General features: G+C 47.7%; 1 protein-coding gene across 2 annotated transcripts; it reads left to right on the forward strand.

Annotated features, from left to right (window-relative positions):
* The first annotated feature begins 703 nt into the window (after positions 1-703).
* MAP3K9 (mitogen-activated protein kinase kinase kinase 9) lies at positions 704-78,719 on the forward strand. 2 transcript variants are annotated; one of them, XM_028100867.2, is made up of 11 exons: positions 704-1,208; positions 8,222-8,635; positions 46,267-46,447; positions 56,104-56,252; positions 57,188-57,363; positions 61,455-61,695; positions 63,171-63,293; positions 64,655-64,808; positions 69,052-69,164; positions 70,102-70,905; positions 72,226-78,719. In XM_028100867.2, exons 1-11 carry the CDS (start codon positions 809-811, stop codon positions 72,708-72,710), a joined length of 3,240 nt encoding a protein of 1,079 aa, XP_027956668.1. In that variant the 5' UTR covers positions 704-808; the 3' UTR covers positions 72,711-78,719. The 2 variants fall into 2 exon arrangements, with proteins under 2 accessions (XP_027956668.1, XP_087880685.1); XM_088024559.1 differs by lacking the exons at positions 704-1,208; positions 8,222-8,635 and adding an exon at positions 40,017-40,159.
* Positions 78,720-105,346: the final 26,627 nt, after the last annotated feature.

Here is a 105,346-nt window from a genome sequence, read left to right on the forward strand (position 1 = left end):
TCGGAACTGAGACTCGGCCTTACCTTTGAAGATCCACCCATCCCTTCTGTTGCACCCAATGAGGCCGCAGACTCCTCCTGCCAGGAGGTGTTGAGCTCTCGCAGGAAATGGACAGGTACCACGGACCAATGGTTGGAGCTGCCGCGGGCCAATGGGAGAGAGAAATGGGTCGACCTGGGGTTGAGGAGAGCCCGCAAAAGGGGGCGGGCCCCGGGGGCAAGACACGTAGGCGCAGGGGGTGGAGAGGGGCGGGCCGGTGGCTGGCGGGGCAGCCCCAGCCGCGGCGCGAGGAACCTGCGGACGGTCGGCAGCGGCCAATGGGAGGGCGGGTTGGCGTGGGGAGGGTGGGCCCAGCGCCGGGCGGCCCCGCCCCTTCGGGTCCGCAGGGCTGGGGCGGAGCCAGGCCGGCGTCAGGTGGTCCCGGGAGTGCGGGCGGCGCTGGGGGCGGGGCGCGGGCGGAGAGGGGAGCGGCGGCCGGCGGGCGGCGGCGGGCACCGGCTGAGCTAGCAGGCACCCGCGGCGGAGGTGGCCAGGCCGCCCCCGGAGTGGGGGGGGGGGCGAGCACGAAGGCGGGGGCTCTGGCCCGCCGCGCCCCCCATGCCGCGGTGAGCACTCCCGCTCGGCGCACTTGTCGCGGCGCCGCGCCAGCCCCAGCTAGCCGGCTCTCCCCGCCCCGCCAGCCCGGGCCCTACCTGCGGCCGCCGTCGGGGGAGGGGGGTCCCCCCAGCTCTGCGGAGCCGCATGAACAATAGGCGGCGGCGGCTCCTGCGGGCGGCGGCAGCCCCGCACCCTATGGATCGGCCGCTCCATGGAGCCCTCCAGAGCGCTTCTCGGCTGCCTGACGAGCGCCGCCGCTGCCGCCCCGCCGGGGGAGGACGGAGCGGGGGCCGGGGCCGAGGAGGAGGAGGACGAGGAGGAGGAGGCGGCGGCGGCCCCGGGGGAGCTGGGTCCCGAGGCACCGCTGCCCTACTGGACGGCGGTGTTCGAGTACGAGGCGGCGGGCGAGGACGAGCTGACCCTGCGGCTGGGCGACGTGGTGGAGGTGCTGTCCAAGGATTCGCAGGTGTCCGGCGACGAGGGCTGGTGGACCGGGCAGCTGAACCAGCGGGTGGGCATCTTCCCCAGCAACTACGTGACCCCGCGCAGCGCCTTCTCCAGCCGCTGCCAGCACGGCGGCGAGGACCCCAGCTGCTACCCGCCCATCCAGTGTAAGGCGAAGGCTGGGCCGCGGAGCCGGGTGGGGAAGGGGGTGGGGGGCTGGAGGCCTACGGGTGGTCGCAGGGCGGGTGGGGAATGATTGACTTGGGAGTGGGTGCGCGCGCGCGCTCGGGCTGCAGGGGCTGCTCTGGTGGGTGCGATGGGTAGGATAGAGACGCCGCAGGCCTTGCTTGGAACCTCAGGCGCTTGGGCTCCTTAACCTTCATCTGACCACCTCAGCAGTGGCTTCCGCTTTCCACATCCTGAAGCCCCAGCATGAGAATCTCCCTGTTTCGCACTCCCCGCTTCCCCAAATCTGGAAGGATTGCAGGCCAGCTGGTAGTTTCTGTCATCATTTTAGTCCCCAAATCGGGGACCTTCCCGACCTCTTCGACCGCCTGTCCCCGCCCCTTCAGGGCATTTGCTTTGAAGCAGATGGGGGTGTCTCGCGCAGGGCTGGCTGGGCTGGCTCTTCTCATGTCCCGGAAGCCTGTGTGAACTCAAGGCTGAAGTGTCTTTGAAATGTCGTGTTGATTTCTTGGATCGCCGTCTTGTGTCAGAAGTTGTACCTTTAGAAGTCTCACTGAATGAGGTGCTGAGAAGGGTGCGAGTGTGTGAAGAAGCAGGTGATGATGGGTGGAGAAATGATTGGAGAGGGAAAAGTATGTCCTTCCCCCATGAGAGATCAGGAGCACAAGGTACAGTGGCTAAGTCCCAGTCCCTTGACACCCAGGCTGTTCAGATAATACATTTTCTCCTTTCTTCTCACCCTAGATCCTTGCCTATATTTGGTATTTGCCAGATCTCAAGGGGACCATGCCCCTGTCCCTCCCAGGGCCTTTCTTCCAGTGTCCTGGTTTTCACCAATTTCCCAGGAGCCCCCTGTTCCACACCCTGCAATGAAATTTCCTTTGTTTTTATCAAAGGAGTTAAATTGCCATTGGAATCCCTTAATCAGTTCTGCTAGGTGGTTTTAAGAAGATGTAAATACCTTCTTGTGCAGTTTACACTGTTTTATATTTGATGATTTCCATAATTTCTTCCCTGCTAAAAGGTATTGTTAATACATATTTCTTATTGTTTATTCCATATTTTGTATACTTTACAGTTTAGTTAGTTAAAAAAAATCATTGCCAGGGGCCAACTTTAGGCATTTAGTTTTTAAATTTCATTTGTAACATTTATCTTTCGGTCCCGTAACTTATTTTCATCTGAACAGTTGTGTTACTTTATTTAAGATGTTTTCTTTAAATACCATCACTTAAGGGCGCCTGGGTGGCTCAGATGGTTAAGCGTCTGCCTTTGGCTCAGGTAATGATCCCAGAGTCCTGGGATGGAGTCCCGCATCGGGCTCCCTGCTCCTTGGGAGCCTGCTTCTCCCTCTGCCTCTCTCTCTCTCTGTCTGTCTCTCATGAATAAATAAATAAAATCTTTAAAAAAAATAAAAAATAAATACCATCACTTAATATGAAAAGCATAATCTCTTTCCTTATTTTTCTATTCTTCTTTATTGGTGTTTTGACCATCAAATTGATGTTCAAATCCTTAGTTCCCTTTGTTTCTATCTCCCTCTCATTCAGTGTAAAACGTCCTGTTTCTACATTTTGATCTTTATAATGCCTGGAGGCAACAAATGATTTTAAATGGTTTCTGGGCGTTAAATCTTTTTGGCTGTAGTACTGGGAAGGTGGAGGTTAAGGGTCCTAATGTAGTATCTGAAATAGCGCCGAAGATGAACTTGGTCACATACTGGAAGAGATAACTGGAAGAATGGCCTGGCATATTAGACACGCTGCAGTTTTTTATACATAAGTCAAAGGTTTGAGGTTCTTTATGGGTGACGTTTTGTGATTTTTTTTTTTTTTTTTTTGTACAGCTAATGTCAAGAGTGGGAGAGCTGTGTGAGGCTCATGAGCAGGAACTCCGTTTCTCCCGTCTCTGTGCCCGAGCTGTCAGAGCAGTCAGGAGTGAATGTGACTTGGGCTGGAAAAACTCATCTGCCGAACACCAGCCGGGGCCACAGTGTGCTACGTTAGCAGCTCCTTCTCCCTTGGGTGCCCAGGACTTAAATCTTTATTGTGACAAAAGTTACCTTAGATAGACTAGCTTCCTGTATCTAGAACTCAGATGATAAGGAAGTAGGAAGTACTTTATGCTTATTAAAAGAATTGACTTGAAGAACATGACATTTGAAGGCCTTTGTAAGTTATTTAGTCTCATCAGCAGTTCCGAACTTGAATGGAATTAATTCTTGATAATTCAGAAAATTTAATTCCATTCAAAAACCAGTTAGAGTACCTAGCAAAAGATAGATACTGTATTAAATACCAGGAGATAGGGGTGCCTAGCTGGTTGAATTGGTGGAGCATGCGACTCTTGAGCTCAGGGTCGTGAGTTCGAGCTGGGCCTGGGGTGTAGAGATTACTTAAATAAATACAACTTTAAAAAAAATACCAGGAGATAAAGAAATGATAAGGAGGTGCTTATAAGTCACAAATGCTTTCATAAAGATGAACTTGGGAAATTGCTAACAGGTGCTCTGATGGGTGTCCTGCGTCCACCATTTTAGTTAGTGTCACTCAGAAAATAAAGTGATTGACAACCTTGTCTCCAAAGACTTGGAATGAAATTGAGCCACTGACAGCTTTTCCCTAGTTACCCTTTTGAACTTCTTTTCTGGGGTATGAATTGTGACATTAGATTATGAATAGCAGACAGTTAAGTAAGAATGTTCAGTTTTAGTTTTAAATATTGCTTTTTAAATTGAAAATTTTGTTTCAAACTGTACTCAAAACAAATCTTGTGACAAATAAAAAATATAATAGATATTTAGAAATCATCTAATATTTATATAGTGCCTTTATCCCCTCCAATGTAGATATGAAAGTTTAGCTCTCCATGGAGCTGACAAATATAAATAACCTAGGAGCTCACTCATCTTTTTTTTTTTTTTAGTGAAAGAGGAAAAACGTACAGTTCCAAATTCATCATCTTGGGACATAGTCCTAGGTATTAAGAAAAAAAGTTTTTCTTACAGGAGAATTGTGTCTGTTTTCAAGCAGGGCATTAATTAAGATTTTTATTAATTTACATTCTTTTCCTTGCATCCACTAGAAATACAAGGATATGTTTTCAGGTGTACTTGGGATTTTTAAATGAGTGAGGTATGTACCATTCACTTGTCCAAAACCCGCCAGAATGTGCCTATACATTTAGTTTTCAAGAATACAGTTGAGAGAGGATAACATCCTTACTGCAAAAATGAAAGAGAGAAGGTTTTGTTCCTGATATTCTTGGAAATATCCATCCACAGAAACTGAAAAATGTGCTGAATGTGACTTGACCTGATTCTTACTTAAAACCAGGTCTTGACTGAAGTGGGAAAGGAGAGCCCCACGTTCTCTCAGCTGCAGCTGAAGGTCTAGTTCCTACCCAAAGGGATGTCTTCACAGGGAAAGGAAAAGAAAGTACCCTCCCCCCAGGCCCGGCTCTTCTGTCTTCTCTCTGCTTGCAAGCTGTGTTCTATACTTTTCTTGAAGGCTGGTCATAATATTTCCTTAACTAGTTAGCAAGAACCTGAGTGTTTCTGTTCTACCCAGAGAGAGATTATTGCTCTCCCTTCCCCACAGAGATTTTCTGTCTTTGGAAATGCCATCTGAGGAGCTGTCCCTTCAGCACCCAGGTTCAGCATCACTTCTTTTAAATCCTTATGCATTTAAATAAATACTTAACACATCCTGTATGTTCACAACTATGCTTCAGACCAGAGGAAAGAAGGAACGGTGTAAGAGAAAATACAACAGTTAATTCCCTTAAGGAAAATTCAGATAGTCAGTTGAGGAAATAAAATGTGTGAATGCAGACTTGTTAAAGAGACAGGTATCTTTTCATCAGTGTAAAAGCTGTTAGAAAAAGTGAATGTTCCTTCCCTCCATGACCAAGGAGACTCCTAACATAATTTACATATTTCTCCAAGAGGGTTTCTTATCACTCCTTAATATACGCATTGTTTTTCTCATTGATGTAGATGAGATAAGACAAGAGTTAGTAATCAGGATTCATTTTAGGACCCAGAAACACTTAAGCTATTTTAAGCAGAAAGTGATTTAACACAGCAAAGTGGATGCTTACAGAATTGTTGCCCCCTAGAAGGGGTTCTTAGCTGGACCTATAGGAACAACTCCCACAGCATTGCAGACCTGGCTCACCCAGCAAGCTACCACTTCTCTAATTGCGAACATACAGAATCAGGAGTTGACACTGAAGCTGTCCATTTCAAGAACACCCTGTTGTAGTTGCTGTCCAGAGATTAGGCAACCACTTGGCCTTGCAGCATTCCTTTCTACATCTTCCCAGAGCTAATGATTAGACACCGACATGCAGAAAAATCCCACTTCTCCATAGCCATGCTTGTCAGGAGAAGCGGCAAGAAGATGGTGTCCATCTCACTTCTGACTTCCCTATCTTGTGCATCTAATTGGCAGAAGCAGACCTGTAGTGGTAAGGGAGTCTGGGAAATGTAGTTCTTAGCTTTCTGGCCTCTGTACTGCAAGATATGCTAGAGGATTTTAGAGCGGATGTTGATCATTATTCTGCAGGACCAGCCGTAACATTTATTCTTTAAGAGGAGTGCCAGATGAGGTGAGAGCTTGTACAATTGGAACTTTGGGGGGTTGAGATGGGCTATACTTGTTGTATATCTTTCTGTATTCTTTTGTGCAGACTGCCAGTTGCATTGTAAAATACAAATGAATATTAGCCCTAGATAAGATAGGAATACTCTAATTAAGCAAGAATATAGAGTTTTTTTTTGTTTTGTTTTGTTTTAAAGATTTTATTTATTTATTTGAGAGAGAGAGAATGAGAGATAGAGAGCACAAGAGGGAAGAGGGCCAGAGGGAGAAGCAGACTCCCCGCTGAGCAGGGAGCCCGGTGTGGGACTCGATCCCGGGACTCCAGGCCCGATGTGGGACTCGATCCCGGGACTCCAGGATCATGACCCGAGCCGAAGGCAGTCGCTTAACCAACTGAGCCACCCAGGCGCCCCAAGAATATAGAGTTTTGAGCACCATGAGCATGTGAGTGGAGGTTGTAGTCATCCTGGAGCTGGCTGAGGAAGGAAGAGAAGAGCCAGCAGTGGCCAGTTCCTCTTGGTCTTGCCAAAAGTTCAGAAATATATCTTTGTTTTCTTAGTTTTTTGTTTGTTTTTTAGCAAATTGGCTATATTCTCTCTGTTTCAGGAGGTCCAGTGCATTTTTAAAAAATTTTTCAGATCTGAGTTTGGTTCATTTCCTACTGAGATAGCTTGTCCCCCCATTTTACTTGACTTCTGCTTACCTGCTGAATGTTCAGCAGGGTGAGTACAGTGGTGAATAAAGCAGACAGACTCTGCCCTTGTGAATCTCGCAATCTCGCAGGACAGCAGGCACTGAACAAGTAATTAAACCTTGTTAGGTCTTGCCAAAGAGAGACTGTTAATGGACGTGTTTGATGGGGGCCTGACCTCATTTAGGCGGGGGTTAGGAAAAGTTCCTCTAGGAGATTTTGTTTAAGCTGAGACCTGACGGTTGAGTATGAGTCAGCCAGATAAAGACAAAGAGACTGAGAAGACAGAGCACAGGGTTTTCATGAGAGAAACGTAAAATAGCACTTTACTCCTATAGCAACACCTTATCTAGCCCGAGATTTGTAATCACTGGCAGCTATTATGATCTATCCAAGGAAGCCTTTCCAAACAACGCTGAAGATATAATCAGGTACCCTAGGTTCATACTCTGCATTGGAAAGGAGATGAGTGGTTGGGCGTGGTACTTGGGGACATCGGGGATAGAGCTGTGGAGCAGGTGACTTCTGGAGTGAGATGTCCCCTGGGAGGCTCCTCTCCTGCACATCTTAGTCACCAGGTCATGGTAGAACCATGTTTTGCAAATATCTTCCCAGTTTACTCCACACGCTTCGTCTTACCTGCTGCTGATGTTCAGACCCTGTGCTTGTGTGCCTGGGCTACTTCAACGGCCTCCCTAATGGTTCCTTTTGCAGTAGGCTCCCTATCCTCCAGGTTATATTCCCCATGGCTGCCAGAATTGATGTCCTTTCTAAATCGCCGTCTAATAACTCTCCCCTACTTAAAAATACATGAGTCCTATCATTCACAGCATGAAGTTCAAGCCTCTCAAAATGACTTCAAAACCATTTCACAACCTAGCTGACCCCAGCAAGACCTTGAGCCTCACCTCCTATCCTAATGCGTATAATCCAGCCACACTGGACTCCTTGAAGTTCTTAATGTGCTGTATATTCTCATACCTCATGTTCTTGCTCAGGACCTTCCCTTTGCTTGGATTGTCCTTCTCTGTCCTGATCTTTGCTGCCTGATGAGATCCCTCCCACTCATTCTTTTTTTTTTTTTTTTTTTTTAGATTTTATTTTTAAGTAATCTCTACACCCAACATGGAGCTGAAACTCACAACCCCAAATTCCAAAGTTGCACACTCTACCGACTGAGCCAGCCAGGCACTCTCCCTCCCACTTATTCTTTAGGGTGCGTTCCCAGTGTTGCCTTCCCTGAGAATCTCTTCCTACTCACCCTTTTATATTCTGTCCAGTGGGAGTTGGTGGTTTTCCTAATCTGATCATACAGCTATGAAGGCTCTTTTAACACTGTGGTTTGGTTGTTGTGTGTCTGGATTATATGCTTCTTACCATCTAGTACACAGTAAAATGAATAAGTCTTCTAAAAATGATCTCCCTCTATGTTCCCTTTTGTTAAAATGGTTTGTCATGGTACGACATTCTGCATGATGCTCCAAGTAGAAATTATTACATGAATATTTATTGAATGCTCCTTATGTGCTAGTCATTAAGAATAATGCAACAGAAAATAGCTTAGCCACATTTCTTGCCTTGATGGAGCTTACCTTATAGTGGGTGAACAGATAACTTGCTATGTTTACCCATTGGTAAATGGGTGATTCAGTGGTATTTTCAGAATGTTTTTGACTTCTTTTTTTCTTCTCTTTCTCAGTGTTAGAGATTGATTTTGCGGAGCTAACCCTGGAAGAGATTATTGGCATCGGGGGCTTTGGGAAGGTCTATCGTGCTTTCTGGATAGGGGATGAGGTTGCCGTGAAAGCAGCTCGCCATGACCCCGATGAGGACATCAGCCAGACTATAGAGAATGTTCGCCAGGAGGCCAAGCTCTTCGCCATGCTGAAGCACCCCAACATCATTGCCCTTAGGGGGGTGTGTCTGAAGGAACCCAACCTCTGCTTGGTCATGGAGTTTGCACGTGGAGGGCCTTTGAATAGAGTGTTATCTGGGAAAAGGATTCCCCCAGACATCCTTGTGAACTGGGCTGTGCAGATTGCCAGAGGGATGAACTACTTACATGATGAGGCAATTGTCCCCATCATCCACCGCGACCTTAAGTCCAGTAACAGTGAGTATGAAGAGATGGGGCTGGAGGGCTCAAGAGCACTTTTATACTCAGTCTATGGCTCTGGTGGGAGTGGATTCCTAAAGGAATCTCAGTGGGCAGTGAAACTTCTTGGTTAAAACCATTCCATCCTTGAGATGTAGGGATGGAATGAGTGCAAGGAGAAATTGGTTTAGAAAGAGAAAAATGAGGCAGCCGAGGGGTTTGGAATAATTCTGAGCTCATATGAGCAGGCAAGGTTGGCAGTGTATAATTCTGCTATGCTGTGCAATACATATCCACATATATATATAGGTAGATTTTTCCACTTTAGGGAAGTGTGTCTGTAATCACAAAAGGGGTTTCCCTCTTTGGTGGAACAGCAGGTAATTATAATTCCTCTTTGCGTTCTACCTGACCACCCCAACTTGAGCTACCCCCCCAGAGAAGGGGCTACAGGAAAGAAGAGGCATGTTGTTTGAGCTGTGGAGCCAACTCGGGTGACAGTGTCCACTGGGAGAGTGTGACCTGCTGGTGGTAGTATAGACTCCTGATAGCCTGCGGGTCTTATTAATGAATTGTTGTAACTACCTAGTGTTTAATAGCAGGGAACTGAGAAGTAACTGTTTATGAAACATCCAGGATCCATAAACTGGATTGTAAAGCAAGTGTTAGACATAATTATATGGTGAGTTGGTGGAAACCAGTCTCTTTCCTTGGAGGAATCTGCAGGCGCTGGGACTATGCTGCTTTTGTGCGGTAATTTGTGCTCTCTCTTGCCTGCACTGTGTGGTAGAGAGGATAGAATTTGTTAAGTAGGATATGCTTAAGATGACTTTGAGCATCCTGTCTGGAGAGGGGGCATTAGGGTTTTGGAGGGGGTGGTGTGGGTCCCAGGAACTTTGCTCTCTGTCTCCTTCGGCACTGAGCCCGGAACTCCTTTGGACTTTGTTTTGTTCTGAGCTGTTCCAGATGTGGTTTATTTTTCTGTCAATACTATGAATGTTTACTTTTTAAAAATACGGATTTTTTTTTGTGTGTGTGTTTTTGTTGTTGGACAATTATAATTATTTTTATTTTATAATTCCTTATGATTTTATTTTTTTAAATTGCTAACATATAATGTATTATTTGTTTCAGGGGAAAAATACATTTTAAAATTATTTAAGTAGATGTTTTTGTTGTACAAAAATTAGGCAATGTAGATAACAAAGAGAAAGATAACCAATAATGTTTTCCTTCAGGGAGTATAACTGTTACATTTGGCATATCCTCCCAGACATTTTTAAAGTAACTATTTTATATATATGTAAATATATATATACATATGTTTGTACGTACAGACACACCCATAGACAAATAGACTTTCCAGTTTACTTTAAAATAGCCTTTCTTACTCTTATCTCTTCTACCTGAGCCCTTTTCTCTCTTAATAATAGAAACATTCATCCTTAAAAAAAAGAAAGATTAAAAAAAAAAATTCATCCTTGTAAAAGCATGGAACATTATATATAATGCATGTGAAGGATTAAGATTCCATAAAATAAGATTATTCTCATCCCTCCTCCCAAATTCTGTTCTTTAAATGTCTTAAATTAAAACTTTTGGTGATCCCTTTCACATTTCTGCCTAGACATTGCTTTGGTTGATGGGGTAAGAATAAGCAGATGCGTTGGTAGAAAATGTGATGTAGAAGCTGACTGTTCTTTATTTTTTCTTAAATCCTTATGCTGGAAGAAGTAGGCAAAGTGCTCTAATCGTACGTACTGAGCCCTTTGAAAAACTTGGGCTAGGATGACGGAATTGTAAAAGTCAATCATTTCCTCCAGGAAGTTTCAAATTTGGCTGTAATTTCAAGCTGTAAACACCAGGTTTTACCTTCCATGAGATTTGCGTTTGGAAGTCTAGGCTCTTTTGAAAGAAAAGTTACCTTGCTAAGGTTCTGCTGTTTGTAGGAGATGGCAAGAGACCTCAATGTCATTCTGTCACTGGGGAGACAAAACCCTATTCTTTCTTTGTCTTTAGTGGGCTTTCAGACTGCCAAGATGGAGCCCTCAGGAGCACTGTGCTGTGGCGGGAGTTGGACTTACACGTGGTACAGTCTGACCCTTGACCTCAAGGGGGTTGCGGATGCCCAGAAATGTGTGGAATCCATTGGGCTGCATGGTTGGTGCTGATATTGATGCCTGCTGTAAACCTCACAGGGAAGTTGGGATAGCTCCTTGACATTTGTCTGTGGTGGCTGTTTGCCTGGGATTGTGTAAATCCAGTATGAGTCTTTTTCTCCCCCCCCCCCCCCCCCCCCCGCCTGAGCAAAAGTTTTTATTTAAATGGTAATTTATCTGACCATTAGTTACATTAACTCATGAGGTGAGTGTTGTTTTTTTTTTAATTTTATTTTATTATGTTACGTTAGTCACCATACATTACATCATTAGTTTTTGATGTAGTGATCCACAATTCATTGTTTTTGTGTAACACCCAGTGCTCCGTGCAGTAAAGATTTCATTTATTTATTTGAGAGAGAGAGCACGAGCAGGGGGAGCGGCAGGCAGAGGGAGAAGCAGGCTCCGCACTGAGCAAGGAGCCGGATGCAGGACTTGATCCCAGGACCCTGGGATCATGACCCGAGCCGAAGGCAGCCGCTTAACCTATTGAGCCACCCAGGCGCCCCTCTCTTGGTTTTTATTAAGGATTCTAGAGAGTTGGATTTTGGCCGCTGTCATGTGAGGGCAGAATTCCAGGAATCCTATGTGTTAGTTGACTTAAATCCGCTAGGGAAAAGACTATGTACATATGGGGGTTGTCTTTGTGGACAAAAGAAAGTAGTTGGTGATAAACATCTGTTATAAAAGGCTCAGTGGAAAGGTGATTAATTAAAATGCTTTACTATCCTGGTCACCTACTTTAAAAGTCACGTGCTGTTAACTGGCAATGGAAGGTGCATAGCACCCTATGATATATAATCCTCAGTAAGTTTAGGTTTGACAGCACATAACCTAAAAACCAAAATAGCAGTGGCTAAAACAAGGTGTACGTTCATTCGTCTTTGAAAAGAAGTCTGCAGAGTTTAGGACATCCCAATGTCATCAGGGATCCAGGCTCATTTTTCACTCCATCCCAATACATGGCTTGCATTCTCAGGAGTGCCTTATGGTCTGAGATGGCTGCTGAAATGCCAGTTATTCCAGCCAAGTATCAGGCCTGAAGGAGGAAGAAAAGCAGAAGCACAGAAAAAGGTGCTCCTGGAGTTAAGTTGGCTTCCATGATCCTCCCAGAAGTCCAGCAAAAACACATCTGCTTGCATTAATTGGCCAGAATGTAACCATATAGCCATGGCTGGCGCAGGGGAGGCTGGGAGATGCAGGCCTTCAATCTGGGTGGCAGTGAGCCCAGCTAATAATCAGGGGCTATTCCCAAGGAAGAGGGAGAGCAGGGCTGGTGGGGGAAGCAGCTGGTAGTCTTCCCATGGAATCTTAATGTGGGACATGCATTGGGAAGAAATGTTTATTTCAGATGTTTGGCATCATACAACCAAACAAGGTTAGCCAGGCCTGGGGATGTGTGGCTCAGACCCCTGATTTAACCAATGGCTTATACTCCTTTACCACATTGCATCATTAACTCAACATCACTTCTTAAAACTACTTGCAAAAAGCCCTGGCTCTGATAATGGATTTGTCTCTGCTCCGTCAATTGGGAAGAACCAGGTACTTGATTGTTAGCAGAGGTGTCAACGAAAGATGGTCTTTTAGTGGAAAGATTGTCCTTTTGGGGGTTAGGTAGATGGATTTCAGGATTTTGGCTTGAAGGCATTGGGCAGAATAACAGTTCAATACCGGTCGTTAAAACTTAAATTAGTGTAAAAACAAGGTCATATGAGAAAGCTTTGGAAAATGAAAAGCCTTGCCCAAAGTGAAGGTGGTGTTATTACTTTTATTATTAAATAATTTCTTCCCTTCTCTTAGAAAACACAGAAAAACAGAAAGGTAAAAGCAGTGTGTTTCTCCAGTTTTTGCATTTATGGATATTTGTGTTTACCCAGAATCGTGCACGGGAAATCCTAATAACCATGTTGCTGTAGCATGCTTTCGTGCCTCCCGACTTGTCTGTGTATTGTGACTTGTAATGTAAATAAATAGTCTTCCACCACAAGATATTTAAAGGTTGCACAGGATTCCACTACTTAGATATACTCCAAACCAAACCCCTAAACTAAACCAAACCCTTATGTAACAATAATAATAATAGTAATAGCAGTAATAATAATAATAATACAACTGATGCTTATGGAGTGTTCTCTTTAAGGTTAGGCATGAAACATTTCATGTCAATTTGCTTTTCATTCTCACAGCAGCCCTGCAGACTAAAGACTATGAACGTGTTTATTTTACAGAGGAGGAAACTGAGGCTCGGAAGGGGTCAGCCATTTGGCTAGGGTCTTGGTGCCGCCAGGCCTAAGGCGGACTTTGCGGCCAAGTCTGGCCCCTTCGCCTGTGTCCCCAGTCACCACATGGTTGCCAGCACACTGCTGTTGGGGGGCTGGGGCGCTTCACCTTCACAGAGCCAGGGCCCTGTGGTGCTTTGGTTTTATAGGATTAGGAATAGTATTACCCTAGTCACAGAGCACAGCATCCCCATTTCCTTAAGGTCTGATTGACTCACTCTTAGTTTCATAGCAGAAAAGCAGAGGAGGTGAGTGGTGAGCTGCATGTGGTTGGGACTCGCCACACCTGCCTTCTTTGTCTTGGGGGTCAGTTGAAACTTCCCATGAGGTCTCTGCTGCCTTATCTCCCTGTTCCTCTCAAAGCACTTGCCCCGTAAGCCAGGCTGGTTTCCTCTTTCCTCCGGAGTATGCTCCATGCCTCCCAGCCATGAGGAGCTCGGCACCCTCACCCTCGCTATGGGAGTAACCCGGCTTTCAGGGATGCTTTTGCTTCGTCTCCCTGCCCATTTTCCTGTGCTCGGCACAAACCCCCCCCCCCCCCCCCCGCCACAGCCTGTCACTGTGGTCGGTGCTAAGTAGTCATCGGGTGCTAGGCACACAGTGCCTGAGAGCGTGTAGGAGAACATGCGGGTGACAAGGGACTAGAGCCGCTGGGCCAGTGGTTGCGGGCTCACATGCCTTGCAGTCAGGGTCGGTCCATTCGTGAAGCGGTTGGCGTGAAGCTTGGGAGGAATGCCGGTAAAGCGAGTGTGTGCGCCGTGCAGCGCGGGCCACTGAGGATCGAACACAGTTCAGCCGGACTGCCGCCGCCTGCTAGCCTCATGCCCTGGCTCCTCTTGTTGATTCCATGATTTCAGGAGCACCCTCAGGCCTCCAAGTAGATTTTGTGTTTTTAGTGTCCAGGGACATGCATGAATGCATAAATGAATGAATAAAGTATCCCTTGAACTGGTCTGCTTACGGGATCTCAAAGTGGGAAACCAGCCCCCCTCTTGGAGGAGGTCCCGGAGGATACGGGTCGTCTGTTTCATCCCCTGTATAAGCTCCAGGCCCTTGCCCCAGTCCTAATGTCCGAGTCCACCAACGTTTCGGGTGCCGAGGGTGGTATTTTCACAGTATATTTGTTACCAACCTCCAGTGCCTCTGCCCTCTTTTTTCTCTGCACCCTTCCCAGATGCCGGCCGCAAATAACTCACTGGCAGTGGGCTGCCAGGTGCTGCGGGAGCAGGCCACCCCCTGCCGCCTGCACCCACCGCCAGTCCACTCCGTCCCACTGCAGCGCCCCTTGTGTCCCTCCTTGTCAATTCCCCGTCGTGCCCCTCACAGTCTCCCTTCTAGTTTTGTGGACTTGTTTGATTGGCTGCTCCTCTTGGCAACCAGAGGCTGAGTAGCGCCCCTCCCTCCAGTTTCTGTGCTCACCGGTGTTTGTGCTCTTCTCAGCCTTCTCTCAAGAGTTCACAAAATAAAGAAGCAGAAGCCTTGCTTTCTTGGAAGTGGAAGGAGGACAAAGCTCCCATCTTGCCCTTGACCTCAGGCTTGCTGTAATATTCCAAGCCCTGGATTATACCCGGACTGGACACTGGCCACGGACCCTGACTGGGTTTCCTGGGGAGGATTTCTTTGGGCTGAAAGTGTGCTGTGGAACTTTGTGACCCACTGGATTCCACTCGCCGGTGTCCTTCCTGTACACTGAGGTTGAGCACATTCCTATGTGCAGGAATGAATGAATGAATGAATGAATGAATGGAAGAAGCACGTAGGGCACAGGGATCCTGGCCAAGAGCAATGTAGCAGGAAGGACTTGCCTAGAAAAGGATGAGGAGTAGCCCTAAAAGAAGTTTTTCCTATAGGAGAATAAAAGAAACTATAAAGCATTCCCAGGATGGATCTGGGAGGCAGCAAAGTGTTGGCTATTGAACCCAATTCCTAGTCCTTTGTAAGAGGTGTGTAAGTGACTTTTTATGTCTCATGAAGGCATCCCCAAATGAGATAATTCCAATAGTACCTGGCTTAGGTACTGCTGGATCTCTCTCCCCATTTTCCTTCCCATTTCTGGTCTTTGTGGTTCTTTGTTTGCTACAAGTGCCTTCTTTTGGAGTTGGTGGGTGATGGACATGTCTTGAGGATTTTTCCTGGCAAAAGCATACCAGCGCTCAATGAATTGGACATTTTTGTTGTAGAAGGCAATCTAAGGTTAGCCAGCAGCCACCAGGCATGTACCAGAGGATTCTATTCATTGATGGGTAGCGTTTTGCATGAACACAGAGGCATGTGCTGCAAGTCCAAATAAAGGCATAAGTAAATAAAACTGAAATGAAGCAAACGATTGAACCTGGTGAGGCCTGACCTAGAGGTCGAGTTGCAGCTCCCATTTCTTTAATGTTGCCTGGGAACCATGCTTTTCCCTTCCCCCTTGGGCATGGCCATCTCTTGCACAAAGACAGTTCTCCTTTGTGTGTTAATTTGAGTGCTTGGTGTTGAGAATATAATAGTAAGCAATACCAGACACCTGCCCTGCCCTTAAGGAGCTCCCGGTGGGGTCACAGGGAGTGACCTAAGTCAGGACTATGGTGCATGCTGTGGAGGGAAGGTGTTGGTGCCTCAGCATTTCCTGAGGGAGTGAAGGAGTTAATGAGACAAAGCAGTGAGGGTAGGTAGGGCCAGGACGGTCCAGGCAGGGAGACCAGCAGACTCAAATGCCCAGTGAGAGCATGGCCCCCCAGGAGGCAGGTGATGCCCTTGACGTTCCCAGGGTCTTTTCCTGTGCTTGCCGGGGCTAAGGGGCCACTGAGAAGGATCAGGAGGGAAATTGTTCTCTTTGTGGCAGATTTGCCATCCTTACCCCAAGCTTACTCTGGAGTGCCTTCCTTCATCGATGGTGGCTTTGGGGGCTTCTCTGTAGCATACTTAGTGGTGTAGGAGGTGGCTTGGGGCCCTGGGCAACAGGCACCTATAAAGCCTGTGTTTCAGTTAGAGCAGAAGATGGAGGATCTTTGTGTAGGTATTCTGGACCCTGAGCCGTTCTTGGGGAAAACAGGCTCAGTGAGTGGGCAGGTTCAGGGCAAGAAGGGCTTTTTTTTTTTTTTTTTTTAAGATTTTGTTTATTTATTTGACAGAGAGACAGTGTGAGAGGGAACACAAGCAGGGGGAGTGGGAGAGGGAGAAGCAGGCTTCCCGCGGAGCAGGGAGCCCGATGCGGGGCTCCATCCCAGGACCCTGGAATCATGACCTGAGCCGAAGGCAGTCGCTTAACTGACTGAGCCGCCCAGGCGCCCCCAAGAAGGGCTTTTAAAGGTGTGTGGGCTCTGATTCCAGATGATTCCTTAGTGTCTTCCCCTCTATCTGTTTCCTCTGATTTGAGCTGCTGTTGCCTTGAAGGTCAAATCATGATGTCTTTTCTTTCTCACATCTCTCCTGGGCAAACCTGGCAACAACTAAGTAGAGATGTCCACCTTTTGCAGCCGGTCTATGACACTGTCAAGATCTGTGCTTCAGTATCTCTAAGGAGACAAGAGCCTGCCTGTCTCTCCTTTCCTCCTTGTCTCCTGGAAACATTTCAATTCCTAACTTGGGTGTTTTACTTCATTCCTATGAGGTAGCTCAGGGCTACTTGTGGTTCGAGAAAGTGAGACACAAGGTGATGATGTGAGTGGTCTTGTCACAACAAATGTAGCTGCTTCTCCAGGTCGCCCGTCTCTTTACCTTGGAATCCCCTTCCATTCCTCATCAGGTCCGTGTAGAGCCATACTGTTTCTCTTATTAGGGAAGGGCTGTTAACATAGCGCCCTTGAATCCCTTGAAATCTATTCAGAATGTGTGCAGGTTCATTTTGGGGGACAGGGTTGCTACTTTGACTAATCCAAGACTCTGAGAAGGTTATGAGTCAACACTGTTACAGAGAACTTCTTAAATTGGGCATCTGGGTAAGAGGAGAATTGGTGGTGTAGAAGGAGCACTGGCCCACGTACCACCCTTGGTACTGATGGGCCGGGTTGCCTTGGGCACATCTTGAGCTCTCTGATCCTCAGATTCCTCGCGCGTGAAGTGAAAGGTTTGGATGAGATGGGTCTTCGAGGTCCCTTCTAGGACTGACCTTCAAATGCGCATGCGTGTGTTTGGGAGAAAGCGGCGACTGCGTGGTCTGTGCATCAGGCCACTACGTGCCCGGGTTCCCCGCTTTCTGGCTTCTGGTTGCAGGGGCCGAAGCTCTGATGAGGGGAATATTCTCCAAGTGGTTTAGGGAGAAAACAGTTGACAGGAGCTCCCAGGTGTACCCCTCCCCCTTTGCTGCCCAGGGCATGACAGATGGCCTCACCGAGAGAAGATGCTCTGGTCACATGAATCATGAGGGAGATTCACAATAAACCAAGGTCAGCCTTCATCCTGGAGGCAGGACGCAGTTAGTCAGATGCCACTTCTGTCCTTGGGGCTGACTGAGGGGCATCCCGGTGTCTCGGAGCTTTGCTCTTGCCTTCCCACCCAACTTCTCTGAATCAACATAAGGCTTTTTCAGGTGGGGCTCGAGACCACTTAAGTGTGTGCCTCTGCCCCCCACCCAGCAGAGCTGCAGGGAGACTCTTGTGCTTGTGCAGCCACCGGAATGTGACAGTGAGGTCTGGAAATGAGATATAATAAAGCTGAGGTTTGCTCATCCCTGGATTTGTGCTCTCTGTAGGAAGCATGGAGGGTTTGATCTGAGAAGAAAGCATTTCCCCTTAAGCTTGGCTTTGGGAGTCACTGTGGTCTAATGGAAGGACGACTGGCTTGGGAGTCAGAGAGACTTGGATTAAAGCTACTTCTTGAGCCCTGACATCGAGCATGTGGCTAGCCTCTGGGAGTTCCCAGGATCCTCATTTGTAAAACGTGGGCAAAACAGAAGAGCTGTGTTGCTTGAAGATGATATGAGACCGTGCGTGCCACGTGTCACACGGGAACCACATTCACGAATGGGACTGCACTTCTTTCCTCTTTCCAAGGAGTAGAAGAAACTTCTTTCTATTCCTTGGTATTTTAGGTGTGCACAGGATATCGTTGGGTTTCCCTTTTTAAAGTAGCGTGAGGATTTTAGGCAGCCCTGAGCTTCCCTTTCCCAAGTCGGCTGCGGGTAGCTTTACCACTCCCACTGACGTGGGCAGATTTATTTCAGCCGAAGCCACAGAAGGGGATCGATATCCCCCAGCCCCATCCAACTGTGTTTGGGCTTCTTATGGAAAATGTCGGTGTCTCTCGCCCTCTTTGGACCTGCGTTAACTCACAGTGCTTGGCCCCCTGAGAAATGCTGCCTTGTTTTGTTACGGCCTTTGGCCTGATTGAATGGGACAGCTGACCAGTTTTATGACTGCTGGCCTCTCAACTGATAATTAAAATGCTTTTGTCTCAGGAGGAAGGCAGTATATTTCTCTTTTCCCCGCTGCACCAGTCTACGGCCAAGGTCAAAGGGAATGCCTTTTTCACTCCCCCCCCCCCAGCTTCCCCAAATCAACTTAGCATTCTTTTTTTTTTTTTTTTAAGGTTTTATTTATTTATTTGAGAGAAAGAGGGAGAGCACAGAGGGAGAGTGAAAGGGAGAAGCCGACTCCCCACTGAGGGACTCAGTCCCAGGACCCTGGGATCATCACCTGAGCTGAAGGCAGAGGCTTAACCAATTGAGCCACCCAGGTGCCCCCCACCCTCCCCAACTTAGCTTTCTTATTGCACAGTCTTTTCTAAGACTGGAATATTCAGGGTGGGCCAAAGAGATTTTATGTTGAGTTTTGTGGTCTTCCTTTGGCAGGAGGATGGAGCATGATTACCCCTTTTCTATCTCTATGCAGCAGCTTTATTCCAAATCTGGTTGGGCACAGCACTTAGTAGGTACTCAGGAAATGTTGGTGGGTTTGGTCATCACAGATTCCAGAACTCTGTACCCATGCATTAACCCTCTGCCCCCAACCCAAGACGTTAGCTAAACAATGTCCAAACTCTCCTTTAGAGCCCACATTTAGGATGTGAACCCTCTCTTTCATTGGAGATGAGCCCATGTGAGCTCTGGGGGAGATGTGGGTTGTGTCTTGGCTCTATTACTTGCTAGCTGGGACCTTGCGCAAACGATAAACTCTTTGTGCTTTCATTTTTTTAATGTTAAATGGGAATAATTATAATTCCACCCGTCTCATTTTATAGGGTAGAGGTGAGGATTCAGTGAAATAATCTAGATGAAGCTCTTAGCACCATCTGGCACATGATAAGTGCTCTGTATATTGATCAGAATTATTGTAATTCCAGAGGCTGCATTTATTCCCTCAGCCTTTAGATCCACAATTTGTGATCTTGTACTTTCGAGTATAAATTGTCTTGTACTTGCATTCTCAGTGTTTTAGTCCTCTTCTCTCCAGTTGCACTATAGATATTTAAAATTCAAAATGGGATATATCTATAAGGTAAGAATAGTTCAACATTGAAATACAGAGGAAAGTCGATCTCCTTCCTCCCCTAAACCCTAAGTTTACTTCTTAGAATCAAATGAAATTAAGATGTGGGTTGGTTTTTTTTTGTTTGTTTGTTTTTTTGTCTCTTTTGGTAATTTTTTTTCTGTAAAAACACAGGAACCCAGAATTCTGGACAACAGAGGTAGTGTTTTTCTTTCTTCCATCTTCTCCTGCTCCCTACCCCCCTCTCCCACAAATTACGCACAATATAGGACTTTGCATATATCATTCCCAGTGTTTGGCAGCAATTCCTTATTGCTATGAAATCTTGCCTTTTCTTTTCTTCTTCCTCTTCTTCTTCTTCTTCTTCTTCTTCTTCTTCTTCTTCTTCTTTTTTTAGAGTGGGGGGAAGGGGCAGAGAGAGAGGGAGAGAGAGAATCTTAAGCAGGTTCCACACTCAGTGCGGAACCTGAAGCAGGGCTTGATTTCACGACCCTGAGATCATGACCTGAGCTGAAATCAAGAGTCAGATGCTTAACCCACTGAGCCACCCAGGCGCCTTGAAATCTTGCATTTTCTATCCCTAGTCCCTTTCTAGATGGACTCAAACTCCTCTACTGAACAAGCTGGAAAGTGTTCCTTGGACCTCAGATAGTTAGCAGCCTAATGTTTGCCTCTGGAATTTTGCCAGCTATGGAGGCTCTGACTCTCTAGCCCTCTCTACTCTGGGACCTGAACCATACCAGTGGGGCCACGGGGCCCTTGCACTGACTGATCTTATAACTCAGACCTTTCTCTGCAGATCCCTGTGACTATTTGCAATCTGATGTGTCTGATAAGGCAATGTGACAGGAAGAAGTATTATTGAAAAAAGAAAAAGTTACCCCAGATTCCATAGTGCAGATTCGACTGCTTTTTCTTTTTACGTGATTTGCCTATTCCTGTCCGTGTACCTCATCTTCTTCCACTTAAGTCCTAGAGTACAAGCCATCTGGATACATTTTATTTTTGTTTGTTTCTGCATTCTGGTGACCTTCAGAATCCAAGAAGGAGGAAAAGAAGATTGTAGTTGGGGGAAACAGTGAGTCTTCAGTTTCCAGTCATTCATAACTCCCTTTTGTGTTTATTGATAAGATCAGAGCTTAGGGACCTTAGAGCTGTGACCACGAGGTGTTGAGTAATTTGCCTAAAGTCAGGCTGTTGGGATGCCTGGATCTCGTGACAGTGTCCTTTCTTTCAGGCACCCCCAGCCCCTGACAGTGGGGCCTGTTACTCTGCCACGTTTTCCAGCTAGGTCCCAAGTATTGTGGATGACAGCAGAATGAGGGTCTCCACACCAGCCGAGGGGTCAGAGATGCCTTGCTTTTGCCCCAGAGGTCATGGCTGGGTAGCCAAGTCTGCATCTTCCCTGCCCACAAACACAAACTCATTTCTTCGCTGGGTTATATAGAAGAGACCAGTGTTCAGGCTCTGCCAAGTGTTTTAGTTTTCAGGAAGAAAAAACAGTAAAGATTCCCCACCGCCCCTTCCCCTTCAGCTGTATTGAGATGTAATTGACATGTAACATTGTGTAAGTTTAAGGTTTACAATGTGATGATTTGATATACATATATATTGCAAAATGGTTACCACACAGGCTTAGTTAACACATCCATCACCTCACATAATTACCATTTTTTGGTGTGGCGAAAACATTTAAGATTTACTCTTCTTAGCAGTTTTCAAGTATATAATACAGTATTGTTGTGTTTTTTTAAAAGATTTTATTTTATTTTAATTTTTTATTTTATTTTATTTATTTATTTGAGAGAGAGAGCGTGAGAAGAGGGGTGAGGGAGAGAGGGAGAAGCAGGCTCGAGCAGGGAGCCAGATGCGGGGCTTGATCCCAGGACTCTGGGATCATGACCGGAGCCGAAGGCAGACGCTTAACTGACTGAGCCACCCAGGCACTCTTAAGATTTTATTTTTAAGTAATCTCTGCACCCAACATGGGGCTTGAACTCACAACCGCAAGATCAAAAGTCGTAGCCAGCCAGGCACCACCCCGGACAGTATTGTTCACTATAGTTAGTCACCGTATTGTATGTTAGACCCCCAGAACTTACTCATTTTTTAATGGGAAGTTTGTACCCTTTGGCTAACGTCTCTCCATTTCCCCTACCCTTCAACCTCTAGCAACCACCATTCTGCTTTGTTTCTGTGAGTTTGCCTTTTTTAAATTCCGCATATAAGTGAGATCACACAGTATGTATCTTTCTCTGTCTGGCTTATTTCACTTCACATAATGCCCTCAGGGTCCATCCATGTTGTCATAAATGGCAGGATTTCCTTCTTTTTTATGATTGATAACTCCATTGTATACGTATATACAGCACATCTTCTTTATTCATCCATAGATGGACACTTGGACTGTTACTAAATCTTGGTTATTGTGAATAAAATCTGCAGTGAACATGGGGGTGCAGATATCTCCTGGAGATAGTGATTTCATTTCGTTTGGATATATACCCAGAAGTAGGATTGCTGAATCATATGGTAATTCTACTTTTAATTTTTTGAGGAACCTCCATACTGTTCTTCATAGTGGCTGCAGCAATTTAAAATTGTACCAACAGTGCACAAAGATGCCCTTTTACGGGTGCCTGGGTGGCTCAGATGGTTAAGCGTCTGCCTTTGGCTCAGGTCATGATCCCAGGGTTCTGGGATCGAGTCCCGCATCGGGCTCCCTGCTCCTTGGGAGCCTGCTTCTCCCTCTGCTTCTCTCTCTCTCTCTCCCCTCACCTCTGTCGCTCATGAATAAAATCTTAAAAAAAAAAAAAAGATTCCCTTTTACATCCTCACTAACACGTTATCTCCTACTTTTTGGTAATCGCTATCCTAGCAGATGTGAGGTAATATCTCATTGTGGTTTTGATTTGCATCTCCCTGATGATGAGTGTTGTTGAGCATCTTTTCATGTTTGTTGGGTATTTGTCTGTCTTTCTTGGAAAAGAAGGTCCCCTGCCCATTTTTTTTTTTTAAAGATTTTATTTATTTATTTGACAGAGAGAGACACAGCGAGAAAGGGAACACAAGCAGCGGGAGTGGGAGAGGGAGAAGCAGGCTTCCCCCCGAGCAGGGAGCCCGACGTGGGGCTTGATCCCAGCACCCTGGGACCATGACCTGATCCGAAGGCAGATGCTCAATGACTGAGCCATCCAGGCGCCCCACATTTTTTTTTTTAAAGGGAAGTTTCTCGTTTTTGTTTTTTTTTTTTAAAGATTTTATTTATTTATTTGAGAGAGAGAGCACACGAGAGGGGGGAGGGTCAGAGGGAGAAGCAGACTCCCCGCTGAGCAGGGAGCCTGACGCGGGACTCGATCCAGAGACTCCAGGATCATGACCTGAGCCGAAGGCAGTCGTTCAACCAACTGAGCCACCCAGGCGCCCCCCACATTTTTTAAATCAGATTGGAGAACATTTTTATTTCTTCAGTAGTCAGCTCCTTGCTCTCTGTGCTTCGGGATAGGAATCCCGTGGTGGATCAGTAACAGTCTCTCTGTCATTGTCAGTTCTCCTCTCTCCCTCAAACTCATAAAATTAACCATAAATTAGCTTGTCTTTCCCAAGTGCATGGCAGCTGGTGACAAAGAAGGGTGGCCCGTCAAGTCCCATGGATGGTAATGAAAAATCAACTTAAATGTTTCCAAAATAAGATGATTTAAGATTATTAGTGGCATTATCTGATTTTTTTCCTTAGCTTATTACTCATGGTGACAGCAATAAATGGCCTTCCACTCCCCACCCCCCCCCCCGCCCATGATTCCTAGAGATGGGATGAGGAATAATCATATTTTGCTTTTGGTGCTATAGAATTGTATTTGGAGCAGTATCTAAGGCATTCCAGGCAGAGGTGGTGGTAGCCCCATTTTACAGTAGAGGAAGCTGAGGCTCAGAGAGGTTGAATGCATTGCCCAAGAACACGTAGCTAGAGAATAGTGGGGCCTGAACTCAAGTCCAGGCTCTCGCACTCATGCAGTGGTCTTTCTTCTCTGTTCTTTAGGAACAGATTGTAGTAGGAGACCCTATTCTAGCAACTTGTTCTGGAGGATGGACCCTGTGACTCATCAGGGTCTGGGTGTGCTGGGGCTAGCCCTGGCTTTAAACCTGGTCTTGGGACCTTTGTGGGGCAGATCATCGCAGGCCGTCCCCACATCTGGAATTGCAGGGAGGGGGTCCTTTACTCTTCGAGCCCAGGGCCTGGCAGCCATAGGCCTGATGGTCCCCAGATGCACAGGAGCTGAGGGCTACTATCTCATTTCTTCTTTCCCCAGGACCCCTCCAGAAGCACAATATGAATCTTAGCCATCATTTTGTAGCCTCAGCCTTACCTCTTGTTAGTGTTCCTTGTGAACCAAAAGTATGCTTATATACAGCTGTCTAAAAGTTGGACTGTACCAGAAGTTTCCACATTATTTGACTCTTGTTTTTGCTTATGTTGATATTGTGGTTTTGCTTTTGTTTAAACAACGGAAATGTGGACAGATTTCAGATAAATTCACAGATGCATATTTATGGAATTAAAAATTTTTTTTTAAGTTTTATTTTAGAGAGAGAGAGAGAGAGCAAGTGCGCGTGAGCAGGGGGAGGGGCAGAGGGAGAGGGGAGAGAGACTCCCAAGCCGACTCTGCACCACGTGCGGAGCCTGGCATGCGACTTGATCCCACAACCCCGAGATCATGACCCTAGCAGAAACCAAGAGTCGGACGCCCAACCGACGGAGCCACCCAGGTGCCCCTTGGAATTTTAACATTTTTAACCAGAAAAGTAATGTAAATGTTCAAAAAGGGTTTGGACACATTTGTTACTACCGAGCCCCCTGTGGTTTATTTGGATGCCGTGGCTTTTAGCCTCCTGTCCTCTTGGGGGTGAGCAGGCCCAGAGGTGTTGCCTCTGCAGCCGAGTTTGTAACCGGACGGACGGGGTCGGGCCAGCGTGGCAGTTGCATTCCCCCATGGAGGACAGCTAGACACGCTAGGAGTGCCCACTTCTATTTTTAGATTAATGTCGTGACGGAGAAATTTGACTTTATCCTTCATCCCTTAATGCTCTGAGCTGAATTGATTGCTCATGGAATAGCCCCCATGCTATCACGAGTGGAGCTTCCCCGCTGCTCCCTTCTGCCGTGCAAAGAGAATTCTGACTCTGTTGCCACCGGTATCTTTGAGGTGTTATCATGGGAGGAAAGCAGAGGGGACAGGGCAGGAATCCTGCAAATCCATCCTCACGGAAGTGTTTTTTAGAAAGGCATTTTCAGCAGGAAATTCATGGGTTTCTTTTTGTGAGGGCAACAAATGGGAGAGAAATGGGGGGTTTGCAGAAGTGATTTGTGGAGCCTGGGAACCCTCTGTGCTTGGCAAAATAAGTAGAGAGTCCAGCTGATTTTGATGTATTTTCAGATCCTGCCACGCCCCCCACCCCCACTGGACACATTCTACCCTGTGATCACTACATGTAAGGCTGGTTTTCTGTGCAAGGTTCTAGGTCATATGGGCCATGAATCTGGCCAATTTTAGGCTCCTCATAAGTTTTTTTGGTGCTTGATTTGATAGGTAGTACATTGGAGGAGAGGCTGGGAATGGGAAGGTCACTGATAATGACCTTGTAGGAAGAGTAAGAAGGTTCCTGCTCAGGAAAAGGGACATATTCTAAGACCTTTCCTCACTGGGAGGTTTCCTAAGGGCAGGGATGAAGGCATTTGAGCATTTTCCCAGCAGTTTCTGGGTATGCCCATTATGCCGACCTGATGTAGTTTTGGGATGTTGGTGAGGTTTGGAGCCAATGGCCAAGAAAGAATTCTTGAGACATCTTTGGTGCAAAAACGGTGATCTTATTAAAGCATGGGGACAGAACCCAGGGGCAGAAAGAGCTGCTGCATTGGGGTTGTGAGGAATGGCTGGTTATATAGTTGGGAGTTGGGGGAGGTAAGGAAAAAGGAAGGTGTCCAAAAGGACTTTGATGTGCTAAGGAAGATTTATAGGATACTGGAGGCCTGGCTATTGCCGAGTTCAGGTGGTTTTCCTTCTAGTAAGGCACTAACATTAAGACAGTTGGGAGCTTCCTGGAAGAATCTCACACTCTGCCTATGGGCTACAGGTCATAAATTTAATTTTGTTCACTCTCCCTTTTGCCTCTGTTTCCCACATCACTCACGGAGGGGAGGGTGATGTTAGGGCTCCAGGAAATGGAGTTAATGGGTCTTTGAAAGTTAGGCTATTGGTAAGAATGCTTTTTCCCTGTAAATCGCTAAGACACTGGTACGCTGGATGGAGACTCATGTCTCGCGGGATTGTGATCTATATCAGTTAACCCTTTGTTTTTCCCTTAGTTTTAGGGTGGCCAGGAGTGCCTGAGGAGCGTCACACAGATCCCGCGGCTGGGGCGGGGGTGGTTGTGGGGTGTCAGCTTGTGCTTTGTCCTCTTTTTGCCTTCTGCTCCCTCATCATACCTTTCCAGGTAGCAGGGAAGGAAGCAGCCCCAGACTGGCTCCCCGTTGGAAGCTGAGGTGGACCACCTTGAGAATCTGTATGGTTTTGAGTCTGCCCAACCTCAGTAGGATCCTCAACTCCGTCACATGGTGGGTAGGATTTATAGAGTCATTTTTGGAGGTAGGCCAGGAAGGTACAGGCGCAAACCTCGTCTCACCCACCCTAGGGGGCGTGGGGGGAGGAGGGTACTCAGAAAGGCAAGCCATAGCGTCCACAGGAAGACCGTGAGTCAGAACAAAGCTAGTCTTAGCCTGAGGTGTTCCTTGAGATTGGCTTCTCTCTACTCTTAGATGAGAGGTTGGGGAGTGACTCATAGGAAACTTTAATGTGTGTTTCTAAGCTTTCCAGGACTATTAAGGACTTGTGGTTCAACATGGTAACTCCCATCGTTTTGAGCCTTTGTGGTTGGGTTTCCTTGTCTGCAAGGTGATGGCGATGGTTTTCTGTGGTGGGTTGTGCTGCTTCTTCCTCCACCCTAAAATCTTTTCTCCTCTGTGATGCCCTGGGTGAAGCGCAGGCTACAGAGAGCCTCGGGTGTTTGCATTGTGCCTGGGTTATGATTCTCAACCAACAGGTCCTCATGAGAAACTGACGTGCCCGTGATTACGTAGATGCTGTAGGAAATACAACACATCACTTTAGTATATACGTAACATAGACATCACTTCCACCACATTCTTTCCATCCTCCAGAGCCCTACTACTTAAACACGCCCAAACAACCAGAACAGGATGATGCAGCATGGAATCATGTGCCAAGGGTACGTGAGATGGTGTCCAGAAGGCAGAATTTTCTGGCAGGCGTTGATGGAGGAGTTAGGTCTTAAAGAAGGAGTGAGGTTCGGGGGAGTTGGTAATAGGGTGGTGGGCCACAGTAGTGACTTTCCAGGGGAGGGGGCTGCCCCCTGTTCAGCCACGGCTAAGTGTTTACCAGCGCTGTGCCTCTGTTGCCCGGGTTCTTTTTTTTTTTAAGATTTTATTTATTTGAGAGAAAGAGCGTGCACAAGCAGGGGGAGGGGCAGAGGGAGAGGGAGAAGCCGGCTTCCTGCTGAGCAGAGAGCCCAATGCAGGGCTTGATCCCAGGACCCTCAGATCATGACCTGAGCCGAAGGCAGGTGCTTCACCAACTAGGCCACCCATGTGCCCCTGTCGCCCAGGTCTTTAGGAATTTCCCATGCTGGGACTGTTGAACAGGAAAGCCATGCCCCCAACTAGTCGAGTCTTCCATATAGAAACAGCTCTTGTCTTCAGGTGGCTGGGGAGCAGGACTGGGGAGCAGAGCATGGTATAGTGTTATAGGCTGTGAGTCAGGCAGATCCGGCTTTGGGCAAGGTCCTCAACCTCTGGGCCCATTTCCTCTTCCGTAAAATGAGGATAATCCTAGTATTTACTCATAGCATTGTAATGAGCATGAAATGAAATTATGCACGTAAGCCCTTCGCATAATGCCAGGTCCAAAGTAAATGCTCAATAAAAGGGAGCTTTTCTTTTTGTAGGAATACTGTTTCCAAGAGCAACTACTTCCCTGCTAGCAGTGGATATGAGAATAGACTCACAAGTGTGCCACCAGCTGTTTCCATCACTGTTGCTTCAGAACAAACCATCCCAAACAAGAACCATTTCATTATGCTCATGGAAACCAGGCTGGGAATTTGGAAAGGGCTCAGCAGGAATGGCTTGTTCCTGCTTCTCCGTGTCTGGGGCCTCAGCTGGGACAATTTGGAGGCTCTGGGTGAGGCTGCAGATGGAGGCAGGCAGCATCAGAAAGGCTCGTTCACACATGTGTCTGGTGCCTGGGCTGGGAGGACTGAAGGCTAGGGCTGCTGACGGTGGTGCCCATGTGTAGCCCCTCCAAGTGTAGCTGGCTCAGGGCTCTTGGCCTTCTTACGTGGTGGCTCAAGGCTTCAAGCACAACTGTTGCAACGAACAAGGCAGAAGCTGCATCATCTTTTCTGCTCTGGCTTGGAAGTCATGCAGTGTCACTTACACTGCATTCTGGTCGTTCCCGTGAGTCTCAGGCCCGCTGAGATGCAGAGGGGACAGAGACCCGCCTTTCAGCGGGAGGAGTGTCCAGATCACGTCAGAGAAAAGCATATCAGCTGGGAGGTGGTGTGCCATTTTGAAAACGCAACCTGCCCTTCCTGCTAAGGGAATTCTGGTGGCAGAGTGTGGGGCCACAGGGTCGTGGAGAGCCCAGGCAAAAGCAGCACCCCAAGCCCACCTGCGAAGAAAGAAGAATGACTTTTTTGTTGACAAAAATCATCAAAGGTCTGACGTGCTACCTCTTTTTGGGTTCTTTTTATCCAGCGTGTAGCCGGGTGTTTCTGAGGCATGACAGACACCTGGCAGCCCTTCTAGTCAGTGTGAGACCCCACGGTGGGACTGGTCAGGGCAGGCAGGCGTTTGTGGAGAGGCTCTTTGGTGAGGAAAGTGGCAGCACAGACGCTCTGCGTCTGCCTTTCGGTTTCCTGGTAGTGACATCTGTGTCTGGACCAGCTCAAGGCGAGAGTCCCAGCTATGTTGTCTGAGCTTACTTTGTACAGGATGGCAATTGCTGTAGGTGCCCAAGTTGAAACAGTCCTATTTTAGAATGTTGGAGAGAGCAAGGTGTCCTGCAAACACACGCTGGGAAGTTTGGCATGAAAGAAGGCACCGATCTGTCTGTTTTAATCACAAGAAGCCTGGCTCTAGGAAAACCTTTCCTCAGCAGCAGGAGAGAGGTGGGAAGGGGGTCCTGCATCCCATGGAAAACCGGGGCTGGTTAAAGGGGTCATTGAAAAATAGTTTGAAACAGGCTGATGGATTGTGCTGTCTCTTGAGACCAGCCACTGTTAGTCTATAAATATGAGTTCCCTGTCATGTCCCCTCCATCCTCCGGCCGAGCAAGAGCAGCAGAAATCCAACCCTCATGCTGTTGAGTCATGTCGCAGGCATAGATGTGGGCCCAGCATGAAGAAGGCTGGTGCTTTGAGTGGTTTCCCGAGTGCTGATTTATGCGTATACATCTTTTCCCTTGGTCCCCGTGGCACGTATTCACGGAAAGCCAGCTGGAGTTGGGAGTGGCCTGGAACCCACCCTGGACACTCTACACGTTTGAACTGAGGCCCCAGTACCAAGGTCCCGTTAACTAGCCTGTCTGAACACTGTGCTTGCGGCCCAGGTGCCTGAGGACTGGCTCTCCAGAACAGCACGGTTACCAGCCCTGGGAAGCCCGTCTATCAGTGCTGTCCTCTCTGGCCTCCTTCTTAGCCGTGTCATTCCCTGAGCTCTCTGCTGCATGCCCTTGGCTGATGTGGTGCAGCGCAGTGCACTGGGATCTGGGGCTTGCCCGCTGTCCCACGCGAGTGCAGGACTGAACTTTGGCACATGGTGTCTGGTCTCATCTCGTTGGGACTGTGGACCTGCCTGTGGTCCAGACAGTGGCAGCTGGTCCTGTGCGAGTTGGTGGCTATACCTGGAAATGTTCCAGGTGCTTATGGATCGCTGGAAGGGGAAGCTTTGGTTCGTACTGGAAGCCAGGAGTGGGTGGGTGTATGTTGTCACAGAGGTAGGGGGAACGGAACCTCTAAAAGCCCCTCTACTGCCTGAATGCTCATGCCTTCCTGAAAGATTGATGACATGCAGGTACCCAGCCGGAGCAAATGGTGATGTGAAGCCAAAGAGATTTCCTAGGACTCGCCGGCTGCTCCTTCTCCCTGTTCATGTGATTAACTGCTCCATCTTGTTGGCCCATCATCCCCATCCCCAGTACCGTGGTTCGTTCTTCACCACCACCCGCCCCACCCCCCACCCCCGGGTAATTGTGAAGGTTACTGTCGCGTCCTTGCTGCCGGTCTCACTGCAACCACACCACTTCCTGCTTCAAAGCTTCCTGTCACCCCAGGGTGGAGTCCAAGCTTCTCCACATGGCCTGCAGTCCTGCCATCCCGCCCCAACCCTTCACTCCTGCACCATCTTCTCCCTTTTCCTTTCGTGAAGGTTCTGCTTCAGCTACAAAGGACTATTTCCTCTTTCCTAGATGTGTCAGGGTTTTTCCCCTTTGGCCTGAAACCACATTATTCCCTCCAACTGAGAATGGCCTTCTCCTGACTCTTCCCCTTGCACCAAGCCCTGTCCTTTCCTTACAGCCCAGATAGCACCTGTGTATTCTGGTGACTCCCTTCCAAGGAGTTTCTTCCTCTCCGTATCTCTTGTTTCCGTAATTCTCCACAGTAGATGCTTAAGCAGGATGGGCATGGAGGGGTAGAATAAGATCGTCATTAAGAGCATGGGAGTGAGGGGTGCCTGGGTGGCTCAGTCGGTTAAGCGTCCAGCTCTTGATTTCAGCTCCAGTCATGATCTCAGGGTCCTGGGATCAAGCTCCACGTCAGGCTCTGTGCTCAGCACGGAGTCTGCTTGAGGATCTCTCTCCCTCTCCCTCTGCCCCTCTGCTGCTCCTGTGCTCTCCTCCCTCTCCCTCTCTCGAATAAATCAATAAATCTTTTTTTTTTTTTTTTTTTAAGAGCGTGGGTGTGGAAGCTAACCGTCCCAGCTTTGCCACTTACTGGCTCTAACTCTGAGGAACAGCCTCACTTCACTTGGCCATAGTGTCTTCATCTGTAGCCAGCGATGAAGCAGTACCCATTGCATGAGGTTTTTGATTGGGATAGTATATCTAAAAAGCTTAGCACAGTGCCTGGTGTGTCGTTCGTGCTCCATGAGTACTGGCAGTGATGACGACAGTGGTTAGGAGGGTAGACTTATGACCAGAGTCGGGATGTGAGAATGAGGGAAGTTCCATCCCGTTTCCCCCATAGGAGCATCTCTTCATCTCTCCCTCTCCTTCTCCCTTTCACCTATGTAGGGCATTGCTGCCCTTTTCCAGTAACCAAAGCAGTTGGTGTCCTTAAGTGGCCAAAGTCAGTAGATACTCAGGCAGGAATGTTAACAGGGAGGAGTCTTGCTCTCTTGAGTAACAACCTGGATTCTCTCCTGGTGACAGTTCTGATCCTGGATATTAGTTGTATTTTAGAAGCTTTAGCTAACCGCTTTCCACCTATGGTGTGGTGCCTTCTTTCCAGACAGGAAGGTGGGTGCTACAGTCAGGCAGGGTGGGGCCTCACGGTCTGTGGGCCAAGCCCAGCATCGTAAGAGTTGACCTGCTGGGACCCTCCTGTGAAGGGCTGACCCTTGTTCCTCAGAACTCCACCCAGTATCCTGACCGCTTTGAATAGCACCAAGCTAGTCTTATAGGGCAGACTTTCTGGCCCTTGGGCTGTGATGGAGCAAGGAGAATCTTCGTCTTTAAAATAACCCTTCCCTCTATTTTGGGATGGTCCTTCCTGGGGTGAGTGAACAGTGAACAATGTTTTTACCATGGGTTGACTGTGGCTCTTGGTGAACAGGGGAGCTGAGCTACAGAGCTTTTGGAGTTGACCCTTGTTCTTTGCATTTCTGATCTATGAACCTCGACCTTTCTTTCCCCTCTCTGGAGGCCCTTTATACTCGCCTGGTAAGATGCACATTTTAGAAAAGGAAAAAGATGAGGATGGTGATGCGGTATGGGTGGGGACAGGAACGGAAGACTCCACGGTGGAAGGGGTAGGACATAGGCACTGGACCAAGCAACAGGGCTCTGGTGACAGCTGGGAAATTGGAGGTGGTCAGTCAAAGGTGTTTCATGAAGGGCCAATGGGAGAAGATTTTGTAAGTCAAAGCAGAGATCCTGGATTAAGAACATTCTGTGTTGGGCTCCACTGAACAGCTGCATTGGACCTTCCTGGTACTGCTCAGCGGCAAATACACACCTGTTTTGAGGGGGAAGGTCCAGTGGAGAGAGTGGGACTTAAGGTCCCGGGATTCCTCTGCTTTAGTAGTTCTTACCCTCATACGTTTGAACCTTTCAACACGAAGTCCGCTCTCCCCCTCTGACTTCACTGCTATACCCTCTGCGGCGTGTGACTTGAAGGTGACCAGTGCTATACTGGGCTCACAGGGTCCAGCCTGCATGACTCCAAGGAAAACTCCCCACTTCTAAAATGGTTTCAGACCTGGTGGAGGAGGGTTGCTTGTCCTGACTATCAACACCTTCCTCCCTACCCGCAAGCTAATGTACTGTCTCAGCCATGGTGCTTTTAGCACACATTTGCCCTAATTTATGCCTGGTGAGATGTTGCCCACCAGCAGGCTTTTGCCACCACTCCTTGCCAAAGCTGCCCTGGTTTGGATGTCTGCAAGCTTCCCAGATAGATGGTCTTTACTTCTAAAGCACTGTCATTTAAATATAAAAAGCCGGTTCTCTTCCCTAGAAGGATGTAGAACACTACTCAGGGGGTCTGGCTTGAGTCTGAGACCCCAGGGTTCTAGTGAGAAAGGCAGATTACTTACAGGTAGGATTAGACCGGACTCCTACTTCGGTGGCTTCTCTGCTCGTTCGCTCCTGTTCTGAATGCACGTGTTGCTCCGCGCCCCCTCCCTGACACTAAGACGCCCCATCAACTTGACAATGCTGTAAGGAAACCACTCAGTGGCTCTTCCTCTCTATACAGGACACAGGATTAGGTGAGGTTCCTGCCCAGTTAATTTATGAGATGAGACTGCCCCAACCACATAAAATGAAGACGCGGGTTGTATGCCGTGACGTCGGAGAGAGCAGCTCTGTAGAGACGTACCTGGCATTGTAGAGACGTGATGACCAGACGTTTGAGCCCTGAGTGGGGAGGCAGCATGGTGTGGTGCAATGTGGGCACAGAAGCCAGAGCAGGACCAGATCCTGCCTGTGTCTCTTCCCACATGTGGGGGAGTCACCCATTAGCCCCAGCTTGCAGGGTTGCTGTGATAGCGAGAGGAGCTGTCACGGGTGACATTCCCAGTACGGTGCCTGGGACGCCGGAAGAATGCAAGAAATTGTAGCCACAGCTGTTATGTATTTTTTTAATGACTTAGTTTTTAAAATATTGACCAAAAAATACCTATTTGATGTAGACGATTTTGACAGTATAGATGAGTATAAGAGAAACTTAATCACCCCAAATCCCAGTGCCCAGAGATAACCACGGTTAGCATTTAGATATATATATATATCCTTTGGATAATTTTTCTATGTGATAGACAGCATATTCTTAAGAAAAAGAAATCTGAAAAAAAAATCTGATCAATGTATTTTTGTGTACTAATGTTTTATTAAAATATAGTCACATATATTATTAAATTGCCTGCTACATCTTTTTTATATGTTTTTTAAAGTGCATGTACAGTATCTATTAAAAAGCCAAATCATATCACAGTGTTTATAATAAAAATCAAAGGTCTCCTGCTCTATCCTTTCTTACTCCCTGAGTCTTCCTCCTGGCTACTGATCTTCTTGAGGGGAGGTGCTAGTTTAATTTATATTTGAACACCATGTACTTAGCACAGTGCATATGGGCTCTCTTTACAGGGGGCTCTTTAAAAAAACGACAACAACAACAGATTTAAATCAACGCTTATTATAGAACATGACATACTCCTTAAAAAACATGCAGCTGAAATGTGTAAAGTTGATTCATTTTATAGAAGCTTAGAGAGGCTGTCCAAATCTTTGGCTGTATTGTATGGAGATTTTATTGACTGGAATGTTGCTTTTTGGTTTAGATTTTCAATTTTAATATGTGTTTTTGCTCTAAGAGATGTTGTAGTAGTGGAATTGAGCTTTGTTATCTGTTAGATTAGGTTAGGTAACCAGAAAAAAAGATACTCAAAGTAACAGTGGCTGAAATAAGTCTTTCTTTCTTGTGTGTCAGAGTCTGGCAGGAGACAGCCCATGGTTAGCATGGCATCTCCATTCCACAAGCCCTGGACTCCTTCCCATTCACAGCTCTGCCAACTTTGGGGCAGGATCTTACCCTCAAGGTCCAAGGTGGTAGCTAAATCTGCAGCTATCACATCTGTGTTCCAGTCAGCACAGTGTAGGGAGGGATGAAGAAGGACCAAAGGCCGTGAGCTGGGAACTCTAAAAGACAGGTTACAGAAGGCAGCCGCTTGATACTTCCGAGCTACCTGGTTGTGCTTTGGTACAGGGAGGACGGGAAATGGAGTTAATGTTACATGTGGCCAGGTGCCCATCATGCACTTTAGGGTTCTGTTACTATAGGATGAGGGGAGAATAACCACGGAAGGGCGACTAGCAGTCTGGGTCATAGCTTTCAGGCCCTTTCCCTATCATTAATCCCTTGTTAGTCCTTCCATGATATGTTGCCAGGATTGCTAATGTAGCAATTCTTTTCTGCTGTGTTTTCAGTTTGTTTTCTCTTTCTCGTGGAACGCTGCTGACTCTGTCCTTCTGTTTTAACCCTTCCTTGGAGATTTCTCTCTCATCCACTCCTCTGGAGTCGGGGTCTTTGAGACACCTGCTTGGATGTGAGATGGTGGCCAACAGGTGGATCTTTTCGTCAAGGGCAGTAGCCTTCTGCTTTCTGCCTAGAGGGCTTCCAGTCATATCATTGACATCACTGGTTCCCAGCGGTGGCTGCAGACCTCTGGGGATGGGGCTGCTGTAAGGTCTTTTTGAATCTAAGTGTGTTTGCAGAGAGTATAAATATTCGCATGTCTCTTTTTCAAATGTAGGCACTGTTGCGTTGATAAAATACAAATTGGATTAAAAGTGCTTTTCTCAGTGGCTATTTTAATATGGCGGGGTGATTGGGGCCTGGCTGTAATTTCATTCAAACCTGGGTTATGTCCTGGCTCTGCCTCTTACTTCCTGTGGACCAGCCTCTCTGAAATTCAGTCCCCACATCTGAAAGTGCCTCCCTGACTTACTGGGAGAATTCTGATTACAGATGCAAATCACTTAGCCTGGTGCACAGCACACACCGAAGCCCCCATAAACATTAGCTCTGATGAGTGTTTTCTTCTTAACACTGAAAGTACATCGACCATTGTAGTAACATTTGCTTTAAAGCTGAAAGGACCTATTTCAAGAGGCTGGGAATCACTGCTATAGCTTCTTCGGTGATTCTGATGTCATCAGCCCTCAAACAGGTCTGGGGAGCACTGTCTAAATGGATTCAGTCAGAAACCTTTGGGGATGATTTGTATTCATTTGTTGACTCCATCAAGAAAAATACTTCCCGAGCACCTTTAATGCCTCCTCGGGTTAGAGGCGTGGAAAGGGAGGCCATCGTGGTTCGGTTGGGCTCTAGCTCTGGATCACAGGACAGGGTCACTGTGCTGAGTGTTCTTTGGCTGCGCCCAGAGCGCTTTCACACATCCAGTGGTTTCCTTGCTTTCCTCTTCTGTACCCAGAGAGGGTGGATCCTAAATCCACCCAGTTCTCTCACCCTTCTGTCGCTCTGATGCCGGGGCCTTTGCGCTGCCCTTGCTAAGTGTCGCTGGGAAGCACAGCTCACTGGCTGTGCCAGGGGAACTCGGTGGAACTCTGCTGAACCGGCTGGGGCCTCGGTGGCTGTGTCTCCTGGCCATCTCCAGCCTGCACTGCACCTCCTGAGGCCGAGAGGCGGGGAGTCTAGGCGGTGAATCATTTGCCTCGGTAAGCAAGTCTGGCCTCTCTTGGCCCTGCCTGGAGGGACAGAGTGGGCTGAGGGCCAGGGGCCAGAAGAGGCCACGAGATGCTTGCTGGTCATGCTCCCACTGTGCACTAGTGGTCCACGAGGCAAGCCCTTGCAGGTGGCTCTTGCCGCGTCAGCACGACAGGAAGGCTGCTGTGTGTGAGCCACCGACCTGTTGGCACTCTGGGCCGCTGGGTGGGGCTGGAGCCTGAGATCTTCTTCCTTCCTCCACTGGAGACAACGGGCTGCAGGGAGCAAATGTCTCTAGTTCTGACTCAGGTGCCCTAAGGCCGGGCTGTGTCTAGTGAATGGGGCTTTTCTCTGGGATGGAGTCATCTTGCCTGACTCCTCTTTGCCCTTGGGTTTAGCTGTTATTCAGCTGGGACGGGTGATGGAGCTTGGCTGGCCCCAGAAAGCCTGACACTGCTTTTAGGGGACTAAAGACTCAGAGAAGGTCAGAAATAGGGGGATGGGGGCCTGGTGCAGATCGCACGGTGGTGGAGTCAGAACCCAGACATTCTAGGCCTTCAGCTCTTGCTCTTTTCTTTCTGTCTTGTTGCCGCTCAGAGATTGTTCTCGCTGTGGTGGGAGGGAGGGGGTGCCTTGGCGTAGATCTGGTGGTTGAACTGAGCTTTGGCAGGAACAAGCAGGAGCACAGGTTTTGCGTAACTGGAGAGATAGGAGATCTAAGCCAGGGAAGGGTCCCTTGCAGGGTGCCCTTGGCTACAGACCGTACCAGTTTCCTTCTCCCTACACCGAGAAAACAACACAAACTGAGGCAGGATCCTGGGCTAGGATGGCAGATTGAACACGTACGTGGACTGCATCTGCTGGTGCTCGCTGTCAAAACCCGGCTGAAACTGCAGGAGCTCACAAGGCCAGAGGGAGAGGAGGCCACGGCAACCGAGTTTGGGAAGCTGGAAAACAGGTGGGTGAACGGTAACTAGCTGACTTAGGACGTTTGAAAAAGATCATTTTAAGCTGACAATGAGGAAAGCAAAGAACCCATCCATCAGTTTATATCACAGATGCCTAAAAAGTCTAGCAAGTGGCAGCACCAGGCACCTGGAGCTGGGGCGAAGTGGGGTCCTCAAGTAAAGAAGATTGGGTAGCAGTGGTACGATGTGCAGTGGAGTCCCGTGGATCTTTCTTCTCCAGTCCATGAAGCCACCTGACCCCCTCTCCTTTTGTTTTTTTTTTTTTTTAAGATTTTATTTATTTGACAGAGAGAGACACAGCGAGAGAGGGAACACAAGCAGGGGGAGCAGGAGAGGGAGAAGCAGGCTTCCCGCGGAGCAGGGAGTCTGACATGGGGCTCGATCCCAGGACCCCAGGATCACGACCTGAGCTGAAGGCAGACACTTAACGACTGAGCCACCCAGGCGCCCCTCCCCCTCTCCTTTTGGAAGGGGTAAATGGTTTCTGGACTGGGACACCGGGCACAGTGGAGGGTGTGGGTACTTTAGTACTTTATAAAGAAAAGGAGGGATGAAGTAAGTGTTTACAGGCTGATGCCTGCATTCCGAGACTACCTCAGCCCCCCTCGTGACTGGCTTCCCAGCACACTGGTGGCCAGGACTTCCCTTTCCTAGCCATTCGGGAGAGTACTGCTCCCTGAGAGCACCTGACCAGCTCAAGAGAAGTGACCTTGAGCTATTCTTGCCTAGGTTGACCCGGATCCTCCCACTGTGAAGCTCGAAGTTGGCAGATTCCTTCTGTGTGCTGGGAGGTTCTAGTCCACTTGGGTTCCTCATGCCTTTCCCTGCCTACTTACTATGGAAAACTTACAAGCAAGGAGAATCTTGACAAGTGCCTGTGTACTCACCAATTCCAACACTGCCCAACTCGTGGGCAATCTTTCTTCTGTCATCCCACTCATTCCCCAGCCTTGATTATTTTGAAGGAAAGGTGTAGCATCATTTCACATTTTTGGTAAATATTTCAGTAGGTACTTAAAAATATAAGGACTTCTTTTTAAAACCAAAGCACAATTTGGTTCTCAATCATGAACATACAACAGATTGCTATGACTCTGAGCAAAAGAGCATTAGAGGCCAAAGCACAAACAGGAAAAGCAGCTAAAGCAGACTACACGGGGAGAAAACGAAGAAGTAAAAAAGAACCATCAGTGATACACTCAGGTAGAAGAAGAGATACTGTGCCCGTATTACAAAAACAGCTGTTACACAAATACATTTGTGCTTGCCGCTCCAAAAAAAAAAAAAAAAAATTTCAGAGAAGGAAAGAGAGCTCCCTTAGCAATTAAAACCATGATAGGGAAATGAAAAGCACAATAGAAGGATTCAAAGGTAAAGTGATGACATCTCCAAAAGAAGAGCAAAAAGAAAAAAAACAGATGGGAAAAATGGTGGAAAAAAGATCAGAAAATTGGAGGACCAGTCTAGAAAGTCTGATATCCAGATAACAGAGGTTTTAGAGAGGGACAACAGAAATACAGGCGAGGAAATTAACAGTATAATACTTCAAGAAAATTCTGTTACTGAAAGACATGAGCGTGCAGATTTCAAAGTACTCACTAAGTTCCCACCTCAAGCCACATCCCTCTAAGATTTCAGACCACAGGGGACAAAGAAGAGAGTAGAAATTTCCCAAAGGAAAAGACACATCACTTACAGAGCATCAGGAAGCAAAATGGCTTGAGGCTTCTTAACAGCAGTGTTGGAAGCAAGAAAATGATGCATAGTGTCTTCAGAATTATGGAGGGAAATCTCTAATCATTTTTATACCAAGTATAGGGATGGAAAATAGACAATTTCCCAACAACAACAAAAAAGAACCTTCCATGCATTCCTTTCTAACGAGCTACTGGAGAATGCATACCACCAAAGCAAGAGAAGAAGCCAGCAGAGAAAGTGAGGTGCAGGACACACAGGTTAACACAGAAGAGGGATGAGGGTAAAGCTCCTCAGACTGCAAAGGGGGACTCCAGGAGCACGGCTGAGCACCAGACCTAGAGGTTGGGCAGTTGACATCCGGCAGTGTGACTCAGGGCTGTCATCGCCAACTCAGCTGCTGGTGGTGTTACATTGATTTAACTCGAGGACTCACTGCCTGGGGGAACCTGGTCCAGATTCTTATCTGTACTTGGCCAGCTTGCTCATGTGCTGATGAAGCTCCTGCGCACTCCTCCTTGCCCCGCTTACCGGATAGACCAGTGTTTGCTTTGCCCAACCCGAAAACCAGAGGTAGGCTAAGGTCAATTTAGAGCAAGGAAATACAGAGGAGCTCACGCCTGTGTATGTGACCTTATTTGGAAATTGAGTCTTCTTAGATGTAATCAAGTCAAGATGAGGCCGCGCTAGATCAAGACTGGCTCTAATCCAATGACTGGTTTCTGTATAAGAAGAGGGAAGTTTAGATACAGACACACAGAGATGAGCAGGCCATGGGAAGACGCGGAGACAGACACACAGAGGGCACACAGCCAGATGAAGACGTTGGAGTTAATGCTGCCCTGAGCCAAGAAGCACCAAGAATTGCTGGCAGCCACCAGCAACTGGAAGAGGCAGGGAAGGATTCTTCCTTCCTGAGAGCCTTTGAAGGGAGCAGAGCCCTGCCCACACCTTGACTTTGGACTAGAAGTGTAGCCTCCAGAATGGAGAGAGAATAAGTTTCTGTTGTAAGCCACCACATTTGTGCTAGTCATGTTACAGCGCCCTAGAAAACTAGTATGCCCAGCTCCATTTGTACTTTTCCCTCGCTCTTTCCAAACTAAACAGTATCTTATTTAGGGATGTATACATAGGTGGTAAAATAAAAAGGAAAGGAATGAATGACAAAAGTGAGGAAAGGGATATGACAGGGAGGGACACACGGAGCTTCTAATGGACTGGATGGAGTCACAGGAGTTTTCGTCTCCTTTTCTTTAAACCATACATACATTCTTCTATGTGTATATACATTTGACAATAAATTGGGGAGAAAAAAGACTAAACCAAGCAGAGCACGACCCTCAGAAGAGAGGTAGACCAGTTGCTTTCTGGGACAGATAGTGCTGATTCATTCAAACTAAATGAAGGTCTGGGGATGGGAGTCTTGGCGCCAAGGTAAACATTTAGCAAATCAAAGCCCCTTGTGCTAATGGAGATGAATAATAAATAAGAAATCTCAAAATGATAAATCATCAACCAAAGCTAAATTTACCATTACGACATATGGGAGTGTCTCCTCAGTTATGCCAAGTTTTGAGAGCCTGGCCTCCAGCTAAATGATATTAAGTCAGACACCGAGCCCTCTGTGGCCATCCCTGCCTGCCTCATTTCTCCCTCTGATAACCTAACAGGAGCTGGCCTTTTAGGTGGTCTGTATGAAATACCACTGAATCCCATAGAAAAGTCACTCCATTTCTCTATATTCATGGAGGTTCGACATTCATTTTGTTGCAATTTGCCTTTATTCCTCTCAACGCTTCTAAATGTTTCTTTTTTTTTTTTTTTTTGAAGATTTTATTTATTTATTCAACAGAGAGAGACACAGCTTGAGAGGGGACACAAGCAGGGGCAGAGGGAGAGGGAGAGCCGGACTCCCCGCTGAGCAAGGAGCCCGATGTGGGACTTGATCCCAGGACCCTGGGATCATGACCTGAGCCGAAGGCAAACACCTAACGACTGAGCCACCCAGGTGCCCTAAATGTTTCTTTCTAACAGACAGAAGGCCTTAGGCTCAGAGTTTGACCTGTGACAGGATCTACTGAAACTTAATAACAGTTATTTTTGTTTTCATTTTATTTATTTGTACAGGTTAACTGATATTAGAATATTTGTGTTTTTTATTTGTAATATAAAATTTCTTTTAGTAATTTTTAAAAAGTCAACGTAAAGAAAAATATTAAGTAAATGGTGTATAGGTGGTATCCTGATCTGGAAATAATCATGAATAATGTCTGTGGGTTACGGAGGTTTGGAAAACTGCTTATCTTCCTGATTGTAGCAAAACGTAGGCCCCTATTGATGTACACTTTGTCTTGACCTAATATTCAATTTTTTCTTGTATCTTTCCATACAATATGTACAGAAGGCCCTTAAGGGCAGAATCACTAGCTTATCTTCCCTGCGTTCCTGCACCCGACCTGGCAGCAGCTGGGTGTGTTAGTCACCAGTGAACCCTGGCCGTGGTGTTTCTCTCTCTCCAGTCTCAATATCTTGCCTGGTACTCACCGGCTCCCCTTTGTGCCTCAGGGATGGATTGCACTGGGGGGATGCCCCCCCCAACCTCCCCGGCACCCATAGGATGGGAAAGTGGGTAGTCTGAGAAGATGCACAAGATACTTCTTCAGTGAAATAAGTGACCAGTGAGGGGTCAGTTCTTTCAGAGAGTCTGGTTCTGTGCTGGTTCCTGGAGGGAGAACAGTGTGGGTTCCAGAAGAAAGAGAATGGGGTTTTTGCCCTCGAGGAGTCCTGTCCATCACCTTCCGGAGGAGATGATGAGACACGCATGCAGCACTTGGGAATGATTTAAAAGAAGTATATAGTGTTAAATTGTGTGATAGAGGTTTTGGGTGCTGAAGGAATAATTCAGGAAAAGGGGGAGCAGTGAAGACTAGTTAACCAATGACTGTATAGGGATCTGACAGAAATTGAAATAAGCCTGAAAGGCAATAGGATTCCTTTCTGTCCTCTGGATGGCACAGCACATGGAGAGAGATCTGGCTTTGGAACCCATCTCCATTCCTCTCTAACTGTGGGCAACTGACTTAACAGTTCTGTGTCTGATTTAGCATGGGTAACATAGGGAAAATATTTGCACCTACTTCATAGGGTTGATTTAAGGATTAAGGTATTGTATGTGAAGCTCTTTATATACATTATGCAAAGAGCATCATGCCACTACATAGCAAGGGATCAATATGGGTAGCTAGCATTATTAATTTATCAACTATTCCATTTATTTCTACAGCAAAAAAATATTGCATGGTTATCATCTGTCAGGGACTCCCAGGCTTCCCACAGTGACCTCAGTACCTTGGACGCCGAGTCCCATGGCTTACACTTATGTATGAGATGTTTAATCATCAAAGTAACAATAATAGCTGTAGTGTCCCGAGTCCCTGTTTAGGTGTCAGGCACTCTGCTAGGTGCTTCGTTACTACATCACCTTTATTTATTTATTTTTTTTATATAGGAGGAGAAGGAAGTTATTTTTTTAGTTTAATTTATTATTTAATAATTATTATTTAATTTAATTTATATAGGAGGAGAGGGAGTTTATTATTTAAAAAAATTTTTTTACTACATCATCTTTATTTATTTATTTAAAGATTTTATTTATTTATTTGACAGAGAGAGACACAGCGAGAGAGGGAACACAAGCAGGGGGAGTGGGAGAGGGAGAAGCAGCTTCCTGCCGAGCAGGGGGCCCAATGCGGGGCTCGATCCCAGGACTCAGGGATCATGACCTGAGCCGAAAGCAGACGCTTTAACAACTGAGCCACCCAGGCGCCCCTACATCATCTTTAATCTTTATTCCCATTTTATAGAAGTGAGAGTAGAAGTGCAGAGTTTCTAAAACTTGTCCAGGGTCACATGTAGGGTGTCAAGGCTAGGATCTAAATTGTCTGCTTTTTGGGTTTTTTTCTGATCCATCCTGACTCTTGTTACTGTCGCCCTATATCCATTACGTCCCAAATTGAACTTGGCTTCCTCAAAGGGCTTTGCCTTTCAACTTCAATCAGGGGTGCCACCATTCTACTTGTCACCCACATCTGAAAGGCTGGGAACCTCTCCCTTCTCCATCAAGCCTCTCTCTCGGGTTAGTCACTAAGGCTTTTATTTCAGATGCACCTTTTCCTCCCTGTTCCCCGTACCTGGCTAGCCCCCCATTGACTTAGCCTGGACTTGCTCCACTGCCCTACCTGTGAGAGGTGAGCTTTACACAATACACTTGGATGGACTTCATTAGATTTTGATAAAACATTCTTAAATTTTCTAAGAAGTAAAGCACAGTGATTTGTTTTTGCTCTGGCTGTTTGTCAGTGATAGAAGCTCAGAAGGGTCTAACTGCCGTGGTACAGAAGAGTAAGCTGCTGTGATTAGAACCTTTCTCTCCCCAGGGAAAGTGTACTGGGAGGGAGCTACTCCATTCTGTTTTTACAAGTAAAACCTTTTTCTTTAACAAATGGGACAATTGGATAGTCACATGCCAACACATGAGGTTGAACACCATTATGTGATACACAAAAATAAACTAAGAATGGGTCAATGACCTAAATATTAGAGCTGATCCCATAAAACTCTTAAAAGAAAACACAGAGGTAAATCTTCATGAACTTGGATTTGGCAATGGAATCCTTGATGTAATAATCAAAAGCATGACCAACAAAATAAAAAAAAAGATAAAGTGGACTTCATCTAAGTTAAAAGCTTTTGTGCATCCAAGAACATTGTCAGGTAAGTGAAAAGACAGCATACAGAAAGGGCAAAAATATTTGCAAATCATATATTTGATAAGGGTTTAGTACCCAGAATATATAGAAAGAACTCTTATTACTCAAAACAAAAAGACATGTCTTGAAAGAAGATATACAAATGGCAAACAAGCACATGGGAAGATGCTCAGCATCATTAGTCGTTAGGCAAATGCAAGTCAGAACCACAGTGATACACGACTCCACATCCACTAGGAGGGCTATAATTTTTAAAAAGTAAATAAAAAGGAAAATAAGTGTGTTGAGGATGTGGAGAAATTGGAACCCTCATACATTGCTGATGGGGATGTAAAATGGTGCAGCTGCTGTGGAAAACAGCAAACATAGAATTACCAGAAAAACCTGGTAATTCCACTCCTAGGTACATATCCCAAAGGACTGAAAACAGGTCCGGAAACAAATAGATGTACCTATATGTGCATAGCAGCACTACCTTACAATAAGCAAAAGGTGGAAACAGCTCAAATGTCTATCGTGGACAGATGGATAAACAAATTGTGGTATATACATACAAAGGAATATTATTCAACCATAGAAAGGAGTGCCCTGTGGATACTAGCTATTATATAGAGGAAACTTGAGAATATTATGCTATGTGAAATAACCAGATGTGTGACTACCGCATGATTCCATTTGTATAAAATACCTGCAACAGGTAAATCCATAGAAATAGCACATTGATGGCGGTTAGGGGCCGGGTGGAGGGAGAATGGGGAGTGATTGCTGATGAGGGTGGATTTCCTTTTGGGGGGTGATAAAAAATGTTTTGGAACTAGATAGAAATCAAGAGATGTAGCCAGGATTACTAGCTGGCTTCTGATTACAGCCTCTTCTCTTTGCTGAGGTCAGGACCTCAAGGCCAGGGATTTCTAACTCCTATGCCTTCAGGGGTCCAACATATGGGAAACTTGTTTGAAGTCCACTGGATTTAAGGCAGCAGGGAGTGGTGGGTCTAGGTGGAACTGGGCTGGACCTGTACTATCTAAAGGCATTCATATTCAGGCAGATCTTTCCTGGGCTGATTCTTGCCCCATCTCCGTCATTCTACCATCCCTCTTGAGCCATCTGACAGACTGATGTATTTAAAATATCATCTTCACCATGCCATTTGTTTTCTAAAAATCCATTTCCTATAACAGGACCAAAACTTCTTTGCTTCCCCTTCCAGCATAGAATCTGTGGAAGCTCAGCTGGTTCCGTATGTATCATGAAACTGTTACCCTCCTCCCACTCACCCCGTCCCAGCACCTGGAGTTGGGGGGGTGGGTAACAAGACCAAACCCTACTGGCTGTGTAATCGGATGGGCTCACTCCAAATCTTTGGTTTAAGGGTCAGTGGCTGACCATTTCTTTGGCTTAGAAATGCTCAGTGGCTGGTGGCTGCCTCTCTACAGGGAATGGTGAGTTTCTTCAGTGCCAGTGGCCCAGCATGTTTGTCTGTTATCTCTGCTGGCAGAGATGGGGAGAGGGGCACAGAAGAATCTGGAAAGATTTTTGTTATTCAGTGAGATGGAGAAAGTTGATTTTTGTTGTTGTTGTTGTTGTTGTTGTTGTTGTTTTTAATTTGCCCCCAAGCCTTTAAAGGCTTGGATCCATTCAGGTCAGAATGGGGAAGGGTGTGTCAGGGGAGTCAGAGAGGGTGTGGAGGAAGGACACCGAGTCCATTAGATCTAGGGAGGGGCTGGCACTGTTTTCTTTGTGCTTCCAGCTCTGTAGCTCCTTGTAATCCCTCTTCACTGCTGATTTTCTGAGAAGCACGTAGGACACAGAGATCTTTGGCCCACTTCCTTCTAATATGTAGCAATTCAGTGGACGTTTGCAGGCTGGGGACAGAAAGAGGAAAGTACAGTATGTGACTTGAGGGACCTGCCTAAGGTCCTTGCCCTCAAAGGCACCCCCGAGCCCCTCCTTGGTACCCAAAGTATCACCATCACAGATCCCTTTCTTTAGATACTTAAAGAATTTGAGCTCGCCAGGGAATCTTAAATTGCAAAGGCCTCTTGGAGAGGTAAAGGTAAAGCCACCTTAAGAGCCCCTCAGTGGGAGTCAGTGGAGAATCAACCCAGGAAGGGTGTAACCCGGCCCACGTAGGGCTCAGAACTCGTTTTTTTCATTGTTTACCTAGATAGAGTGGCTGGAGGAACTGAGTCAACCTTTTTTTAGTTGTCACTCTGTTTTCAGTGGATTCCTTTCCCCACCCTCCCCATTTGGACTTGAATAGCAGGGATGGGGAGAGACTCCTTTTTCCTTCTCTGAAATCCTGAGTATAGAGCTCTGAATTCTAGGCGGTTCATTGTCGGCCCACAGGAGGTTGTGTTTGCATGGCGCCTTCAGAACCATCCTACTTGTGGAAATGGAGGTCTGGCTTGCATGCATCCACCGCCGGCTCAGAGTTCCTTGGCTTAGCCTACAGCACTTTAGTTAATTAGCGTTTTTGCTCTTTTTAGGAAGATTGGCTCCTGCAAGGGGACACATATCCCTGGAACCTAGGGGAGGTGGCCACCTCAGCTACTGTCCTTGGAGAGCCAAGATGGCTCCACATGTTGGTGCTTTGGTGTTAGACAGGCCCAGAGTATAACTGGTTCGGGGCACTAGTTCTTTCTTCCTGGGTCATATCCACAGAGATTCGTGGGTGTGAACATGTGTGTACCCTCTGACTTCTCCAACTTGTCAGCCGGTCCTCAATGCCTGGGGTTGAGTTCCCAGCTCAAGGGGAAATCTCTATGCCCAAAAGACATGTTTTCTTATAGGCTTAAGTAAAGTGACTTGGAGAGGTTCATGGAAACTGTCCAGGCACAGTCTGAAACCTTGGAAATCCACCATGCACTGCCACTCCTTGTGGTCCAAGAGTGGTTATGGCCCAGGGGTGCCCGGGCAGACAGGAAGCCCAAGTAGGCTCTCCTCAAAGAGGGGGTCAGCTGTGACCTCATGGCTCCTTCCATAGGGTATGAATGGGCTATAAGCCTTGAGGCTTAAGAGAGAGGGCTCTTGAGTCCAGCTGCCTGCAGACTTATTATTAGTTGGTGCTGTATCTCAGTTTCCTCATCTTGTAAAAAGGGTGTGGCAGTGATACCTACCTCCTAAGGTTGTTGTGAGTTAAATATAATGCCTATAAAAGACTTGGCACAAAAATGGATGTATCGTAGGTGCATCTTACCAAAAATGATCCTACCATCAGTCCATGGTAGCTGCCCAGCGAGCCTGAAGGAGAGGACAAGAGTCTGGCAGGAGGGCTCTGTATTCTCTGGTTTTCCTATGATTAATGCAGACTTTCTGGTTTCTCCTGTGTCCTTTCCTTGCCCAGTATTGATCCTCCAGAAGGTGGAGAACGGAGACCTGAGCAACAAGATTCTGAAGATCACTGATTTTGGCCTGGCTCGAGAATGGCATCGAACCACAAAGATGAGCGCAGCAGGAACATATGCTTGGATGGCACCCGAAGTCATTCGTGCCTCCATGTTTTCCAAAGGCAGTGACGTGTGGAGGTAAGGTCCAGAGGCTCAGGGTCAGTGCTCCCCAGGTCTATTTTGGCTGCACGCACGTTTCAGGACTTGGAGAATTGAAGATGTGTAGACTCCCAGGCACCCCAAATAGGTCTAAGTGACCCATTCAAAGCAATCTACAGTAATTCCCAGGTTGGCATGGGACTGTTTCTAATGCCTTCACCTACCCAAAGTCCCTTTAGTGCTGTGGCGGGTACCGTCTCTGTGTGTTGGTGATTGCTCCATAGGAAAGATCTGTAGATCTCAGGGGCAGTGTGCACTCACATCTCTGACGGTAGGGTGGTGAGGGCACCCGGTCATTTCCTAGGAACCTTCTCCAGGGTCATCCTGGCTGCCTTAGCAACTGTGGCTGTTACTGCTGGACCTGTCCCCACTGTAAGCTCTTCAGCTGATGAGTATTCTTTGTGCGATCTCTTTTATTTTGGTGGGTTGGAAATTAGCGTTTCTAGTTGTCTGGTTAACCTTTTAGTCAGGGCTCTGTCTGTTGAACAGTGATATAGAAATGGGAAAAGATGGGTCTCAAGCAGGTACCCAGAACCTCAGAGTCACAGATTCGACCAGCCACCCCGCTAGTAAATATCAGCCAATAGGTCATAAGGACATGGATCTAAAAATCTTGTACTCAAAAAATAAATAAATATATATATATAAATATCTCTTGTATCTATATCTGTCTGTCTATCTATCTGTCTATATCTCGTCTTCGCTGATGGGCGGATGGGCTTCTACAGAGTCTGCATCCTCATGGCTGTGAGATAGTAACATCACCGTGGTCATACCAAAGGAAAGGACTATAGGTTATCATTGTACTTGGTCCATGAATTTGTTTCTTCCTGATGAGTTGTATAAAGTGAGCTTGTGTGTGTATATGATGAGTGTGTATTTATGTTTTTAAAGATTTTATTTGAGAGAGAGAGAAAGCACACACGATTGGGGGCAGAGAAGGAGAGAGAGGAAGGGGGAAAGAATCCCAAGCAGACTCTGCACTGAGCCCGATGTGGGGTTCAGTCTCACAACCTTGAGATCATGACCCGAGCCAAAATCAAGAGTCTGATGTTTAACCAACTGAGCCACCCAGGCACCCGAGTGTGTGTATTTTATATTTTAAATAACAATTTTAATGGGATCTTACACACATTACAGAGTTCACGCTTTGTATAAGAGGGTGCTTTTTAGTAAATTTACCAAATTTGTACCAATCACCATTGTTTAATTGCTAGAGCTGCTATAATAAATTACCAGGTGGCTTTAAAGAATAGACATTTGTAGTCTGGAGGCCAGAAGTCTGAAACTGGTATTTACAGGGCTACACTCCCTCCAGAGACTTTAAGGGAGATTCTGTTCCACATAAGGATTCTGCATATTAGGATGTGGACATATTATTTTAGGACTACCGTTCCAACCACTACACCTGCTATCTCCAGAATATTTTTATCACACCGAAAAGAAACCCAGGGCCTATTAGTAGTCATTCCTGAATCCTGCCTCTCCCTACCCCCAGCAGCTACTAATTTACTTTCTGTCTCCATGGGTTTGCCTATTATAGACATTTCATATACATGGAATCATACAATATATGGTCTTTGTGACTGGCTTCTTTTATCATGTTTTCAAGGTTCATCCATGTTGTAGCATGAGTCAGAACTTTGTTCCTGTTTGTAGCGGAATAATATTCCATTGTATGGAAATTTGTTTATCCATTCATAAGTTGCTGGACATTGGAAGTGTTTCCACTTTTTGGCAGTTGTGAATAATGCTGTTGTGGACATTTTTGTACAAGCTTTTGTGTCAACATATTTTCAGTTCTCTTGAGTATATACCTAGGAGTGGATTTGCCAAGCCATATGGTAATTCTGTGTTTAACTTTTTGAGAAACCACCAAACTGTTTTTTACCACAGCCATGTCATTTTCCATTTTCATTAGCAGTGTAGGAGGGTTCCAATTTCTCTGCATCCTCTCAACACTTATTATATGTCTTTTTAATTACTGCTATGCTGTTAGATATGAAGTGGTATCTCATTGTAGTTTTGGTTTTATTTCCCTAATGTCTACTGATGTTGAATGTCTTTTCATGGCTTATTGGCCATTTGTATATCTTTTCTGGAGATATACAGGTCTCCAGATATAAGGTTTATTGAAATCCTTTACCAATTTTAAAATTGAGTTATTTGTCTTATTTTTAATTTGAAAGAGGTCTTTATATATCCTTAATACAAGTCCCTTATCATATACATGACCTGCAAATATTTTCTCCCTTTGTGGGGTCTCTTTACTTTCTTGATGGTGTTCTTTGAAACACAACATTTTTCATTTTGATGCAGTCCAGTTTATCTGTTTTTTTCTCTGGTTGCTTGTGCTTTTGGTGTCATATTAAGAAACCATACCCTAGGTTATGAATATTTATACCTGTTACCTTCTAAGAGTTACAAAACTTAGCTTTTACATTTAGGTCTGTGTTGTATTTTGAGTTAATTTTTGTATGTGGTGTGAGGTAAGGGGTTTAACTTCATTCTTTTGCTTGTGACTACAGTAGTCCCTCCTTATCAGTGGTTTTGCTTTTTTATGGTTTCATTTACCCATGGTCAACCATGGTCTGGAAGGTCAGACCTATCATCAGAATACCTAACGCTGTATCACAGCGCCTACATCATTCACCTCACTTCATCTCATCACATAGGCTTTTTCATCATCTCACATCATCACAAGAAGAAGGGTGAATATAGAACAATAAGATTTTGAGAGAGAGACAGAGCATATTTATATAACTTTTATTATAGTATATTATAATTCCATTTTATTATTGTTCATTTCTTACTATGCTTAATTTACAAATTAAACTTTATCATAGGTATGTATGTATAGGAAAAAACATATATAGGGTTCTGTGCTACCTGCAGCTTCAGGCATCCACTGAGGGTTTTGAAATGTATCTCCCATGGATAAACGGGGACTTCTGTATTTGTTGAAAAGGCTGTTCTTCTAATTAAATGGTCACCTTTGTCAAAAAGTAATGTACCATAAATGTAAGGGTTTATTTCTGGACTCAGTTATACGCCATTGGTTTATGTATCTATCCTTATGCTGGTACCATTCTAATTTACTGTAGCTTTGTAGTAAGTTTTGAAGTTAGGATGTATGAGTCCTCCAACTTTATTGTTGTTCTTCAAGATTATTTTGGCCATTCTGGGTGCCTTGCATTTCCAAATGAATTTTAGGAGCATTTTGTCAATTTCTCCAAAATAGGCAGTTGAGATTTTGATAGGGATAGTATTAAACCTGTAGATCATTTTGGGGGGTATTGCTATCTTAAAAACATGAAGTCTTTCAATCCATGAACATGGGCTATCTTACTATTTACGTAGGCCTTTTTCAGTTTCTCTTAGTGATGTTTTATAGCTTCTGTATATTGCATCTTATTTTCCCACACATTAATTACAGGGTGAAGTAGCTATTATGAAGAAAAGAGTTTTCTTTCTTTAAAATATCTGACCAGATTTCATTAGGTTGAACTGTGTAGGGATATTCCAGTATTTTCGACCTACAAAAACAGCAATTTCATAGGCTTCAATTTAACACTTTTATTACTTGACTATAGGCTAATGAGAATATTTAATATATTATTTAAACTAAGCCTGTTAAACAAAGAGAACTACATAGGCAGTGGCTTAAATAAGGTAGAAGTGTATTTCTTTTTTAAAGAGTCCAGACTGTGGGTTAGCTGTGCCCCATGAGATCATTTAGAAACCCAGGTTCTTGGGGCACCTGGGTGATTCAGTCTGTTAAGCATCCAACCTTGGTTTGGCTCAGGTCTTGATCTCAGGGTTGTGAGGTTGAGCCCTGCGTCAGGCTCTGCACTGAGCATGGAGTCTGCTTGAGATTCTCTCTCTCCCTCTCCCCCTCCCCCGCTTGTGCTCATGCTTTCTCTCTCTCTTAAAAAAAAGAAAAAGAAACCCAGGTTCTTTCCGGGCCCCTCAGTGCATTGTTCTTGTCTGAATGGTTACATCTCCGTGACTGTTACTTCAGCATTATATTCTGCAGAAACAGAGAAAGAGCTTATTCATTGCAATCAGCTTGTCTTGAATTTGGAGACAACCCAGAAGTTGTGCACATCTCTTCTGTACACACCCCATTGTGTGCTCTTGATTATGTGGGCACACCTGGCTCCAAAGGAGGGAGGCAAATGTAGGCTGTAGCTGGTTAACTGTGTCCAGCTAAAACTCTTATTATGGAAGAAGGGGAGAATGGATTTGGGGGACAGTCAGCCACTTGCCACACTCACCTTCCATGCTGCAGCATTTCCTGCAAGCAGCAATGTATTGGAACCCATTAGATGGGCATTTAATTGCACCTTCCTTGAGCCTACTTACCTAAGTGGCTCCAAATGATCTTGTACCTTTACCAGAGGAAATCTTGTGCCCGTTGCTATATGTACAATATGCATACACTGGTAACAGTATTTACACCTACAAAAATGCTTATTAGCTAGACTCTGTGCTAAATGCTGTGCCTCTTTTTTTTACCTCATTTGTTCCTCACAAGGATCCCCAAAAGTAGAGGATATTATTTCTGTTTTACAGATGAGGTGACAGAGGCTGCGATGGTTTAAGTCACTTGCCTAAGTTCAGCCAGGTGGTAGAGGTAAAGCTGTGAGTAGAACTAGACATGTCTTGGGGCGCCTGGGTGGCTCAGTTGGTTAAGCGTCTGCCTTTGGCTCAGGTCATCCCAGGGTCCTGGGATTGAGCTACAGGCTCAATGGGGAGCTTCTCCCTCTCCTGCTGCTGCTCCCCTGCTTGTGCTCTCTCTTTCTCTGTCAAATAAATAAATAAAATCTTAAAAAAAAAAAAGAACTAGATATGTCTCTTGGAACTTTGTGCTTATAGTCCTATTGCCATTGGTGTACACTTGTTCCTGCACTTTGGGCAGCCTCTTCCAGGATGATTGGCCCACCATGCCTGGGGCCCAGCAAGATGTGCCAGAAAGGGCCCAAGCATGCCTAGGAAGTTGGACAAAGCTCATTCCTGAATTGACTTATAATTCATTTACTCATTCAGGAATTGTTTGTTGAATACTAACTCTGTGCCAGGTACTAGGCTGAGCCTGCGTCCATCTCCCACCCCTCCTGGAACTCCTTGGGGTCTGGGGCCTCTCGGCCTCTGCTGGCGCTCTGAGTTTGTCTTACTGCTTTTCGAGTGTAGTTCTCTGGGCCTCTTCCACATGCTGCGAATGGAGGATATGATGGCAATGGCCCAGATCCTCAACTTTGTACGTTTCCTAATCTGCTTGGATTTAGACCGCCTCAGGAAGAGTAGTTGACGAAACCTTTCCCTCTGGTTGTGCAGTGTAGGGAGCACAGTGGTTAGTGGTTTCCTGCAATGACTTCTTGCCTGGTGTGTGTGGGATGAAGTGGAGGCATTTTAAGCTTTTTAAAATTACAGAAGTAAATATGTTCACCATAGAAAAATATTAGAAAATATGGATAAAAAAAGGAAAAAGAAATCACCGATTACTCACTTCTAAAGATAACCTCTATTAATATTTTGGTGCATTTATTCCTGTTCACATGCTCATCTACCCATCCTTTAAAATGGGATCATTCTGTTTTGTAAGCTGCTTTTGGAATATAATTTAGCATGAGCATATTACCATATCAACATATATTTATTGTGTCAATATATTCATGTGTATATTATATATATTAATAAATAGATCATTTTGAATGAGGTCTAGTTAACAACAAGAATAGTTTTATGTTACTTTACAATTTAGAGTGCTTTCTCATGTGGTAGTTCACCATCTTTGCCAAAGATATTTTTTTAAAGATTTATTTATTTTAGAGAAAGAGAGAGCGAGCAGAGGGGAGGGGCAGAGGGAGATGGCGAGAGAGAGTCTTAAGCAGACTCCATGCTGAGCATGGAGCCCAACTTGGGGCTCCATCTCAGGAGCCAAAATCAGGAGTCAGATGCCTAACCAGCTGCACCACCCAGGTGCGCCTTTGCCAAAGATTACTAAATAGTGTGGTTTCTGGAATGTGGGGTCACAGCTGATTACCAAGTGCAGAAGCCCATTCGAGGGACACCTTCTCCTTTCAGTGTGTGTCTTGGAGACAAGGTAGGTTAATAAGAAAAATCGTCCCAGTCCAGCTCAGGTGTGGGTTTACTGTGCCTTTGGTTGGGCCGCTATCCACTCTGATGCTTTTCCTCACTCTGCAGCCATAGAACACCCCTCACCAACCTGTGACCCACCACACAGTGGGAAGGATTTCCATAGCCCTGGAGGTGGTTAATTACTGACCCAGGGTGCATTCCGCAGGGTTTGGGGCAAGGCTGCAAGGAGTCCTGGGAAATCACTGACAGCACTGTGGAAGCTGGGGGCTGTCTGCTGGGGGAGGGGCTGAGGCAGAGTCTCAGCTGAGCTGGTACTTCCAGGTTGCTTGTACCCGGTCTTGGAAGGGCCTCTTGATCTTCTCTCCATCCCGGTAGGGTATCAGAGTAAGTTAAACCTGAGGTAAATCACGTGGACTGGTTCTGCCCACCTCTCCCTGGGGCTCAGACCCATCCAATGTGTAATTCGTTAGTTCCTTTCTTGGGCTGTATTCCTGCCAAAGGAACGCCAAGGCTTCACTTACATTACCGCCTTCGGTTACAGAAATAAAGAGGAACGTTAGCAGAGGAAACCTAACTGGTCCACTCATTCCCAGAAGGCTTCTTGCCTGAACGCTGGTGTCCCTCAGCAAGACTCTCAGCGGGCTGAGACACGGCGGGCTTTCCCCAAATCCCACCAGAGGCTTTCTTGTTTCGGGCCCTTCCCAAGGGGAAACACACAGCATTCACTAGCCGTACGTGGAAGCTTCTGGAGAAGTGGTAGCCGTTTATTTATCCCTTGCCGTTATTCTATGAGGTAGAAGTGCTGTCTTTGTTGCGCAGGTGAGAAAAGCCGAGGAGCTTCCTTTCCCAGGGCCACACCGCCTGCCGTGAGCGGTAAAGCAGATATTTGACTCAAGTCTGTCTGAATCTTTCTTGAGTAGCATTCCACTGGCTTCTCTTAGTTGTGGGGTCTTTCAAATGGAATGAAATGCAGATGAATAAAGAAAGAAGCCAGGTAAGAGCAGAGCTGCCCTCCTGGAAACTGAGAGGGGTGGAGCCCCTGGCTCCTCCCTCTTCCAGGTGGCCTGAGACTTATCCATGGAAACCATGGGCAGAGCTGAAGCAAGGACACAAACAGGACACATGTTTAGATCTTTGAAACACTCTGCTGTCTTTCCAGGTAGTTAGGGCTCAGACACCCATCATCTTCGCCTAGATAGAAGAGAGGGCTTCTTTGGGACCTTGGGTTTTTATTGCCCAGAGTGGAGGTTGGCAGGAATGCCAGGAGCAGACAACTGAAGATGAGAGTCACTGTAAGCTAGGAATCTTGTCGGCAGTGCTGAGAGTTCTTAGAAGTCACTTGGTAGCAGCTGCCCAGCACCACCGCTGTCTGGACGAGTCACGATAAAGGTTTGGCAGGAAGAATAACAGTGCAATTCTTGGTGTTCGGGGCTTACTCTAGGGCATGCAGTGCAGCCTGCAGGACCGTCTGACCATGCACTTTTTCCCACACCCACCCATCAACTCATTTACTATATGAGTGCCTCCTGTGTACAAGGCTCTGAGCATGCAAAGATTAAACTACTATCCCTGCCCTTGAAGAGCCCGTGGGCTGGCAAACAGATAACCGCTATACATGGCAGCCCAGACAAGGGTTAAGGAACACCTGGGAGTGTCAGGGAAGGCTTCCTAAAGTGTCCAACATGGTTGCCATCAGCCTCAGACAAATCCAGCTCCCTGTCAAGACAAGACCTGCAGCTGTCTACCAGTCTTTTTTTTTTTTTTTTTGGTTGTTGAGATACGTAAAGAAAGTGATGGTATTTGGAGCACTCACCAAGAGAAAGCCATTGTCCAAGGAGACTGGCCAGGCCACTCTGGGGGGCCATTTGTAGGGATCTTCTGGGATGCCCTGGTGCATTGGTTGGCCTGTTGCTCTTCTTTGGAGCCATGCCAGGCCACTTAGGATTCTTTGAGGGCAAGGCATGCCTTGTACATGCTGACCCCTGTCTCTGGATCTCTGTCTTCCTTTACCTAGCAGTCAGGGTTTAGCTGTCTCCTGCCCTTACCCTGGTGTGGCCAGGAGCCTGTCGGATCTCTTTGTACACTCATGGTATCTCTCTTGTGACTCATCTCTGTGTCCTAATTGACGTCTTTTCTGTTCCTCTCATTAGTGTCTTTGTGGACAAGATCCGTACCCTGCATCCCAGTGCCCGACATTGAGCTTGATGCATAGTAAATCTTTAGTAGATGTGTAAAATGAATGAATACATGATGGTGCATTTGAATTTGATCTTGAAAGACGATTAGAGTTTACTAAGCAGAGAAATGGTAGAAGGGGATCCTAGAGAGAAGGAATTGAGATTTGGTCCAGGGTCCACAATGACTTATTCCATGTATGCCCTAAACTTCCTGAAACTTGCTTTCTCATCTGCAGAATGGTGATATTTATCTTGCAGGTTCATGGTAGGGATTCAAGATGATGTTATAAATGTCTTAGCACCTTGTCCATACAAAGTACCATGATGAAATAGATATTGGGCTTACTTTTTTTTTTAATTAAGTAATCTCTGTGCCCAACATCAAGAGTCACCTGCTGTACCAGCTGAGCCATGTGTTGTTTTAAAATAACATGACTTTGTTGGTTGTAAACTACTGATGAGTGTTTTTTAAAAATTTGAGGTTTGTGTTGAAAATACAAGGAGAGCCACTCTTCAAACTGTTCGTGGCGTTATGGTTGCTTGTCCTGGGAGGATTGTTGTTCCTGGAAGGATTGAACACTACATGATTTTGCCTTCTTCTGATTGTGAATTCATAGAATAATTATTCTAAGCTTAGTACTCCCCATTCTCTGACTCACAGGACATGTGAAAGGAAATTCTTCATGTGGATTTGAAAGGTTGGGAGGAAACTGAGGTCCTCACAGCTGACCCACTGCTCTGCTCTTCCCATGTAGGCCACCCCTTGTGTGACTTTCCCCTTTGAATTACACACAGGTCTCTGTTAACTGATCAGGGGTGGGAATCTATCCAACCTAGTGGGCATTTAAAGAAACCTGTTACAAGAGCAAAATCCATTTGTTGAAAGTAGTCAGCTCTCTACTTTTCTAAAGCTGAAAAAATGTATCTGTGACGAAAGCTGAAGTTTTCTTAAAACAGGAAAAAAATGTATTCTTGGGAGGCGGCCTCTTCTTCCAGAGTATTACATTAGCAATAACAACAACAGAAGAGCTATGGCTGGTGAGCGCTGATTTAAACCCTTAGAGTAGCTCGGTGAGACTCACGGCATCCTGGTGAGCCCAGAGTTGTTATTCGCACTCTGTAGATGAGGAGTTTGAGGAACAAGACTTTGAAACTACGTGTGCCCGACTCCGGAGCTTTTGCTTTTAGTGGGTAGACCTCCTGGTGTCCTGTCAATGTCCCACTGGTACGTCTGCTGTGTTGGTCTCCCTCCATGCCAGCAAGAGTGTGGCTAGCTCAGAAAGGCCTCTTGAGCCCTGTCGGTGAGATTGCACCTGTCGCAATCTGAGACTGCTTCTGTCTTCTTCCTCTCCTCAGCTATGGGGTGCTGCTTTGGGAGCTCCTGACTGGTGAGGTGCCCTTCCGAGGAATCGATGGCCTAGCCGTGGCTTATGGAGTGGCCATGAACAAGCTCGCCCTTCCCATTCCTTCTACGTGCCCAGAACCTTTTGCCAAACTCATGGAAGGTAAGTGACCCCTGACTGGATCAAAATTGGAGGGTTTGCCATCTGAGTAGCACTTGGGTAGATGTCAGACGATTCTGCTCAGTCAGTTACGGAGAGAGGAGATGAAGTACAAGTCAGTCAAGGAGGAATCCTGTGGGTGGGTGGAAGAGCTACTTTCAGATGATGTCGGCACCTGCTACATTGATGGCACAGGTGCTCCTTCTGTCCATCTCGAGGGACTGTAGAGCTCAACTTAGTAACTAAAACCCACTATCCAGCACTTCAGTGTTTTATTATTTAATACAAAATGAGAAGACATAGCAGCTTTTATTTTCAGGACCTCTGAGTGTATTACATCTAGAAACAAAGAACATCCAAGAAGAAAGGAACTCTAGAAGTCATCTGGGCAAACCCTGTAATTCCCTGAGTGAGAAATCCAAAGCTGAGAGAGGCAAAGTGCACTGCATTAGCTAGTGTGGGAGCTGAGAATAGGTAGAGTTCACTTTTCCCGACACCCAGTTCAGTCCTTTTTATTTTTGCCTTATCATCATCCCATTGAGGTGGGGAAGGCTGGCTCATTTATTTGTGGGAAATTGAGGTCCGAAGTCTAGTTAACCCACTGTCAGGACTGGACTCGTGTAGGAACATAATAAATCCTGGTTGTTGAGCCTCACGCCAGCAACTCTTTGGACTTGCTTTTCTGATGCTAAATCAGCAGGCAGAGTCGGATGGGGGTAGAACTGCTGCATTCTGTTTCCACATTGACTCTGTATGATCGTGAGCTTGGGCAGCTTGCTTTACTTCCCCAGCCCTATGTGTGATTGCCAAAATGCCCATGTTTCTGTTTCTGGAAGGAAAAATGAGAGGCACTTTTCTGGTAAATGAGGTCACGTAATATTCTCTTGTGCTTGTCTCTGTCCATTCATGCTTTCTGTCTACTCCCATGTTCCATGCAGACTGCTGGAATCCTGACCCTCATTCACGACCATCTTTCACAAATATCCTGGACCAGCTAACTACCATAGAGGAGTCTGGCTTCTTTGAGATGCCCAAGGACTCCTTCCACTGCCTGCAGGATGACTGGAAACATGAGATTCAGGAGATGTTTGACCAACTCAGGGCCAAAGAAAAGGTAAATAAAACAAGAAAAAGGTGTGTGTTGAATCAGTGGGCCTTCCCCACTGGGGCCTCTGGACAGATTCTGACACAACCACCTTCCTGCTTAGTTTGAGGTAAACAGAGCAGCGTTTTCTTCCCGACTTTACATGGAGAGAGTTCTCCAGGCCTCAGATGTGACCTGAGGTAGTAGAGACGTTTTATTTCTTTCTGGGATTTGGGAGGAAAAGTAGGGGTGTCATGAGTCCAAAGTTCTCCACACAGAGTATCTACTTCATTGTCCAAACCAGAGGAAAAGCACCACTGGGCAGGTATCAGCAGAAAATATGAGAGGGTTCTAGAAACGTTTCTTGGCTCCGTAGTGGACTTCCAGAGTGGGGGTTAACTTAAGGTAGAGATTCTTCAACACTGAGCACAGTTATCAATCAGCACATCCTGCCACTATCTTTGGTATCAGAATCAGAAACAGCAGATGGGCTAAAAATACTATGGTTCTGAAATTATACGGTATTTTGCATGTTTCTGTGAAAAAGGCTCAACCCCGAACTGACTGAGGAGTTCACATATTCTTAGCTTACTAGAGATCTGCCTTTCGTTTTGGTGGCCATTCCTTACGTGGCTCCTCTCTGGGCCCTTGGCGTCTGGTGAGCAGTCCATGTCCACAGAGGGGAAGCTGATCACGAGCACTTATGTGGCTTCTAGTGCAGGGGCTAGGCTGGCTCTAAGGGCTACAGCTAGGGGCACGAGCAACGTCCATGTGTCTCTTGGTTAATTTCTTTTTTCCCTCCTCATTGCCCACTCGGGGCATTTGGGAAGCAACCTGATAACAGCAGCTGAACTTGTGCATCTTTATGGCTTCCCAGTTCTTTCCCTTAAAAGATGTGATGATGGAAAGAACCTTTCGTCCTTTTTAGCCAGGAGTCTCATGGCCCCTGCCCCCAGCATGTAGGGCAGGTGTTACTGTCTGTCTCATCTCAGGGTGAAGGGTCAGTGACTTGTCACACAGCCAGTACGTGGGAAAACAGAATCTTCAACCTGGGTCTTCTGATTCTAACCACATCTTCTCTCCAATATTGTTTGCCTAAACAAATGACTTAAAAATCATTTCTGGAGCTGATTTGAAGAGATAAGCCTCTTTTTATGCCACATAGCAATCCTAAACCTGGTACTATTTGGCAGGTCAGTGAGTGTTCTGCAGGGGAAGGGAGTGAGCTTATGACACATCTTTTAGGACCTGGGTGGGGGGAAGGGACCAGCACTGACCACTGGGCAGAATGATTGAAAGAGGGTGTTTCTTGGGCGCCTGGGTGGCTCACTCAGTTAAGAATCTGACTTTGGCACAGGTCATGATTTCAGGATCCTGGGATCGAGCCCCATGGCGGGCTCCCCGCTCAGCAGGGAGTCTGCTTGTCCCTCTCCCTCTGCCCCTCTCCCTGCTCATGTTCTCTCTCTCGGTGAGTAAATAAATAAAATCTTAAAAAAAAAAAAAAAAGAGGGTACTCCTGTTACTAATGCTATTCCAACTAGAAGAAACCTAGAGTTGCTGGCCCTTTAGATTGTTGAATCACTTGATTCTTGGTTTTCTTTCTTTTGATTGATGAAATTACAAGGGTACCCTCCAGTAAGAAAAATGAAAGTTGGATTTTGTTGTGGGTAGTTAGTAGGAGAAGCCAAACCCATTTTCATAACAGCTAACATTTATAGAGCATGTACTATGTGCCATGCTCTGTTATAAAGTGATTTATATGAATTCTTACATAATCTTACATAATAAGATAATAACTGTCTTCTGTAAAAAACTGTGATGTCAGTGCGGTTAACTCCATGTTACGTATAATGCCCCTGGTAACTCGCCTCAGGCCACGATTCAGGCAGTGTGTTCCAGAATCCTTGCTCTTAACCATTGTGCTACGGTGTCTGTCCATTATGAGCTCCTAGTTGGGGAAGTGGGGGTGAGGGATGGAAGATGAGCTTTCTCTCTGGGGAGATGCCCTTTAAATCATTGTATGCAGATGATATGATCTGCATAGTAGGAGGCTGATCCCCAAATGGTGTTTCACAAGGAGGAGACTCACCATGTTTGAGAGTCTTGCCGATATATGGTGCCATTGGCGAGTACTCCATAAATGTCCTTGTTTCCCATATGATTCAGCTCATTCTCAGCTTGTCTCAATTTACCACTTCCAGGTATAGTGATGATGGATTTGTCTCTGGACTGGGGTCTGAGTTCCCTCAAAGGAAGGGGCTATAACACAAACCATCCCCTAGATAAGAGCAGGTAGGAGAAGAAGACTTAGGAAGGCTGAAATTAGCTTGAACTTTTTAACTTTCCCATCTAGCAGCAGAATCAACCAGCCAAGAATGATTTTTCTGAATCTTCCATGTTTTTCTTCTCCTGATGGTGAAAACAAAGTAGTGGGACAAGGAGAGCCAAGGCTTTGGGGGTGGGGGTGTGGGGCATACAACAGTGAATCTGTTTGGGGCTTATTTCATTGAAGAAGGAGAAGTTCAGAAGTTCAGGCTCATCTCTCAGACACTTAGGATGAATCTGGGTTCCCATAAAGGATTGCATTTATAAAATTGAATTCTGTCTTCCCTTCCTTCATTCTCATTCATTCATTCATTGACACTGAGCACCCATCACGTACAAGACAATTTTCTTTTCTTTTTTTTTTTTTTGAGAGGGAGAGAGAGGGTGGGGTGGCAGAGGGAAAGGGAGAGAGAGAATCCCAAGCAGGCTCCATGGCACAGAGTCTGACGTGGGGCTCCATCTCACAACCCTGAGATCGTAACCCAAGCTGAAACCAAGAGTCAGACACTTAACAAGCTGAGCCACCCAGGTGCCTCCAAAGACAGTTTTCAAGGTGCTAGTCCTTTTCTCACTTCTCTGCCTTTCTATCATTTTTATTATCAATTTATTTTTATTATCAGTTTTGATACTCTCTTGAGAATGGAGGGCAAGTTGAATGAAAAGTTCCTAACATCAGAATATTCATTCCCCTCTTGTCTCTGTTCTCTACCCATTGCTCAGCTTCCCCAGTATGTGCTCACATACTTTTTCTTAGCTCTCGGCTCCCTTTCTACAGTGTTTTGCTATAGTGCAGAATGACTTCTTACAGTGGAGCATTCCATGGAGAAATTCTAAGTTTCGGCCGCAGAAGTGTTGCTCTGGCTGCTTTATTGAAGAAATGCCCCACTTTTAAGTTTTAGCGCTTCATCCCACCCCACGTCAGTCTTACGTCCTGGGTAAGCAGCACTAACAGTTCAGATTCCAGAGTTGACAATTGTACGCACATATTCAGTTCTCCTTCCTGTTTGCTCTCCCGTTTTCTGATTCCATATGCCTCCCCCCACCCCCCCGCCTCACCTCAGGAGCTCCGTGCCAGTGTACATATATAAATTCATGCAGAAGGGAAAAGGGGAGGCAGGGAAGAGGTTCTGCTCGTCTAATACAGCAGCGGTCCTAGAGCAGTGCCTGGCAGAGACTTTGGGAAATGTTTTCTCTTCTCTTTGCTGTGCTGTCACGAACCTTCCAGAGCACGTGGTTGTCCTTCAAGATGAGAGTTCAAACCACATGCTTTCGTGGATTCACTCACCAACTGAGTAGAGGTTTAGAAGACATGCCTCACCAGCTTTTGAACAATCGCTCAGGAAATACATTTTTATTTGAATGTTAGGCAATTGAGGGTGATTCATTTATAGTGGGCACATTTTAAGCTAGGTCGCGTCGAGTTGACTCTGGTTTAAAAAACATCCTTTATATGGTGGGAAAAAATGAAAATATAACCAAGTCTGTAAAATTTAAGTACATGATGATATTTTCTGCCCAAACCCCTATATTTTCCAGTCACAGGCAGTCGTGATCCGTAATCAAGGAGCAACTAGGAGCTCTCAGCCTCTGTCTCCAGGGCTGCCATACCTATGTCCTCAGTGTGGCTGGGTTGAGCCTGCCCCTGCCCGGCATCCAGCCTCCAGGGTGGTCAGGGATTCCTTTTACCAGCGCCTCCGCCTGGGACTAAGGGTTTGGAGGTATGACCCTCAGGGGCCCTCAGCCTCCCTGCCTGCAGTGAGCACCCGCTCTTTGCTGCCATGCTTCTGCCCCTGCAGGAGCTCCGCACCTGGGAGGAGGAGCTGACGCGGGCCGCGCTCCAGCAGAAGACCCAGGAGGAGCTGCTGCGGCGCCGCGAGCAGGAACTGGCCGAGCGGGAGATCGACATCCTGGAGCGGGAGCTCAACATCATCATCCACCAGCTGTGCCAGGAGAAGCCCCGGGTGAAGAAACGCAAGGGCAAGTTTAGGAAGAGCCGGCTGAAGCTCAAGGATGGGAACCGCATCAGCCTCCCTTCTGGTCAGTGGCCGGGGACCTGCTGGGAGGTGAGGGGGGCATGGTGGCAGGCTCTGTGGCCAGGGACCTGGGGGAACCCGGGACGGGCTGGGAGGCAGGAGGCTCTGGGTCTCTGAACGGGGCTGGGTCGAAGTGGGCCGTTCCATTCAGGGGGGAAGACTGGCCCATGGCAAAGCTACCCTGCTCCGGGGGAGTTGTTGAGTGTGACTAAACACAGACCGGGAAGGAAGACAAACTGGTGATGGGTGAACCTGACGGGCAGGCACGGTCCAGACTGCTAGCAGCATGGTGGCTCACATGGAGAACTCAGGGCTTTGCAGAATAGCTCATCTCAGGGTTTCTCTAAATAACTAGTTTCTGCCTGCAGTTGAGATTAGGATTCACGGGTAGGAATTTGATTTGTATACAACCTTTCAGAAGCATGTTGGGTGAATAAAGGTACATTTCTAGGATATTCAGCCTTGGGAAAATGCAGAGTAATAAGAAACTATGAATTAGAATCTTTACGGGGAGGTGAGTGCTCAAGTGTGTGTTTATTGTATTCTAAGCCTATATAAGGTCCTGGGAAGCAAACTCAGTAGGGGTGTAAGGACACCAAGGGAAAATAACATCATAGGGACAGTAGTGGAGGATTTTAAGCACCGGGATAATGGCTTCAGTACAGACAAGGGAATTCATTCAGTGAAATTCAGTGGATGAATTTGTGGGACGTGTTTACCAGTGTCCTTGTTGCACATTTTTTGGCCAGGCAACACAGAGTCTGTGAGCCCCTCTTGAGCATGTCACATGTGGTGGCAAGCTCCTGTGAGCTGGGGAAGCTCAGAAGGAAACAGTAGCTCCCTCCTTCAGGGAGATCACGTCTAGCCAGGGGACCTACGGGCAGACACTCAGCTGTTTATTACACCTCTTGATAGATGAGGACACTGGGGCTTAGAAATCCAGGGCTATAAGGTTTACCTTCTTTATGCTGTGCTGTAACTGTCTTTGGAAAACAGTTTGGACCATTAGCCCCATGTGCTCACTTCCCTAGGTTCCCACCAAGGATTAGTCATTATTACTCTGCTCTGCCTGCCCTTAGTGAGAAGCATCCGTGCCCCTGCTTTGGTCCATGAGAAAAGGGGGCCTGTCCTAATAGATTGTTAGAAACAGAATTGTAAGTTAGATTTCCTAGAATAATCAGCAAGTCTCATGATCTTAAGAAAGCTATTGTAAATCTATAATTACTACACCTATGTACACTGTAGATGAGGTTGACTTGGAGAGTGAATTTTCCTTCTCCTCATACGTTCATCTTGCTGTCCTGCCATCTTTGTGGAGAAAGAGATGATTCTGAAAAAGAACATTTCCCAGGCGAACAAGTCGCTTCTTAGGAAACAAGGGCCTGTCCCTCAAGCCTGCCAGGACATACCACTTTTCTCACAGGACCTGGGTTATGGGAAAATTCTAATGCACACACATGTCTGTCTTTCCCCAAGCAGATTTCCAGCACAAGTTCACGGTTCAGGCCTCCCCCACCATGGATAAAAGGAAGAGTCTCATCAACAGCCGCTCCAGTCCTCCTGCGAGCCCCACCATCATTCCTCGCCTTCGAGCCATCCAGTGTGAGACTGTTTCCCAAATTAGTTGGGGCCAGAACACACCAGGGGCATCTGTCCCCTGCTCTGTCCAGCCACCGACTGGCCCAGGCTTGCTCCATCCATAACTTCTGCCACCTCTCCTCGGCAATGTGTATATACATGCACATATGTACGCAAACCCTTAGCCCTCCTTCTTGTCTCTTTCCATTAGCTTTATACTACTCCCCCCCTACTTTTCCTCTTAGAGACCAGCAGAGGGGTTTGTGGGTATTGACAGGATCTTTCGTGAACCACAAAGCAATTCGGAAACTGGTGTGTGAGATAGATAGCCTGGTACCTGGCCTGAGTTGGTTGGTACCCTCGCCTGGGGACCTTGTGTGTGCTCTGCCATATTTGGGGCATCGTTGTTTTTCTTTTGTTCATGCTTCCCAGGGAAGGGTGTTTTCAAAGTGTAGGTCCTAAGGGAACTTGCCAAATACTTTGTGATTGGCCAAGTCTGGACCAATTTTTTTACCACGGTGTTTATTAAAAAGAATTTACACACACACATGTGTGTGTATGAATGGAGTTGTTTCCCTAACTTAAAGATAGAAATTTCACTTAAAAACAAAAACTGAAACAAGCCCTAGCTGGCTGTCCTTGGAAAATCCATTCATATCTGTGGATTCCCCTTTTTCATGTGGCCACAGTTGACTGGAAGCAATGGTGGCTTCCATATGCTCTGTATTTTGCCTCAGTCCCCTCAGCTCCTGTTTTTTGGTGTCTGAAACCATCCGGTCACTTATGATGTAAGCCTAGTCTCTGAAGCATTTGGGTTTCAGCTTTTGCTGTAAGGTAGCAGTGGCCGAAGAACGTTCCTCTTACCCGTTGTACTTCTCTAGGCCTGTTCCTTCCCCTCCTGCTCCTCCTCACCAACTGCTCCATAGTCTTGAGCTCCTCATTGTCTTCCTTTCTTACCAAAATTCTTTTCTGCACTTCCAAGTCTTCCTTACCCCGTTATGTTTTTTTCTCTCCTACCTACCTCCTTCCCCACCCACTCCCGGTCCAGTTCCACCCAACAAAACAAGTTCCTTAAGTCAGATCTGTTTGGAACTCTGCTGTCTGGCTGGCCTGAGCTCCAGCTTTGCATTGGACTTAGGAGAATTTGGGACGTTTCTCCATGTTTGGGACTTTGAGAGTGCTCAGTGATTGGTGCCTGAGGACTTGAAGGCTCCACTCGGGCATAGAGTTTTCGAGGAGGTGTGACTTCTTCCCTGCGACTCCGTGTGTGTGTGTGTGTGTGTGTGTGTGTGTATGTCTGTGTCTGTCTGGTGAGGTAGAGGCTAGTTTTGGGGGGACCCTGCCTATCTTTTTTCCAGGTCCCATCCAACTTTTGTTATTCACAGTGACACCAGGTGAAAACAGCAAAACCTGGGGCCGGGGCTCAGTCATCCCGAAAGAGGAAGGGGAGGAGGAGGAGAAGAGGGCCCCGAAGAAGAAAGGACGGACGTGGGGGCCAAGTACGCTTGGTCAGAAGGAGCTCGCCTCAGGAGATGAAGGGTAAGAGCCAGAATGTGTGAGATTCTTTCTGCTTAAAGATGGGTATTCCCTTTTAAAACTGTGATGTGAAATACTTTTTCTCTGTTGTGTGTCCCGTTGCTTTCTGAGAAATTACAAGCCTCTTGCTCTTTCCAACGGTTTTCCAATCTCCTTGCTCCCTAGAACCTCCCCTAGGACGGGGCTCAGCATACTTTTTGTGTAAAGGGCCAGACAGTAAATGTTTTAGGCTTTGAGGGTCCTATAATCTCTTTTGCAGTTCCTCCGCTCCTGTGTTACAGTACCAAAGGAGCAGACCACGGGCCATACATAAATGAAGGCGCATGCCTGTGTTTACTCAGTAAAACTTTGTAAACAGGCGGTGGACAGGAGTTAGCCCTCCAGGTAGAGTTTGCTGACCCCTGGAGGCGTCTGACTCAGAGCAGCAAGTAAACCGAGCAGTAACCGAATGTGAAGAGTTCTACCAGATGTTCTTCTTCTGTCTGGCTCTTCCCCTTCAATCATCCGCTCAGAGCCAAGAGAAGGAAGAGCAGGGCCTCCAGGACTCCCTTGACTTGGAGACTTATCCCGACACAGCGGACAGAATATTCCAGCCCTGGTAGTCAGTGCACTCAGATGTTAACTCCAAGGCCACCAGAACGTCTTCTTCTTCTTCTTCTTCTTTTTTTTTAAATTTATTTAAATCTAATTAATTAACAGTTTCAGAGGGTAGAGTTCAGTGATGCATCAGTATTCTATAACACCCTGTGCTCATGACATCACGGGCCCACTAGAACTTCTTTTAGGCCTCACCTCATAGCCACCCTGACAGGTGTGAGCACGCCCTCTGGGCAAAGCACAAGACCCAGCTTTGTGTCTTGGATGTGCTTGTGTTCTTCCTGTGGCTTCCAAGTTAAATTCTCTCAAGTCCCAGTTCTTCGGCGGCCAGTCCCTCATAGTGAGTTAAGCAGTGGCGAGCGTCACCGCTGACCCCAGCCTGCCTCGCCATGTGGCCTTATGTTTTCTCGTCTGTAAAACGGGGGTTATGCCAGCACCCACCTCATGGAATTGATGCAAGGATTAAACAAGTTCCTCTTTGGGAAGTGCTGGCAAGATTAGCTGGCTCGTAGTGAGCCTGTGTAAATATCTGCCGTGATGGTTCTTCTGTGCTTCTCATGCAATTTCTGTTTCACCCCTGAAGAATGAGCGTAGTGGTTTGCCATTCTTATTCTTGGCGTTAGAATCTAGAATCCCCTTTCTTGACTTTTCTAAGTGTGCGAAGAAGCAGCAACCCCCTTCTCCCTTTTTGTGACTTTTCTGAGCTTGTGCCTGGACCTGGACCTGGCTCTGGTATTCCTTTGAATCCTAAGATTTCAGGTCCCAAATCTGTTTTCTCATGTCAGATCTGAGCGAAAGGTGAAAATATCAATTTGGTGCATACAGGATTGACTCTTTGAAGCCAGGCTTTAGAAATCACTAGATGCCTTGGAATAGGGAAAAGGAAGGAAGGAAGGAAGAGAGAGAAAGACAAAGAAGGAAAGAGAGAGAAAGAAAAAGAATGAAAAGGAGAAGGAAAAGGAAGGAAGGAAGGGAAGATTAGGTATGTAGGGTCGACTGCCTAAGCTCCGTAAGAGTTCCGTGACTGAGTCCTCTAGGAATGGTAAATTGCTCTGCTGTAGAAGGTTCTGGAGAGGCAAGAGCTGCTCAGTTTGATTTCCCTTGAGCCCTGGGGTCGAGTAGGGTTGAGGTGGGTCTGAGAAACTCAGTCACCCTGAATCCCTTGGTATTTCTGACGTTCGTGTGATTCCTGATAGGATTTACCAGGTAGGCTGTGGATCCCAGTAGTTTATCTAGTTCTGTTTCATTTATAGATATTTTTTGTCTTGCTAGTAAATTAACTTTATTTCACATTCCAAAATACTAATTTTGGCATTTTCTTCCCCGTTGCATAGACTTGTCCTCAAAACTGTTGAAACAGTTCAAAATATGACTTAATTTTTTATGAGTCTCAATTCCTATTCAAGAAATAAAATATATTCCATTCATTCTTGAGTAAAGACCTCTTTAATGGCAGAAATTTTTGAGAGTCTCTGTGTGACAATATTTCTAGCTTTAGTCCCTATTAACAGAAGAAAATATGTAACAATAAAAAGCTATATTGAATTCAGTAATGTTAAGTGAATGTGCATCTCCATCCTTTTAAAAAATAGTATTTATCTTATAGGAAACATGTACTTGCTCGTAGACAGCTTGGGTATCTGTGGATTCACATGGTCTCTGCAGTTATGCTGTGGTGGCTTGGGGACCTTTGTCCCACAGATTGGGAGGTCCTGGGCCTGTGGCAGCTCAGGCACGGCCACCTCATTAAGATTTCTGCATGGTGCGGGTTGTGCTGACCGGGCAAGAGGAAGGCAGCTGGCCACATGGCTGGAGTCCAGCCTTGAGGGCTCCCATGTGGGAGAGGCTGAGTTGGATGTACCCACTGTCACCTACTACTGATTTTCTTTATTCATTGAAGATCCCCTCAGAGACGTGAGAAAGCTAATGGTTTAAGTACCCCATCAGAATCTCCACATTTCCACCTGGGGTGAGTCTAATCATCACCCTTCCATCGAATGTGTTCATAATAGTCCCCCTTCCATTTCCTTGTTCTCACGGCACACCCCGTAGAATTGAGCGTCATTATTGCCAAGGCTGTGCTGACTTTTTTTCTTTAAAGCGGTACCCTCGTGCACGCTGGGAGCTTCCTGTGTTGGTCTGCACTTTCCCTTTTCTCCCTTCCCTGACCACTCCTGTTGTTGGGATTCTCCTGGTACCCCTAGTTATAGGGTGACAACACAAGGCTATTTATCCTTTCATCTTTAGCACTGGCTTTGACTTTGCTAATCTGGATTCCCTTGAACCCAGAGCTGGAGGTGATGTTAGAAGATTATCAGTTAGAAATCCCAGGCTGTGGGTGTAGCAGCATGCTTATCTCTGGCTGTGTATTTTGGTGGAAACCACTGGTGGAATGTACTTGAATTTGCTGGTATTTCTGATAGCACTTGAAACAGAGGTCTGAAATGAGGGGAACCCATTGGTCCTTCTCTCTCCCTCAGGATGGACTCGGAAGAGTGGGCTTTATTTGAATAGCTTTTTCTGGCCCTAAAATGAGAGCCACCTCTGATTATAATCCTGGTATTTCCAAGGCAACGATAACCCAGAGATTTCCTCAGTCTTCCCTCTTTATTGTCCATTAGAGAAAAGACCAGTGCTTCTGGGCCTCTGATTCCCCCATCGTATGAGGGGATTGGTGGGGTACCCCGTCAGGATCCTCAGAGTTACTGGCTTGTGAGTCTGAGCTCATCACAGGGATTTGAAAGCAAGCTCTTGCCCTTTTCCTCTCCGTTCCCAGACAGACCAGGGGCTCGAGTACAGTATTATGTACTCCCCACATAGGTCTGTCCCATAGGTCTGTCTGCACTGGGTTGGTGCAGCTTTGTTGGCTGGTTTTTGTTTTTATTTTTATTTTTTATTATTATTTTTTAAAAGATTTTATTTATTTGACAGAGAGAGATAGCGAGAGCAGGAACACAAGCAGGGGGAGTGGGAGAGGGAGAAGCAGGCCTCCCGTGGAGCGGGGAGCCCGATGTGGGACTCGATCCCAGGACCCTGGGATCATGACCTGAGCCGAAGGCAGACGCTTAACGACTGAGCCACCCAGGCACCCTGGTTTTTGTTTTTAAAAAGTGGCTGGCAAAAAAAAAAAAAAAAGTGGCTGGCTTTGAAAGTTGCCTAAGCATGCCATAAGCTTGACAGGAGTGGAGAAAGGGTCTGAGTGGAGTAACCTGGCCCGTCCATGTCTGCTAGCTCATCTGCCCGGGGCTTGCCTGGCATTGTGGTGTCCCCTGATGTCAACACTGTGCTGTAGACAGTGTCCCAGAGTGATGGCCTCTTGTGGAAGATGGGCTCGGGCAAGACCTGGGCCAGTGCTGGGCAGCCCTCATTCTTCCTGTCCTCTTGCCAGCCTGCCTGCTAGATCTTTCCCTGGCTCCATAACAGCATGTGAAGGGGTGGGTTCATGGCCCTGCTTTTCTTTTCCTAGAGCATGTGCACTTCTGTTTGTGATGCGAGGGGACTCAGTTATGTTTGTTGCCTGTACCCCAAGGTTCTTGGGCTTTGGTGGAATTAAGCTAACAGGGAGAGACTTTTACACAGGCCCGTGGAGGTGAGAGTGGAGTAAGGGAAGTAACCAGTTCTCACAGTTTCCTCGTTTCCTCCCATTTAGCCTCAAGTCCCTGGTAGATGGATACAAACAGTGGTCGTCCAGTGCCCCCAATCTGGGGAAGGGCCCGAGGAGTAGCCCAGCCCTGCCAGGGTTCACCAGCCTTACGGAGATGGGTGAGCATTGCCTTTGTCCTGACTGTCCCTGTTTCCTCAGGGAAATTTCGGCCAACCTTCTGGGACTGTTTGAGGACCCCTAGTGCCACTTCACGGGGGTCGTCTCCTCTTTTACCCAGGCCCCCGGGCCCCCACCCAGTTCCTTCTTCGCTTGCTCTACTCCCATTTCATCGAACCTTCCCAAATCACAATTTCTTCCTACTGCTGCCATGGGGCCTGCCCTTGGCCTCCTATCCCAGGGAGTCAGGTGTAGTCTCCTTAGGGCAGTGCAGAGGGTGAGGCCTTGAATCAGGCATTTTCCTTTGCTGGGTCGCTTTCCTTTGTATCTTAATGTGGGGAGTCTGCAAAACAGGAGATGGTTTCTTCCTTTCTCCAAGGAAGCTTTCCACTTGCCTGTGCCTGCTGAATGGGTAAGGTCTCCTCCAGGCTCTCTCAGATAGTAAGTCCTCTTCTCTCTGAAGGTTTCCAAGGTCGTAGTAGGTAGGTTTATAGAGTAGATGCACCTTCACCTGTGGAGGGGATTCCAATCCATTGCTCTTAAGAGGGGGCTCTAGACCATCCTAGAAATTCAAGGTCCCTTCCACTTTTAAGGTGCAAAAAAGTTAGGAATGTTTCTGTTCTACCCACTATTCTAGGAAACTCACACTGTACCTCTTGTGTTGAGGATCCTAATGAACGAAGTAGAAAAGTAGCAGATTTCCTTTTCTGAAAACAGGAAAAGAGGCTCTGGAATGGAGAGTGATTTCCTCATGTTGGTCACAGTTGAGTGTGGAGGACAAGCTCTGTGGGTTCACTGCCCGGTTCCTCATCCCGCCTGTGAGACTCTGCGTTCCTGACGCTCCACCAGGAGGCCCGGGGCCGGGGAGAAGGACGGGGTTCTTGCTCTTGCTGCTTCATTCCCGTTTCCTGTTCCCCCCCTTTCCTCTCTTCTTCACAGAGGATGAGGACAGCGAAGGCCCAAGGAGTGGGGAGAGTCGTCTGCAGCATTCACCCAACCAGTCCTACCTCTGTATCCCATTCCCTCGTGGAGAGGATGGAGAGGGCCCCTGCAGTGATGGAGTCCACGAGGAGCCCACCCCCGTCAACTCAGCCACCAGTACCCCTCAGCTGACGCCCACCAACAGCCTCAAGCGGGGTGGCGGCCACCACCGCCGTTGTGAGGTGGCTCTGCTCGGCTGTGGGGCCGTTCTTGCGGCCACCGGCCTGGGGTTCGACCTGCTGGAAGCTGGCAAGTACCAGCTGCTTCCCCCGGAGGAGCCTGAGCCCCCAGCCCGGGAGGAGAAGAAGAGGCGTGAGGGTCTTTTCCAGAGGGCCAGCCGTCCTCGTCGGAGCACCAGCCCCCCATCCCGGAAGCTCTTCAAGAAGGAGGAGCCCATGCTGTTGCTGGGAGACCCCTCTGCCTCCCTAACGCTGCTTTCTCTATCCTCCATCTCCGAGTGCAACTCCACCCGCTCCCTGCTGCGTTCTGACAGCGATGAGATCGTGGTGTACGAGATGCCCGTCAGTCCGGTCAAGGCCCCGCCCCTGAGCCCTTGCACCCACAACCCCCTGGTCAACGTCCGAGTGGAGCGCTTCAAACGAGACCCTAACCAATCCCTGACTCCTACCCACGTCACCCTCACGGCCCCCACACAGCCCAGTGGCCACCGGCGGACTCCTTCTGATGGGGCCCTCAAGCCAGTGGCTCTCCTAGCCAGCAGGAGCCCCTCCAGCAATGGGCTGAGCCCCAGCCCCGGAGCAGGTGAGTCCTGCCCTCCTCCTCTTTTCTCTTTCCTGCCCTTGTGCCTCCGCCAGGAGTGGCAGCATTGGAGTGGATGCCGTTCCTCTTCTGGCTCAGCCCGCCGGGACATGCTGCCCTGGGGTTGGAGAGGTGGCCAGGCTGGCTACCTTCTCTCTGTGGGGAGAGTGCCTCAGTCGGGGGAGACAGGCAGCTTCTAGGAAGGATCAGGCCCAGGGCTCCCGTGGGAAATTCGGGCTCTGGGTCTTGGAGCACACAGCGCCGTGCCTGCAGGGTACTGGTGGGGCAGGGGCCTAGCTTGCTTGTTCCCGGAAGTGGAGACCGACGCTCCGGAAGGAGTGCCGCACTGCACTAGGAGGGGTGTTCGGTGCCACGTGGCTGGGCTTGCGCCTGTCCTACTCACAGGACAGCTTCCTCCTATGCATCCTGCCCCGCGTCACTCGTCCCTTACTCATTGCTGACTCCCCGGACATGGAGAGGGATGCAGGTAAATTGCTGAGGCCGGCATATGCCTGCCTTCTCTGTCTGACACCCAGCCACCTGGCCGTAGGTAACCCAGGTCATTCCCATCACCATCCCCTGCTCCCTAGAGACCTACGTCTTACTCGGAAACCCCTCTCACCCAGTAGAAGATGACCAGATGGCAACTGAGAGTTCAGTGATCTTTGAGTAAACAGTTGTATTTCCCCCTTCAGCTTGCCCCTCCCCTCTTTAGATTTTTTCTGTTGAACTCAGATGTGTGTCCGCTTTGGGAAGCAGACCTTATGACTCATCTTTGGAGTTCTGATGCCTAGATTTGCTCCTGCCTCCCATGTTTATTCACTGAATGAACTGGGAATAAGCAGACCCTTCCTTGAGTCTCAGGGGTCAGCGAACTTTCTTGGTAAAAGGCCAGATAGTAAATATTTTAGGCTTTGTGGGTCCCATGGTCTCTGTTGTAACTACTCAACACTGCTGCCCCAGTGGGAGAGCGAGCAATAGGTGTGGCTGTGTTACACTAAAGCTTTATTTGCCAACACAGCGTGGCCCGTGGGGCATAGTTCTGCTTTAAGCTTCTTCATTACAGATGTGACCTCCGTATGTCCCGTGACTATTTTTATTATCAGATACAGTGGCCTTCTGGCCTTCTGGTTCACTACTGTATCCCCATTGCCTCCCAGCACACTGCACGGCACACAGTAGGCTCTCATTAAACATTTGTTAGTCGGGTTAGTCCCAGTGACTAGGGATGTGGCAGCTGGGGTGGTGGGGGGGAGCGGTGTATACCTGGCCCAGAAATGTGGTGCTGTCATCTGATGCTTCCCCCTCTGTCTCTTTGACCAGGAATGTTGAAAACCCCCAGCCCCAGCCGAGACCCAGGTGAATTCCCCCGTCTCCCTGACCCCAATGTGGTCTTTCCCCCAACCCCAAGGCGCTGGAACACACAGCAGGACTCCACCCTGGAGAGACCCAAGACCCTGGAGTTTTTGCCTCGGCCACGTCCTTCTGCCAACCGGCAACGGCTGGACCCTTGGTGGTTCGTGTCCCCCAGCCACGCCCGCAGCGCCTCCCCAGCCAACAGCTCCAGCACGGAGACGCCCAGCAACCTGGACTCCTGCCTTGCTAGCAGCAGCAGCACTGTGGAGGAGCGGCCTGGACTTCCCGCCTTGCTCCCGTTCCAGGCGGGGCCGCTGCCCCCCGCCGAGCGGACGCTTCTGGACCTGGACGCGGAGGGCCAGAGTCAGGACAGCACTGTGCCACTGTGCAGAGCTGAACTGAACACACACAGGCCTGCCCCTTATGAGATTCAGCAAGAGTTCTGGTCTTAGCATGAAAAGGGTTGGGGGGCGGCCAAGGGGGAAGCAGGAGGAGATCGGGGGAGCTGGCTGGCACAGCCCTTTCTCAGAGTTGGACCCCCTGAAATCCAGCCCTACTTCTTGCACTGATAATGCACTTTGAAGATGGAAGGGTGGAAGCGGGGCCACTTGAGAGGGTCCCCTGCCCTGCAGGGCCTTTCTGCCCACGTCCACCAGAAGGGGCTGTGGCCATCAGCTCTGGCTGTGTAGGGGAGGGAGGGGTGCGTGCATGTCCCCCAGCCTCCACACTCTTCCTCGCCTTTAGGGTGACCCCGCAGGGTCGCTCAGCCTAATCTGTCTGCTGCCCCCTCTCCTCGGCCCCCTGGGTGAGCCCAGAGCCTGTCCTGGAGTCCTTTTGTTAGCCCTGCCGTCCGCCTTCCCAAACACCAGTATTGGAGGTTCTCTGAGTGATTTTCTTCCTCTTCTACATTCTTCCCCAACACCCATGAGTCAGAATCTCAGTTGAAGTGAGATAGGAGTTTTTCCGGGTCCTCAGCCCTCATGTGCCAGCTGGGGGACCGAAGGCGTGGGCGCAGGAGTGGACGGACCTGGCGGTGACCTGCCTGCGCTTCCAGGTGCCCCCTGATTTAGTTGAGCCTCGCAGGGGTGAAAGGACCTGCCTCAGTGAGAACTGTGAGGGAAGGAGAAGGAGTCAGGAAACCCAGAGTCGAGTGGCAGCCAAGAGGGTCACAGAGTCTGTCCTTGTTCCTTTTGGAAACATGCAAATAAGGGCAGAAACCAGCACCTGTTGATGGCATCCAGCTCCCACCTGGGGTCTGGACATGGCCAGACCCGTGTCTGCCACAAACATGCTCATCCCAGGGATCGTTTCTTGGGAGGCACACTCCCCAGTGCCAGTCCTGGAACCAGAGACAAAGTTCCTGTGCTGGTCCATTTTGTTGTCTGATATTTGTGTGTCATGCCCTTCCCTTGATCTTTCCTCCCATCCCTGGGATCAGTGGGCTTTGGGTTATGAGTTTGGTTGGTAGAAACTTTGCACTGCTCCAGAAGAGCATATCGGTGGGGGGCGGGCTGGGGGCTCCTGGGCACTGGGAGCTGGAACTGAGAGGATTTCTTCTCAGCCAGGCCACCCATTCTGGGATGCCCTTGAAGGAAAACGGAGCCTTAGTGGTACCTTCCGCAAACGGATACGGTGAGGCCATGATGTTTGTAAGGTGCTTAGTGAGCCCCCAATGTGACGCAAGCCCCAGGCTCTGCAGACTGACCACGGCCTCTTGTCTCTATGCACAGGTGGCCCCTGATGCTGGGCTCTGGATCCTGAACTGGGTCAGAAGGAGAGCAGAGGCCAACCCCGACTTTTCTGGAATTTGCTTCCTTAACTTGAATGTTGAGTTGTTTCTGGAGCTTTCTCCTGTGTACCTTCACTTTTCCACTTACCCTGAGGCCTCCTGTATTGAGTGTGAACAGTTTTCTTTGTGCGGGACACACTCATAAGCCGGATGGGGAGCACAGCCTTTGGTCATGCTCCTCTCCCCTCCAGACTCTCCAAATGTTGCTTCACTGTTCTCTATCATGGAATAGTTCCCTGGAGATGTTGCAGGACAGCCTGCAGCCTCCCTGCCTTTGCTGCCTGGGGGCCAGAATGTGGGCAGCGACATAGCTGGCTCAGGTGATGCGTTTGGTTACTGCTCTGTCTCTCTCTGTAACTGATAAAGTCCCAACCTGGGAATGAAAAAAGGGGTGACCTTGGTTTTCAAATTGCTCCTAAAACAAAGGTGCAAGGGTGCCACCTCATCTTGGGTGGGGGGCACTCTCAGTGTGTTGCCTTCTGGGGCTTTGCTGTTGTGGCTCATCTCTCCTTTGCTTTGTGCAGGGAAGGCCGTAAGAGAGGAGTTTTGCCCCCATCCCCTCACTCCTTGGCCAGAAGGGAAATGTGAATCTTAGCCGCAGTTCCAGCCAACCAGTGACTCCCCTTCATTCTTTTTTTTTTTTTTTAAAGATTTTATTTATTTATTTGACACAGAGAGAGAGGGAGAGAGCACAAGCAGGGGGAGCGGCAGGCAGAGGGAGAAGCAGGCTTCCTGCATGAGCAGGGAGCCTGATGTGGGGCTCAATCCCAGGACCCTGGGATCCTGACCTGAGCTGAAGGCAGCGGTTTAACCAACTGAGCCACCCAGGCGCCCCTCCCCTTCATTCTTGATGGGGAGAGGGCTGCAGGTGGTCTCTTCTGTGCCCTTCGCTGGACTCTCCATAGCCCCAGTTCCTAAGTCACGAATGCATCTATGAACGCTTGGCTCCACTGAATGGCCCTTCGGTGGGGTGCAGCATACAGCAAAATCCAAACCCGGCTGGCTCTGGACAGTGCTCTGTGCTGTGAGGCAATTGACTGTTTTCTACTTTTTGTTGTTTTTTTGAGGCTGCAGCCATCTTTTTTGGAAGTGGTCATATAACTGTTGCAGTGTAGGCTGAATGGTGGCCACTTGGCGTTGAGTGAGAGGTGGAACCCGTTTCTTGCTCCACCATCCAGAGGGGAGACAAGGGAAGCCTGGTTTTGCTGAGGGTAGAATTGCACATGCAAGAGGCAGAAGCGGGGTTAGGCTGAAGCTGCTTCGGTGAGCTTGCACGAAGATGGAGGGGTTCTTTCTCAGCTCCTCCAAACCCTGTCTCTGATGGGCCCCTGCCCACCACACTCTGTCTCTCTCTTTGGGGCAAGGCTTGGTTGGATAAGGATCCTGTATAGTAATGGATTTGATTTGCTTTCCGTCCACTTCGGCTCCCTGGTGTCTGTGGTCATGGTCAGGAGCAGGCCTTGAAGCTGGGATCAGCCCCTGCGGTGGCATTAACCAGCATCTCCTGTTCTCTTTCCTTCGCTTTCCTCAGGAACACTTTCCCTCTGCTCTTGGCAGGTGCTCACTACTGGAAGATGGTGATAGAAAGCAGATACTGCTCTCTGCTCTTCCTCCTTGGATCCTTCCACGGATTCTAAACAGGATTATCCTCTATTTACACCCTTGGGGACCCAGGCCACTGCCAGGGGCTGAGTGGATGTCCCCATTTTCCCAATATGTTATTTCTAAGAAGCTTTGGTGGATGTTCTTCACTTCGCATCCTGTAGTATCCCAAGGGTCTGGTAGTAATGATGAAGGTGGTGATGATGATGTTTTACATGGGTCAACTCAGAATAATGCTAACCTTTCCTCCTGACTTTACAAAATTGCATCATTGTCCTGATATACTTGCTGGTGGAGAAGAGGAAATGCTTAAAGAGGAAGAAATTCAAAGGAAGAGAAATTGAAAAGCTGCTTGGGCTGGCTGCTGAGTCAGGCACCGAGCTCTTGAGCCCCGAACAAGGTGGCTCTCTTCCACTTTCTGCTTTGGTCTCTGGCCTCAGGCTTGGTTTTTAGCTCCTCTCAAATTTCCTTCCTGTAAAAGCAACCATTACCTGCTTCCCTGTCAAGGGCAGTGAGGACATGTATCCGAGCAGGTCAGCAGAGCACGCAGCTCCCTGCAGGCCATTAGGATGGACTGCTGACATTAACAGTGTGGTTCTCACCACTTTTGCCTCTAAGGGACTTGCCTACTGTTCCTTCCTTTGGTTTTTGGAAGAGTAGTGATTTGGAGTTGGTTTACCACGGGGGCCATGGTCAGACACATGTTCTTCTGCATTTATGTAGCACCTGGTGTTTATAAGCATCCTTTCTACTCCGCCCACTTGTCAGGCTGGCCCTCAGCATTAGTGTCTTAGGAAGGAGGAACTAGGAGATGGGGAGGCTGGAGACAGCATCGGAATGACAGTTGGGAGCCTCGGATTTTTTAGGAGTCATTCCCAGAGTCTGCTTTGTTTAGAGACTGGAAGCAGGCCAATTCCTGGAAGAATCTTTGTGAGAAGGTCCGCTGACCCTTGAGACACATGTCTTAGTGTGAGGCTCTTTACAAGGCCCCTTTTCCCTCAGACCACGGTTGCTCAGGGACACAGCAAGACACCCCAAAGGCACCTAGGTGTGGCTTGTTGTCAACGCTCTTACTCCTCAGTCCCGACGATGGAGACCCCCTCCTCCCTCCATCCCCCCACAAAGAGGGAGACACCTCCTGAGCACTGCTAACTCTTCAAGCTTGCTTTTAACAAAAGCACAGAGCAGCAGACTCTGAAGGCCGGATGGCTGTGAATGGTATGCTTCAGGGAGCCTTGACCTTTTCCTCGTGTGTTTAATTAAGCCTGTGCTTTTGACTCAGGTATGTGAGGGCCCCCCTTCAGGCAGGTGAGAAACACTCCACTGCCTCTTGAAGGATTTGGGAGACAAAGCAGGTGTTGCCCTTGCTGTAGTGCAAGGCTTTTCCCAAAAGCTCTGCCAGAGACTGTGGCGCCGGATCAGAGGTGAGAGCAGCCTGCAGCATGCTGAGACCCTAAGGGACTGTGGTGGCAGGAGCGGCAGGCTAGTGGTGACCTGAGCTGCCTCCATACTAGTTGGGTGAAGTTGCAAATGTTTCTTTCCCTCTCTGGACCTCTGAGTCCAACCACGAACTGAGGGGGATGCTACCTTCTTCCCTACCTGAAGTGGGAAACCCTTTAACTTCAAAATGTATGATCCTGGAACCCAAGGTCCAGCACTGATGAGCCTCACCTTGCTAGATTGCTTCCCTTTGTGGAGAAAATTGTGTGCGTGTGTGCGTGCGTGTGCGTGTGTGTGTGTGTGTGTGTGTGTGGTTGTACATCAAAACCAGTCGAATATTGGCAGTTTCCTATGGTTCAACCTACTAAGCCACCTGCCTCTCTCCGTGGCTACAGGCCTGAGGATGACTCCTTGTCAAGCTACATTTGTTACTAGGAACATATTCCCAAATGCTCTCTTCTTTCAGACGAATCCTTGCTTTCTCAGGTCAGGAATTCAAATTAGTGAAAATCCACATTAGAAAGGAGAACACACTGCTGCTTCTGGGAGTCCCTAGCACCTCCCTGGCGTTGCCACCCAGGCACTCGCCATCTCAGGCACTGGCGTTTGAAGGCAGGACGCAGAGACTGGAGTCCTGGCTAATGAAGGCTAAGTAACGGGATTTAGGTGCCTCATTAACCTGACCCAGCTCTGGGCTTCTGGTTGGCTGTGCAGGCTAGGTGAGCCTCTCATCAGCTTCCCAGACTGTTGACTATTTTCCATTGGTCCTGATGAGATAGCGACAGCAACCCCCCCTCCTTTGTTCATTTCCGGTCTTGGGCCCTGGAAGCACCGTGGCCTCGCTCTAGCATTTGTTGTTCTGAAGGTTGGGCTCCTTCCTTAATCTGGAGCCAGGCGGACTGCTCTTCCCGACTCCTTCTGCCTGTGGCTGCCTGCATCCCCTCCCCATAGCCGCCTCCTGAGTCCCTGGCTCACCGATGCAGCTAGGCTAGAGAAGAGCCCTTGTAATGAGTTACACGCCCTTGGTCCCCAGTTGTAGCAAAGAAGGGAGGTGATGAACTCATCAGCTTTCTCTGATTTTCCTCACTGTCCATCCTAAACACACGCACACACTCGCACGCTCACACACTCACCTGCTTGCACACAGATTTAAACTGTATCTTCTGGAGGATTAAGGAAAAAGGATGGAGATGGGTTTTACTTGGTTTGCAGAAACGCTTTCTTTGGGATTTTCCTCCCCGTTAGAGCCTTTGAGTCTAGGTAAAGTGGAAGTTCACATTTGTGTTCGTTTTGTTTCTCTGGAATTAGCTACTAGTTTTCATCCCTAGGCTCCAGTGTCTTGTCCGTATGCCCTGAGCCTGTGTCCTTGAATTCCCATTTTGCTTTGGGATTTAAGTTATTGTAATTTGTCAACGATATTTAAAAATAGAAAAGTCCTGAAGGAAACTTACCAGGTTCTTTTCTTTGGCTTTTTTTTTTTTTTCAAGGTACTGTAAATTGTTAACTAGGGATGCCAAGCAGGCTTGGTTCAATGGCTAAACCTCTTATCGTATTACAGTGTAATGCTGACTCAGCCTGGTCCCACCACCAGAGCACACACAGACTTGAATAAAAACTGTTACAACAATGACTTCTGGTTTGCCGTGTGCTTTGTAAGCTTATCCTTTCCCCTCTTTATAATCAAACAAAATGTCCAAGTAACTGGCTCTTTCTGGGGCTTTCCGTATGTAGGGAAAAATAAAATCTATGGCGATGGTTCAGGAAAGAGGAGGAGGGTGAGGAGCCTCCCCGAAGGCCCTGGAGCCCCCAACTGGACCACAGGGGCCCTACTGGCACATGGCGCTGAACAGCTTAGCTCCATCCTCTGCAACCCAGGAGGGGTGACCGACGTGGGGTTCAGTGCTGGATGCTGAGACTGATAAGAAAGATGACCTTTGGCTGAACTTCAGGGTGGGTTTGCCCAGGGCCCACATAATCTTTGGAAGGAGATTGGGCAAAGATGAAAAAATGACTGAACTCTTTGCTGGAGAAGATGCTATGAAAGGTACCATATGCTGTGTACAAGGCATGTAAATTGCTCCATGTTTCTGGAAAGCAGTCTGGCCATGTGGCATTAATTCCGTAACATGGGCCCAGAAATAGCATTTATTAGTAAACACTAGGTACAATGTACCAAGTATTGTGTTAAGACTTGACTTACGTTATCTTATTTACAACATCTCAACGTCTTTAAGAGTAGACCCCATTTTATCTCCATTCTATATTGAGGCAAATGAGGATCAGAGTCAAGTAACACGCCCAAGGCCACACAACTATCTAATAGTGGAGCTGGGATTTTTCCGAGTCTAGCGTCTGCACTCGTATCACTTGTGGGGTGCCTGGGTGGTTCAGGTGGTTAAGCTTCCGACTCTTGATTTTGGCTCAGGTCATGATCTCGGGGTCATGAGATCGAGCCCCACATTGGGCTCCGTGCTCAGTGGGAAATCTGCTTGTCTCCCTCTCCTCTGCTCCTCGCCCTGCTCTCTCTTAAATAAATCTTTAAAAAATAAAAGTGTGCCTGCCTTTGGAACGTTTAAGACTTTTCCTTACAATGGATGTATGTTACTTCTACATTCAGCAAAAGAATGGTGAATTCCGTAGTTTGGGGTATTTTCCCATGATACCAGGTTCTCCTGCAAGATGTTCCAGAAGCCTAAGCCACTTGCTTCCGGGTGGCTCCCTGATCTGAGCAATCCAGCAAGGTGATTCCAGACCAGGGCCAGGACCAGGACAAGCTTCCAGGTCCTAAGGGAATCTCCCCCGACCCTTCTCCTCATTTCTTCCTCCCAACTGAGAAATGGTGCTGAAAAGGTGAGTCACTTGCAGAACGCAAGCAGAACCTAGTGAGGACACAGGAACAGAGAAAGTTCTGGAAGGAAGTACCACGGAGGTCTTCTAGAGGGCATAGCTGCTTAGGAGTGCCATTTCTTGGGCGGGCACACAGTGTGCTCTTAACATTTGCAACCCACGCACACAGCCCTCTATGCAAGGAGCTGGGCTGGGGTTGGGTACAACCACACCCCGTTGACTTGACCGTGGAATGTACTTCATTCAAGGCTGGGACCAGTGTGCTAATGCTCTGATCCCTGCAGTCGCCACCCAATCTAGTCCAACCAGCTCAAGCTGGAGAACGTGTTTGGGCATAGGTGGGTGGAGTCGGGGGTGTCTGCTGCTCAGCCTTGCTCCTCCTCTCCGACACCGGTCACAGGGCGGCCACCCAGTCAGGAGAGCCTCTTGCACAGTCTCAAAGGCAGACACAGGAGGCTCCTTTGTGTTGAAGGGAAAAGGGGAGGGTTGGGACAGGAGATCAGCCCTAGGAAATACGCTCATGGAACACAGGTCTGGTCATGTTACACCCCAATGTCTGTAGGAAGAGATCCGCATTCTTTAGCGTGGCCTTGAGGGCCTTTCACGATCTGGTCCCCGCCTACCTTCCCAAACTCCTAGCACAATTTTCCTGCCCTGAGCTCTTCCTCACCCTAAGACCGTACCCTTCCCTGTTTCCCGTAAGATTTGATCTTCTGGGAACTGAGGCCTCCTGCTGGAGAGAGCATTATCTTCTTTCTGAGCAGATGCTGTGCTACCTCCCCAGGTGTCTAAGCTGAATGTAACCTGATTAAATGGTTGGCAAATTAAGGGATTGGATTTAGGGTTGGAGGACACCAGGGAGCAATAGGCCAGAGAAGGAGGGAAAGAGAAGAAAGGAGGAGAGACGGGGCCCTGCCCTCTGGAAGGCCGCACATTCCCTGGAGAGACAGAAGATGCTGGGATGTACTGCAGCAGGCTACCAAGCACAACAGGAGTCCTGTGACAAAGGCAGGCCTGGGGGCCATGGGCAGCGAGCGGCAGCCAGGTAAAGAGACGCTAACTCCCATCTTGTTCTGTGTTTTACCCAGGCTGAAAAGAGAAGAATCATCCTTCTGACACATACGGACGGAGGGCCTACTCAGGGCTGTGATTCAGCGTGACCAGCAAATTCCAGTTCCGTTCGGGCCCAGGCAGGTCAAGGAGGGATGCATTCTTGAGATGGTAGGATGCGGTAGAGGGTGGCGGTGGATGGAGAGGCCTGTCCCACCTGAGGGCGTCCACTTAAAAAAAGAGTGCATAAACACATCCCCTCTGTGCTTGAAACTTCCTGAAAGTGAACGAAAGAGACAGAAAAGGGCTGCTGCCTTTTAGGAATTTACCATGTAGTGGGGAAAATCAGGTGAGGCCACAAGAAGGGCACTGGGGGCGTACACCTGGGGCCAGGGGCGGGGGATGGGGGAGAGGTGGAAGCCATGTCTAAGCTGAGGCGGGAAAGAGGAGTAAGACCGAAAGGGTCCCTGGGTGGTGATGATGGTAGCAGGGATCCCAAGGATTATTTGAGCAGCCCTTGTTTTTTTGTTTTTAATTTAAATTCAGTTAGCCAACATATAGTCCGTCGTTAGTTTCGGATGTAGTGTTCAATGATTCATCAGTGCTCATCATACCATGTGCCCTCCTTAATGCCCATCCCCCAGTTGCCCCATCCCCCACCCCCCTCCCTTCTGCAACCCTCAGTTTGTTTCCTGGAGTCAAGAGTCTCTCATGGTTTGTCTCCCTCTCTGAGTTCTTCCCATTCGGTTTTTCCCTCCCTTTCCCTATTGTCCTCTGCGCTATTTCTTATGTTACATATATGAGTGAAACCATATGATAATTGTCTTTCTCTGCTTGACTTACTTCACTTAGCATAATCCCCTCCAGTTCCATCCACGTCGATGCAAATGGTGGGTATGCATCCTTTCTGATGGCTGAGCAATATTCCACTGTATATATGGACCACATCTTCTTTATCCATTCGTCTGCTGAAGGGCGTCTCAGATCCTTCCACAGTTTGGCTATTGTGGACATTGCTGCTATGAACACTGGGGTGCAAGTGCCCCTTCTCTTTACTACTTCTGTATCTTTGGGGTAAATACCCAGGAGTGCAATTGCTGGGTCATAGAGTAGCTCTATTTTTAACGTCCTGAGGAGCCTCCATACTGTTTTCCAGAGTGGTTGCACCAGCTTGCCTTCCCACCAGCGGTGTAAGCGGGTTCCCCTTTCTCCGCATCCTCGCCAACATTTGTTGTTTCCTGTCTGGTTCATCGAGCAGCCCCTGTGAAGGGGCTTTTCATCCTCTGCCAGACTGCTTAGCTTGCATTCCTCCCCTCACAGGACACTTTGTTCTCGTACGTAGCCTTTTCTTTATCGAAAGTGTTGGGCTTAGGTGATCACCGGGCCAGAAGCAGCGCTGGTGAGAGGAGGAGTGGGTGCTTCTAGCCGGGCTCCCCCCGTGCTGTCTAGTCTGCCCTGGGGTGAGGGGGACAGTGTGTCTCGAAGGAGACTTTCTGTGTAGAATCAGAAAAGGGTGCGGGCCGTGGAGAATTGCATATGGAGTGAAGGGTTTGGGGCACAGGGGGTCTTTTTCTTGACCCCATCTCTCAACAAATGATATGAATGACAGCTGATAACAGCCCCTCCCTCCCTCCTCTGGCAGGTAGAGCAACGATCTTCAAAGCGTGGTCCATAGACCCCTGGGGGTCTGCAATGTCAAAACCATTTTCCCAATGATATCAAACTGTTATTTACCCCTTCGCTGTGTTGATATCCGCACCAGGGGTACAAAACCGTGGTGTGTGAACTCCTGGCACCTTCGCCCCTGTCACGGCAATGACACCGACTGTAGCCTCCCCACCACGCACTCACAACAACGGAAACGCGTTTCACTGAACAATGTCCCTGATAGAACAGGAAACATTATTAATTTATTTGCATCTTGATTCATGAGTCCATCTTTTTAACATCCTATGTGAGGAAATGTAAAGTTCACAGAAAGCCCTTCTGCGGCAGATGGAAATCCCAGGGTTGTCTCGAGGGAAAGCACATGTGGGGTTGAGTCGCCAGCTGAACAAGGTGCTGTTTCTTCATAGAGCACTGCTTTTACTTGAAACGCTGATTGTCAAGCAAACTATGGGTATTTGGGCTTGACTACTTGGCAGATATGTTCCTAAAAATGAAGGAAGTGGGACTGTTACTTCAAGGAAAACAGCCGATGTTATTTCTTCCCATGACAAAATTCAAGCTTCCAAGTGAAAATTATGATTTTGGAAAACTGGAGTCTGTCCTGAGCTTGACAGCTTCCCCACACTTAAAGCCTTTTCTGATGAGATCAGTAGCAATATTAATGAATGTGATTTTTTTTTTGATGTTCTATCATGAAATGTGTCAACATTTGGAAGTTCTCCATAACTCATAAACCGGTAGTTTCCATATGACAATGAAGTTATAAAATCATGCGTCAAAAATCTATTCAAAGTCCAAAATAGACCAATGGATTTTATTTATTTTTTTAAGATTTTATTTTATTTTTTTAAAGATTTTATTTGACAGAGAGAGAAGGAAAGAGAGAGAGCACAAGCGGGGGGAACTGCCAAGGGAGAGGGAGAAGCAGACTCCCCGCTGAGCAGGACCCCAGGATCATGACCTGAGCTGAGGCCGACCCTTAACCAACTGAGCCACCCAGGCGCCCCTAGACCCATGGATTTTAATATAGCATTGTACAAAATTCATGGATCTGATTTCTGATTCTACATTCCAACTAACCTTTAAAAAAACCATAACTTGTTGAGTGTTGAAATAGTATCAAAAAAGAATGCCCACAATTATCTGAAAAATGCTATTAAAACACTCCTTCTTTTTCCAATTACATATCTGTCTGAGGCCAGATTTTCTTCATATGTTTCAACCAAAACAAGATATGGCAACAGATTGAATGCAAAAGCAGATATAGAGTTTGGCTGTCTTTTATTAAGCCAGACATTAAAGAGATGTGCAAAAATGTGAATATCAACACTGTTCATCGAATTTTTTTGTTTTGGAAAATATGGTTATTTTTCATTAAAATATGTTCTTTGTGTGAAACTTTTAATAAGATAATTATTTTCATTTTTAAATGAATCAACAAATTAAAACTTTTTTCTTGGTTTTACTTTCGAATAAGATTGATAAATATTGTGGGTATAATGCACATATACATATGCAGGCACTCTCTGGGGTCTAAAATTACCAGGGGATTTGAATCCCCACCAGATGGCGCTAATGAGAACAAAGAGAAGGTGGGAGGCACAGAGAGCGGGAGAGAGGGAGGGAGGGAGGGCATTAAAGTGGGATTTGCAGTAGTGAGTTTCATAGTGTGAGATTTCCTAAGAGCGATGATATTTGTAGACTTCGTAGGAAAAAAAGTGACAGGCCCAGGACTTAATCAGTGGTTTTTCACAATCTAAATTAGATAGGCAGATTTATGCCAAATAATACACTGGATTTTTTTTTTTTTTTTTTTTTTTTACACCCCGGAACAAAAGCCAAGCACATTCCTTGGAGAAGCTCCCTGCAGCCCCGGGAAACTAAGCAGATTAAACTGAGCGAGCTCAGTCTTTTCCATTTTGTGTTGCTAATAAGATAACATTAATCTCTGGGGTTTAAGAGTGAAATGTAGGCAGATTCATTCCAGCAAGGAGTGCTCTGTGGAAGCTCACAGCCAGCCGCTTCTTCCCATAGTGGGGGAAGACGTGGTTGGGATGAGAGTGGAGAGGAGGTCACCTCTGAGGGACTTAACTGGCCGCTGGTGACAAAATCGTGTAAACGTCTGGTGGGCGTTGTGTGAGGAACTATAAAGGGGCGTTGGGAAAACTTGAAGCCAAATTTATTTTTCTTTCAAGGAACAGTGTGAAATAGCTGGCCAAGGATAGAAATCCCTTCCGGAGGTGAAGTTTTGAATGGCAATGCTCTTTTAAGGGTCACCAACAAAAGAAGCTAGAGCCTAAACTGGGGGCTGGCTTTCTGAGTGGGTGTATCAGCTACTCGAGAAGTGGGTGTAATGTGGTATCAACTCTCCTTCCCCCCTAGGCTGGGGGTTTACATGTATCCTCTGACCATTCATTCATTCATTCGTTCACTGACTCATTTCTACTTGGTCCGAACCTGCTTCCTCTGGGTGCTGGGTCTACAGCAGAAGCTGAAATAGACATGGTTCCTACCCTCAGGTGGATTTGTTTTGAAAGAACAAGTCGGGGGCCCCTGGGTGGCTCAATTGTTAAGCAGCTGCCTTCGGCTCAGGTCATGATCCCAGGGTCCTGAGATCGAGCCCCACAACAGGCTCTCTGCTCGGCGGGCAGCCTGCTTCTCCCTCTCCCACTCCCCCTGCTTGTGTTTCCTCTCTCGCTGTCTGTCTCTCTGTCAAATTAAAAAAAAAAAAAAGAACAAGTCAATACTGAAGGAATCTTGACACTGTCTTGCAGCCACCACCACTTTTTAAAATGTTTCAAAGTCCACTCAGCTTGTTCTCTAGTAAAACCAATCAGCACAATCTGCCAAGCTGAATGGTCGATTTTCCTTGTGAAGATGGGGGTGGGCATTATACGGCTCAGAAAGAGTGGGTGGGGTGCTTTTTTTTAAGATTTTATTTATTTATTTAGAGAGAGAGCACGTGAGAAGGGGAGGGGCAGAGGGAGAGGGAGGATTTCAAGCTGACTCCAAGCTGAGCGTGGGACCCGATGTGGGGCTTGATCTCATGACCCTGAGATCATGATCTGAGCGGAAACCAAGAGTCGGACACTTAACCGTCTCAGCCACCTAGGTGCTCCAATGGGGTGCTATTTAAACTGATTGCCCTTTCTCCTTCCCGTCTTCCTTTCCTTCCTGCCCTTCTTCCCACATATATTTATTGAGCACCTACTACGGGGTCAGTGCTGAGGCAACAAAGCTGAACAAGACATGCTTGTCTCCAACCTGGTGGAGCACATGACGAGTATGTAAACAACAAGAACATATTTACAGATTATGGTTAGCGATGTGAAGGACAAGGGGATGGGAAGCCCTTCAGATACAGATGGTCAAAGAAGGCCTCTCTACAGCAGTGAATTTAAGCCAAGATTTCTCACCCTCTGCACTCTTGACATTTTGGGCCAGACAGTTCCTTGTTGCAGTGACCATCCTACACGTTGTAGAATGTCTAGCAGCATGCCTAGCCTCTGCACACTGGATGCTTGTAGCACCTTCCACCCCCATTTACGACAACCAAAGAAGTCTCTAGACATTGTCAAAAGTCCCCCAGGGACCCAAATTACTCCCTGTTGAGAACCATTGATTTAAGCTGAGACCTGAAAGATGAGGAGCCCATCAAGAGAGGACTGCATTGGAGGACTTTCAGACCGTAGTAAAGAGTTTGGATTTTATTCTAAGTTGAAAGAAACCAGTATCTTCAATCAGGGGTAACATAATCCACTTTGAATTTCGGAAAGATCATTCAGGCTGTGGAGTGGAGAATGGATTGCCTGGAGGACGAGAAAGGTCACGACTGTCAAAGGAGGCCAGTGGACTTGTCCGCCTGACACCCAGGAAGAGCTGGTAGCCTGGACTTGTCCGCCTGACACCCAGGAAGAGCTGGTAGCCTGGACTTGTCCGCCTGACACCCAGGAAGAGCTGGTAGCCTGGACTGGGGTGATGACCCTGGAAGTGAAGAGAGGGAGACAAGTATTCACCATCTCCGAAGTGGAACACCCAGGTCTTGCTGAGGGATGTGATGTGGAAGATCCCAACCCTGAGCATCCCTGTGGTGCCTCCTTTGCTCTGGGCAAAGTGGTAAGCATTTGCAAAGGGGGACAAGTTCAACCCTGACCATATAGCTGCTTGCAGCTCTCAGAAGAATGTGTCATGGGGAGCACCCTGGGAGGCTGTCGGTTACGCGTCTGCCTTCGGCTCAGGTCATGATCCCAGGGTCTTGGGATGGAGCCCACATAGGACTCCCTGCTCAGTGGGGAGCCTGCTTCCCTTCCCCCTCTCCGTCTGCCCCTCCCCACCCCTCACTCATGCGTGGGTGCATTCTCTCAAATAAATAAATAAAAATTTTTTAAAAAGTATGTGTAGTTGGGGCTAACTTTTGGTTGGGATGATGTGCAAAAGTGAGCGCAGTGGGTTCAGGGTTCCCTGTCCCCTGTTTTCTGGCTGCTATGTCTCTTAAGGCACCAATTTCTGCTCATAAACCTGGAAAGGCAGAAGAAGCAGAGCTGATTTGTAAATGAAAAGTAATCGAGACCGGAATCTGAAGTCTCACTTTCAACTTTCAAAGCCACTGATGATGCAAAATCCACTTCGCATCCCCAAAGCAGCCAGGAGACTTGTGTTTCTCCTTTGGGAAAAATAGTAGCACAGGGACCCAGAAGCTCAGGTTGGAAGCGAGCAAAACTGTTGGTGTGAATGGCACCTGACCGAGGGCCTCTTGGCAGAAGTTGGAGACTGATGGACAGGCATTAGGGAACAGGGGACTGTTTGGTGACAAGCATTAGTGTTACCAGGGAAGTGGGAGAAGGGCAGGGACAAATTCTAACAAAATATTAGGAGCCTGTTTGTTCGTTTGTTTTTAGTTGCATAGCACGTGGTTGCCAGGATTTTAAATTGTAGTGCTCTAGGCATGTAATTAAGCGAGAGAGCTTAGTTGGCACCAACTGGGATACCAAGTTGTTGATGCAGCTTATGAGAGTGACCTTCTGATATTAAAATGCAGGGGCTGAGTGTGTGTGTGTGTGTGTGTGTGTGTGTGTGTGTGTGTGTGTGTGTGTGTGTGTGTGTGTGTGTGTCTCCTTAGCCCTATTTGCTGCTTTCCCTTGGGGCTTCCAAGCTCCAAGTAAAAAGGACCAGCCCCTTTAATATTTTTGTTTTTTTGTTTTGCTACGGGTGTGAACCTTCCCATCTAGGTCTCAGTCTGGCCTGCGGCAATGATACTCAGCTGAAGGGGTTTCTGGATCTGAAACAAAGGTGGATCATCTCCTCTCAATCAATGAGCCAGCCCACTCATTACAAATGCCCCATGCCTTCGCTTCTTCTGCTTATAATCACAGAATTTTAGAGCTGAATGTGAACTTAACCTTTAGCTTCTCACTTAATAAATGAGAAATCTGAGGGCCACTGTGGTGAACTGACCTGCTCAAGGTTGCTTAGCCGGTGGGTGCGATCAGAAAATGAGCAGGACGGGACCTGCGCAGGGTCCTCTCCGGGGTAGCCCTGAGGCCCACTGTGACTACAGAGCAGTCTCTTCTCCTTGGCCATGAACTCCCACCCTCTGACACGCATCCTGTTTTCCCTGTCGTGGTGCCTGAAGCCTGGTGACTCTTCTGCAGAGGTCTGACAGAGAAAGAATGGGAACGGACTAGCCAGGTAACTGAAATGCTTTGTGAAATGGTAGAAAAGAGTCACTTTTCGAGTTGCGGGGGACCACTGCACTTTGACGAAGGCAACCTTCCCAGTGGGCCGTGAGGGCCTGCAAGAGTTCCTGCCCCTCCCCACGCTGGGCCAGCACAGGCCCCTCAGGTCACGAAGACCCTGCGGGATTACCTGGCAATTACCTGGAGTGGGAGCCAGCCCTTTCCAGAGGTTCTCTCTGATCCTTTCTAGCAATTCCCTCAGGCAGGGGAGGAGGGCAGATGGAGGTCCTCTTCCTATAGGATGGAAGAGGAAGGCACTCCTGAGAGTAACCGGAGGTCAGGACCTGACCGGCCTCCCCTGGCCTCCCCTCCCCCACACTCTGTCCGTTTGGACCCTGCTGCTACTGCAGCAGATGGAGGCTTTAAAGGAGTCCCGGTTTTCCATTCCCCAGGCCAGTGCAGGAGGAGTTTCTCCAGTGCTCCTTATTAGAGACGGATAAAGGTAAAATAGCTCTTTGGGATTAAAGAACATTTGTGCTTTTTGTTTAAAGTGACCATGTTCTTGGATGCCTTGGGTGCCCTGATCCCAAATATTCTGTCCCACCTTCTTTATTAAGTTCATGTATTTATTAAAACTTATATTCTGAATTTTGATTCTGAAGATAGAGATATTATTTGGAAATGGAATTCTTCATCCCCTTCTGGTGTCTGACTTTGAACCACGCAAAGCCCTCTTTGGAAAGAACAGAATCAACCCCGCACCCCCACCCCCACCCCCAATCATACCAGCCAATCATCTAGGGAGCCTGTGATGGGGCCCAGCAAGGCAGGGGATGTGTGTGAGCATGGGTTTAGAAATCAGTTCGGGTTCAAATCCCGACTTCCAGCACCATGATTTACAGCGTTTTCTAACTTCATCTCCTACTGCACTTCCCTGTACCCCTCTGCTTCTGAGCACTACCCAGTGTGGTCCCTCTAATACTTGGTGCCTGCCTCAGGGCCTTTATGCTTGCATTTCCCTTGCCCTGGCATTCTTCTCCCAGAGACCCACATGCCTATACCCTGCCTTCTTCATGGCTTCGGTCAACGTCATCAGGTGGAGGCCCTCCACGGCCAGTCCCTAATATTGCAATCCTCCATGTCCTTACCCGGTCTCTTCCTTGCTTTTTTTCTCCATAGCACTTCTGACCCCCTAGCCTAGCGTGTGCTTCACTTAGACTTTTGTTTATTGTCTGTCTTCCCCCAGCTACAACAGAAACCCCACGAGGGCAGGGATTTTTCATCAGCTTTGTTCACTGCAATATGCCGAGCATCTAGAACAGTGTCTGGTCCTTGCCAGGAGCTTAACAAATTTGCATGAATACATAAATCTGAGCAAGTAACCTACCTCTCTGAGCCTATAGTCCTCCCTCTCCTAAGAAGAAGGTGTGAGCTGTTAAATAAGACAACTGCTGTAGATAAAAATAATAGCCAACATACATTGCGTCTTATTCAGTACCAGCTCTCAAATGTTCCAGGTGCTTACTATTATACATGGATTATTTTATCTAATCCTCTCCCCAGTCCTGTGAGGTATTCTGTTTATCATCCTTTTCCAGAAGAGGAACCTGAGGCTTAGAGAAGTTGTGTTACCTCCCCAGGGCCACACAAGATTCAGGTCCACAAAAGTCTGAGCCACAAGCCAGGACTCTTAACCTTGCCAAACATGGTGCCCAGGGCCTGGTACGTAGCCACAGCCCTACCAGTGCTAATTCTCTTCTCCAAATCACTCAGTGAGTGACGCTTGTTTTCTGTCTGCCCTTCTTTTGTGTGTGTGTGTATGAACCTTCCACTGAAGGACACACAGTCCCTTCCATTGAAGCCTGACATCTTGAAAGCATCCCCTGTCCTCAGGAGACAATGTGGTGCTGTTATTTAACATAATACTGGAAGTTGTAGCCTCAGCAATCAAACAAAAAGAAACAAAAGGCATCCAAATCCACAAGGAAGAAGTCAAATGTTCACTATTTGCAGACAACACAGTACTCTATGTAGAAAACCTGAAAGACTCCACCAAAGAATTGTTAGAACTGTTATACGAGTTCAGTGAAGGCACCGGATACAAAATCAACATACAGAAATCTGTTGCATTTTCTATGCACCAATAATGAAGCAGCAGAAAGAGAAATCAAAGAACCGATTCCATTTACAATTGCACCAAAAACCATAAGATACCTAGGAATAAACCTAACCGAAGAGATAAAGGATCTGTACTCTGAAAACTATAGAACACTTAAGAAAGAAATTGAGGAAGACACAAAGAAATGGAAAGACATTCCATGCTCATGGATTGAAAGAACAAGCATTAAAATGTTAGGGGTGCCTGGGTGGCTCAGTCAGTTAAGCATCTGGGGTCCTGGGATTGGCCCTGTGTTGGGCTCCCTGCTCGGTGGAGAGTCTGCTTAACCCTCTCCCCCTTCCCCCCTCTTATGCATGCTCATGCATTCTCTCTCTCTCTCAAATGAATAAATAAAAATTTTAATGTCTATATTACCCAAAGCAACCTACACATTTAAAGCAATCTCTATCAAAACACAACCAGCATTTTTCACAGAGCTAGAACAAACAACCCCAAAATTTGTATGGAACAACAAAAGATCCCGAATAGCCAAAGCAATCCTGAAAAAGAAAGGCAAAGCTGGAGGCATCACAATTCTTGACTTCCAGGTATATTACAAAGCTGTAGTGATCAAGACAGTATGGTACTGACATAAAAACAGACACATAGATCAATGGAACAGAACAGAAAACCCAGAGATGGACCCACAACTATATGGTCAACCAATCTTCGACAAAGCAGGGAAGAATTTCCAATGGAAAAAAGACACTCTGTTCAACAAACGGTGTTGGGAAAATTGGACAGCAACATGCAAGAGAGTGAAACTGGACCACTTTCTTATGCCACACACAAAAATAAATTCAAAATGGATGAAAAACCTAAATGTGAGACAGGAAACCATCAAAATCCTAGAGGAGAACAAAGGCAATAACTTCTTTGACATTGGCTGTAGCAACTTCTTACTAGATTCATCTCCTAAGGCAAGGGAAACAAAAGCAAAAATGAACTATTGGGGACTTCATCAAGATAAAAAGCTTCTGCACAGCAAAGGAAATAATCAACAAAACTAAAAGGCTGCCTATGGAATGGGAGAAGATATTTGCAAATGACCTATCTGATAAAGCGTTAGTATCCAAAATAGATAAAGAATTTATCAAATTCAACACCCAAAAAACAAATAATCCAGTTGAAAAATGGGCAGAAGACACGAACAGATAGACATTTTTCCAAAGAAGACATACAGATGGCTAACAGACACATGAAAAGATGCTCAACATCACTCATCATCAGGGAAATACAAATCAAAACTACAATGAGATATCACCTCACACCAATCAGAATGGCTAAAATTAACACAGGAAACAACAGATGTTGGCAAGGGTGCAGAGAAAGAGGGACCCTCTTACACTGTTGGTAGAAATGCAAACTGGTGTAGTCACTCTGGAAAACCATATGGAGTTTCCTCAAAAATTTAAAAATAAAACTAGCCTACGATCCAGTAATTGCACTACTAGGTATTTACCAAGGATACAAAAATACTGATTTGAGGGGTGCCTGGGTGGCTCAGTCATTAAGCGTCTGCCTTCGGCTCAGGTCATGATCCCAGGGTCCTGGGATCGAGCCCCACATCGGGCTCCCTGCTCGGCGGGGGGGCCTGATTCTTCCTCTCCCACTCCCCCTGCTTGTGTTCCTGCTCTTGCTCTCTCTGTCGAATAAATAAAATAAAAAAATACTGATTTGAAGGGACACATACACCCCGATGTTTATAGCAGCATTATCAAGAATAGCCAAATTATGGAAAGGGCCCAAATGACCATCGACTGATGAATGGATAAAGAAGATGTGGTGTATATATACCATGGACTATTACTCAACCAAAAAAAAAAAAAATGAAATCTTGCCATTTGCAACGAAGTGGATGGAGCTAGAGGGTATTATGCTAAGTGAAATAAGTCTGTCAGAGAAAGACAAATACCATATGATTTCACTCATATGTGGAATTTAAGAAACAAAACAAATGAACATAGGGGAAAAAGAGAGAGAGGCAAACCAAGAAACAGACTCTTAACTCTAGAGAACAAACTGAGCATTGCTGGAGGGACATGGGCAGGGGATGGGTTAAATGGGTGATGGGAATTAAGAAGGACACTTGTGATGAGCACTGGGTGTTGTATGTAAGTGATGAATCACTAAATTCTACACCTGAAACTGAATATTACCCTGTATGTTAACTAACTGGAATTTAAATAAAAATGTGAAACTAAAAAAGAAAAAAAAGGAGGCAATGTGTTGTATTTACAGTGAGATGGTAGGTTTGTTCTCTGGGGGACCTAGATTCTGGCACTTCCTTTGCATAAACTTACTGTGTGATCTTGGGCAATCACTTCTCTCTAGCAACCTGCTTCTACTGTTGTGATGAGCACTGAGGGCTCTCGCAGCTATAACAGACTTGGGCCAAGGGAGGACACCTCAGGGTTGTGTGGCTTATGAATCATGTCAGGGATCCTGCCCCCAGGCTGTAGCCTTGACCTCACTCTGCTTAATAATGCAGTCTACCCAGCTTTGATGATTATTGGTCTTGCCCCTCCCACGCCTCTTGAGCCTGGGTCTCAGGCTGCTGGATTTGAGTGGGAGGACAGAGGAGGCAGTATTTCCAGTAATTTTCTAAGCACTTCTCTAGGGGCAAGACCAAAAGAAAGATAAGGAAGATTTGAGAGCTTTCCCGCCCAACCAGAGACCGAGTCATTGCAGTAAACAGACTTCTCTTGTGGGGGTGGTCACGGGGGAGACCTCCTCAGCCCTCTGAAAGCTCTGTGGAGGGGCTTGGGCACTGCTCGTGTAAACAGGCACCTGCCCAACAGCCCCTTCCAATTTCCCACCACGCTTCCTCCCAAAGGAGTCCTGATGATCCCCTTATTTTGCCAACCCGGAAACTGCCTCACTTCAGTTCCAACTTCTAAACTAGGGATTTGTCCCCCTCCTTGTGAGATGGGGGTGAAATGGAGTAAGCTGAGCTAGCCAATGGCTTAGGTCATTCTCCTCATTTAATTCACTCATGTATTCATTCAACATTTATGCGATAGACTCTTTGCCAGGGATTCAAAGAATAAATTAGTCAGGTTGTGGCAAACTTAAATTGGGTAACTGGTAATTTAAAGAGAGGTTAAGAGATTATTTTCTTTTTCTTTTTTTTTTTTTTAAGATTTTATTTATCCGACAGTGAGAGACACAGCGAGAGAGCGAACACAAGCAGGGGGAGCAGGAGAGGGAGAAGCAGGCTTCCCGCGGAGCAGGGATCCCGATGTGGGGCTCGATCCCAGGACCCTGGGACCATGACCTGAGCTGAAAGCAGACGCTTAACGACTGAGCCACCCAGGCGCCCCAAGAGATTATTTTCTTTTCTTTTTTTTTTTTTTTTTAAGATTTTTTATTTATTTGACAGAGAGACACACAGCAAGAGAGGGAACACAAAGCAGGGGGAGTGGGAGAGGGAGAAGCAGGCTTCCCACGGAGCAGGGATCCCGATGCGGGGCCCGATCCCAGGACCCTGGGACCATGACCTGAGCCGAAGGCAGACGCTTAACGACTGAGCCACCCGGGCGCCCCAAGAGATTATTTTCAATGGTGAGGTCAGAGTACAGGAAAACAAGGGATAGTGGAATACCCTGGAGCTGGTAACATCAGGAAGCGGTTATCTGTCCTGGGCTGCAGGGATAAGAGTAGAGAAAATTCCCAGAATCCAGGAGAGAGCCCTGTGGATAGGGCCCCTTGGCAGGAGCTGTGTGACCTTTCGTTGACGGACTCATCCAGCTGGTGAAGGAGCATTTTCATCTCCCTCTCTTCTCTCCATTGGCTGAATTCCACTGATGTAGTTGGGATGGGCCAACCTCTTGGGGCTCACAGCAAAGCAGAGAAGGACAAACAAATTTCTAGCACAGAAATCAGACATGGCCTGTGTCCTCAAGGAGCTTGCGTACTAGAGGGGGAGAAAGGAGTGTAAAAGTAGATTACAGCATGTTAAATGCTTTAATAAAGCTATGAACAAAGTATAAGAGGAGTTCGGGGGGTTAGGAAATAGGAAAGATCTCTGCCAGGGAGGGTGTTATTGTGTTTGTTTGTAGGTTGGGGAAGGAAATTGATTCCTGGGAAGTAAATGTGGAGGAGTTGTTTCTCAAAGGAAGATCAGGCTTCTTGGAAGAAGTAATGTCTAAACTGAGACCTGAAATGTGAATAAGAATTAGCGAGGAGAAGATGAGTAAAGGAATTGAGGCAGAGTGAAACATGTGTGAAAGCCGGAGGCTGAAGGAGACTGTAGAACTCTTTGGGAAACTGTCAGTAATGTGATATAATAAAATAATGTAATATAATAGTGTTTAGGAGGACAGGTGAGGGATGAAGCTGAATAGAGAAGGGCCCAGACCATGAAGAATTCTTTTACCTGATTAAGGAATTTGGAAGGCCAGTGGTAAGTCCTTAAAAGGTTTTAATCAGGAGAGTGATGTCATTGTTACTTGTTTTAGAATATCAGTTTAGGGACGCCTGGGTGGCTCAGTCAGTTAAGCGTCTGCCTTCGGCTCAGGTCATGATGCCAGGGTCCTGGGATGGAGCTTGGCGTCGGGTTCCCTGCTCAGCGGGGAGTCTACTTCTCCCTCTCCCTCTGCCTCTCCTCCTGCTTGTGCTCTCTCTGTCAAATAAATAAATAAAATCTTTAAAAAGAAATCACTTTGGTTGAAGCGAGGAGAGTATATTAAAGGTAGGGGGATTAGAAAGGTTATTTTTGTGATCTAGGTGAGAGGTGACAGTGCCCCAAAGTCAACCTGATGTGGTTTGAGGTGTTGGGGTTCAGAGCCAATGGTCAAGAAAGAATTCTCGAGACACCTTTAGTACAAAAGGTTGGTTTTATTAAAGCATAGGGAGAGGACCCGTGGGCAGGAAGAACAGTACTGGGGTTGTGAGGAGTGATGATTATATAAGATTTTCTAGCCTATGGAGGGGAGGGTGAGTTAGGGCTCTAAGAAATTGAGTCTATAGGTTTCTGGAGATGGCTTTTTTCATGTAAATTGTTAAGATGGTTGCAAACTGATGGAGACTCGTGTCCTGCCTGAATGAGATCTCCATGAGTTAACCACCTGTTTTTCCCTTTCCTTTGTTCTTGGCCAGCCAGGAGGGCCACATATCCCACCTTGCGCTGTAGGTGTGGCCGTGTGACTGGGTTCTGGCCAATAGAACGTGAGTGGAAGTGATGTGGCCGACTTGCAGTTGTGCCTGTATAAGGAAGAGAGGCGTGTCCTCTCCGGTCACCCTTCTTTCCTCTCCCTTGGATATTGACAACATATGGCCGCTGTATTAGCCCTGTACTGCTTTTATTTGCCCTGTTATTTGAGAGCTAACCCACCATTATTTTATCCCTTATGACAGATATTCTAACTAATACAGGATGGCGCTAAATGGTGGTGGAACCTCTGGTTTGTACTATATACAACGGTAATTGTCTTTTGGATGAAAAAATAGAGATTAGGGAAAGGAACAAATATTTACTGAGTGCTTATCATGTGCTAGGTATTGTGTTAAGTATGTGTTACGTGCTAGAACTATTGTATAATTCTTACGATGGCTCTATAAGGTAGGTATTATTAGCCCTCTGTTAATGTCAGGGAAACTAAAGTTCAGAGAAGTTATGTCACTTACCCAGGGAAACACAATTAGTAGGTGACAGAGTCAGGATTTTAATCTGGGTCAGTGGCTCTTAACCAGAGGCAATTTTGTCCCTCAGGAGACATTTGGCTGGAGAAATGTTTGGCTGTCACGAGTGGTGCTGTGGGGGTGGGTGGGGATGTGTCACTGGGTAGCAGGAATGCTGCTAAGCATCTAACAATGCACAAGACACGCCCCCCCAGATAAAGAATTCTTTGCCCCAAATGTTAATAGCGCTGAGGGTGAGAACCCCTGAGGTCTATTCTACAAAAGGCTAGTGTTCTTTTACATTACACCAAACTCAGCGGGGGAGCGGGGGGAGGGGGAGAGTTGAAAAGGGGTTGATGAAAAACCGATAGGGTAGGAGAAGAATGGCACGGAAATGTTATTTGGGGGAGGGTAAACCTAGAGTGGTAAAGAGATGAGTTGGAGGAACTGATGAAGCTGAGAAAACCTGAGCTGGGAGAAACCAAGCTAAGGACACCAGTGGGCACCACTGACCTGGTCCAGGCAAGAGGTAGGGCTTGAGGGGCCAGCGGGGGCTGACAGAGGGAAGACAATCTAAGTGTCAGTGCCAGAAGGACCTGTGACCAGAAGCATCTAGAGAGTGGGAGAGGCAGGGGGGAGTGAAGACAGACGAGTCAAGGATGACTCCACTTCTACCTGCCCTCTCCTCCCCTCCCCATCTCCCCCCTCTCCCCCCTCCTCCCCTATCTCCTCCTCCTCTCCCCCTCCCCTCCCCATCTCCCCCCTCTCCCCCTCCTCCCCTATCTCCTCCTCCTCTCCCCCTCCCCTCCCCATCTCCCCCCTCTCCTCCCTCCTCCCCTCCCTCCTCCTCCTCTCCCCCTCTCCTCCCCATCCCCCCTCTCCTCCCTCCTCCCCTATCTCCTCCTCCTCTCCCCCTCTCCTCCCCATCTCCCCCCTCTCCTCCCTCCTCCCCTCCCTCCTCCTCCTCTCCCCCTCTCCTCTCCATCCCCCCTCTCCTCCCTCCTCCCCTCCCTCCTCCTCCTCTCCCCCTCCCCTCCCCCTCCCCCCTCTCCTCCCTCCTCCCCTCCCTCCTCCTCCTCTCCCCCTCCCCTCCCCATCTCTCCCCACTCTCCTCCCTCCTCCTCCTCTCCCCCTCCCCTCCCCATCTCTCCCCGCTCTCCTCCCTCCTCCCCTCCCTCCTCCTCCTCTCCCCCTCCCCTCCCCATCTCCCCCAATCTCCTCCCTCCTCCCCTCCCTCCTCCTCCTCTCCCCGTCTCCTTCCCTGTCTCACCTTCTTCCCGATCTTTTCCCTACGTCTCCTCCCCCAACTGCCTCCGCTTCTCTCCATCTTCCTTCCTACTCACCCCTTTGCCTGGCGGTGTACTCTGTTTTCCTCTGACCCGCAGTTCTGAGCTGTGGGTCCAAGCCCCCCCCAGCAAGTGCAATGCAGAAAGGTCTGTATTTCCTCAGCTTATCCCCCTTGAACCGGCAAGCTCTCGCAGTGACAGGGACAGACTTGTCTTTTCAATCTTGCTTCCTTCACCATTTCCTGTTTGCAGTGTGGATTAAAAAGTTTGACCAGTGTCTAGGATTGTTAAAAGGACAGATACATGGCTCCTGAAAGACACCTCCCAGCGCCCCCACCCCCCCCACCCCCTCCGGAGGGAATATCTGACATGCCAGAGGAGGAAGGAAATCCTTTGTCTCATTTTTGCCGTTTTCTCTGCAGTGTTTTCCAAAAACAACTGGCCTGCTGACAAGCTATTGCAAGGGACTTGGGGTGACCTCCCTCCTTTTCCTCACCCCAGCCTGTGCCTGTCCTGGCAGCTTCAGGACCGGGGCACCGGCATCACCCGGCAGGCCCTGAGCCCTGCTGGCAGAAGCTTAGCGTCTGCTCTCTGGGTCTGCCTCCCTGGCCGTGGGGAGCCCCTTGGAGAGGCCGCTGGCACCTCACGCCCTTGGAAAACTCGGTCAGGAAGAAGGCTGCCGCGAGGAACCGAATGCTTTTGGTATAGGTTCTTGTCTCGCGGAGTCAAAGAATGAATCTCATGGACACAAAAGGGTGAGGTGATAGTTTATTAAGTGAAGGTGAGAACAGAAAGAAAGCTCTCTAGAGTGAGAGGGGTCCCGAGCTGGTTGCCACTGAGGTCTTTTATGGTTGGTCTTTTATAGAAGACTGACCAGGGAACTGAATTCTTGACGTCACCACTGATAGCACCAAGATGACTTCTCCTTCGAATATCTCGTCTCTGATGTTTAAGGCAAACGAGGTGGTCTGGTTCCGTTCCCTTATCTCTGGTTTCCTTCCGCCTCGGCATTCCTGGGATTTTTGGTGAGCCTGATCACACAGCCCCCTACCTATCTCTTTGTACCTGGCCCTTACTCACTTTCAGGCCTTACAGCTGAAGTCAGAGGCTGCGTGGGCCAGTCTGGAATCAGTCATCCAGACAGAAGGGTCAGCACGTAGGGGCTCGAGGGAATGGTTGTCTTCAGGTTTGGCCTTTTTCTTTTTTTAAACTTTATTTAAAAAACCCAGCCAGCTGGAACAACAACCACCAGAAAGAAAGAAGAAGGTTTGGGAAGACCCAGGGACCCCGTCCCAGCTGTTCCCAGGGGCCAGAGGCCAAGGGCAGACTGGGATGGGGCAGGGGTGGTGGGGGAGAGAGGAAAGGCTACCCATCAAAATGAACAGGCAGAGCAAAACATTTATATAGGAAACATCTGGCTGAACTGGAGAGGATCTAGGGGAAATGGGAAGCTCCCATTTTTTTTTTTTCCCAAAAATGTCCTAGACTTGGGGGGAGGGTTGGACTCCGGGGATGAAAGGAGCAGGCCCTGTCCCACCCCACACTCCTCTCTCGTGGAGTACAGGATGTGCTGGGGGCGCAATGTGTGTGTGCTGGGGAAACAGGGAGGAATACCCCCTCGCTGGAATCTGTTATGAGGGCTGAGATGGTTCCATCTCCCTGTTGTTCTCCATGCTGGTCCTCTGGGCAGAAGGTGCTGTGTGGGTTGGGGGCGGGAGGAGAGGAAGCCAGGGCGGGGGAAGGAGAGAGAGCATAGGAGGCCTAGGGGTGAGGAACGCACCCAGGTTGAACCGAGGTCGGCCCGGCCGAAGCACGATGGGAGCTGGCTAGGAACACCCTCCAGTCTGGCCTGGAACCCGGGCTCTGCTCCTCACATGCAGCTTTGCGTACGCCACTAAACGTTTCTGTTCTGGACTCTTCAGTCCGGGAGTCAGAGCTAACCGTAGCACAGACCTTGAGGGGTTGCGAGAGCTCAATAAATGATGGGGGTGAATGCTTCGGGCAGCGCCTGGCGCCTGAGTTTTATAAAAATTAGATGTTGCTAACTTCAGGGATATAGGTTGACGTTCTGTGGCTCAGTAAGAGTTCTGCGTGTAGGACAGACCCCCTTCCAGCCACGGCAAGCTGGATCCAGGGCCATCATGGGGTGAGTGGGCCATCGGAGGGGCCGGGCCAGCACTGGGGATGCCCAGGGTGGGCTGAGCCAAACCCCCTGTCAGCACAGTGGGCCTGAGACTCCGGCGGGCGTTGTGGACAAGAGCAGTGGAGGTAGGGAATTGCGAGGGGTGCACTGACATCCTTCCAACAATCACTGGACCAGGGGATGAGTAGCAGGTCAGAGGAGGGAGCACCTGCCTCTGCACCTGGGGGACCTGAATGGCTAAAATGGAAATGCTTCCCCAGAAACCCGCTGGGGACCAGTAGGCGGGACCCACTGCATGTAGAGGCCAGTAAAGACCATTTTAATGGTCACCACCCCGCCCTCCACTTCCTGTGCCCTTCCTCTCTTGCTTATGTCCTCAGTGCCATTCATGGTCTCTCCTTCCTTCTCCTGGGAGAGGCCCCTTGAAAAAGGCTCTGAGAGCAGCCACCCCTGAGGCAGAATGAGTTAAGGTTATCTATGTGTCTTCTAAGTATTTTCCATACGGCAGGTTCTGGCTTTTATTCAAGAGACAGTATCATCACCCAGTAGGAAGGCAGATGGTGGAGGTCCAGGAGCCCCTTCCCACGGCTCCTGGCTCAGGGGTGGGGCTGTCTCCCCAGTGAGGAGCGGCACCAGGGGCACAGGGCCCCCACATTCATCGGACCACCACTCACGTCTGACCTCTGGAGTCGCCCCGCGGGCCCTCCCTCGTCAGGTACCCTGCCTCAGATCCCTTGTTCCCTGTTCTTGGCTCTTTCTTGAGAAGGGCTGGGGACGGGGAGGAGGACGGTGGGGAAGAGGAGTAATCAGACTGAACTGCGGGGCCAAGATACGGGAGGTTTAGGGCAAAGGAGAAACGTTGCAGCAGGGCAGGGCGCAGGTCCCAGCTTCTAGTCCCCTGTCACCTCATGCTTCAGGGGGAGCAGAACTGCCTTGCGCATGATGACTCGGGAGTAGAGCAAGGAGTAATAATGTCCCACAGAACTGGCTCTCCATTGGCTCGTTAGGAAGAGAAACGTCCGAGCCAAAGCTGCCAAGAACCAACTCTTTAGGATTGTTCTTTTCTGGCACCTTCCGCTACATTGCCAAGCGAATGGAGGGATCAGGTATATCCGATGCTGGAGGCGACAGGAAAACTGGGGGCCCGCAAGGTAAACAGACACGTATGTGTCTGGGTGGTGACAGTGCCCAATGTTACGATGTGGACCCTTGCGATCTCCCTGGGCTCCGGAGGGGACTCGTATAGGGTCTGTACCCCCAGACTCCCAAATCACACAGCCACATGGCTGGGCAGGCCTGCCGCCCCATGACTCAGCAGGAAGAGAGTCCGGGCAAATCTCCCTCTCTTCTGCAGGGATCTCGCCCTGACTGTAAAGATCTGAGGTCAGTGTGTTGTGGTGGGGTCTTCTGGCTTTTCAATGCCCTCCAGCAACCGCCCTGCCCACCTCCCCCATTCAACGATACAATCCTTGTATTTTTCCATCTCAAAAAAAAAATGTTATGCAAAATCATCTTCAAGCCAAGTCCCCTAGCCCCAGGGGTGATTTTCAAGAGTGTCAAACATTAATCCTTTTATAACATCTCAGGGAGTTTCAGGGGTCCTGGGGAAGCGGCCTTCAGTGGCTCAGGGCAGTGCCATTTACCAGCTGTAAGGAAAGCACTTTTATTATATTTGGAGTGGTGGGGTAGTATTCACTTTTTTTTTTTAACTTTTCTATAAAAACTTATAACATTAAATTTACCATCTTAACTGTTTTTAGGAGTACAGTTCAGTAGTGTTAAGTATATTCACATTGTTGTATGACAGATCTCTAGAACTTTCTCATCTTGCAAAACTGAAACTCTATACCCACTAAACACTAATTCCCCAGTCTCCCTCCCCTCAGCCCTTGGCAATCACCATTCTGCTTTCTAGTTGTATGGTTTGATTACTTTAGATACTTTATAGGAGTGGAATATACAGTATTTGTCCTTTTGTGACTGGCTCATTTGGCCTAGCACAATGTCCTCGAGGTTCAAAACACGTTAATATTTTCGAACCATGAGAGATGATGGACTCTGAAAAACAAACTGAGGGTTCTAGAGGGGAGGGGGGTGGGGGGATGGGTTAGCCTGGTGATGGGTATTAAAGAGGGCACGTTCTGCGTGGAGCACTGGGTGTTATGCACAAACGATGAATCATGGAACACTACATCAAGAACTAATGATGTAATGTATGGTGATTAACATAAGAATAAAAAAACACGTTAATAACGTGTATCTATGCACAGGTGTTGGCTGAATGTCAACCCTGCCTCACCCCTACCTCAAACATGCACCTGATTGCACAGGAGTTCTGGAGGTTCCTCATGCCTGAATATTAAAGAAATCCCATCCACATCCCCAAATCCTTCCTATGGTTCTTTCCCTAGTGTGAGTTTCCAGAGACTCTCAGAGTGTAAGAAGTCTCTCTGCTTCGGCCAGTTTTTTGGTCAAGGTCTCATTTATCGAAGCTGGTGTGTCTCCTTCCTTTCTAGTTCATTCCCAAGTATTTCCTCTTATATGCCACACACTATCCAAATGGAATTTCTTGCTCTTTTTTTTAAAATGTACCCTAAACATCCCCATCTTCATGCCTTTGCTCTTCTACTCTCCTTTTTTTTTTTAAAGATTTTATTTATTTATTTGAGAGAGAGAGAATGAGAGATAGAGAGCACGAGAGGGAAGAAGGTCAGAGGGAGAAGCAGACTCCCCGCCAAGCAGGGAGCCCGATGCGGGACTCGATCCCGGGACTCCAGGATCATGACCTGAGCTGAAGGCAGTCGCTTAACCAACTGAGCCACCCAGGCGCCCTCTCCTTTTTTTTTTTAAGAGAAAGAGAGAGACAAAGAGAATGAGAGCACACATGGGGGAGGTGGAGGAGAGTGGGAGAGAGAGAATCTCAAGCAGGCTCCATGCCCAACATGGGCTCCATCTCACCACCCTGAGATCACGACCTGAGCCGAAATCAAGAGTTGAACGCTTCACCGACAACGCCACCCAGGTGTCCCACTCTCCCACTTTCCCCGACATGGGATGCCTCTTTCTCTTTTCCCACTGTGTCCAACTCACACCCATCTGCTAAGGCTACCCAAATGGCACCATCTTCATGAAAGTCTCCAACTATCCCTTGTTCAGAAATGATTTCTCATCGCTCTGACACCCTAAAACACCTTTTTCTGAAATTTCAGGATAGCACTTACAATCTCATCATCATGTGGTAGCATTTATCCACAAGCCCCTGTGCTTCATGAAATCTTCTGTGCTTCACATCACCATTTGCTCTTCTATCTTGTCAAAGGGTTACTTATGCGCATTTTCTCCCTTGCTAGCTTGTCATAATAAAGCAAGTGGGATTCAGCATCGGGCAGACGTGGGCCTGGCCCCGGTTCCATTATGGGCAAGGGGACTTTGAGCAAATGACTCTGCCTCTGTCCCTTTCGGCTTCCGCATGGGGGAGGCACGGATAATTAGTACTTCACATTAGGTAGTTGTATTGCCTGAAATAATGGTCATAGCGAGCATTTACTGAGTGCTTATTATGTGCTGGGCAGTGCTGCTCCAAGCACCGTAATAATCGAAATCCTTGTAACAACCGCATGGAGGACATTTACAGCGGGAGAATCTAAAGTGAAGAAGGTTTAAGGCAGTAAATGGAAGAGTCAGAATATAAACTTCGTCTTCGGGATCCTTACTCCTCGGCATTACCAACCCCTGCCTCCCAAGGGTGGACAGCGTGCGGCATGCAGCCCAGGCAGGGTAATATCTGTAGGATCCTCGGCTCAGCACCGGTGAGCGTCTCATAAGTGGCAACTGTGACTCTTATTCCCACTCCTGCTGCTGGGGCCTGGGGGCTGGGGGCTGGGGGATGTCTGTGCATTCACTTCCCTGCAGCGCCTCCCAGAAGTAATAGCATTTTCCTGGAATATGCATTTGCCAGGAACCGCAGGAAGTCTCTAGCCCTAGCACTATTCGCGAATGAGTGATGGAACAAATGAGTGCTCTCCAACGGTGGGCAAAGGCAGTCCGAAAAGAGGGGTCATCCCTGCCGGGTGGTTGGCCAGGCAAGAGGATCCTGCAGTCCCGGAGAGGCCTCCCAGGGGTCTGACTTGTGCCCAGTATTCATCAGTGTTTTCATTAATGACTCCAAAGATGGAGTGCAGAGTATGCTAATCAAATTAGGGAAGCCTGGGAGGCAGGATAGAAGCTGAGCACTTAGGAGGCAAGCTCGAGCTTGCAGACAGTACTTGACAAATTAGAGAAATAAACAGAGTCAATAAACAGAGCTCCAGGAGCTGTAGGCTTCAAGTGGCTCCAAGGGAGCAGCTACCTCAAATGGATCTGCCCAGAGAAGCTTTTGACCTACTTTCCTTTGGGCCTCACCTGGCTTGATTGTATATTTGGGGCAAGTCGAAATGCAGTCCCTTGATGAGGCATTTGGGCCCGGAGTCCTCATGGACAAAGGCCCCACTCCAAAGGCTAAACTATCCCCATACTCCTTCCTGGCCTCTAGCTTCCTAGCCATTGGCTTTGCTGGGGCTCAGAGGGAAGGACAAGGCTCCCCCTGCTCCCTCAAAGCCCTGCGACTTGACAGAGACATAAACTTAACCATGCTGCCCCATCCCTACCCACCAACATGGTGCTGCCCTTCTCTACTTCCTACATTCTTATCATCGAGTGACTTCCGTCCCCATTTAAGGTTGCCCTGGAGGTTACTGTGACCTCAATTTCCTTTGGGCACCATGAATCGGGCGAGAAAGGAGGGACGAGGACACAGCGTGATCTGGTAGGGAGTGCCCTCTATCTGCCCCTCCCGCCTCTGGGAGAAGATGAGGTCTGGGTGGTTTGGCAGTTACAGAAACGTGCAGGCTTAGGAGCTCCAGCCGCATCCTTCTGGAGCTCTGTAGCATCGGGGAAGTTACTGAACTTGTCCGAGTCAAGTCCCTTTGGTTATGAATAATTGAAAAGCAGTTGGTTTGTCTGACTTGAAATGGAGTGCTCCGTTGGAAGAAGAGGACAGATTCCCAGAAAACCTGGGTGTGGTGGAGGAGGCACCATGGGACCGCGGCATGACCTCCTGCTCCTTTTCCTTCTCTGGAGTTGCAAAGTTCTCGCTCCTGCTTGTCTCAGCACATCTGATTCCTTCTCCTCCTTCCTCACCCCCTTCCTCCCCCTCCTCCTCCTCTTCTTCTTCTTTTCAAGATTTTTTTTTTTAAGATTTTATTTATTTATTTGAGAGAGAGAGAATGAGAGAGAGCACGAGAGGGAAGAGGGTCAGAGGGAGAAGCAGACTCCCTGCCGAGCAGGGAGCCCGATGCGGGACTCGATCCCGGGACTCCAGGATCGTGACCTGAGCCGAAGGCAGTCGCTTAACCGACTGAGCCACCCAGGCGCCCAAGATTTTGTTTTTAAGTAATCTCTACACCCAACATGGGGCTCGAATTTACCAATCCTGAGATCAAGAGTCACACACTCCACTGACTGAGCCAGCCAGGCGCCCTCCCTTCTTGTTTCTTAATTGGCCTTCATGGTGCATGCCCCAGTCCCACCTTGAGAGGGGCCTGACAGTGAAGACAGACATCTCCATGTTCAAGTCCACATGTCTGGGGAAGAGAAACCTGCCCCGCTGGGGTCAGGTTTCCACCCTGGCCCCCCCTGGCCTGAAGAGTTGCTGGTGTGAGCTTGGTAACAACATGCCAGCCGGAGCCCACCCTCGTGGGTAGATGGAAAGTTCTCAGAGAAGAGAAAAAGTAGGGTTGTGGTCTCTTAGCGTCAGTTTTGTCATGTGAA

This window comes from Eumetopias jubatus, unplaced genomic scaffold (genome assembly GCF_037043125.1).
Source record: "Eumetopias jubatus isolate StellerSeaLion01/CBP00866 unplaced genomic scaffold, mEumJub1_p1.0 scaffold_7, whole genome shotgun sequence".
In the NCBI taxonomy this organism is placed as follows: domain Eukaryota; kingdom Metazoa; phylum Chordata; class Mammalia; order Carnivora; family Otariidae; genus Eumetopias; species Eumetopias jubatus.

Bases quoted from the DNA above. Each gene is read 5' to 3' on its own strand.
- MAP3K9 (XM_028100867.2), top strand. From the start codon at position 809: ATGGAGCCCTCCAGAGCGCTTCTCGGCTGCCTGACGAGCGCCGCCGCT. The intron at 46,448-56,103 runs GTAAGGTCCAGA...TCCTCTCCTCAG, and splicing joins AAAGGCAGTGACGTGTGGAG to CTATGGGGTGCTGCTTTGGG. The intron at 70,906-72,225 runs GTGAGTCCTGCC...CTCTTTGACCAG, and splicing joins GAGCCCCAGCCCCGGAGCAG to GAATGTTGAAAACCCCCAGC.